At 40.3% G+C, this 117593-nt stretch overlaps 3 protein-coding genes across 10 annotated transcripts in view; 1 reads left to right on the forward strand and 2 right to left on the reverse strand.

Annotated features, from left to right (window-relative positions):
* Nucleotides 1-4890, reverse strand: part of PANX2 (pannexin 2) — a 24838-nt gene extending 19948 nt beyond the window's left edge. For 2 of the 5 annotated variants that reach the window (XM_074903235.1, XM_074903238.1), the window contains exons 1-2: nucleotides 4396-4890; nucleotides 3657-3975 (exon numbers count right to left, since the gene is read on the reverse strand). In XM_074903235.1, coding sequence (XP_074759336.1) covers nucleotides 3657-3882 — 226 coding nt within the window. In that variant the 5' untranslated portion in view covers nucleotides 3883-3975; nucleotides 4396-4890. Of the gene's footprint in view, nucleotides 1-3656; nucleotides 4058-4395 lie in introns of those variants that run through there. The other 3 variants (XR_012633433.1, XM_074903237.1, XM_074903236.1) reach the window with 2 other exon arrangements.
* A 21182-nt stretch (nucleotides 4891-26072) lies between these two features.
* On the reverse strand, nucleotides 26073-70237 carry MOV10L1 (Mov10 like RNA helicase 1). Of its 2 annotated transcripts, XM_074901593.1 has the most exons (27): nucleotides 69954-70237; nucleotides 59409-59593; nucleotides 55069-55225; nucleotides 54542-54654; nucleotides 53535-53725; nucleotides 51319-51459; nucleotides 50214-50455; nucleotides 49893-50085; nucleotides 47191-47385; nucleotides 46395-46506; nucleotides 44733-44910; nucleotides 44037-44107; nucleotides 43576-43667; nucleotides 42759-42817; nucleotides 42128-42243; nucleotides 38994-39090; nucleotides 37775-37953; nucleotides 37122-37268; nucleotides 36299-36420; nucleotides 35408-35507; nucleotides 34808-34972; nucleotides 33182-33355; nucleotides 32279-32428; nucleotides 30585-30692; nucleotides 28070-28207; nucleotides 27214-27305; nucleotides 26073-26734 (listed from the first exon to the last, which is right to left on the reverse strand). In XM_074901593.1, exons 1-27 carry the CDS (start codon nucleotides 70057-70059, stop codon nucleotides 26725-26727), a joined length of 3633 nt encoding a protein of 1210 aa, XP_074757694.1. In that variant the 5' UTR covers nucleotides 70060-70237; the 3' UTR covers nucleotides 26073-26724. The 2 variants fall into 2 exon arrangements, with proteins under 2 accessions (XP_074757694.1, XP_074757695.1); XM_074901594.1 differs by lacking the exons at nucleotides 47191-47385; nucleotides 49893-50085; nucleotides 50214-50455; ... (4 more) ...; nucleotides 59409-59593; nucleotides 69954-70237 and having other exon boundaries at nucleotides 42128-42231; nucleotides 46395-46494.
* Nucleotides 70238-70516: 279 nt separating this feature from the next.
* MLC1 (modulator of VRAC current 1) lies at nucleotides 70517-100765 on the forward strand. Of its 3 annotated transcripts, XM_074901596.1 has the most exons (15): nucleotides 70517-70646; nucleotides 72597-72742; nucleotides 77276-77490; nucleotides 80215-80352; nucleotides 81017-81200; nucleotides 83327-83416; nucleotides 85521-85574; nucleotides 85662-85763; nucleotides 92804-92905; nucleotides 93796-93867; nucleotides 94334-94450; nucleotides 95727-95783; nucleotides 96855-96977; nucleotides 98243-98410; nucleotides 100206-100765. In XM_074901596.1, exons 5-15 carry the CDS (start codon nucleotides 81021-81023, stop codon nucleotides 100278-100280), a joined length of 1140 nt encoding a protein of 379 aa, XP_074757697.1. In that variant the 5' UTR covers nucleotides 70517-70646; nucleotides 72597-72742; nucleotides 77276-77490; nucleotides 80215-80352; nucleotides 81017-81020; the 3' UTR covers nucleotides 100281-100765. The 3 variants fall into 3 exon arrangements, with proteins under 3 accessions (XP_074757697.1, XP_074757696.1, XP_074757698.1); XM_074901595.1 differs by lacking the exons at nucleotides 70517-70646; nucleotides 72597-72742; nucleotides 77276-77490 and adding an exon at nucleotides 79627-79706; XM_074901597.1 differs by lacking the exons at nucleotides 70517-70646; nucleotides 72597-72742; nucleotides 77276-77490; nucleotides 85662-85763 and adding an exon at nucleotides 79627-79706.
* The last annotated feature ends 16828 nt before the right edge of the window (nucleotides 100766-117593 follow it).

The following is a 117593-nucleotide window of genomic DNA, read 5'->3' on the forward strand; positions in this document are numbered from 1 at the left end:
TAAATAGAAAGAGGATAGCTTTAGACTGGACATAAGGAAGAAATTCTTTATGATGAGGCTGGTGAGACACTGGCACAGGTTGCCCACAGAAGCTGTGTCTGCCCCCTCCCTGGCAGTGTTCAAGGCCAGGCTGGATGGGGCTTTGAGCAACCTGGTCCCGTGGAAGGTGTCACTGCCCATGGCAGGGGGGTGGGAACTAGATGATCATTAAAGTCCCTTCCAACCCAAACCACTCTATAATTCTATGAGATACACGTAGCAGAAGAAAAGCCCAATACCTAATTTAAAGCCTTTTGTAACACATTAAGTTCAGCTGAATTGTGATTTATTCAGAAAATCATTACAGTATCTGCTAAACAATTAGGTCATGCCTTTTATGCTACAAAACAGTAATTTGTTATGTAATTTCTCAAAAGTGATGTAAAGATCAGAACACTCCAATATGAGGACAAACAAATCACTTACATGAATAGCAAATGCATTAACCTAAACAATGACTTTGCCTATGGCACTGAAACAACATAATTAACTAAATAACTTTATCTTCACCCACAGACAAACTACACTATACAACATATTATACTACAGACATAATGATTTTTAAGGTTGTTAATTGTCATATTTTAAATAAACAACACACTCTTTCTTTGTCCTGTGCTGTGGGGCTGAACTCTGCTGTCATACGTGCTTCACTGCAGCCTCTGGCCCCTGGGAGGTCCAGGCTTCCTGGGATGACAGGGTGCTTTCTGCACACCCCCAGCGCAGGACACCCATGCTGCTCGGCCAAACAGCTCTCACACTTGTTGCACAGACTGTACAGCTGCTGCTCTTGACTATGCTTTGAAGCTACGCTTGATCCCACACACATAAACTCAAAGGTATATCAGAGAGAAAAGAGGCTCTTATCTCCTCTACACACTTGTCATGCAGATTTTTCCAATCCTCAGCAAAAAGTTTTGTGAGAAACCACTGCTTTTTGATAATTACACTTTTATGTGTCTGTCACGTTCCAAGAGCTTTATTAACACTGATTAAATAAGATCATATGGACCCCAGAAAATAGGGTTGTTCTCAGTTTAGTGGCATGACGGTAGCTTTCCATGGCTTGCACTGGATATCATTAACAGAATGAGGAATAGTATCAGATAAGCACACAAGGGCCCAAAGCAAAATTTTGGAAGCTACTATGATATTAACAACCAAGGGGCAGCAGAAGCCTTACTCAATTTCATCAGCAAAGTTTGTACTTTCACACCTATTATTTAAATTGTGCACAAGGAACAGTATCCAAAGCAAGCAAATGAAATAAGATTTTTTTCAAGATCAGTGGCAGTGCATAGGTGAAATATAACACAAACTGCAGAATCAGTAGTAAGCGTGTATCCACCTAGATTGTTGTTATTACCAGGGTCAGTGTCTCTGTACAAGCTTGACTTGGTAAAGAAGTTGAGTAAATACTGTTTTTTTAACATGTGATTCAGGTCACACTAAAATGAATGTAAGTTTTGCTGTTGAACTCTGTGGAAGAAGAATTAAATCCACTAATCCTGAGCTCTTCACTCCAAAAAGGAATCTATTTAGTTTCATCAGAGCCTTACAGTGTATTACATTCCCTTGTATCTTTAATTTTTTCCTTTTTCTCGTATTATTTTTCTAACTGCAGACCATCTGAACAAACACATGACATCATAGTGTTGTCCCACATTTTTCCAAAGACATTAAGGATGTTTTCTGAGTTGCCTTGTACGCTTTGCCCTGGCAGGACACAATAGGTTACTGCCCTTATCTTGCTGGGTCAAATGAGCATACACAGTCTGTAAGCAGACACAAATGATACTGCTTTTGTTACTTCTGAAAAACAAATTTGGAACACAACCATCAGCCTGGAGAATAGTCTTCCACAGCATAAAATGAACTCAAATGCAGAAATTCAGTAGAACCCTTCTCTTCCACATACTTCTGCGGACCACAGTTAAGACTTGTAGAGGGACATCCACTGTATTAATCTAAGTCTCTTAGACTTGAGGCTTCCTCTGCAATCCGCAGTCTCAGAGGATGTGTTCATATAGAACAAGTTACTGCTGTCTACACAAGCAGTGAGCCATCAGTGGACTTCTGATGGGAAACTTGCACAATGTAAGGGAACATATATGAAGGGGCATGACCTTTCCTGCACCCATGGTTATCTTCAGGCGTGCTGAGGTTCAAACCTGTACATCTCAAACAGTAGTAAGGCACACACATAGGTATGCAGTCTTGTGAGCTTCTGTAGGATTGCCTGTTTATTAGCTGACTTCTCTAGAAACCAGAGGAAGGGATCCCCGAACTTCTGCATTCTACAGAGGATCATCAAAGGTGACCTTGAATCCTGCCTTTCAGTTGCCAGTTTTCAGATGTTTAGCAAGCTCAGCATGCCCTGAAAATATGGTCTCTTTGAGATACTTCCAGATGACCACTCAAAAAATGAGCCTTTTCTCATTAACTGGCTGATGATCTAGAACTATATAATTGTATGTTTAAAAATTGAGGTAGACTGAAAAAGTTTTAACTATAATTAAGAAAAATTTCAAAAATCCGTTTGCAAGCAGTTATTCTAGGTAATTTAACTTCATCTCAGAACAAAAGCAAGTACTAAGGATACATAAGTGTTGGAAGTCAATCCCAAAGCAGTGTGAAAAGCAAGAGCCCGATTCTGGTATGCTTAGACTGATTGAATACAGCCAATGCCCACTAACCTCACAAGCTACAGACTGCCAGGTCAGTCCTTTATATTAAAGTGCTTGTAATTTCACATGCGTCTTCAGGTGACCTTAAAAGCAGTCATGCACTGGCAGCTACACTCACCAAGCCTGTACTTCAGAAAGTAAAACAATGTTTACATACACGCTAATGGCCCCAAAGGTGTCATAACAGTTTACCAGGTCAGTAATTTTCAAGGTTCGTCAAAACTTGACCTTCCTAGACGGGAAGGACTCCACACTGGCTTTATGCAAGATGTCGGCCCTCGACAGACACCGACCCCAGTGACTTCCACTATCACAATATGGCAAAGCGCAGTGTGCATGTCTCCATATATCGTTATTGGTCTCCATGGAAGCATCTGCCTCTCCCTAGCAGGCCAGTTAAACCCTCGTGATGTGGACGTCCGAATTAACGTCCGGACAAATGCCTGAAGTCAGCAGGGTCCAGCTCAGGACCTGCCCAGGATCCACCTCAAGGAGCATAAAACCACACCCTGTGCCACGCACCCCAGCTCTCAGCTGCAGCAGGGCGGCAGACGCCTCCCCGCCCGGGGCCGCTCGCCGAGCGGGGCGGCTGCGGTCCCCTCCCCACCAGCGGGAAGGGTGCTCGCCCGCCCGCCCAGGCGAGAGGCAGCCGCTGCCCCTCAGCGCCGGTGGCCACCGGGCAGCGGCCGCCGCCGCGACGCCGCTGCCCTCGCGGGCCCAGGCGCCAAGGCGAGGGGCGGCGGCCGCTTCCTCGGCACAGGTGACTGCCAGGGAGCGGCCGCCGCCGCGACGCCGCTGCCCTCGCCCGCCCAGGCGCCGTGGCGAGGGGCAGCGGCCGCCCTCTCAGCGCCACGGCCCCCCTCAGCAGCCGTTAGGGCCCGGCCCGGCCCTGCCCCGGCCCGCCCGCCGCCGCTGTCCCGCCGCCCTTACCGGCGAAGTTCTTGGTGAAGACGAGGGTGACGAGGAGGATGGGGATGAGGACGGTGCCGATGGTGACCACGCGGTCGAAGGGCAGCTCCAGCTTCAGCTGGAGGAGCAGAGCCGCCAGCGCGCCCGCCTTGTCATCCTGCTGCCCCGGCAGGATGAGCTCCTTCAGCTTCTCGCCCGCCAGCAGCGCGGTGGCCATGTCGGGGTGGTTATCGATAATGTGTTGCATAAGCGGCGGCGGCGGGCGGCCTCACGCCGCCGGGCCTCCGCGGGGACGGGCGGCGCGCTGCGGCGGGCTGGCTGCGGGCGGCGCCCGCCCGGCCTGCGGGGACAACACCGACAGCGGTAACGGCGGGGCCGCGGCCGGGCCCCTCTGCCGCAGCGGCACCATGTTCGGGCCGGCGGGACGCTGACCCTGCGGGGCCCGCCGCTACCCCCGGCCTCCCGCCGGGGGCGCCCCCCCGCCCACCCCCCGCAGCCCAGGGCAGAGCGGTGCAAACGGGCCGGGCTAAGGATGCGGCGGCAGCCGTGCGGCTCGAGGCAGCCTCCCTCTCCCCAGAGCCGTGCAGAGAAATGTCACGAGAGGGGGGCAACGAGAAGAGCTGCCCGGTGACAGCTATGCAATTAAACGCTGCCTCCGCTTTGCAATTCATGCGGTACAATAGCGGTGAAGCAGTCATGCAGCAAGACAGATGGGAGCTGCCTCCCTTAAAGTCTTGCAGACAAGGAAGAGGGCATTTACCTGGCAACTTCGGTTCCCTCGGTCCCCAGGGGATGGTGAGCAAAACCGATGACTTGTAAATAACAGCGGAAGCCGCAAATAAACTTGCACTGGACCTTCCTGCCGGAAAAAGGTCCCTACACCTCCACAAGTGATAAAATCGCTCCGGCTTCGGAGCGGGAGGCGAATGACGTGTTGATGCTTGTTATTGCAGCGGGTGGCTGGCGCTTGCATAGAAATGCCCGCCCGCACCAAGCAGCAGTAACGTGCAGAGCAATTCAAGAAGGGGCTTGCAGCAGTCGGGGGGAGGAGGAAGAGGAGGAGGAGGAGGCGAGAGCCGCACCGGAACGATATGCGGGAACGCAGAGGTCCTTTAAGGTTTTAAAGCGAGCAGCTGGAGCCTGCTGAGCCGGGAGCAGCGGCCGCAGGCAGCCGGTACGGGCACGACACGTGCGGGCTGCACCGCGCAACACGTTGCGGCGGCGGCCCCGGGCGGCGGCGGCGGCCGCGTCCCTGCAGGAGCCACCGCGCGGCGCCCGCGCGCATGCGCCGGCGCGGCTCTGGGGGCGCGCGGGGCCGGGCGGGCGCGGAGGCGGGGGGATAGGACGTGGGGAGCGGGGGCCCTGGAGCGAGCCTGGAGGCGGCGGGGACGGGCGACCCCGGCAGGGGGACGACCGGGCTCCTCTCCCCTCTCCTTCCCCCAGGCCGGCCGCAGCGCACACAGGGGAGCTCAGGTCCGGGTGCGGCGGCGCCTTCCGCAGCCCAGTGGCTGTGAGAAGCAGGGGATAGTGGTGAGGGAAAGGGAGACCCGCACCCGAGCGGGCTGTGCCCTGAAGGTCTTCGGCCTGCGGGCACGTCAGGATTTAGGTGCTCCCGTTAGAAACCCTTCCAGCTGCTTGCTTTATAAAGCTCTGTGGGGTTAGTCACGCCTGATGAAACAGCCCAAGGGGTAGAGAGCTTGCCAGAAATGCAGAGGACAGCTTTCAGCTTGCCTCAGCCCAATGGCGCTTAGGCCTGTACCTTCACAGAGGTGACCAGACTTTCCTGTCCATCTCTGGAACAAGCTGGAAATAGAGAACATATTATGACCCTCTGGGAAAAAGCTAGACCACACAGAATCAAAGGAGGACATACGTGCTGCATCCTAGCCGGCAGCTATGGCAGTCAGACAAAAGCTTCAGGTCACAATTCCTCCTTCTCAAGTTGTTTATGGGTTTTATATTTAGCAGTACTTAGATGAAAACCAGGGATACGCCTAAACAAATATCGCTGACATTTGTCTGAAAGATTTGCAGTTGTCATCTGCAACACAGCATGAGTAAGGCAGAGATTTTCATCTTTGCCTTGAAATTTCCCTTTCCCCAGTCACTGTGAACAATATGATTGTCCTGCTTGTTATTCAATTTTAAATACTGGGTGCAAGCTTTAAATAGTACTTGTTGGCAGGGGTCCTTCTATCCAGGCAGTAATATGATGAGCAAGGCAAGAGGGATGTCCTGATGGTGACAGCCCTGATGAAGGATCCCAGGTGGTAGACACAAAAGTGTCGGTGCCACGTGCTCCTTAAGGGTACTGAGGATGAGAAGGCAGGATAGCCTAAACCTGAAGCTGTCACCATCATTTGTTTCTTTTTCCTTCCTCCTCACCCTCCGTAGGCTCTGTGGCCTCAGTCCTCTCTAACGACCAACACGCAGTATCTGCCTCATGGGCAGAAGGCAGGGAGGAGAGGTACCGTCTTGTCACCCCCTTGTCCAGGTACAGTGGGTACTTGCGATGTAGCGCAGCTGTATCCCAGGTGGGAGAGCAGGCAGGGGAAGGTAGAAGGCAAAGCGGTGAGGTGCCTGGTGCAGTGAACTTGGGAATGGAGTACAGTGTTGTTCCCAAACGTGAGGAGAAGAGGGGACAGACAGTTGCTGGGTCAGGGCTCAGGTGGCAACAATCCTTCCGACCCACAGTGAGGGATGGATGCACCAAATTCTCTTGCCATAGCATTTGGGCTACACGTGTATTTTATCAGGCCCTAATATACAGGCTTTCCACTCCAGCAACAAAGCTCTGGCTCCTGCCAGAAGGATGATATTGAGCAAGGTGGTCTGACAGCCTGAGGCAGTACAGCTAATCTTCTGCAAAACTTTTGCTAAGACTTTCAGCATCATAATCATTTCACCAAGTTTTTCTCTGCTGTTGACAGTCTTGTCCTGCTTGTTGAGAATGTTACTGAAAGACCATTTTCCTAATCCTCACTGTCATCTCCTTTTTGAATTCTCTCTTTTGCCTGTCCAGTTACTAAATTCAAAACAAGCTGCTTGCTTTTTGTTTTCAGAGGCTTCCTGTGGTATTTCTCCTCCTATCTTCCCCTGCCGAGGCCCTTACCAGTTGTCTGATATCTAGATGCTGACTCTAGATGCTTCCTCCTGTTTTCCCATGAGGAAATAATGCCAGTCTCTAGTAACCATTTCTGAGGAAGCTCAGTGTAAGCATCTACAAACATCTAGAACATAGGAACAGCTATCCTGGGTCCATCTAATCCCTTATTATATCTCCAAGTGTTGCTGTAGCTGGACAGTTAAGGAAGCGTGAAAATGAGGCAACCTGTGTTGATGCCTTTTTGCCGACACTGTCCCATCTTCCAAGTATGTTCAGGGAATTTCCTGAGCTTGTGATGGTGTAATAACCCCTAAAAGGTCTGTTCTCAGAGTGTTTTTTATGGTCTATTGAGACTGCAAGTTTCTGGCATCCACAGCCTCTTTTTTAAGGAATTCCACAGGTTTACAACCTGTTGTGTCAAAACCACCTTGTCCTTTTTGTTTCAAACCTAATTTAATTTGATGGGCCCTAGTTATGGGAAGGTATTTGGATCAATCCCCATCCATCTTTTCCATGACACATACACTTTTGTAGACATCTGTTATATCTTCCCCCTAAATTATATCTGGTTCCACATTTAATATGCAAGGAGTCCTACTGGCTTAGAAAAATAACCATAGACATTCGGTTTTTACAGTAAATATGACATCCATGAGTAATTAAAATTTATCTTTTGAAGCTTGCTTCATTATAATACCATTACTCAATTTAATCATATTGATTTTGTAATCTTGTTTGGCAAGATTATGTCAGTATAGCAAGCCAAAGAGACAGTCAAGATGAAATGGTACTGCCAGACCAAAACATGTGGGTAAACATAAACCTGTAGCAGGGCAGAGACTGGGACACGGAAAATTACTGTCATAATTTACAGACAAACACCATAGCCAGGTTTCTCAGCAATAACATGCTGGCATGTATGCTGCTGGATAATCTAGACAATAATCAGGCTGTGATAATAATCCTGTGTTAATAAATATTTCACAAGCTGCTGGTAGGGTCAGAAATTGATTTACAGATCAAAGTGGAAAGTCACAGGAGTGAATTCTGATTAATTCTAACAAAAGATCAAAAAAGGAGTGTTATTTTTAGAGAGTTTGAATAAATCATTATTATGTAGAATATATTGATTCTTGAAGGTAAAGTGTGTGGCTTTTTAAAACCTTGCTTTCTGAAGTTCTGAAAGTTCAGCAATTTAAAACCAAATGAGTAAAATTGAGAGACTGATTGCAAATTCTACCAGAGAGACCTGCAGCACCTAGAATTTGCCTTCTAAGCAGAGGGCATACTACCTCTAGATGCAGTGTAGGATTTATCTGTTAAAACATGAAGGCATCTGAGCTAGATATTGCAGAGTGCTATTCCTGAATCATGTAGGAGGAGAAGTAACTAAATGTAATGGTGCAGTTCATGTGATCAAATGCAGATGTCCTCTTCAAAATGAGATGAATCATTTCCACATTGTAGGTGTCTAGAGTTTACACATTAATCCCACTCGCTGTCTCTTACATTACAGCTTGTCCCATCTTAGCCATTTCCCCAAGGGCGACTGCATGCTGTCCTTGTCCTTGTCAGTTCCTAGTCACTTGGGAATTGCTGCCTTTTAATCTGGTGGTTTTAACATGAGTCATGCTACCATGAATCCTTCACACAGTTCCCCAGGATGTCTTTATGGAAAGGATGCAGCTTTCCTGATAACACTGTCGAGGAGCAGAAGGACCAGGAAGCAGCTGTGAGGCATTTCTTGCCTTCAGCCAAGGCTGTGACTCTAATCCACATAGCCTTTACCCCACCAGCCCACCTTGGGAATTGCATCCCTCACTGAGCAGTGGCATGGGGCACTGTGGCCCTGGCACAGACCAGCCACTCCCATGGTTGCACGGATGCTCTTGCTGGGCTAGGTCTGCAGTTAGTGCTGCCGCAGCTCTGCAGGCACTGCTGTCTGTCTGAGTGAGCCGCAGTCATGCCTTTGGTGAGAGCAGTCATGCCTTTGCAGATGCACCCAGCGAGACGAGGCTGTGTAGGGTTGGCAGTGGGAACTGGCAGATGGCAGCGAGCTTTGGCAGTGGGTCTTAGCACTGAGGTGAGGGTTTTGGCAGTAAAGTGAAGTGAGATGCCAGATGATAGTGAAAAGTGGCAACTGGCAGCGCAGTCTGGCTGCGGCTGCTGGCACCAAGATGAGGCTTTGGCAGTAAGAGGAGGCTCTGTGCTCCCTGTCAAGAAAAGTGACTTAACAGTAAGATGTGATGCTGTTGCTGACACTGGTGAAGGGGTTTTTTTTTTCAGAAATGCACATCTCCTTGCTAATGGATCTCTTCTGGGATTGTTTAGAATAGAATAGAATAGAATAGAATAGAATAGAATAGAATAGAATAGAATAGAATAGAATAGAATAGAATAGAAGAATAGAATAGAATAGTTCAGATGGAAGGGGCCTACAACAATCATCTAGTCCAACGGTCTAGACAAACCCAAAGTCCTCAGCCACTCCGCATGGGACATTCCTTCCAGTCGTTTCACCAGTTTTGTTGCCCTTGTCTGGACACATTCAAGGACCTTCACATCCTTCTTAAATTGTTGTGCGTAGAACTGCAGCATCTGAGGCCGCATCATCGTTAGATACAGCGGGATAATCACCTCTTTTGACCAGCTGGTTATGGTGTGTGTGATGCACCCCAGGATGCAGTTTGCCCTCTTGGCTGCCAGGACACACTGCTGTCCACCAGAACTCCCAGAGCCCTTTCTGCAGGGCTGCTCTTCAGACACTCCTCTCCCAGTTTATACTTGTGCCTGGTGTTACTCCATCCCAGATGCAGAATCCAGTATTTAGACTTGTTAAACTTCATCCTATTAATCATTGCCTAACTCTCCAATCTGTCTAGATGCCTCTGCAAGGTGTCTCATCCCTCAAGAAAGTCAACAGCATCTCCCAGTTTGGTATCATCAGCAGACTTGCTACTGATGCATTCAACTCCTGCATCAGATTGTTGATAAATGTATTGAATAGAGCTGGCCCTGGAATTGAGCTCTGAGGAACACTGCTGGTGACTGGTCACCAGCCAGGGGTAGTCCGATCCATCACAACTCTTTCAGCCCGTCCTTCACCCAGTGCACCATGAACCCGCTCATTTCCAGAAGGATGCGGCAAGAGACAGTATCAAAAGCCTTATAAAATCCAGAAAACTACATCCACCACCTTCCCTTGATCCACTGGGCGGGTGACCTCGTCATGGAAGGATGTCAGATTAGTTGAACAGGGCTTCGCCTTTGTGAACCAGTGTTGACTGTGCCTGATGATTGCATTGTTCTTTAAATGCTTTTCAGTAGTACCCAATATGATCTTCTCCACAATTTTTCTGGGAACTGAGGTTAGACTAAGAGTTTAGTAGTTCCCTGGGTCTTCCCTGACACCCTTTTTGTAGACTGGAATAATAATGGCTGGCTTCCAGTCAGCAGGGACCACCCCAGCCTCCCAAGACCTTTGGTAGATGATCGAGAGGGGTCCCACCATAAGATCCACTATCTCCTTCAGAACTCTGGGATGAATCCCATCAGGCCCTGCAGGCTTGTGAGCATTCAGCTGATACAGCTTGTCCCTTACAATTTCAGCATCCACGAATGGAAAGTCACTGTTCGCACACCTGTCATCCTCCGACTTGGAACTGGGCAGCCCAAGGTCTATCAATATCATTAAAGACTGAGGCAAAAAAAATTCATTGAATGCTTCTGCTTTTTCTTCATCCCTATTAGTCAGATGACCAGGTTTGACAAGCATTGGCCCAATGTTTTCTTTAGACCTGCTCTTTTTTATGTCGCTTGTCCTTCCAGTCCCGCAGTTCCCTGGGCAATCCTATTCAACTGGACCTTAAAAGTCTCTGTTCACTGTGCTGTGTATTATTTCTCAAGCAGAAGTGAGTGATCAAAAGCAAATTTTGCTCCCTTCTATTCAGATGAAGTGAGAAGGTATGAGGAGATTATACAACAGCCTCATTAAAATGTTTGGAGGAGTACTGATTGCAGGTCCCTTTCCCTTTCCTGTCTGCTCAGTGTTGGTAACATGGTCAAGCAAGAGGCTCATGGAGGTGGCAGGAGATGGTGCTGGCCCTGCAGGCCTGGTCAGTGACAGCAGGGTGCTGGGCTGGCCAGCTGCTTGCTTTTCTTTTTGCTTGTACTTCAGTTTCTCTCTGCTGTTTAGAGTAAGGAAGAGATTGCTGCAGGAAGACAGGATGTGGCCTGGGCTCTTTCCCACTGCTGTCATCTGCCACCATATCAGCAGTGCAGGCTGTAGGAGACTGATTTCTGCTGCTTTCTTTAAGTCCTTTCTTCTTTGCGTTCTCTTGTGCTAAGGCTTTGAACTAGCAAGACATTCTTTTAGTGAGTAAAAAGTACTGTCTGCTTGCCACATGCATGATGCACTTGGGTGGAAACACTGGCATAGGCAGGGCCATGCTGTGAGTAAGAGGCCCTGCTCAAACACTGGGCTTCAAAACCAGCTAACACCACCATGGGAACCAGGAGGGTGACTGAAGCTGTTCAAGGGGAAAGAGACTGTCTGAGCACAAAATGGGTTATTCTGTTGCTCTGGTATGCAAGCTGTCTCCGCATAAAACAAGAAACTGCTTGGCTTAAGTAGAGTTAGTAGGGATGTCAAAGCTAAAGTAAGATAACAAAATTCTGTCCAAAAAGCATATGGTATAGATGAAATGTAACCAACTTGAAAGAAAGGGTCTGAAGGGAGTCTTGTGACTATCTAGATAACAGTATGAGCAATATCACATTGTATCAAAACTGCTCAGATACCAGCATTAGAAACACCAAATTTGGGTGTAGATGTAGCAGAATTGGGACCAATGAGGAAAAAATAATTAAAGGCAAGTCATTAAATAGGTCCCATTTTTCTGGGAGGAGTCTAAGCAGAGAAAGGGAGATGCAGGGTTGGTGAAAAGGTGGACTCAGGAAAATAAACACTAGGAATTAAAACAATTAAATAGGAGAAAACCAAGAAATAATTAAAATAATAGGCACTAGGTATAATCCAGTGGAGAACAAAGAAGAGTGGGGTATTCTGGTTGCAGAATTGTGGACACCTGTAGTGGTAAAGCTGACCTGTGGCTGCAAAGCCCCAAGGCCTCCCAGGATGGTGGACAACACCCTTGGGACAACCTGCTGGACCTCATCAGGTCCATATCCAAAAGACATGGTGTGAAAGGGCGGGGTGAGAAGGGGTGGGCTTGTGCCCTAATACTAGGTGGAGAAGGGAAGGCAATAGAACTGCAATGTGATAGAGCTTGCATGCTATTTGTGTGATTTAGAGTAATATAATTGTGAACTACTACAACTAGTAACAGGCAATATAATTGTAACTCAGAATTGTTGTGTTTGTAGTGATACAGTTGTGAATGACTATTGCTAGTATTAGACATTTGTTCATTATCCAGTTAAGGTATTATCAGTCCTTTAGAGGTGTGTCGATTAATCAATAAACACCATAACTGTTAATCAGTTACTTATTAGGTCTCCAGTCCAAAGGAGAAGAGTCAGGCACATAATATACTATGATCATTATTTTAAAAGCTATTCTATATGCAAGAACCTAAAACTATTTTTTTTCCTGATGACTTTCCAACTAGTTATCCACAACAACCAAGAAAATGAAGCAGGGAGTACTTTTGTGTCCTGTGCTGTGGGGCTTTTTGCAGCATTGACCTAGGGCTTTTATTCTAATGTCATTGTGACATTGATCATTGTGGAGTCAAGAGAGCTTACAGCGGTGCAAGCCCAAAGGCTACATGGAGTCCAGATGTGGATGTTTTGTGGGGGCTCAGTACTGTGGCTGAAGATAGTGAGACATGGTGCTGAAATGCTTCAGTAGCAGAGACTGCAGCTGCATACAGATTGCTCGTGGCAGGAAATACATACAGTATAGAAAGGCCGGGCATGATAGTGCATGGGACCTGGAGATGAAATTACCAATGTCAGATTGAAGAGACATTCTAACAGAGCCCAGTGAAGTACAGAAACTAACACCAAGGGAAAAAACAAAGAAAACAGCATCTTAAAAATTAATTTTAATTTAATTTTGGCAGTTTGTATTACTTCAGAGGAGGCTAAAGACATAAATGTATTGTGTATTGAGTTGGTGGTGTCTTTATACTTGTGTCTTTCTGTTGCCAGAAGACAGCTTGTTTCTTGTGTTAGTCTCGTTTCAAAATTTCAAATTCCGACAGAAGAAAGCAAAGCACATGCTTAACTGCTTTGCTCAGTACAGATTGCAATCAGCAACATTCTTTCAAATTCCACTCTGAAGCTTGCAGTGTAAAGGCTTCATCCTGCCAGGCTGTGGTATTAAGTATCACATGGAAGGCTGTCATAATTCCAGTCCAGTGTAGCGGGGAGCATTTAAAGTTGGAGTAAACTCGTAATGCAAATGAACAAGGAAGTACAGATGAGATGATGATGGCTTTTTTTCATTAAACCCTAAATGAAGGGGTAAGAGCCCTGATTTCTGCTGCTAGTCCTGCTTGTTTGAACATCACAAGCTAAAGTACATAAATATCATTTGGAGTAAGGAACAGATCGCTCCAGGACTCATAAACTGCTGGGAGTCCTCATCTTGCTGTGCTACACACAGGTCCCTATTGCTTGTCCCCTCTCCCTGGTCCCATAAATCCTGCACTCTCTCCTGCACATTGGCTCTGCTTCCACAGGACGGATGGAGAGGTCAGATGGAGAACACTGATCCAAATTCTTCAGGCTGAGGAGGGCCTAAGGCTCAGATATTTCACTTCCCAGGGAAGTGCTTCAGCCCCTAGGATATCACATTGTCTCCTCTGCTACAGGATGTCAGAATTTTCTTTAATGAAAAATAAAGGGAAACGCTAATGTAATTTTACAATTGTTCAAAGCATTCAGTTATGCTCAGTTGTTGTCTTGCTATTTCTGTGCATCAGCCTTCAAATAAATGGTATATTAAGAGGAAGGAAGGTTTTAACCCTACAACTTGACATGCAGAGGTAATATTGGAGGGATTCCTTGTCTTGCATGTTTGTTAAAGAATTGTAGCTGGGTGGCTTCTGCATGGAGCTCCAAGATCTGCAAGATAAGCTGTGCTGCCAGAAGGCTGAGCATACTGCTGCTACCCTGGAGGGAGTTTAGGAAGAGAGCAGTGGAGGATACTGCTGCAGAGGCAAAAGAGAGAGGCCATGTTCCAGGAGACAGAGAAATGCAGGAGGAACAGAGCAGAGAACTCTGCATGGGCTTGTGGAATAAGAAGAGAGTTGAGGTGAGGGACAGCAAGTCTGGTTCACAAGCACCCTAACCAACTTCCAGCCTGTTTTCTCGTGGGTCTGTGATTCTGTACATGGTTATGAGTACACAGCTCCCCTCTCCCTGCAGCGTGGGTCAGACCTCTGTGTCTTGTTCGGGAGAGATGCACGTGCCTTTCACTGCAAAGATTCCTTTGCAGATGCTTAAGAGGGAGTTAATCTGGCCTTTCCATTTTTACTACCACAGAGTGGAGATGATTCCAGGGAGATGGACAGCTCAAGCAAATGAAGGGGAGAAACAATTTTCATCCAGGTAGTCTCTAGCCAGCATTGCATCACATGTCCAGGTAAAGACGTGAAAGGAAAAGGAAATGAGGAGAGGCAAGGAGGTAAGTGAAACTCCTGCATTTTTCATCATTTTTTGTTCATGCAGGTTGCAGTCTTTTTGATAGGGACCATTAACTGTCATCATCATTCAGCTGTTCTAACTACACAACTATTTTAACTCCCTTGAACATATTGGCAAAATTAATACAGGTCATTGTTTAACACTTGGTATTGTCCATTTAACTGTAAGGAAATGAAAAGGAGCAGCTGTGCCAACATATTAATGTATTTGAAAACAGTGAGTAATCTACACAGTTCAGTTATAGGGATCCCCATGTCCCCGAGCCAGAATCACAGAGATTTACATTTTAATTGATATTTTATTCTGTAAAGGAAAATAAAAGCCCTCAGCTACCTAAGTCCTTACAATTAATTAGGCACATAATACTCCATAAAGATTAACAGTGCCCTCCTCCCAGGAACGCTCAAAAAAACCCACCCCAAAAGGCAATAGAAGTACTTTAAAATCTGTAAGCTATCAGTACAACATGTCTAACAACAGTTCACAATCCACAAAACAGCACATGCTTTACAGTGAGTAATTACTCATTAGAATTGTCAGGCGTGGCGTGAATTTGAGCACATATGGCATCCCTAATTTTTGTTGCCTGCTTGAACGTTAAGTCAGTAGTTCTTGTGAGGGCACACTGTTTGATTAAAGGATCCACCAATATGTAGGCCCTGCTCCTCAAAAAAATATTTCCTCTAGTTTTCCAGTTACAGACTGTGACAAAGGCAAGTCATGGCTGTACGTACATGCTTTTACAATCTTGACATCCAGGTGATTGTCAAGCCAGTGCCATTCTGCTTTTGTGTTCCACATGCACAGGCCAGCCCTACCCTTAATTTTCTAAATGTACTGGACTGATAAGTAAAATTGCTGAGAGCTCGTTTCAGTACTTGAATGGTTTTCTTCAGTCATGTACTATGGCCCTGAAGGACTGGAGTATCTCCCTCAGAGCCATGACATCCTCCAGACATTGTGGAGCCGTTACTGGTCATCCCATGTCAGCAAGGCAGTATAATCCCACCTACCATGCTGCGTCTTGTTCTGCTGCTCCTTAAGTGTTGATGGATGAGAATGCAGCATTCATCCTGTTTGCCAGATTTATCATATGTTCTGTGCTCAGTCTCCATACTCAATGCCTTCGTATAATGATGAACTGTCTCTCTGATCTGGTGTCCCAAACCACAACTGCCAGTAAACACAGAACCAAACACTGTGCAGGCCCTGCAAAGCCATATGCCTTGGCAGACTAACCCAACTTCTGCCCTTGAGCCTGCTAAGAAAAAGCAAGTCTCACAATGCACCATGGGGAAGTGTCCTCCTGGGAACAGCTCTGCATTCCCATGGAGAGGGTGGATTTGCCCCTGCCAACTGCCATAAGACTATTATGTACAGCATAAGCACTGGTAGCTCTTGACTGGAGCCTGTTAGGCGAGGCAGCATGTGTGGGAGTGAGGGAAGTTTAACCATCTCAAGCTCGGCATCCACGTGTGCAGACATGTGGATACTTCCTAATATGTACCTGCCTTGTAAGGTCAATTATTTTTTGTACATTGAGTTATGGGGGTCAGGCAGCCTTTGTCACACCTTTTGGCACATGCTCCTGGGTATGAATTTGAGCATTGGCCTATCCTGAAGAGATGTTCCTGTGTAAACTGAACCAGATACTGGAAGGACTTAGTATCAAGAAGACTTCAGCTGGTGACATTCTTCAGTTAGAAGAAAATATCACAGAAAAGGTACTGCAGAACCAGAATACAATCTTCAGTGGCTTTTGCTGTCTAATGTTTGAAAATGGCTCATACAAATGGAGATTTCCCATTTATTTCCAGACATGGGCAAATTTTCTCATGGATGCCAAAACATAAATTTCTGGAACAAGAAGATTGGACAAAAACTCCAAATAAAACCAGTGCTTTGCCTAGTTAATAATAAAGCTGTTTTTAATAATAATATAGCAACAAAGAGAATGAGCTAAAATAGAAAAATCATCTGTTTTTACTATTCAGGAACTCATAATCATCTTTTCCCCTTTGAATGAGCTTTGACTGTAGCATATACATGAATATTTTGGCTTAGTTCCAGCTCAGAGATTTAGAAGTGACTGAAGTAAAGAGCTGAGAAGGGAAAAAAATCTTGCAGCATTTCTGAAAAAAATTAGAATCCAAATATATCTGAGAAATAGAGTCAATTATCAACAGCAATGATCAGTATTGGTGCCACAGATACTACCTTATGTAGCACAGTGAAGACATGTTTTTGCCCGTCAAAACCAGCTGTAGTCCAGCAGCAGTAGGTGGCATCTGCACCCCACCCTGCCGTAGGACTGCTGTGTTCCTGTGATTTCTCTGACAGAAGCACATGAAAGCTGGCACAGATGAGACTCCTCACAACTTCTACATGCACACTGTGCTTATTACCTGCTCAGTCTGTACCTCCTGAATGTCAGATTTGCTGTGTGTTAGCAGGCTGTCTGCCACAGCACCATGTTTGCATCTGCAAACTCAGTGTCCTCATCTGATCTTCACCTGTCCCATAGTCTTTCTTCAGGATGTCCAGCAGCTGGGTCTGAACCATTGCTGCAACCAAACTGCCCAATGCTTAGAAGCAAGCAACAGTGAAGTCCTTCTAGTTTACCGGTAGCCTTGTCCCAGCTCTTCACAGGGCTTAGTAGTTTAGTTGTAGGGTGGGACAAAGGCAAGAAACCTGCCTGGGCTGAGGAGGAACAGGAACTAGTTCCCCAGAAAACTGGAGTGCTGGGCAATGCCAGGCAGGGTCGTTAGTGTGACTGTCATTTTCTCTTTCTGCATCTGTGTTATCTACAATTTTGGCCTATCCATCTGAAGTATCCTGGATTCTCATGTCCTTGAACTAAGTAAAACTACAGTTAAAACTATGAATAATAAAGATCCTTTCTGTAATTCACATCTGCTGAGTAGTTCTATGGACTTAATGTTAAAATGGTGTGCAAGCAAATTTGATGCCTAACATTATCACAAGGCATGCTAAAGTGGTAAAGGTTTGAAGTAATACCTATTCTGTCTTGTTCTAGAGACAGTAATTATCTGTCCTCCAGTAAAGGACAAAATTGCAAACAGATCCTCCTAGGTATGTTGTAAAGAATTTCTGTTTGCTTCAGACAGTTTAGACAAATTTGATTTTTTAATTTGGCTTTATTTGTCTTATTTCAGAAGTTTATTGAAGAAACATTTTTATCTTCACCTTCCTATGAGAAGGACACAGGTTTGAACAACAAAAATTCTAATTAGGCGTAAGGAAAAAAGTTATTGCAATGGTGGTCAGACATGGGAAGAGGTTGCCCAGAGAAGCTGTGGACTCTCCATCCTTGGAGCTATTAAAAACTCAAATGTACATGGCCCTGAGCAACCTGACCCTCTCGGACAGGCTCAGAGCAGTGGAGATGGACTAGATGATCTATAGAGGTCCCTTCCAACGGCCTTATGTTACAGAGGTAGCATTTCACATCTGTTACGTCTGGAAAGATGCCAAAACCGAGAAAGAAACTATGCCTTTGAGAGCTACTGTGGTGTAAGTGCTGTATAGCTGCTGCAAATCATGTCCCTCCATTCCTGGCTGCAAACATTTTGCTTTGTAAATGATGTCACCCGTAAGAGCTATTAAGGCAAGATTACATGCAACACATCTCCTGAAGAGCTGGATTCTCATCTATCAACCTAATAGTTTTTTCTTGTAATCTGATGAATGTAACTAATGTAGCCTTGGGCAAAACATTTGTAATTCACCTGCTGTTCTGTTAGTTTTGGCAAACCTGCATGTGCTGCTGCTGGTTGTGTCCCTGGTTCTGTAAACCCTGACGTGCTTTCTTAATTTTATTGTCCTATACAGTCAGATATTAAAAAAAAAGTAGAAATATTCACATTAGTAAGGCTAAGCCACTGCACACGTGTTTGAAAATTGACTGCATTTGTACACTGCTTTACACAAGCGGGCTCCAGTCTGGCCGAGCTCCTGCTGGGTGCTGCTGCAATCTAGGTCCAATAATGTCAAGGTCAATATTACCTTGACTGCACTGAGCTATTGACCTCTGAATAGAGAATATCAGTGGTTGAATAGTTTCCCATTATGCTGAATTTATATTATAAAATACTGATTTTGGTATAAGCCTCTACTGCCAGAGCTATAAGCTAAAGTTATTGATCAAACGCCCTTTGTTTGTGGGCATAAAGACTAGTGGTGAAGTTCCTCATATAAACTGGGAACAGATGAAACCCTAACAGCTGAACAGATCAGATAGTGGGCAGGGAGGGTAAGGCTGTCAGTCATGATGCAGATGGAGTTACACTAAATTAGCATTTCCTTTGGAAAGTAGCAGGAAGATAAAATTAATATATTGCAGTAAGGGGGAAATACATTATATGCCACCATCATCTACTACAGCCTGTTAAATAACTATTCATGTGAAAAAAGACCACCAAATTACGGGAACTAGTTAGTCTGCAGACAGTTTATTAAGGAGTTAATTAAAAAATAATCTGAATAATTTTGAATTTAAACAACTGTTTGAACCCAGAAGTTCTATTTAGTCTGGAAAAAACCTACCATATTACCCATAATTAAGATGGATGAGTGCCATGACACGTGGAACTACAGGCTATGTAGTCTGCCCTGCAGAGAAACTGTAGAGAACATGCTGTATAGAGTATCATAACTAATGCCGATCTGCAAGGTAAGGGCGGATGCTGCCCCAGTACGAAGGCTGTGGAATGGATGTGGCTTCTTCCTAACCCAGCTAACATCAGATCATGTAATACTGCCTGCTGGCAGGAACCAAAGGCTTTCCAGCTCTGCACAATGCTGTAACGTCTCTGTAGGTTCTTAGCAACTGATGCATTTTGCCAAGAGGTTGAAGAGAAGACCAGGTGTTACACCATGAACCCAGAAATCCACATCTGAATCAAATGGTATCAAATACATTTGGACAGAATTACCAGTCTGGTTAATAAACTCTGAAACAATTACTTGATGTAATAGACTTTCTGAAGGCATTTATAAGACAGTAAGTATGTCCTTGTTAACTTTTTGATACAGAAAATTGCAGCATATGAATAACTTCCATGCTGATTCACAAGCTGCTAGGTGTAGGACAATAACAACAGCATAGATATTTGATGGAAAAAGTGTATAGGCTTAGGTTATTCAGTAAAGCTTCTGCTGGAGCAGAATTAAATTAGTATATAATGACATTTACACATTAGAAGAAAAAGTCAAGTAAAAAGCAGTCAAGCAAGACAGATAATGTCTGCAGAAAATCTGATGTTGCCCTTCAGGCATTCAGCTTAGTGTCTGTGAACCATAGTTTTCATCATGATCCTAAAGCCACAAAAGGAAAATTAGTCTTTGCAATATTAGATCACAATGTATTTTCTTACTGAATGTAAGATAAATACATATTTTTGATAAGTAATAGAAATGAAACTGGAAAAGATTATTAAAGAAATGTCATAGTGGCAACAATCTTTAACATTCTTTATCTGAAGGAAGAAACAAGGTGCCTGCGTAAACCTTGCTCTGCATTACCCAGTGGAAAGCAGGAGTGACTCTGCCAAAGTCTAAAATACATAACATGAAACTGCTGTCAGTGGGAGTTAAATCAGGCTACGCAGTTTCTTTAAACGCAATAGATTTGATCAGTTTGAGGCACTGCAGAGGGTGTGCAGTCATTTCTTACTTTGCTAGGGAGAGGGAGAGGCACTGCAATGATGTCAGTGAGGTGGAATAATTGCTGAGGTACCTGTCTCATTCCATCTGTGCTAATGGAACTGCTCAGCTGTTAATAGATTATTACACTGCATACATCTACCACAAAATACACAGGCAGCTGATCAAAAATTCACATGAAATCTGTAATATTCTGTTAAAAGGGGAGAGATTTGACGAGTACCTGACAGAAGGTCATGATTTGCAGGTTTTCAGCCCCAATGCATGCAAATACACACTGATATAAAGACAATACACTTACTGATCTTTTTTTTTTTTAAGTTCTACTACCTCCCGAGCCTTTAATGGGATTCCTTCCTTTGCAGTCAGTGGAGAGTGGATGATGTCCTTATACAGAGCTTGTATCTGCACTACACTGAGCAATTGTTTTTCAAACTTCAGAAATGATGAGTAAGATGGAAACAATACACAGATACTTTTAAAAAGGGAGTGTTTGGGATAACCTTTAACTGTAAACTGGGATGATTTAATTTCTCATGTTCTTAACCAGTTCTGTAGTTCCCGGTCTTTAAAATGAGTTAAGTAAACTGACAGCCCCACAGGTCTGACTGCGTGGACGTTGTGGGTTTGTTCACACTTTTAACATACCATTGGTTGTCTACATTTACATTCAGACACTCAGGACACTAACATCTTCCTCAAATACCATGAGGCTTTCTGTGTACAACCCTAACCTACTGCACAAAAAAAGAGAAGTGGAAAAAAAAAGTTGAAACTCTTGAAATAAATAGATCTACAATCTTCCTTTGCTTCTCAAAGCATGTTCAAAAAGTCTGAGAAGTCCATGAGTTTACTCACAAGTTTAAATTACATTATTCTTCATGCATGGAGTGCTCAGCACCTCGGAAAATGCCTGAATTTCAATGGCATTGTTCACACGAATGAATTTACTTCTTTGTGTCTAGGCCCGGTCTTCAGATCACACCAGATAATCCTTTGAGGACTTGTTCTGTCATTCAGCCTAAAGCTTGCTGATGCAACTTTTATTTGGAACTTTGTCTGAATACAGATACCTGCTACTTCAGGCTTGTGGATTACAATTGCTACGTGTTTCCAGCCAGAAGTACAATGCAAAAACTCCTGTTATAAAAACCTGGAAAGGGCAAATTCCTTTTACAGAAGGAATACAAGGAATTACTAAAATAGACATTTTTGGAACACAGTTGCTCTAGGATCTCAAACAGAATTTTACTTTGTGGGAAACAGGATCTCCAGGATGCACTGGGAATGAACAGAAGAGTGGGACATACTTTTAAAGCTCTTCACTGTCTTCAAGATATTTTTTTAAATGTGCCTAGTGTGTGAGGCAAGGATTGTTTTCCAGCTGGTCCTTTGAATAATTTACTCTTAAAATGTCTGAAACATCACTTATAAAAGGAACATGTTTGAGACCACATTAACACGCATTTCAAAGCACGGACACCAGACTGTTCACTACCACAGCTTCAGGTATGGTGCATGCAAGGCCAATTCTTGTTCATTAAGTATTAGTCCTTCCTTAGTACATTATGACTGCTTCTACCTGGCTATACACAGAGTGATGCAAACACTAGCACATAAGAATGAAAACCGTAAGGGAAAGCTACCTGGAACTGTTAACACTTCTCATGTTGACAAACAATGTTAATATCAGGATATCTCTACAAGCAGGCAGCAGGACAGTAAAGATTGGCTTTTGTGTCCAGACCAAATCTTGTTAACTTCAATCCTGGGCAGATTTGCAATTTGATCTGGATAAAGATTACACAGCAATTTACAAATGACAGCATTAATCTGCCTGTAACAAATCTATTTTTTTTCTATTATTAACAAATTATGTAAAAAGGAATCCTGCTTTTTTTTTGGTAATCTGTTTCTTTCCATGTGTACTTCTGCAATGAGTCACTTTAAAAAAAATCTGTTCTTTAAATTTTCTCTTGCTAGATTTTTCTGTGATGGTAGACTCCACACAAAATAAGATTCACATACAGGGCACTACTATAAAGGCCACATGTGCTTATAGCACACAATTTTTAAGGCTTAATTTCTGGACATGCTGAAGTACAAAGGGGTAATATTATAGTTACCATTTTCAGTGCAAATGAAATGGTGACACCCATCTGGAATGTATTTAGGATTACTTATTACCTAGTTAGCAGTACCTAGTACAACACACTTACAAACTTGGTAGTATTATACCGGATGACGAAATCTGACTAAAGACTGGTAAACAAGTTGCTTTTAATAATGGGTGGTGGCTTCAGTAAAGTTAATAAACAGCCTGAGAAAGTCAGTTGCACACTATTTACTAGCCCTTCCTTGGGACTGAATTTAAAAACCGCTACATCTGATAAACATCAAGTCTAGCCAGGCAACTCCAGCACAACCTCAAGGCTACGGAAATTTGGACAGGTCAGATGAATTGCATCATCTGCCAGTGTGAGGCAGTACAGCACGTGTTGAGCTTGACTGGCTCTGCCCCCTCCAGCATGGGCTGCCGGGCTGGAGGCAGAGGCAGGGCACTCGTGAAAACCAGCATGCTATTTCAAGGATGGAGATAATTATCTGGAGGGTTACAGGGCCGACAGTTACTGTCACTGTCCTTTTCTGTAGCAAGACCTGAAGAGTCTTCAGATCACTCTCCCCAAAACAGGAACAATAGAGGTGAAAATGCCTTTTAAGGTCACTGTCCTGTTCCACACAAAGGATGTCTTCATTTTAGGCACTCTACAGGGAACGTTTATGCTGGATTTCTTCTTCTGCCTCACTTATCCCATCTGTGCTGTTTCTCATTAATTTAAGGGAAGCCAAAAGGGAAATTTTCATTACCCTTCTGTCTTCGTTATCTTACCCTCTTCCTTACCCTAAGGCACAGCTGTTAGCAACAGAATGAAAACCACCACAGGGCCATTGACTTCCTAGTAAATATTCTCAGCTCTGACAAATATGCATGTTTTGTGCCTCTCCCCTCCACCCCCCTTGCTGCCAGGGATTTGTACAGGTGCTGCTCTGCTCTTGCCCACCTGGTCTGTGCTGAGGTGAAGTTGCCTGCACACTCTGAATTCTATTTCTTGCCCCACACTGATCTAATATCCTTACTGGGATAATGGGCCCTATGGAAAAAAATAGGATCACAGGTAGTGTTGCATACACATTGTAATTACAGCCTCATTTTTTTTTCCCCTTTGGGTGCAGACTGGCTGTTTTTTTAGAAGGACAGACACAATTAATAGGGCTCCCACCCCCCATTATCTGGAAAAATACTCACAGCATATCTGTGAGGCCTGATCAGCATGGCACTGGGCAGCATCCAGCCCTGCCTGTGTCCTGGACTACTGAGCTGGTATGACTTGAAATAATGAGGCGCTCACAGTTTGATCTTCAAAACACTGCTATGTAGTTGAGTTGGTAGGGATGTAACTTTTATTAGATAAAGTGCAGTTAAACAGCTGTTATGAAAAAAATGTGGAGCTAGTAGAAATAACAAATGAAACATAAAAATACTTGCCCAGCAACTGCTGCATCTACCAGTGATTGACTGTGACTCACCTACACTGCACCAGTGTGGACAGATGAACAGCAGCAATTTAGGGGGAATGTAAAAACATTAAAAAGTCAGTGGAAAACTATAATAAGTTATATGAGGGATTGCCACTCTAAAAAAGTGCTCATATTCTGAAATACTAGTGCAAGTGCATACTTTTACTTGTGATCTAAATGCAGCCACGTACAAGGCAGTTAAGTTACATCTTTCAAAAAGTAACGACCATCCATTAGGGGAACTCTTGCTGCCACTGCAGAGAATCTAGCTGTTGGGATCACTGGGCTTTTCCAATGGCTTCACTGGTCTTTTAAAGGTATTTTTAAAATTTCAACTCTTGTTTGTGTTAAATGGTTCAGGAATTATCTGCTTTACAGACTACTTCCTTTTCAGTCTCTTGCTTTTCTTAAGCCTATAATGTCTAATACAATATTTAGAGGGAAGAGGAGAAAGAGGAATTTGTAGTAGTGTTCCTGTGTTCTCTGACCTGCTCCTCAAGACATGGTGGAAACCACCTGTCTGGCTTCTGTAATATCTTAGTAAGGCAAGGAATTAATAAATCAGAAACTGCCATGACAAAGTCAGAGTTTTTTGGGAAAAGACTGTTGCTGTAAACAGAACTGAATAACTGGAACAGGGTTTTCATGCAAAGCAACACTTAGCTTGACTGTCTCTAAAAGAAAGAGACTGACTCTCAACTGTCTCTGTCATTGCTACTTCTGCATGCAGTGGCTGATCCTTTTTTGCATATCTCCAAAGAAATTTATGTAAATTTTTGTCACCATAAAAATGAAAGATGATTGTAACCAATACTGAGAACTTTGTTTTCTCCCATTTTCCTCATTTGAGCTCATCAGGCCCTATGACTTCATGAGAGAGGTGACTAGAATACTGAAGCTAAGACCTGTGGAACAACCAGCTCTGCCAGCACATCAAGGTGCCAGAAGAAACTGTTCTAAAGTTGCAAACACTCCTGCACAATTCTAATGGTTAAGTCTCTCTTCAAACAAAGTTTTCAGTAGCATCTGGGTAGTCAGAAAGAAATGTGAAGCATAAACACTTCTCTGAAAACACTTAAGACTGTCAGACACTATTCTTAGTAACTCAGGGAAAAGGTTTTCATATTTTAGTTGTGGACGATATGAGTTACAGTAAGAACAGTTATCAGTGAAAAGAATGTGAGTTTCTTCACTAGCAAAATGTAGTTGTTGCGTGAAAGATTTTTTTTTCTTCCCTCAAAAAATGTGCACCTGCCCTTTAGACTAAGAACTATTCTAGAAAAATAAACACTATATATGGTAATAGGCATTTATCATTTGACTTCCACTGAGCAATAAAAGCACAAATATTTGTTCAAAAATAAATCAAGTAGTTTACACAAAAATAAACTGACGTCAACATGCAAACTATCACAGTTGAAAGATTATTAAACTTGTATCTATTAAGTATCACAGTATAATCAATCCTCTGCTACTTTGCTATGACACAAGTTCTGGATTAGATCTTGCAATACAGTAATCATCATCCATCTCCACTGCCATCTCTTCACTGTTCTCTGAAGAGAGCCTGAGCATACCGACAAAGAGTGAGGTTAGCAGGAAGTCTGAGCAGGGGTAAGAGATGTGGTATGGCGTAACACAATCCTGAGGCAAGACTCTTTCAACAGGCAACAAGTAGGACAGATTCTTAGTTGAACAACTCCCTGAGCTTGATGTAGAGTATTGGCAGGGCAGCACTGGTGCTGGTATTTTCAGAAACACCATCTATTCCAGCCTGTCACAAGTGAAGGCAGTTTAAGCAGCACACTACCATGCCCAGGAGGCCAGGCCAGGCACAGAGGACAGTTTGACAGAGGTAATCCTGGGTTCACCACACTATGTGTCACCATACAGTGTACCCTTATGTTGTATCTGGCTTTGATGTTTTACCACGTTTGACATCTAATAAGTTACAGTATCTACATATTGTGCATTGCAGAGGAAATAAGTACATGGCAGACCAGGAATGAAAGTGATGAGCAGACTGTAAAGCAAACAAAAGCTTGGTATCTTTTTTCCCTTCCATTTGTTTCTCTGTAGGCTATAGTCCTATCCAAAATACTTCTGTCTGTTACAAAAATACATCTTCTTGTACTGGCAGTTCCTGAACACACTGGCAAGTTGTCCAACTATTTCTAAAGTGTTGTGTGGCAAGACTTTATCACCAAGGAGAGGACAAGAAAAAAAACACTGGTTAAGGGCACAGCACAGTGCCCAATGAAGCTGACTGCAGGAATACTGCTAACCCATCAGTTATTTTTAACTGTGTCAAAATAAAACAAGATACTTTATTCTACAGTGTACTTGAAACACAAACCGTGGTTTTAATTTTCTTTTTTTTCAACCCACCATTTCAGAAGTTGTTTGAACGTACACCACAGCACATTGCTGGACTACAGTGGAAAACCAAGAAAATCCTGTGTGATCTCAGTTGTATACATAAAGGCCTTAAAAACTGGAAGTGAGTTTTTACATATGCTTGGCTTAAGATCCTCAACATCAGTCAAGTGGAGATATTAATATATCATTCCCATTCATTGTTTATGTATTACTGTAACACTCCCATAACAAAATTACAAGACACATATGTTCTTGGGATGGTCTAGTTTTAGGAGGCACTACGTAAGTCTGAGAAAACTGAGAAGCTGAAAAAATACAGAATAAGGTAAAGCTAACAAGAGTTCAACAATATTTTTGTTCTGAAGCTTGGAGGCTTGAGGCATACCATTATAGATTCAAGCATACTGTTCTATGTGGAGGCATAACATCATATGCATTTTAAACAGAAAGGCAAATAAGTTGCCACTACTATTTTATACTGTTAAATTTCAACTTTTTCACTTCTTTAATACTTAAAAATCTTGTTTGGAGTTATTTTCAACCATTTCAAAACATGTGCCTTTCCCTGATGGCAAAAGGTGCTGGTTTTCCTCAGGACCAAATTTCTGTTAGGTATTCTTAGTTTCAGAACAGATAAGAACTGAATGCATCTTGAACACTGAAAAACTAGTCACACCTGTCAATTAAAGGAAAAAAGAAATTTGCTTACTTTTCCATGAACAACAATTTTGATAAAAGAAGTTTCATCTAGTAGATAACACCCATTTAACAACATATTATGTGTTACTGGAAGGAACATGTTTAAATCAATCTTCAGGCAAATTTCTTTAATTACAGTAAAGTCACCTTAAACATTTCCCCTGAAACCCCCCACCCCCAAATCCTTATGGTCAAATACATAATGGATCATTTGGGGATATGTAAAATACCAAAGTCAACGACAACTCTTATTTAATATTTAATGCTCAGACTCTTATGGGGTGGGAGAAAATGTGGTTACATTACATGTTAGGTTTACAGTACTTAAGAATGCGAAATAAAATACTACTATGATAATCACAGGTTGTTGTATTTATCAATCTTTCAAATGATACTATCTTTAAAAACACTGTAAACTGATCCAAATCTAGCAAGGTTAAAGTGAAGACCACTCACTTCTGCAGGCATTCCAGCTCCAAAGGCAGGTCACAACCTACGTAAACTCTATTCATTAGACTGTATTCCAACAGTGCACAAAAACAGGGATCCTACAAGAGAAGATTAATGTTTAACTTAAACCATGCTGCTCTGTGAAGTGAATTTTCAAACAAATTAGCATGGCATATGAACGCAGGAGATTTAACAGGCCCTCTTCCAGAAGCAGACATCTACAAATTGTGCAAGAATGGTTTACTGTGGGAGGAAGATACCTATAGCTGCGTAAGTTACATTTGTTGCACATAGGTGTGGGGAGACTAAACTTTCTATTCAGACCATTTCTGTAATACTGCTTTCTTTGTTATCCAGAAAGTCAGACCTAACATCTTATCAGGTATTAAGAAAAGCTCACCTTATTCCTATGGAAGAACCATATATGGGTTCAAAATTAGGCTGTTACATTAATTGGGAACAACCACTCCTATCACCCTCCGTTTAAAAAATGAAGCAATTGCATTTTGTGAAGAATCTGACTGCCTAAGGTTATTCAAAACATGTTTACTGGACTTGCAGGCTGCTGGAGAACTTCTGCATGGAGGTTCTGACCTCTTCTAGCAAGAAAAAGGAGGTAGAAGCCCATAGGTGCAGATCAACGTTATGATTTCCTCTGTGCTTGGAAGTCTGCTGTGTGGGTGCCTGAACTGTCCATACTCATAGGAACCCACAGAATTCAGACATTCCCAAAGGCAGGCTGAGAACAACATACCAATTCTGAACATAATCTGATATTCCCTCACATCAGATTAACACCCCAAATTGTTCATTTACTGTAGCAAATACCACATGCAATTAAAGATATAAATCCAAAACTTACTTTCACAAGAACATGAGGATTCCCCACAACAATCAGCAAAGCTTTTGCTCTAGTAATCGCTACATTAAATCTCCTTGGGTTAGAGAGAAAGCCCAAGCAGTATTTGTCATCATCAAAGAAGCCTTCATGAGATCGCACCTAAAATTAATTATGGATAGTTTTAGAAATAAAGAGAAAGCAACTTACCTAACCCTAGTGTAACTTTAACATAGTATTTGCTTACTGCAGCAACCCACAGCTCAGCATCATTAATGCACAAATTAGTTCATAATCCAAATTCCAGGCAGCTAGCTATTTCCCACCATTGGCTTTCCTACAGAGGTGTATTCTCCAACAGGCTGCTAATGCAACTTTTACAATTTCAAGAGAAACTAGTGTACTAGTTTAATTTTAGCATCAGGACTATCCACTGTAATTTGAAAGCCAAGATACCAAAACTGCTTCCTAAAACCCAGTGATTTTACCTTTTCAGTCTAAGAAATGTTAGAGCTGCTGGTATTCTAATTCTGATAGTTGAATGGCAATTCAGATTCTGTGTTTCTGCAAGCCTTCTTCAGTAGTCTCATCAGTGTGCTTTGACTTAGCTTAGAAAAAACAGCCAAAGCAACATGCTATAACTACTGCTTATTACATTTTCACCTCCATCTATTTCATCTATATTTGAACACATCTTTGATTAAAAAAAAAATCGTGACCTAAAGAATGAATTCTTATACACAGGACCATAGTACATACCTAGAACTAATTTAAGATACAATGCTGGATTGAAAAGCTATGGTATGACACAGAACAAAGGAAGTAAGCATAGTACCACTGCCCTCAGGAAAAGAAAAGCAAGAAAATCCCACAGACTCTTTGCCCAAACCACAAAAAACTCCCCAAAAAACAGCTGTTCCTCCACTCCACATTCACGTTGTTTTCCAGTGTTCTAGTTGTTTACACAGCGATTTTATCCCCCTCTCTCCTGGAAATCCTATGTACTCCTGTTAGAAGTAGTCCAGTACTAGTCATATCTTCAACTACAAATTCCTGGCCTATACTTCCTCCTTCATCAGTTTGCCTTATATGCCATTACTCAGACTTATACAGGCTCTGCCTGTACTGTACATTCTCGAACAGCCCAGCCCTGAGGGGTCCCAGGTCATAAACACTTCTGGAACTCCACGTTCCAAACACTTGAATTTTGTACTTTAGAGACCTACTGCACCAAAACCACATTACCATTTGGAAAAAAGCAAGCATATGCAGACTTCTTGTGTTCTGAACTGAATTCCACACTGTAGTAATACAACTATCTAGGGCCCATAATGCCCACCAGAAAAGTCTAAACCCTCAAACACAATCATGTACACTGATCTTCTATCCCTTGCTGATTCAAAGTATTGAGTTAGCCTTTCCCTTAAGTTTCCCAACTGTGTCTTCCACTGATCCAGCAGAGATTTTTACTTCTGTCCAGGAGTTCAGTGTGCTTAGAAGAGTGTGCATTTGATGGATGTTGTCTCAGTATGTAAAGGATTGGTATCACATATTCTGGTAGCAAGAAGCTGTCTGCAAAAAGCCTCAGTAGCTATAAGCTGCTGCTTACACTTCTCCGCTCCACACGGATTTCTCCTTCATAGTACAAAGAAAAGTCTCTGTCAAGAGCCCCAGCCAACAATCTAACATGCCTGAGAAGGGCAGAAAAGTAGGCCCTAAAGAAGCTGCTGTGGCTTTTCATTTCATGAGGTTTTCATGTGAATTCAAATACCAGGGATGCATATGCACTGGAGCATTTAGAGAGGGGAAACTGGCATATGCCTGCATCTAACCTCAGCTCACCCTCAGTCTTCTGAAGCCTGATGTTTCAGCTGCTACAGACAGGATTCCTACACTCTAATCAACTGCCTGAAAACTACAACTACATCTTTGTCTGTCACCTGCAGATAACATGCACTGAGATCTTTCAGAAAAAACAGGCATCTGATGAAGCGTACAGGTCATCAGGTTTGCAAAAGGTGAGACAAGGGCTGCCAGCTTCCAAATAACAACAGCAACTCCCTCCCAGTACTCTGACACAATCCTCTCCTTCCCTCTCTATCAAATGCAAGGCTCAAGCGCACAAATATCGTATTTCCAAACACATGCATCTTCCCACATTTTCTGAATGCTCCCTTTTGTCAGCAGCTTTCTGAAAGTCCTATTTATTGCAAAGACTGAAACCAAATACCTCTGCATTTTCATGGTTATCTAAAAATTTCTAGTGATGCAGTTTATGCCCCTACACCTTCATAATTACATAGATATAGTCAACCAAAACCAACTCTGAATCAAGTTGATGTACTGTTAAAATGATGGCCTGTGACTAGTGTACTGCTGAAGTAGAAACATAGCATGGATTATCCTGTTTTCAAATACTGTAACAGACTGACAAAAATATAGCTTTTAAATTTTTATTTTTAAAAGCCCTGTATCAAAAAGGAAATAGAGAACTAGACACATAAAAAACTCTCCAAAGGACCACAATAAATATACATACTGTTGACAAGACGATAACTGTGTACTCCTGCCCTTGAAACTCTTCTACTGTGCCAACTTTGATGTCTGCCAAATCAATACTTCTTAGAAGAAATCTAATTTTTTCCACCTACCAAAAAAAAGTGTTTGAAGGAATTTATTTTCACATTTGAGAGTGGATTACTTCAAAACTGAAAACATACTACACATACAAGTGTGCGATGTCACAGGGAATGCCTACACCAAGCATAGCCATCATCCACTAGTAAGGTTTTAAAATAAACCAATAACTTCTCCTAAGAAATATCACACTTATTACACAGTTTAGAAGTAGTACTCACTACCATCATTTAAAATCAGAAATCAACAGATTTTTAATAACCTAGATTTTAATGAGAAGAAAACCTTAGAGCTATAAACCCTCCTCTTCCAATGTGCATTAAATCCCAACCACAGCTGTGGTAGGGCAAGCAGCTTCCCCCAGCCTCTCAAGAGAACTGTGCAGAGATTCCACCTTTGCTAGCCAACTGCGTCATGCAGAGTGAAAGACTCAAGTGTGATGTGACCTTAAGTACCCTCCCCAGAAGAGAAAGGAGTCTCACACACTGGAATTCTGGTATATGTAGGATCAATATATTACCATCTCCCAAAAGCTGCTTGGAGACTATAACTTAAGCTCCAAGAAATTCACCAAGAAATCACACCTAGCTAAGCTGAGGATTACAGTCAGTGACTACTTTCTAACCAGCATTCCTGCAATACAAGGTGACTTTTTTGAAGTGGACATTACCATTGTATGTCTTGCATCATAGGCAGATAAAGGACAATCATATTAAATGATGTGTTTTAGGGGAGTACAAGAGGTTCAGTCACATCAATAAATAGTTGAAAAATAAATAGTAACTATAAACACGGGCAGGTGCATACACCTGACCAGTAGGATCAGTACAGGCAGAGCTCTAATTTGCTAGTTAGATTTCTTCAAAAGGTGGTGGCCTTTTCCACACACTTCACAGTGTTCCCCCAACCCAGGCATGCAAGTGCATGAATACTAAGATGTGAACATCAAGAAAAACAATAGGCACACTGTCCAGAGCATCCTCTGGAAAGGAAAGGAGATTTAATCTTCTTTTTAAAATGAAAGCAGACATCACATACTAAAGAAGTGAATATAAATAGTTTTAAAAACAAATGACAGCGTTTGAAGTTGACATTCAACATTCTCTAGAGGTTTAAACAGCAGCACAAAATTCTGTGTCTGACTATGGAACAGCTAAGAAGTCCCAATTCCTCTAGTTTCCTCAAAGCCATAACAAGGTGACATGCCACCTACTTCACTGCATTTCCCTTTTGTTCCACTCCTCAGTGCAGAAAGTGCCAGAATTAAATTGCTGTTTCAGCTGTTAGATAATAAATTTTTGACTTGCACTCTCTATTCCCAACAACTGGGAGACAGAAGCAGATTTTTTTAAACTGCAAGCAGATTTCTCCTTGTTTCCTGATTTTTAAAACTAAAGAAAGCAGAATGCCATTACTGCTGTCTTTAGGTTTAGATTTCAGTGGAAACATCATTAATGATTGATAATACACTGTGTAATAGAACACACAACAGTGAAGTTTTGAGATACACTTCCCTGCTTTAACAAACCACAGCCACAATCTAAAAATCACAAGATGAAGTACAGCAACTTTGACTTTCTTAGACATCTGTTACACCTGTTTACGATATGGTGTGATCACTCCAATATCAGTCACTGACACTGCAGCATTTTCATTTTTAGCAAGCTGGCAACAGTACTGCATTACTTGAACTGCTTCAGTTGGATTAAACCATGAAGGACTGTGACCTTCACGTGTTTCATTGCCCTGTATTAGGGGAAAGGAAATTAGAAGATGAAGACCCGGTGCAAAAGTGACTACATATTTATTAATAGATTATTCTTATACATCCTAAATGTAAAAAAAAAAGTACACTACACATACATTCCAATGAACAAGCATCACCTAACATTTTATATTGTTTTTTTAAGCTGAAGAATTTACATGACAACAGTACTTCAAGCATGCAACAGATGAGTTAACTCTTAACTCAGAATAGCAGGTATTACCAAGGTGGTATCTTGCTTTTGTGCAAGGCAGAAGAGTTCACAACCAAGCCTTTCTAAGCAATAGATATTATCACTTTTTAGTAACTTCTCAGAAGACTGAAGAAAACCTTTTTTTCCAAAGTACTATTTTTCCCCCCTGACTACTTAAGCCTTAATAATTCTCTAGTTTTAGATGCTTGTATTCGTTCTAATGTAGCAAACTCTCATCAAAAGCAATTTAAGACAGTGATTGTAGCTCCATCTTGGTCAATGTGCTATGAATTTAAATTTGTATCAGAATGCCTCCACAATGCAATTCAATGGGCAGCTGCTCAAGTTCTTAGAAAACATCTGATTTTAGTAGTTGTTTCTGAAACCAGATGGTCAGGAAGTCATATTACTTGCAGAAGAAAGTTTATTCTTTTTTCATATCCCTTCTAGAATTCATTCTAAAGAAAACTCATCTACAACATCAACAAACTTCTATCAGGCTTCCTTATTAATACTGTCACTACACAAACATTTCACATACCCTTATTCCATGAAAAATTAATGGAAATCCCTTCCTGGGCAGTTTCCCCCAGTGCAACAAAGAAGTCACTGCTGAAGTGTCTGCACAGACTTCTAGCTCCTTATGATAAAACAATTTAGATGGCAAGGCAAGCAATGCAGAATGTGACCTGTAGTTCTTTACAAGTTTTGTGATCTGCAAAGACAAAACCCAAAATCCATAACTCAGATAATTATACATCAGACTTCATAGTACACAGCTTCCAAGTAGATACTACATTACCATCTTCTAGCATTTAGCTTTTCTAAAGCTGCCAAAGAACTGTATTAAAGGCAAAAAATGCGGCTGTGATTTTCTGTAGATAAATACTAAATAAAAGTAGTTTTTTGGACGACCATCTCCTTCCTCTCCAAAGGAAAAAAAAAAAAGAAAAAAGCAAACTACATGTACATGATAGATGAATTAATTCTCCAGTTTCTTCAAATATTTGATCTATAGGTGCATTCTCTTTTTTTAAGAGTCAGGTTCTTTTAACAGGGTTTCCATGGACGTAACCTGGTTTTCTGAGGCAGTCTTGACAGGCAGAAAAGGAGTATCAGAACAGCTGATAGAAGCTGGCCTGAGAAACCAGAAATGGATTTGTCTTTAAATGAAGGAATCGCCTTAAGGCAGCATTCCAATCAGTAATAACCAGCTAGAAAAAAATGTCCTGTAAAAAGACTAACATGTTACTCAAGTCCAATGGTATCATTAAAGCCCTCGTACTTCCTGCCCTCTCACTAAGCCAATTCTCCTTAAGCATTGTATAAGAAACACAATAATGAAAGATATTAGGAGGAAGCATGACAGATTTTTCAGTGGGCTGAACCCAACCCAAAGCCTAGACCCAAATACCCCCACTTTTTCTCCTTAAAGTCTGCCATCAGATTTGTTCTCTCCTCTGCTTACATGGTCATCTTTTGTTCTCAGTTTAAATCTTCAAAGTATATTACCATAAGAATGGAAAGGCATCTCAGTAAGTTTAACTTTAGCCCTATATTTCAGATTCAGACAATAATTTAAAGTAGCTGAAACATCTGTGCTTGTTGATGTACTGTGCTACCTCTGCCACTTAACATAGACTTTAGGTACTGCATCACAGAAGAGCTTTGGGAAGCTATCCTTGAGAGGAAGAGGTGATACAAGGAACAGGCACAGTTTCTTTTTTTCCCTTCCTGAAATATGATGTTTTCAAAATTAATCTTTATGTTTAAACTCTGTTTTGCTTTTAAGTTTGTTGGCTTTTATCTTTAAAGCAGAAGTTGTACTTGGTCATTTGTGGAAAATTAAGTTATGAAGTTATGGTAAATGTGGACAATGGAGATGGAAGGGAATTTTAAGCTGTTATTTAGAATTCTGCTTTGTGCACCATATTGGACTTATTCTGCTTAAGAATAGATAACTCCTTCAAAGAAGAGTTTTAACATGCTAGATGGTCTCAGCATCCTTGCTGTTCAGAGTATACATTCAAAATAATCATGCTTTCCTAGACTTATCACTAGGCATCAGGGAGCAAAAAGGTGTTAAAGAAACAGTAGGAACCACAGTTTCTCCTTTTCTGATTTTGATGAAAAAAAAAAAAGTAATTAAAATTGTAGTTCTACTCACCAACAAAGGATTGTATGCTCCACAGGCACCAAAAGCATCCTCATCTCTCAGATATATTTCTCTTGATGTCAGTCTTTCCATCAAGGACATATTTAATCCAAAACTCAGTGCAATTTTAGATTTTATTACTGGCCCTAACTGCTTTGGATCTCCAACAAGCACTACCTGTATATGCAATTAAAAAAAATCCATCTTGTAGTAAAACAGTTATTGAAAAAAGTAGTTTCAATAACATACACATTTCAGAATTCCAAGGTCAATTTATATCAAGCATTTTGCTTTCCTCCAAACATCTACTCTGTGAAGAAAGGTTAGGGCCAGGACAGAAGTACATTGTTGCCTTAAACTAAGAAAGCATGTTTTTATTTTGACATCTTCCACAGACTGAATTTTGTCCTACCAATACAGATTTGTTTTAGATTGAAAACAACTCATTTAAGTATAGGAAATGCATATTGTGGATGAGTAGGATTAATTTCAAGTACTCACAACTCCATACTCATTACCAAGAAATGGCTGCTTGCACTTTACGTCATTCACAAAAATTAAAACAGTAAACCAAAATTTTTTCCTCTCAGTAAATGATGCTGAGACAACTACCTGTCCATTAGCTTCTGAAATCAACCCAATAGGAATCAGGCTCTCTGGTTCACTTGCTTGCCCTGCCTCATCCAGAATCACATGAGTGAAGTGTCCAAGCCTAGAATTAAATAACATGAACCCAAAAAAGGGCTGTTTTCAGATTAGTTCATTCTGCCACCCTGTGGTTGACCTCAGCAATTCCATTAACTTCCTTATCAAGTGTGCCAGGCAACTCCACACACACACAGAGCAAAGATGGATATTTTCAACCTGGACTATGCAAAAAACACGGTAACTTTAATATGTCATCTTTGATTTCGTTTACATACTCTGATATACACAACCACTGGTTATCTAGCTTAATTAAAGCATTGTTTATACCAAGGTTAAGACACTTAGAAAAGCTTTCTTTGTTCTCAGTTTCCTTCAGCTATTTAATTAGAACAATGCACTCCGTGTAGCAAAGACAATCAGTTCACAGACTTTGCTTTTACTGAACAACTAAAGCCAGTTAGGCTTCAGAGGGTCCTTTTACAGTGCTTGACATGGTTGCTGTTTAGTAAAGGTGACTTGATAAAAAACAAATACAATATAATTTTTAGTATAACAATAATTTTGAGCTAAAATGACTGTCACCAGCAATATCATTTTCAAGGCTCCCACTGGTATGGAGGAGAAGTTGTGTCAAAAACGGTTAAAATAATTCAAGATAATTCTTAAATTTACCATGGAGAAAGTCTCTGCTGAAAAATTACTAAAACCAAGTGGTTTGCTAGGAAGACAATTTCAAGAGGCACATGCAATCAGCTGTATTAAAACAGCTCAAGTTATAGTACAGAGGGTATCTAAAAGCTCTGGGTTTTGTAGCATCCATCTATCTCAGTGATATTCCTATCTATAGCGCTGTACCGTATTTCTGTTTGATAAAACAGTCCTGCACTGCTGCATGTGGTAATTATTATCCTGAACCATGATGCTTTCCGAATATCATCACCATCTTTGCAGTAAGGTTTCACCATGTCATCAATTTGCTGCAGAAACAAAAAGGTATTTCGTAAAACAAAATCCCAAGCTGAACTTTTTAATTTGAATAAAAAAGCCCACTGGAAACTATTTTAGAAGCATAGCAAAATACTTAAGATCCATTCATACACTGAAATGAATTCTTCATTAATTTGCCTAAAAAAAAGTATGTGTGTATATATATACGTATATATATGTAAGACTCCTGTGTTTTCTTTATTGTAAGGAACAAAATTGAACATATGGATGCTTCATATACATACATATGTATATAAATATATACACATATGTAAGTTGCACACACACACTGTGCATGTACTGTATAAACATAACAATCCTACTTGCTTACTTTTCTGTGTAAGTAGTCTTAATTTGGAGACAAAGGCTTGACTTCAGTCAGATTTTAGGATTGCTTTGTAAGTCAAAGCATTTTGCAACACTGAAAGTCCCACCGATACATATGTGCTGCTTGCGGAGTCAAGCACTACAGGAAAGAGGTTAAGATTTTATGCTCATACAATCAAATTAAGGACTATGATCAACATTTCCAGTTAATCTTCTGGAAAAGCTGAAGTAATATGTTCATGCTTTGGATCCTAAACAAGCTTAACCAGCCTAATAACCACTGTCAGTTACATTATTAAATCAGTATTTTAAGATCAAAATATTAAAATGGAAATATTAACTGGCAGGTATCTATAATACTTACCTCTTCTGACCTGAAGCTAGCATTAACTCGGACCATAGCTCCTGGTTTTAACAGACTGCTTTGATGCAGCCGCAAGCAAATCAGATCTGTTGCAGCATTTGACGGTGCACAAACCAAAATTCGACTATCTGGTAGAGTATAATATATCTATATTAAAGAAGATGGACATTAAAAAGAGAGGTTATTTAGAGAAGCAGCAATAGCTCGAACATGCCCGTTTTATTTCACTGAATACAGAATCCATAAGTTTTGCATACACGTTATATTTATCCATCTTTTTGCAGTTCAAGAACACCAGTCTTGAAAGTCAGAACTAAGTACTCTCAAACTGAGTGTACTAACAGGGGAATTGACTAATGGTTATCATATTAATGTATACCTGTGCTTCATGAATATATTACACGCTACTGGAATCACAAGTTAGATACCGTTCGCTACAGCTTTAAAGACAAAGACGACCTGAAAATAAGCCATTCAGGAATTCTGTTAAATCTTTATCAAGATCTTTCCTCTTTCATAGAGCTATAGAAAATGATCTTAAAAATAATACTTTGAAAACTGCTTGGGATAAAAATATTGCGGTACTTACCGAATGACTGTAAGAGTTCCAACATGAAAAGATTGGAGATGACTGATTTGTCATCCACCATTACCTGTAAAATAGCCTCAATTACTGTTAATGTTTTTCCAGTTCCTGGAGGTCCAAAGAGAACATAAGGTGTTGGACGACATTCGCCACTCAGTATCCTTTTCACTGCCAGCTTCTGTTGCTCATTCAGCATAGGATTGAAAAATTCACCAGCTCCCTGTTTAAGTGTCACAGTTTCACCCACTATAATCAAGATAAGCATACATTAAAACGCCACAGAAATATTTAACATATGCTGATTAAAGCAATTGCTATTCACATTATACTTCAAAAATTTTTAGTTTTCTTTACATGATCACAACAAATGAATTTCAAGAATTCTGATTTCTTAGAATAGCATGTAGAAAAGAAGCCATTAATATTTCAGAAGTATATTTCAGAGGTGTATTGTATAAAATTAATAAAATTGAAAACCAGAAAAGGACTATGATTACATAACCCACTTGTAAAAACTCCATTTTGGCATCAAGCTTACTTTCCTGTCCTAGAACAGCAAAATTTCAGTAACTTTCAGTAACTGGTACTTCAGGGATAGTATGAGTACTAGATGACCAGTAGCAAGTCACAACTACTTTTTTCTTAATCCTGTCTGAATTAGTCTAGCTTTAGCCTTCCACAGCAGAATCTTATTAACCCTTGGACAGAAGTGCATTCTGGATAATCATTCCATATTTCTTTAGGCATCCTATTGCTACAAAGTGATAAAATCACCCTATTTGTCAATTAAGTACACTGATATTTAAAGGTCACACTTTTCAGAAAAGCAGAGGAATGACCTTAGGCTTTCTGAAAACTTTTCTAAAGTTTTATCATCTTTGGTAAAGTAGCTATCCCAAGTATGGGGGACATGACCAAAAATTTTCCAGTAAATGACTGGGGAATGATACTTTACTGAGTACAAAATATATCACTAGACATTTGCTGCCCCCTCCCTGGAAGCGTTAAAGGCCAGGTTGGATGGGACTTTAAGCAACATGATCCAGTAGAAGGTGACCCCTTTAAGGTCCCTCCCAGCCCAAACCATTCTGTGATTCTATGAACTGGAGAGAAACATTTAAGTAATATAGAGAAAGATTCCAATGAAACTTCCTGCTAGTACTGTTCTAGAATTTGTCTTTAAAAGACAGAGCACAAGGATATCTAAAAGGTATTTTAGCCCTGGTTTACTGACATGATTACAATCCTGAACTGTCTATACTTGAATATAAAGTATTAAAGTATACCAAATTGGCTTGTTTGTGCAGCTACTCTCATCACATCTGTTATGTTCATCTCCCTTGACACCATGCATTCTGCCTGTTTGTTCTGCAGTTTTCTGACCTGAAAAAAGCAAGTGAAGATTTATAACCCTAAAATGACAGGCAGCTATCTTCACTAACAATTTTGAAGTTGCTAGGTTTTAATTTTCCCATTAAATATCATTATCCCATTAAGTAGAATATCTACTGTGAAGACAGAAAGATAGAGTAGGAGAAGAAGGTGGTAGGAATTCCCACCTTAAGATTTCTAAAAGTTTGGCTTTGCAGGCTCAGATGAGGATTTTGAAGCCATGGGTAAGTTGTTTCCTTCCACAAAAGCCAACATTCACATTCATACCACTAAGCAAGATGATACCACTTTCAGATTGCAGCACAGGAGAAAACTGCTTGTGGGGAACATAATGTTTACAATGTTCTGGACCAGATGCCTCAATCATCTTAATACTGATCCTAATCCAGTGAAGTGATGAACGTTAAGAGGTTGTTTACTTCTTGTACAGGACAGAGGTGTTTGCTGCTTCCCCAGAGCCATGACATCATGGAAGTACCACAAGACTCATCTAGTCCTGACTACTCCCTTTGCTACTTATCTATGTGGGTACTAGTGACACCTTGAATAGATCAAGGGGAAGATCATACAGCTCTGGGGTGAGCATGAGGTGCCCAGGTGATGTTCTCCACCATCCTTCTAGTCTAACAGAAAGGCCCCAGTAGAAGCAGGCATCTTGCAGAACAATTAACTGGCTGTGCTGCTGCTCTCACCAGCACAGCTCTAGGTCTATGTGCAGGAGCTCCTTGATTGCACATTATTAATTGCAAAACCAGAGATGTGTCCAAGTTGTTTGTACAGGAGGACAGAACAGCAGCAATATTGTCTGGTGATCTGTAACAAATCTCCACCAGAAGGAAGACAACATGGATGAGACGTCTGACAAAACAACCGGCATCAGTGTCCTGATCACAGGCTATGCAGCTTCCATGAGATGTCAGTGATTCATACACCTGTTGCAATTCACCCAAGAAAATGTCTAGAATTCCTAGACTGAGTTTCTGACAGCTTCCTGACATAAATGGCTGACATACTGATCAGAAGTAACACTATTAGACTTGCTGCTCATATACAGGAAAGAGCATGTGTCCATATACCAGCTTTTGTTGCAGAGATTGTAAGACTAGATGAAGGCTAATAGGGTAAAGCAGCAAAGTCAGAACTCTGGCCCTGCTAGAGCAAGCCTCAGTTTCTGTAAGAAATCACCAGGCAAAATCCTCTGGGAAGCTACCATGTGGGGAAAAAGGTGCATAGGAGAGCTAAGTTGCTTACTGAGAGATCATAAACAAACCACCCTGTTCCACAAGATCATTGGGAATTTCAATAAAAGGCCTGCTTAGCTAAACTTGTAGCTTATTGATGAGTTTATAAAAAGCTTATTACAAGCGCAAACAAGGACAGTCAAAATATAAAAACGCTGCTTGGACAGTTGGACAAAATCAGAAAGGTTAAAGAGATCAAAGTACAGCTGAAGCTAAAAGAACAGAGGAATAAAAAGGGATTTAGCAAATGTGGTGGTGGAACAGGGACACTTCAGGGATCACAGAGGCTCACAGATGGGTAAATGAAGACAATTTATTGATGGATGATATGGGAAAGAACTCAAATGTCTTTTCTGCCTCACATGACCCGGGCAACTACAGCTTATAAGCTTCACTCTAGTCCCTGACAATATCACAGAGCACACCCTTCTGGACTCCACATCCTTCATATGATTGGAAAAAAGGTGACCAGGAATAGTCAACATGGCTAAACCAAGGGGCAGACCTTTCATGACCAACCTGATTTTCCTCTGTAATGAAGAGACTATTACACAGACAAAAGAAAAGCAGTCATTGTAACACCCCTTCACCTCAGCAAGACTTTTCAAACTGTTTACTTACCACATAATTCTTATTTGTAGCCTGAGGACATATTAGCTAGATCAACAGACAGTTAGATGAGTTCAAAAGTGACTGAAATACTGGGCTCAAAGAGTATTAATCAATAGTTTGATACTCAGCTGGAAGCTGGTCAAAAGCTAAGAATGCCAGCATTGTTGTTGGGACCAATATTATTCAGTATCTTCATGAATGACTAGGATGAGACCAAATAACACCCTCGACAAATTTGTAGGCAACACGAGAAAATTTGCAACAGAACCAACAGAGCTCAGTGAGAAGTGGAAAGCTCCACACCTGGGATCGAATAACTGTGTGAACCAAGACAGGCTGAGAACATATCAGCTGAGTGGCAATCCTTAGTAGTAATTTTTAGGATTGTGGGTTACTGTGAATGCTAGAACTGTATATGAGCCAGTATCATGTTCTTGTTATGAACGTGAGACAGCTTGAATTTTAGTCAGGTCATGTGGAGGTGAAGAGGCTTAAATGAGAGTTACCAAAAAAACCCCAGAGACACAAACTTCTTTGTAGTCACATATGATATAAGAAGGGGCCACATCCACAAGTTGCAGGTGGAAGATTCATACTGGGAATTAGGAAAAAATCTTGGTGGTGAAGCACAGGTTATGCAGAGACTCCTACCCCAGAAACACCTCCCACCCACCCCCAAGCTGACCTGATTTAATGGCAGTGACAGTCCTGCTTCAAATAGGAAGGAGGACTAGGCAACTTTCTGAAGTCTTTTCTAAGATTTTCTTCATATAATTTAACTAGTGTTTAAGAAACCTGAATAAATCTACTCAGAATAGGATAATTACCTTCTATCATAAAATTATTTCCTGCCACAGTGACAGGACTTATTTACTCAACAGTAGCTACGAAAACTAGTCTAAGGCAAATCTGACAATTCCAGTTATAACCATACAGGTTTTTTTATAAACACTTTCCAGTTGAGAGGGGAGTGTTAGCTTAATAGTATGTCATCATAAAATCCCCTATCCCCAGGCAGTAAACAAAAACTTTTGTCATCAGAAAGCAGCAGAACATGACTTTAATGCTTTGATATTCTGCTATACAATCCCTTTTTAAAAATAGCTGTACAGTAGCTATCTGTTACCAATCTGAACGGTATTCAGCAGTTTAAGGAACAATTGCAGAACAGATACCTTACTTCCCTGCTGGGAACATTGTTCAAGTCCAACATCAACAACACAATTCTCAGTAGTATTCTGGGTGTTGATGGCTTGTGGCGATTGTAAGACAAGTCTTTCTGGAAATAACACTTCAAATTTAGAGGAAAAAGAGAAAGAGAAATTTGAAAGCCATACAAAGACTTTAAACATTTCACTGATTAACATTACTGCTGATACATCAGCTTGCTCTGAGTTGCCAAAACTGGTTTATCAGAACTAACATAAAAGTGGTAAAGACTTGTGTGAAGTTCATATGGATTCTTCTACTCAACCATAAAACAGGAAATCAGTGCTTTTTAATAAATTCTAAGGTAACACAAAACACTGCCATTTCACTTGCTATTATTACAACAGTATGTTTTATACCATTCTTATTGGCTCAAACAGTTCACAAAAGTTTGTTTCCATGCCTCTCCCCTGTGATGACCAACAGATTAAATCATTCTGATGACACCTACATTCAGAGTTGTTTTTGAAAAAATTACAGAAAACTTCCCTGAGAACAAACTGCAATGCATTCTCAGTATGACCTGATGTGAAAGCACTATAAAACACAAGACTCCCCACAAACTCCTCTAGACAGCTTAAGCCAACTGAAGTGTACCTTTTTCACCCAGGTAGACAGCTTGCTCAACTGCCAGCTGGCATCGCCTGCTTGTAGTCCTGTTACCAGAACACGAATTTGTAGATTAAAGTAGACGTTTACATCTCCATAAACTACAACAGTATAAACCTACAAGATATCTGGTATTTTTTACTATGCACCAGTGCATATAAGAGTTTTATATATATATTTTTTTTTTTTTAAAGAAGCACCTACTGAGAAATATGCTGCAGAAGTGCTAATCAACAGTTTTGCTATGAATAACATTGATACATGTATTCTCTAGCTCTTCAATGAGACAAAGGTGGCCGGGTGTTCCAGACTTAGACAGTCTTTCACGAAAGTTCTCTGCAAAGCTGATTTTACAGAGAAGATTAAACAACTGTATACAGATAACATCCCATGAATAAAACAAAAGTATAAAAGGATGGGTGGTTAACATCAGCAAACTTTTTTTTTATTTGCATAGTCTTGCAGCCATGTTATTTTTTTCTTAAAAAAACCCAAGGACACCCCCCCTTCCCCCCGAACCAAAACACCCTACTTCATCCTCCCCACCATTTCACTGCCTGGCAATGGTGCAATCATTCAGAGAGGCTTAAGACAAGAATTCTTTGTACATCGTGACTACAGTTGCAGTCTGTTACCAATAAATGTAGTGGCAAAGGTGCATTGAGGGTGAAAGAATTGGTAAGATGTTAATTACGTCCTCCTGTCTGTATCCACAAAAACAACCAACTGACAGTCGCATATATTTTAATAGTCATTTTACTAGAGGAACCATTAAATGCAGCTTTTTGCAAACCTATAAAAATACCTGCAATGAACAAATTCCACATCCATGGGTTCCGAGTTGTAAGCCTGTTCAAAGTCTGAATTAAATTTAAGAGTAACATCTTCATTACATATCTGTTGTGAAGATAAAAGTCAGTTTACTGATGAATGTTTAGTGCTTTAAACACAAAGAAGCATCTCAGAGCACTGACACCCCTGAATCACCTCCAAACAGAACACCTAGATTTACCTGCTACCAACATACTGCATATCTAGATGATGAGTGCTTTCAGAGTAGGTAAAGATTATAATATAGAAAGAATAGAGAAACCAAAGTCTTCAAAAAATACAATAAAAATACAAAATGACCACTCAAAATGTAGATAAAACAAACCTAGCTTCCCAAAAGTCAGGTTAAACTAGTCTGTAACTCCATGAATTGCCAGCTTCCCCTTCAAAATTTGTGGATCACAGTATTTTCAATAGAAGATACATGCTGCTTACCTCAGTAATATAGGCAACATACTCTATTATGTGCTCAGAGTAGACCTGACTTCTCAGTATCACCTTATCACCTAATTGTAAACAAAGTTAAAAGTTAATGTTACAAGGAATAGTAAAATTCTCACAGCAGCACTTAGTTCCCTCCTCTTTGGCACGGTTAAATTAAGAATTAGCAAAATGCTAGATGTGAACTAACTTCAGCAAAGTTGCTGTACGTGAGTACCTGTTCTGAAATGCCGTATGCAGTTGTACATTACATTTGAAAAGGCACCTAATATAGACACTATCAGATAACACCTCCTGAAAACAATCTTATATATTACATTATTTAATGTTCTATATGAAATTTTGTCTACTTTCTCAGTTTTTTATACACTTACTGTCTTTTAAGTTATTATTACATTGCAGAGTTTATTTTTTTCTGAAAGCCCCACCAATTTTTGTACATGAAAAATCCTAAAGTATTGGAACATGCATAAGAACAGACACATGCAATGCTGCTTCAGCCAGCAGCTGCTGTAAGACTCACACTGAGACACTAACAGTGCAGTTCACCTGTCTAGTAACATAGATTAATAACTTTGTGTTAAAGTATGTGAGAGATATCTTTAAACAAATGAATAAGCAATGGAGTCTGTATTGCACTGAATATATCGATCAATATGCTGTTTGGCTTTATCTCACATTAATTACTACCTGTAGTCAGGCGAGGTCTGCCCTCTTCCACTCCAGGCACTTCCAACACTAACAAATTCCCACTCCTTTTCAAAGTAACCCCACTCATGTTAAAGTCTTTGATCTCCATTTCTGCATGGATCTCTTCAAGCCACAAGAGAGTAGAAAACTTTGCTTTATAATTATCTAGATTAAGATGCTGAAAACCAAGAAAAGTACACATTATTGTTGTAATTTTTACACTAAGATATGGAACCCACTATTCTTAACATTATACAAAACACCTCCTAAGACAGACTGCGCAGCAACTGGGTTGCCAGTTAAGGCACCTAACACATGTATCTATACACTAGTTAATATTTTAAACTCCCCCAGCAGGTTAAAGCAGAATTAGTATAGTCCTCGGCACTCAGATGCAATAGCCAGTCAGCTAAAGAGTTAACTAAGTCTCTCCCTCCTACAATGGCAGTTTCAGCATCTGAATTCAGGGGCAGTCTACAAACTGAATTCTGTGCTCAGCAATCCCAGATATCATAAAATCTAAGTGAACTGGGCAGAGATGAGTGAAGAGATAAGAGCCTGAGTCTTGGCCCTAGCTGATGATTACACAACTTACGGCAGACTCAACCTGAACTTTCTCCCTTGGAGCTTAATGCATCTCACTCAAGTTATTCTCCAACAGTACAAAGCTCTATCTAAACAATGACTGATAGCACAGAATGCTTTCTATTTGCTATCTTCCCACTCAAATACAAGGCAAATGAGCAGTGGTTTCTGGAGCAGACTTCAAACAATCACCAGTACCAGACACAACTTAGTGTGGTTTAAAAAAGAGTTACTGTTAATTTTATACTGAAAGCCTGCCATTATTTCAAACAGTACAGAGTTTTATCCTCTTTGAGAGATGATCGCTAACTGCTGTCTTAATGCTATGACCTCAGATTTTTGTGTGAGCTGTTTAGAAAGCAGACAGTATAGCCTTTTAAATTTTTGAAAAATTAAGTAACAGCCTCAGTTTAAGTCCTTAAAAAGTTGGGGGGATGGGGTGGGGGTAGGATTGAGTTGCAGCAATGTTCTACCAGAAGCCAGGACAAAGTTTTGGAGAAGGAATCACTAATATTCTTCTTAGACTCCAGGGTTTTGTTTTTTGTTTTAGTGTTTGTTTTTTTGTGTTTTTTTTTTTTTTTTTTAACATATTCCAAAGTCACTATATTTGCAGGAAAAATTTCAAGAAGCCATAGTGAATTAAGTTTGAAGATTTTTTTTTAAAAGAAGTTTTGAACAACCAAAAAAGAGTCCTCTGTTATAACTTAAGAATTTCTGCTTTCATTTGCTATGAAACAGCTTCTGGACCCCAAAACCCTTTCCAATGATGCTTAAAAAGTGAGAGTGAAGAAGAATCTTTGTTAGGGTTCTGTAATATCCCTCCTCCCCCGCACCCCAGTGTACTTCTCCCTTTTCAGTTCTTCACATTTACCCTTTGGCACTCTTGTAAGCTTGAATTCTGTGACATACTGAAACCCATAAAAGTTACTGGATACAGACTAAAGTCTTAAGTCTACTTGGTAATAGTATTACATCATCTTGTATTACACTAAGGGCTACACATTTTTGCTAAATTAAAGCCAGCTTGAAGAAACACACATAAGATACAATTTCTTATATAAACCTATACTTGCATACCTCTGCTAGAAGAGGCTGAAAGGTCAGAATGTCTAACTTCCTCTCCACACATTTTCTTAGCTCATCTGGTACGGTATAATGCGGGAGAAAGCTTGGCAACTTCCGGTGATTTCTAAAACAAAAATGTATGACATACCATTTAGCTTTCTCAAATTACAGATGTGAAAAACAGCTAGTTAACATGCCACATCATCAAGGCTAAAACCAACACACACATGACAGACACAATGATTCATTCAAAGTGACAATTGAGAAGTTTGCTATACTGGGAAGGCAGAGAAGTGTTCCAGTTACAGATTATTTGAAAACATTGTGTGTCTGCTTTTTCAGTTTAGGGGTATTTTTATAACTAATCAAATACTCTAAGTATAATAGAAGCTTATTTGTAAAGGAAAAGTTCTGAATGAAATATGGGAAACATCAGATACAGATGTCTGAGTTGCTTGAGGAGTTAAGAAGCTAACTCTCAGAAAGCTATTTCCAATTATCCATCTTTTTTCCTACTAGCACAATTGTTACTTGTAAATTACTACACGACAGTGTTTAATCTTGTTTATCACGTTATATAGTAGAAAGAGCTCCTGCTTGACAGATATACAAAGAAATCAAGCAGTCATTACTGAAACAATTTCTTCTATCAGTAATGTCCACAATTATCTTGTTTACAACATACATACATAAACATGTACAGACTCTCAGTTTCACATTTTCTTTGTCAGCATTACAGAACAGATACAGAAATACCAAATAAAGCAGTATTAGGCAAGTGGGTTTTTTTTCCTCTGATTGACAGTACCTCCTGTATTTAGGGGCAACCACTGTTGTCTTCCTTGGCTGAGGTTCTGCAGTAATTTTAGGCTTTCTTGGAGAAAATGGTTCCACAGGTGCTATTAGTAATTCTTCTTCATTTGTTACAGTGGCTTCAATGTAGCGTCCAACAGTAAAATCAGAAAAACCAAGCAACAGGAGTTCTTTACTGTACCCAGGATTTCTTCAAGTAAGCAGAAGTTATGTTCTTAGAACCATCACATTCACACTTCATTTCCCCCAGCCATAAGTATTTTTTAAAATAAAACCATAGATTCTCATTTCAGTAACATACAAGAACTGCTAATTTTGGGTAATTCCTCATACTCCCCACCCTGAATTCAATCCAGCTATCATGAATAACTAGGGGGGAGGAAAAGAGTAAAAATCTCAAAACCCCACTTTCATCAAAAGCTTGGGTAAAGAGTAAAATCCCTCCCCTCAACATACTAGGTACAGAATTAATACTTCTGTCAAGAAATATCTTAGAATTACTGCTAGTGAAAAAGATTAGCCAAACATTTCTAGAAGAACCTGTAGCATATCCTTTCACTGTTCTTAGCAACAGCTTTCCTCCACCTTTCTTAAGGCTTCTCAGAACTGAACCCTAACTGTAAACATATCGTGGAGAAAGTAGGAAAGATCCTTTATTTCTGAAAAATGCACTTTATATGTGTAAATGGTGCTTGAGGAGTAATTAAAAAAACAAAAAGGAAAAGTTCCTTAGAAACCAGTCTGAAGAAACTGAAGACAAAAGATCTAACAGACACCATCCGCTCTGAAATCCCTTAAGGAACTCATCCTAGCACTACCCAGAGCCCAATTCTCTCCTCAGCACTAACTACAGAGCCCAACACTTATCATGTGCCTGAAAAAAATGCATCCCAGAAGGATTCCAGCTTACTACTTTTTTGGCAGGAGTACCACTTTTTCATGTCAACTATCATTATCTTCTCAGATTAAAGCTATAACCTGATTTTCTCTGATACATGAAGTCTGTGCAGACACTGAACTGTCCAGATTTATGGTCTAAATTGCAGTCTCTATGGTCTCTTTAAGTGGCCAGCAAGCACTTGTTACCTTCATGCTGCAACCTCTTATGGAATTTTGTGTGGATCGTTCTGTATTATTAGAAGATTCTCAGACTTTGTGGCATTTAGATCTACAGTGAAATCTAAATTGTTCTTTCTACCCATCTTTTACCACAAAGGCAGGCCATGCCTGCAGCTTATCTTTCAAACTGCAGCTAAATCATCCTAAGAAAATTTCTATCCCTTGTCTCACTATTTGAAATTGTTAACAGAAGTAGTGTGAAAGTTAATGCAGTGTTACTTTGATGAATGAAACCATTTGACTTTTTTTCGGCTGTCCAATTTTTAAATTATAATCATAAGAATCAATGGTAGTGGTACACATTTGTAGAGCTACAGCTGGAAGTAACTGGAAAGTACATGAAAATAAGTTTTCCATCATTCTGAAAGAGTTCACACAAAGCCACTTTTCATTCTTAACTAAATTCACAAAATATTTTCTAAAGTATTTTTGTTTTTCAAGAGTTTTCTAAGATCTGCAAAACACTTCCTCTATAAATTACACCTTTAAGGAAGAACACTCTTTTCTTTTTTATTTCAGCATACATAACCTGCACTGAATATCACACAACAGGGAAGTTTGAGATCAAGTCATGTAGCAACATGAATATGATGTCACGGTACTCAGACTGGAAGAAACATATCAGACATAACACAAAAATTCCCAGGAAATCTGCATTAGCTCTAGTGCTCATGGAGCAATGGGTTTCCTGAAAAGAATATAACCAGCTGTAGGCATTATCTTCACCTTACTATGCTTTTTTAAGATAAATTACCTTAAAATTTCTTCGTTTACTACTACCGTTTTCTTTCAACAAAAATCGGAATCAAGCATTAAAATGCTAACTACTTTCAAGGTCTAATAGAGGTTTCCACATCATTTGCTAATATGTACTGGCTTACTTTATTATACACCAGAGAGAATTCTGCCCAGAATAAGGGAACTATTATGAGAATATTAGGAGAATAAGGGACCTATTAAGAGATAAAGAAGTCATTATCCCACTCTACTCAGTGCTTGTCAGGCCACACCGAGAATACTCTGTTCAGTTTTGGTCACCGCTATACAAAAAAGCTGTGGACGGGTTGGAGAGGGTCCAGAGAAGGGCCACAAAGATGGCCAAAGGACTGGGAAGCCTGTCATATGAGAAAAGGCTGAGAGAACTGGGTTTGTTCAGCCTTGAGAAGAGAAGGCTTAGTGAAGACCTTACCATCATGTTCCATCATTTAAAGGGTGGCTACAAAGAGGATGGAGACTCCCTTTTTACAAGGGGTCACACAGAGAAGATGAGGGGTAATGGGTACAAGTTAATCCTGGGGAGATTTCAACTGGACACAGAAGGAGAATTTTTCACAATAAGAGCAATCAGCCACTGGAATAATCTCCCCAGGGAAGTGGTGGATTCCCCAACACTGGACACTTAAGATTCAGCTGGGCAGGGTGCTGGACCATCTTGTCTGGACCATGCTTTTGCCAAGAAAGGCTGGACCAGATGGTCCTTGAGGTCCCTTCCAACCTGGTATTCTATGATTCTATGAAGTCAATTTTTATGACTTGTTTCCATTTTATCAGTCAGAACCAATGAAAATAAATACTTACACAGCTGTGCATATGATCACTATAAATGTTTTTCCACCTGGTGGTATGACAATTGCTTCAGTAATACTGACATGCTTTATTGGTTGTTCCACATGGTTTTGCTCATTTTCTCCACTATGCAGATTTTCATCTTTCAGAAGTGAAAAGTTTTCTTTTGTCCTTGATAAATTTGTATCTTGAGAATTAATTTCTTCTGTAGTAAACAGATTACAATAAATTCTGTTACCACAATTGCTATAGCTAGCATAGGCAAGTCTTCTCAAATGTAGAGGTTTTCTGAAAGTTAACACTCAGTATTCAAATGTTAACACTTCACTGTACCTGGAATGACTCCATTCTTCATAATGGATGTGTTATTCAATGACTCATATGTTGTTCCTCCACGGTTGTTATATGAATTAATTGCAGCTTTTGAAACATCTTCTTGATTTATTGGAAAAGATGACAGATACACTTCTGGACTGATCTCACATTTCTGAGGAATCTGAAAACTGAATTGCTTGTCTTTCACCCATCCAGCTAATCTGCAGCTGATTAAGGACTGTGGTACACTCCCTTTATTCCTAGAAGTAGTTATGTAAATAATTACATAATTAAATGCATAGTTAATGTTCTTGAGAAGCTCAATTTTACCTGGAGTCAAATACAACTGTCTGTAGCAGGTTAGTTTGCCATTATTTCATAACTGCTGTCAGAAAGAAATTGCACTGCTGCTTCTAACTCATGAGGACTAGAACCTCTGCTAAATGTTAATATTTCTAGGTCATATCAACTACCATATGAAACACACAGAAACACTGTGTATAAAAAAAGCTATGGTAACTTAAAATTTATGATTGGGTAACTAACTCTTAGGAAAGAGCTCATAGCAACAAATGAGAGGGTATTCGGTTGTGACTTCATCTGAGCCTCTATGCCCAGATGTGAAAAACCCCAACCAAACCAGAAAACAAGAGAAAAACACCAAATGAAAGCCCCCCTCAAGGATACAGTGACATATTTTTTTAACCCAGATGCTGGAGAACTAACAAAGAAAAAAAACAATTAAGAAAAAAAAATCTGGTCTGCTTTTAACACATGAGTATGCAACAGTCCTCTTGTTCTAAAATTTGAAGATGGCAGCATATCTGCAGTTTAAATTAAACACACAAGTAAAAGCATTTACTTTAATCCTCACTCCAGATTTTAAAACTGAAAAAGACTGTGAGTCTCAAAACACTATCTGCAAGATATATGCTCAATAAAAAGACTGTCCTAAAGACATCAAATTCAGTATGAAATTCTCTTTAATTCCATAGTATTTGGGGGTTACTTGAAGACCATGAACCACAAGGCTCAACTGTGAGAATTTCCTGTGTTAAAGACAGGTTTACAGACAATGGACTGATGGAAAGTGAGAAAACTTAGAACAATCAGAAAGGCTTACTCTATCCAAATGATCATTCTGTTAGATTCCCCCTGCTTCAGAGTTCCAAAATCAGTCATTCTTGATACTTCCAACCCTCCTTTGTCTCTCATTAAGTTTTCATAAGGCTCATCCAAATTGACTCCATTAGAGTGAGATTGTCTGTAAAAATAATTTTAGCTAGTGATTTTGAAACACAGATGGACTCAGCAAATATGTGTTATTCAGCGTTAAGAATCACTATACCACCACATAGTCACAGCATTGAGAAAGCAACAGGTGAGAGGGTTCACTTTTTCCTTAGTTACTTATACTTCCAATGAGACTACCTTTACTATTTAAGCAGCAAATTAAAAACAACGAGCCTTTTGTCAGCAGCACAATAAACTAGCATAAAACTTTGGATACAAGGTTAAAATGGTAAAGGAGCTAGCTAATCTTTGCTGAATCAAATGGTGACTGGAACTGGATCTCTTTGGCAGCTGAACCAAGACACCACAAAAAGCAGCTCCTTAGTGAGTCCTGGGTTAGCACTGGAGCTCAAGAGGTAAAATGACTACACTGGAAGCATTTCAATACGTACCCCAAGCTCTTAGGTTTTCTGCTTGCTGCTACAATCTGAAAGCAGCAAACAAGAAACTGAAAAACACTGAAACCCAAGAAGCACTCTTAAAAACCATTATCACACATACTACTGATGAAAAATCCCTAGGAAATTGAAGTCACATGATCTTCCATGTCTGAGACAGTGACCATAACTCTAACCTCTCAGTCTCAGCTGCCTGGAGAAACCATCAAAAAACCTGTTTCTATTCCATAATTAAGAAACTATTTAGTTAGATAAATCAGCACTAAAATCACATGGAAATTTTTCAAATAATTTTGCCAATATTTAAATACCCTAAGTATTCCTTAGTTATCTAATACAATAAAGTAGAAAATGACTGCATCTGTTCTTTATTAGCTATACCAATTTACTCGCGAAGTCCACTAGATGTCTCCCATTGCAGCTTAAGCTACCTCAATTTTTTTATATGGCAGGAAATACACCAAAACTGAGAAAACAACCCTAGGCTCTACTTTAATAACTTGGCTTTCACAAGGATTTTTTGTATAAAATCAAAATAACCTAAAAATAGGTCTAACTGAAAACATAAGCAAATTGTACTGTTGAGCAAGGAGATACAAACACTTCAAGCTCCATCTAGATACAGTTTAAATCTATTACGTCCATTACTTCCAGTGAAAACAAATAGTTTCTTCTATTCTTCATAGTTCTTTTGAAGATACATGTACTGTTGTATTTCCTAGAGATTGAACAAGGCAAGTTCTCCCAAAGACTATGTTTGAGAGGTATCTGAACATTCGTTTTGCTTTCCTTTGGACTTTCCAGTTGGTTGACAGCTTATTTTTGACTTACAAAATCAGATTCTGTAATCCTACCAAGGCCTTGTTAGCACTGAGAGTGACATATATACATCTGGGCAGTATTTATTTCTGTTTTTCACAGGACAGACACTTGAACTCAAAAAATCAAATTCCAGACCTTTGCTGAACTTCTACTGACTAGCTGTTGCCCATTCTACATGTGTAGTTGATTATTTCACAAAATTTTGCTTTTTCTCCATACTGAACATTATCTACTTTTTTCAACTTTTTATGCAACCTGTCTAGATTCTTCTTACATCACATGTGTCATCTGATGTACCTGCAGAACCTCCCAGTTTGATTATTTGCAAGCCTAATGAATCTATTATAGAGATCATTAAGCTATTCCATTTAGGACAGATATTTGAAGAATCACTACAACTTCAGCAAAATTGATTAAAGAAACATCCATTTTATGTCAGTTTTGCTGAGAATGGTTTTCAAATTGTAAAGTCCTCACTAGAAGAGCACAGAATAGAGGAAACATGAGGTAAGAGCATGAGCTTGGCATTTTTCTAACAAAACCATGCAAAATTCCTTCCTTGGCTAGCAATATCCCTGAGCTCAGCTCCTACTAGTTTTACTTCTGTAGTAAGCATAGATATCCTCACCTTCTGGAAAGGAAGGTGAAAAAGCAAGGACTAAAATATACCACACTCTGATCTTCCTAATGATCTATCATGCCTTCTAGTCAACTAGTGAAGAATCCACAATACTTCTCGCTTTATAAATCCAACAAAATTTAAGATGTGAAATTACAATTCATCTCTAGTAGTTAAGTAGAAAGTGAATGAAAGAATGAATATTACCTATCCAGGCTGACTGGCACCAAGCAGAGAGCTCTCCAAATATAACATGACTGACTGCTCTCCACCACAACTGTGTTGACTAGATCATGTCTATGAGGTGAATAGCCATCAGGAAGTCTCAATGAATCCAAAGTGAAAAATATACTGTCATCTACTGTACCACTTCTTCCACAGATGCTGGAAATGCGAACCTGTAACAGTTTGTTATTCAGTGTTACTTGATATTATCTGCTTAAGGTAACAGGCATACTACCACTGCGTAACTTTTTCCTGCAACAGCCATTTTAGCATTAACAGAGCTGCATTCTGAGGTTTGTTATTCATACAGCTCTAACCTAGAATCTCTGTGCTTGTGTTTCTTTACATTTTTAAATCTAAAGACAAGTACTTTAGATAAGTATTAGGTTCCACCTAAGTGCATACTACAGTACACATGTTACCTGTCTTGTGACTTAGCAACTTACCGAATTTATACTTCAATACTAGCAGCCACAAGAGAAGAAATTTTTTTCTTATACTTGACATGCAGGTAGTGTTCAATATATACAGTTAAAGCAAATAACAATAAAACATAAACCTAATATACGTATCCCTAGATGGAACAAGTATTTTCATTAAAATAGAAAAGGGGGAATGGTTATTTTTAAGTCAAAACACTTGGATAAATTAAAGTTAACATAACATATTCCAGTCATTACTTCTTTAAAAAAGTTTGAAAATCCACACATCCTCATTGCAACCAATGTAACTGAAGCAACAATAAGCATCCAAATCAACAATTGATAGCCAGGAAATAAGTTTCTTCTAATTCTAACCAAAACATGTATGCTTTTTCGAAAAGCTTTGTTATTTTAGAAATAATCCTCTAATGGATGAGTTGATACATTTTATCTTTTAATTAAAGATGCGTTATAGAAAATCTACCAATATTAGCAACTTAAAGCCACCTACAAAATCCCCCTTCACACAAAATTCCTCTTGACAAAAACAACGTGCAGAACATTTACCTTGTCTACTCGCTTATATCTCAAAGGCTTTACAGCAACTGCTTCACTGTTCCATGTTGTTGGGTTAATAAAATATTTTGCTTGCACCCAGTCACCTTCACAAGGTTTGAAACCTATGTAAAGCAGAACATTTGTCAAGTTTAATTGCTACTGATAACATTTGTGTTACTCCCATACAGAACTAGTTTCAGTTAAATAAAATGACCAGCTAGAACACTGCGTTATTTAGATCCATCAAGTTCAAACTTCTCTTTGCAATTCTTCCCCCAGTAGGTTATGACAAACTACGTAAGAGATGCTAGTGGAAAACTACACATGCTTACATGAAATTCATGCTTACATGAAATTCAAGCAAGTTACACTCTGTGAGAATGAACAAGTAGCTTTCTTCACCCAAATGCCTGTTTTTTTCCACTACATACACTGTATTAGAACTTATATGGGATGTTGACTGCAAGTTTATCAGAAGATATTTCTATTGCACATATAAAACGTTACGAAAAAGCAAAAAGAAAGCCCCTACACACCGTCACAGACATCTTCCATTGCAAAAAAAGTATTCTGATTAATATAACCACCATCCGTAGAGAGAGAGGTAATATTGCCAATTAATATTTTCATATTTAGTTCAGAAGCATCACAAGCAGAATTGGAGTCTTCCCACGTTTTCTGGACAGCATCTACCTGTTAATACAAAAAACCCCCAACATTCAAACAGATGATACTCACAATTATATGTTAAACATATATTCCTACAATAAATATCAGTTTCGACTGCTTATGGAAATCAAACTCCTTATTAGACAATTCTATATTCACTGTATATGAACTTGTTCATTTTTGTACACAAAAACCATGCGTAGCAAACAGTAAGTTACTTCTTTTAAGTCTGCTGTATGCTGCAACACTGACAACTACTGTAATTACATGTTGATTTGTTCAATCTTTCTCATGCTTCCCATGCTTTAGATCGACCTCGGAGTTGTCTTTATCTTGAAAAGAGGGACCCTCCCCAGCAATCTGATTGTATACAAGTAAATCTAGAACATCACTATTTCAGAAAGCAGAAAAATATTTTCAAGATGTTATTTATAAACACCGTATGTATTTCAGACTGCCCCTCAGTTATTCTTTAATAATTTGACTAAAAAACCCTAAAGAGCTGCTTCTTACAGACTCTCCATATCACCACCTCAAGTGTAACTTCGCTTGTTTAAGCAGCTCTCTGCAGAACACAACCTACAAACTGTCAATGTGCAGGAACCATTTTTCCACCACTGCTATGTTGGGGTAAGATATAGCATCTCTGGTCTTAATTACTAGAGCTCCTAGAACGGCAAGTGCTTTTTCTTGGTGCCAAAGGGCCACCACCATCGCAGGTTCGTAAGTCTCCACTCTGCAGTTCAAACACTTGCTCTTCAGAGCTTCCCCGCTCTCTAGAAGGACTGTCAGGGCCTGTAACAATGCCACTATTGCTGGACAGAAGCACGTGTGACCATTGAGCAAGAACTGCTGACTCCAAACGGTATGTAGAGAAACTATACTGTGCAATAAAGCAGGAGAAAAAGATCCAAAATTCTTGTCTTGTGAAGCTTATGAGGATAAGGTTGTATTGTGCATGAAGAAAGTGTGCAAGGTTATCTCTGCAGTGATTAAACAACTAAAATGCATGAAATGCCCATGGACAACTTTTTCCATGAACTGTAGTGTAAATGTACAAGTCAGATGATTAAATTAACACCTTATTTCAGAAAGCTAAGTATTTGTAAATTCACAACCAGAATAAAGAAACAGAGTGGAAAACTAGTGTAATGCAGACAAGAGCATAACTAAAAAGCCACAACTGGATAGAAGAGGAAAAAAAAAATAGCTGTAGTGTTTTTACTTCAACACAAATATTAGAAACTCTGAAAAGTATTTTCTTCATGTATAACATGAAAAATTAATACACTGACAAAAGTATCTGTACAGTGCCATCCTTCTCTTATAGATCAGCATTTGTGCACAGATGGAAAACAATCCTCCTACAGTCACACTATTCAAAATATCATGAAGAATTTTACACTTGTTAAATGCTATTTCTACTCATGTGGTGCACTTCTTGAAGACACAATTTTCACAAAGAACTTCCCTCAGACATTACAGAGTAAACCACAAATCAAGTTAGTCTTCTAGTATTTTTATTTTCTGTCTACTCATACTTGAGAAGTCACATTTCTAGTCAACTTTCATTTTATCAGGCACAGTTCAGTTACTGCCAATTCAACCCTTAAAGGAAAAAAAAATTCAGAGGTATGCTCTTAATTTTAAGATCAATTTGAGCCTCTAGGGAGTTATGTGCAACTATCAGACAGAAAACTTGTCTTCCCCATTAGCCTGGTACACATCTCATGGACTATTATCATGTTTAGATGAAAAGCATATTTATTATTGACAAACAACGATTAAAAAAAGGCTTTCAGCAGGCATTCAGCATTTTCGCATTGGTTTCCTATTTATAGGTTAATGAGATAAAGAGCTTTCCCTGAGATTAACAGCTATAGTGGCTGATGAAGTTGGAGCTTTGAATCCTAGGCAGATTTTTGAGGCCAAAAAGTTGAGAAATAAACCAAAGTAACTTTCTAGGCTAACACCTGTACTAATGTGTTTTACAGGAGGCAACTCTTTCTCATGGCAAAGACAAACCTTCACTTCTCCTTCATTCACATAGTCATACTCAAAGAAAGACCGTTAATTGCAGTGAGGGTAACTGTACTGGACTAAACTGTTTGTGTGGTCACTCACAACGCAGCCCACAATGGTATCTGGTCATCCTTTACAGAGACTCCACTGGCCTTAAGTGCAGCTCTTCAAAACCTAAGTATCACCAACAGGCAGTGTTACAGTTTCTATCATACTTCCAGTTATAGATGTGTATGTGAGCTTTATGTACATACAACACATGCCCTCCAAAACATGCACCCTTCTCCCAGTCTTAATTAGATGTTTTATGCAGCAATGAGACTCCAGCAGTTACATATCCTGCACACCACAGATACACTGTAGACACCTCTGCACATGTACATGACCCCTTGGATTTTCAAGTGTTCAATAGTTTATTGAGTTAGCCTGACCTTCAGACATCTGAAAAATTAAAACATACGGATGAAATTCTCAAATTCTGGGGCGAATAGGGATCAAGAAAGAGTACACCATGCAACCCTGCTTTCCATAGACATGTCAATGCCTCTGCTGATATACAGGGCCTTAGTTAAAAGCCATGAAAGTCTTTCCCAAAGAGTGCACAGAAAATCTAGTGAAGCCTCAACTGCTCGTTTATCATCATGAGAAGAACCATGACTACAGAAAAGAAAGATAAATAAGAAGTAATTCCATGGTGACAGACGAAAGTATTTTTAAAGGTATGCCTCTAATTAGCATTAGTATGAACAGGTTCAGGACTGGTCAACAGACTAATTCTGAAAAGTGTCCAGTACGTTACCACAGAGATATTAGCAGCTTCAGTTATTAACTGTGATTCACTCTATTAATATATATGCCACTTGGTATCAACAGAATTACTGAATGTGTCAAAATAGTAGACTCACTTCCCTGTGACAGCTGGTTGTGTCTGGACACTGCTGGCAACTGGCTAAAATGTCTCTTAAGTACCAAAATCAGGATGGTGCATAAAAGAAAGGCATGAGGAATTAAAAACACTGTATACTAGTGAATGCAGGATTTTGACCTCCTTTCCCCAGTTTATGTATCATTTGCTAATTTAACACAGTAATGACAAATTCTTCAATCTGGTAAATTACGCTCTTATTAAACCTGCGTATCAGAACTTTACTACTAAGATTACTAGAAACATTAGAATACTTCAGCTAATCATTAGCTTCTTATTATCTGAAACATGGCCTCTGAAGCCACCATGGTTGTGGATTACATTCTTTAGAGACAGTATGAGCTGATAAAATGCTTAATCATAAAACACCCCTTTACTAGACAACTCAAGTTAACTTCCAAACTAGTTACACTGTGATTTCCTCTGTACAAGCAGCTTAAGCTTTGGCTCACACTTTTGGTTAGGGTGAGTTTACTACATGAAGTACACCAGTCGAGTGCTGTACTTAAAGTGTAATGAAGCTAAACCAAGCAGATACAAGCCAAGAAGATGGGTTCTCTACTACACAGTTATCAGCTGCTTCTGCACTGCTGCCAGTCTTTGAAGCACCAGTCACATTTACATAATATCTAAATGGAGAAGGGCCACTTGACTCAGCCTCCTCACTAGATTATCACAGGCACTTGAGAGTTGACCCCATATGATTATAAAATTAAAGTTATGACAATGTATAATCAAGCTTGAAGTAGGTTTGCAAATGAAGTCTTAAGCAAGAAAGCTACTGAAATATCCATTTTTATAACTTGACATTAAGCTGTGATTTTTTACAACAGGAAGTTCTGAAATTTATGTTCTTATCCTTTTCTGTGCAAAAAAAGTAAAACTTGGAGCCCCTGTTTTTATTTTCTTATCCATTCATATAAGCAACATAAAACTGACTTTGAAGCTTTGAAGAAGTTAATACACAGAGATTTGAAAAAGATATGATTAAACAAATTCTGATGAAATGATTTCAACCAACAATTTCATATTGAATACATGTAGACCTATATTCAGAGAATCATTATTAAAGGAAGAACATTTAAAGAAGATCGAATAAACTATAATAAAAAACCAAAACAATTTAGCCCCACTAGATGAAGGGTTAGCAATTTATCGTTTTTTTTCAAATTCAGGAGGCTAAAACTATAGTAACCTCCAAAAGAAAGTCTCAAGGGATTTACAGAGAAAGTGAGACTCCTATTTATCTTCACTTCTTACCTTAATAGCCCTCAAACCACCCGATGTTTTATCCTCTTCAACAGTTGCAGTAACTCCCTGTCCAACAGTCAACAGCATATCTTTTCTAACAGCATCCTTTGTGAAGATTATTACATCATCTATCATCCCGTAATCATGGCAAAGTCTTGTCACTACTCCTTGTACTATTTTTAATTCTTGATCACCTGTATTCAGAGGAAAAGTGTAAGATCAAAGATTAAGATAAGATCAAATCACTTGTTTATAAGAACTATGCAACAAGTAATGAATGCAATCAAAACTGCTATTCCTTCTATGAAAATGAAATTCTCTTGTTCAACTAAAAATACAGTAGCCAACTAATTAGTTTCACATTTAAATCTTGAAGTCTTATGGCAAGTTATGCTTTCAACCAATTAAAAAAGCTAGTTAAATACAAACTACATATTAAACCAACATTCTTTAAGCTGCATGAAAAAAAATAAAATCATAGAATACCTTGAGTTGGAAGGGACCCATAAGGATCATCAAGTCCAACTACCAGCTCCTCCCAGGACTACCTGAAACTGAATCATATGACTAAGAGCGTCAACCAGACACTCAAACTCTGACAGGCTTGGTGCCGTGACCACTTCCTGGGGAGCCTGTTGCAGTGACTGACTGTCCTGGTTCAGCTAGGATAGGGTTAGGTTTTCCCAGCAGAGAGAGAGAGGGGGAAGGGATCTCCAGCCAGGTTATTCATATCATGCTGGTGTCAGGTCCAAGGCCAGAACCTTTTTACCTTGCTCTTTGGCGGGCTCGGTGGCAGGAACCTGTTTCCGTGACCAGTTAGCAGTATTTCTCTGTATATCATTTGTCTTGTTCATTGTTATTGCTGTTTATTAGTTGTTATCATTGCTACTGTTGTTGTTCAGATTGCTTTATCACTCTGTTATATTAAATTTCTTCTTATTTTAGCCCGGGTTTGTGCCTCACTGCCAGCCCGACCGGCTGCGGGTGGGGGAGGGGCAACGGCAACATGCTCTCTGGTCCCGGCAGGGCTTAAACCATTACACTGACCACCCTCCCAGTGAAGAACCTTTTCCTCATGTCCCATCTGAACTTCCCCTGACTCAGCCTGATTCCATTTACTTGTGTCCTATCACTGGTCCCCAAAGAGAAGAGGTGAGCACATCCCTCTCCACTGCCCCCCCTTGAGGAAGTTGTAGACTGTGATGAGGTCACCCCTCAGCCTTCTCTGCTCCCAGCTGAACAAACCAAGTGGCCTCAGTCGCTTCTTGTAAGTCTTGCCCTCAAGACCTTTCACTGTCTTGGTCACCCTCCTCTGGACACACTCGAATAGTTTTATGTTCTTCTTACACCAAGGCACTCAAAACTGCACACAGTACTCGAGATGAGGCCGCACCCGTGCAGCGAAGAGTGGGACAATCACCTCCCTCGACTGTCTAGCTGTGCTGTGCTTGATGCACCCCAGGACACAGTTGGCCCTTTTTGCTGCCAGGGCACACTGTTGACGGATATTCAGCTTGCCATCAACCCAAACCCCTAGATCTCTTTCTGTGGGGCTGCTCTCCAGCCTCTCATGTCTCAATTTGTATGTATAACCATAGAATCATTTACACTGGAAAAGGCCTTTAAGAACATCCAGTTCAACCACAAACCTAACACTGCCAAGTCCCACCAAATCATGTCTCTAAGTACCACATCCACACATCTTTTAAATACCTTCAGGGATGGGGACTCAACCACTTCCCTGGGAAGACTGTTCCAATGCTTGACAAACCTTTCAGTGAAGAAATTCTTCCTAATATCCAATCTAAACCTACCCTAGTGCAACATGAGGCCATTTCCTCTTGTCCTATTGCTTGTTACATTGGAGAAGAGACCGACACCAACCTCACTACAACCTCCTTTCAGGTAGTTGTAGAGAGTGATAAGGCCTCTGCTGACCATCTTTTCTCCAGGCTAAACAACCCCAGCTCCCTCAGCTGCAACTTGTACAACCTGTGCTCCAGACCTGCACCAGCTTCGTTGCCCTTCTCTGGACACGCTCGAGTCATTCAATGTCCTTTTTGTAGTGAGGGGCCCAAAACTGAACACAGGAATCGAGGGGCGGCCTCACCAGTGCCGAGTACAGGGGTCAGATCCCTTCCCTGTCCCTGCTGGCCACGCTACTGCTGACACAAACCAGGATGCCATTGGCCTTCTTGGCCACCTGGGCACACTGCTGGCTCCTGTGCAGCCGGCTGTCAATCAACACCCCCAGGTCCCTCTCTGACTGGCAGCTCTCCAGCCACTCCTCCCCAAGCCTGTAGCGCTGCTGGGAGTTGTTGTGGCCCAAGGGCAGCCCCCGGCATTTGGCCTTATGGAAACTCCCCCAGTTGGCCTCAGCCCATGGCTCTAGCCTGTCCAGGTCTCTCTGCAGAGCCTCTCTACCCTCGAGCAGATCAACACTCCCACCCAACTGGGTGTCATCTGCAAACTGACTGAGGGTGCACTCGATCCCCTCGTCCAGATCATCAATAAAGATGTTAAACAGGAGTGGCCCCAAAACCGAGCCCTGGGGGACACCACTCGTGACCAGCTGCCAACTGGATTTAACTCCGTTCTCCACAACTCTTTGGGCCCGGTCATCCAGTTTTTTACCCAGCAAAGCGTGTGCTCATCCAAGCCACGAGCAGACAGTTTCTCCAGGAGAATGCTGTGGGAAACGGAGTCAAAGGTCTTACTGAAGTCAAGCTAAACAACATCCACAGCCTATCCCTCATCCAATAAGCAGGTCACCCTGTCGTAGGAGATCAGGTCTGTCAGGCAGGACCTGCCTTTCATAAACCCATGCTGACTGGGCCTGAGCATCTGGTTGTCCCACAAGTGTTGTGTGATGGTACTCAGGATGAGCTGCTCCATCAGCTTCCTGGGCACCAAAGTCAAGCTGACAGGCCTGTAATTTCCTGGATCATCCTTCCGATCCTTCTTATAGATGGGCGTCACATTGGTCAATTTCCAATCTGTCAGGACCTCCCCGGTCAGCCAGGACTGCTGGTAAATGATGGAAAGCAGCTTGGTGAGCACCCCAGCCAGCTCCTTCAGCACCCTCGGGTGTATCCCATCTGGTCCCATAGACTTGTGTGTGTCTATGTGATGCAGCAGGTCACTGACTGTCTCCTCCTGGAATGTGGGGGTTTCATTCTCCCAGTTTCTGTCTTCTGGCTGAGGAGGCTGGATTCCCTCAGTCCTCACTACAACTAGTCCTTTTATTAAAGACTGAGGCAAAGAACACATTAATCAGCTCAGCCTTTTCCTCATCACTTGTCACCATGTTTTGTCCCATGTCTAGCAGGGGATGGAGGCTCTCCCTGGTCTTTCTTTTGCTGTTGACATACTTATAGAAACCTTTCTTGTTACCTTTGACTGCTGAAGCCAGATTAATTTCTAGCTGGGCTTTAAACCTCCTGATTTCCACCCTGCATAGCTTCACAGCATCTTTGTAATCATTGAGTGGCTAGCCCCTTATTCCAAAGGCTGTGAACTCTCCTTTTCTCCCTGAGTTGCAGCCAAAGCTCCCTGGTCAGCCAGGGTGGCCTTCTCTAGCAGCAGCTTCTCTTACAGCACCTGGGGACAGCCTGCTTCTGTTCCATTAAGACTTCCTTCTTGAAGAGTGCCCAGCCTTCCTGGACCCCTCTACCCTTCAGGACTGTCCCTCAAGGGATTCTGTCAAGCAGTTGCCTAAACAAGTCAGTCAGCCCTTTGGAAGTCCAGGATGGCAGTTCTGCTGCCCCCTCTCAGACTAGAGAACTCCTATTTCATGATTGCTGTGCCCTTGTGTCCCGATCCAATATCGGGGAGGGTTCTTAAACAATCCCAAAAGCAAGATTAAGACACAAATGTGGTCAGATGCTGCATAACCTTATAAACTTTATTTTCTATAACAACTAATAAGAGCGATAGGACAGAGAAAAAGAAAGGAAAAGGTCGGAATCCCTAAGCAAGAACATGGTAGAGGCTCAACTAGTTACCACCACCACGACAAGGGATCTGGCGATGTTCTGTCGGCCCGATGATGCTCCATGTTCCTGGCTCCAAGTTGGTTCTCCTCTTCAAAGGGATATGCAGTCTGTCCTTTTTATAGTCCCCATCCCCACAGTTTGTCTGCCCATTTCCATGGGGCTCGTTGTTGTAGGTGCCACTCCATGGTCCTCCATGAGCGCATGCCCGGGTGTCCATGGTGGTCGTGCTGGTGAGGGGCTGATCTGTCTCGCCATGGTTTCCCCTCCACCCGGCTCACGCGTAGGCGCAGCTCGATGGGTGACTGCTGAGACTCCTGATGTTCTCGTCTAGGGAGGATGTGATTTTTATCGGGGACTATGTGTCTCCTTCAAGATGTACTCCTTTATGCTGAGTCAGGAAGTGGTCATCGTGGAGACAGCGATGTTGAGACATACTAAAAGTCCAAAAAGTTCCTTACACCTTGTTGGCCTCCAACCACTACATTATCCACTAGTCCTTCTCTGTTCACAAAGAGGAGATCCAGCAGGGCACCTTCTCTGGGCAGTTCACTCAACTTCCTGATGCAGCTGGTATCTCCCACACATTCAAGAAATCTCTGGGACTGGTCCTGCTCTGCTGTGTTGTATTTCCAGCAGATGTCTGGGAAGTTAAAGTCTCTCACAAGAACAAGGGCAAGCAATCATGAGATTTCTCCTAAGTGCCTATAGAATATTTCATCCACCTCTCTGTCCTGGTTGGGTGGCCTATAGTAGACTCCTACTACAACATCTGCCCTGTCAGCCTTCCCCCTGATTCTAACACAAAGACACTCCACCCTGTCTTCACTACACTTGTGCTGGAAGCAATCATAACAGTCCCTAACATACAGCACCACCCCATCACCTCTGCTTCCTTGTCTGTCCCTTCTAAAGAGCTTGTAGCCATCAGCTGGCACACTCCAGTCATGGGAGACATCCCACCATGTTTCTGTGATAGCCACTACATTATAATTTTCCTGTTGTATCATGGGTTCAAGCTCCTCCTGTTTGTTACCCATGCTGTGTGCATTAGTATACATGTCTCCAGCACCTTTTCACATTTAGAGGTCCTAAGTCTGGCCTGACCTTTCACAGGTGTTACCATGGTTACTGATCCATCAATATCCCTTGCACCTTTGTTGTGCTTCATGTCTCCATCCCTTGCCTCCACTGGGGTAGCAGGGTGAGGGTCGTCACCGGCACAACAGCCCACAAACTGTGGTAATCTTCCCTGGGGTTTATAACTGGGAGTTCCAGTTTTGTCCCCTTCACCCTTCAAATATAGTTCAAAGCTCTCTCAACGAGTCCAGCTAACTCCTGCCCCAAGATCCTTTCCCCACTCTGGGACAGGTGCATCCCATCTGATGCCAAAAGGTCTGGAATACTGTATACTAACCTGTGATTGAAAAATTCAAAGCCCTGCCAGTAACACCAGTCTCAGAGCCACAAGATTCCTCTGTGGAGCCTTCCTACCCTCAGGCAAATCAACTCTCTTGCCCAACTTGGTGTTATCTGCAAACTTACTGAGGGTGCACTCAATCCCCTCATCCAGATCACTTATAAATATATTAAGCAGACCTGGTGCCAATACTGAGCCCTGGGTAACACCACTTGTGACAGGCCACCAGCTGGATTTAACTCCATCCAACACTATGCTTTGGGCCCAGCCATCCAGCTAATCTTTTATCCAGTGAAGAGTACACCTGTCCACAACATGAGCACTGGTTTCTGCAGGAGAATTCTGTGGGAAATGTGTCAAAGGCCTTACTAAAGTCCAGACAGACAACATCCACAGCCTTTCCTTCATCCATTAAGTGAGTCACCTTGTCACAGAAGGAGACCAGGTGAGTCAAGCAGGATCTGACTTTCATAAACTCATGCGGACTGGGCCTGATCATGTGGTTATCCTGTACTTGCTGTGTGATGACACTCAAGATGATCTGTTCCATAACCTTCCCTGGCACTGAGGTCAGACTGATAGGCCTGTAGCTCCCCAGATCCTCTTGCTGTCTGTTCTTGTAGATGGGCATCATATTTGCTAACCTCCATCAACTGGGACCTCCCTGGTTAGCCAAGACTGCTGATAAGTGATTGAAAGTGGCTTGATGAACACTTCTGTCAGCTCCCTCAGTACTCTTGGGTGGATCCCATAGACTTGCGTATGTCCTCAGTGGTGTAGCAGGTCGCCAACCATTTCTCCTTGGACTACAGTGGCTTTATTCATCTCCCTGTCACTGTCTTCCAGCTCAGGGGTCTGGGTACCCCACCACCAACTGGTCTTACTTTTTTAAAAACTGAGGTGAAGAAGGCATTATGTACCTCAGCCTTTTCCACATCCTTTGTCACTGTTTCCCCCACCACACCAAATAATGGATGGAAATTCTCCTTAGTCTGCCTTTTGTTGCCAATGTAGAGACATTTTTTATTGTCTTTTATGGCAGTCGCCAGATTTAAGTTCTAGATGGGCTTTGGACCTTCTAATTTTCTCCCTGCATAACATCACAATATCCTTGTAGTCCTCCTGAGTTGCCTGCCCCTTCTTCTGAAGGTTATAAACTCTCATTTTTATCCTTAGTTCCACCCAAAGCTCTCTTTCAGCTAGGCCAGGATTACCCCATTCAGGTGCAGAATCCACCACCTAATTACATATAATATGTATCTTGTTGGAAAAATTGAGATAAGAAATACCTGCAAGCTAAACTACTTCTCCCAAGAGGCCAACAACTGCTTTCAAGTTTTTCCAGAGCAAAAGAAAGTACTCAATATTGTTTGTATGGGGAATCCAATACATTTAAGATGTCTATTCTGAAAAGCAGGAAAAGTAAACAAGCTATATAAATTAATCCTTTAATTTTTTTAATATAATATTATAGTTAATACAATTCTGAATTGAGATGTGGTGATGTTTCTACGGAGACCTAGGTGTTTGACATCTTTTGTATTAGAAGTAGTATCAAGTTATATCACACAAACTCACAAAACAGCACTGCACTACAACTTCAAGTTTAAAGTTGGACTGAAGTATGCTAGTTTAGACTTCTAACACATTATTAGCTACACTCAAGATTAAGAACATTAATACAGTAAGTAATCTTTTTTGCTTTCTGTATTCATAAACATTAAAAAGTACTTTTTGCTACATTGAATAAGGCTACTAAAATTGTCTTAAATGTACACTATTTTGGAGCCTTAAAACATCAAAGATAACATCTGCAGTCCAAGAAAAATGAAGTTTTAAAGACAGTAGTACAAGGGAAATCCCAAAGCATCCATCAACCATCACCACAGTGCTCCTCTTACACCTCACTCCTGTTTTGCCAATTATCAGGCCTAGCATAAAGGACACAGCCAGCATAAAGATGAACCAATAACCAAACTGTACTTGATACAAAAGGGTCAGTACATGGGTGAGTGCTGGGGGTACAAACAAGTCAGATTATACATAGTTGACATTGATCCCACTGACTCCAGCAACGACACCGCACGACCAACAATGGGTGCAATAAATAGTGAAATGCAGTCTCCCATAGAAGGGACAGGAGACATCTGAGTCAACAAGCCAAATACATAAGACCAAGGAAGCCACCTTACAGACACTGCCCCTTCCTGCAAGTGGTCCCAGTTTTTATCCCTCAGTGGGACACCTGACCTTTGCTTACTGAATGCAGACACCTGGGGCTCCTTTACCTCATGGCTCTCCCTGCAAGGCCAGCCGCTCCCTGGAAGGAAGCCTAAATGGAAACTCACCCCCCCTTTGTGAAGGGCTGTGGGAATCACCCATATGTCAACCTTAATTTGGGGCTTGGGGTTGAAACCCCAGCATTTCACTCAGCTCCTTGACATGCTCTGTGCTGAGCAGATGACATCAGCTTCAGATCCACAGTCACACTGATCTTCCAAAGACCACAACAGTGAAGAATATGAAGAAACAGCTGAGATGACTGTGGCAGTGTCTGTAGCCGAATACAAGATAAAGATGTCACACTTAGAGATTGTGTGAGGCTGGCCTTGCAGGGAGAGCGGCATGGACCACACCCCTCACACGATCTCTCAGCACAGTTCTCCACATGGGGTCGTCGGTCCTCCCGCACCCAATGTACCGGAGCTTGGCCAATATTTCAATATGGATCACAGTACCTACTGTCTCTTGAGGGGTACAGGTCAGAATACTGCTGCCATTCGTGGTTCTTCCCCAGAACAACCGAACTGCTCCCAGAGGGCCCACCATGAGCAAAGGCAGGATCCCGTTGAGGATCCAGAGGGGGTGCTGTAGGCTGAACAGTTTCTGACTAGTGTGCTTGATAATTCCGCACTCTTCTACAGGGTTTCTGTAACCCTCTCTGTTTGTACAACCTCCATAATTCACTGGTGTCAAGACCATCAATTTTAGTAAGACGTACGCCATCTTTCAATACAGCTTTAAACAACTGTCCTCAAGACAGCCGACATCCGGTATTTTTACTGTGTCAGGTGTCTCGCTTCTGTGTATATTCCCAGGGGCCCCGCTGACGTCAGAATTCTTGATAGCTCTGACACTCCCAAAGAGTCCATTCCCCAAGGTCACCTAGCTGATGCATTTTCTCAAGTACGTCTCTAAAGGGATTTCCTGTTTCACTCAGTAAGAGAGTCACAAGAACATTCTTATAAGCCCGTGTAGCAGTTCTAATGATAGCATTTCTCATAGGCACAGACAATCAAAGCTGCATCAACACATCCACACGGCCTACATGAATGGCCGATTTCATTCCTTCTTCCTTCAATCGCTGTATACCAGCCCACAGAGTATACCATGGCCGGTCAGAACCTAGCCAGGAATTCTCTGGGGGTATTTTGCCTTGCACCCCACAGCGGCTAAAGCCAAAAGATTAGTACAGTCATCATTAGTCCAAAATGCTTCCTGCACCAGAGGGTCTGAACTTTGAGTTACAAACTTTCTGCAGTCAAAATTATCCAGGCTAACCCCTGATGCTCCCTGATCATATAAACATACCATCCAAGCAAGCAGGGACTCTCCTGGTCTCTGACTGAATCATGCAAGGATACCACTCATTTCTTGCTGTGTAAAATCTTCCATTGTAGGTCTATTTACTGGTAGCTCACCCTCAGAAAATTCCACCTTCCTCCTGATGACTGGTCTCACATCTACAGAGCCATCTGAGGCACTAGCCCCATCAGACTCAGCAGGGTACCTGATATCATCATCTGAGTCATCAGGGTTATGGTGTACATCCACCTGTATAACCTCTGAGTGGACCTTCTTATGACTACATTGTTCCCATCTCCTCCCACATTTACACTGGGCAACTCGTACTGTATCCTTCTCAGGTACAGTTTGAGAAGTGTCTAGTTTATCAGTAAGGAGTTTGTTTACAGATTCTAATGTCATAATCTGAGCTCGCATACAGGAACATTCAGCCAGTAAGTGATCTTTTTGCTGGTGCTGTTTCTTATATGCTGTTAACAGAATCCATCCCCGTCTCCCAAAGGTTACAGCATCCTGTGCCTTACTGAAGAATTTTTGAATATTTTCTAATACATCCTGTGGTTCAGCCTCCACCAACCGCTTCTCCCACTGTTCACATGGTCCCCCAAATTGAATCCATTCACTATACACAAGATCTTCCCAACGAGGAACTTCAGACAGGGCCATCCTCATCGCCAATTTTGTTTTGCCAATTATTAGGCCTCTCAGAAAGGACACAGCCAACATAAAGATGAACCAATACACAAATTGTTTTTGATACAAAAGGGTCAGTACATGGGTGAGCGCTGGGGGTACAAACAAGTCAGATTATACATAATTGACATCAATCCCACTAACCCCAACAACAACACTGCATGACCAACAATGGGTGGAATAAATGGTGAAATTCAGTCTCCCTCAGAAGGGACAGGAGACAACCGAGTCAACAAGCCAAACACATAAGACCAAGGAAGCCACACACTGAATCTCTACACAGCCCACACTTACAAAAGCCAGACCTGACTGGAGCCCAGTCCCAGGGAGACAGGAGGTTCTTCCCCAACAGGGAACTCTGCACAGGGCACCCACCTCACAGACAGACACTGCCCCTTCTGCCAGGGGTCCCAGCTTTTATCCCTCAGTGGGACACCTGACCCTTGTTTACTTAATGCAGACACCTGGGGCTCCTTTACCCAATGGCTCTGTCTGCAAGGCCGGCCGCTCCCTGGAGGGAAGCCTAAAGGCAAACTCACCCCCCCTTTGGGAAGGGCTGTGGGAGTCACCCATATGTCAACCTTAATTTGGGGCTTGGGGTTGAAACCCCAGCATTGCAACTCCATACACTAAGCAGCCACAGTTACCTGATCTACTCAGGGAGCATAACAAAAAACCACTGCTAGGTATGCTCTCGTGCACTCTGTAGTCAGAAAAAGCTGTCTTCTTTTCCCGATTTCGTTTTACAAGAACACAGGTCTGCACTCAGCCCCACTCACATGGGAGGAGAGGCCACTAACGCCCTCAGGGCGCTGCAGCTGCACGCAGGCCCTGCAAACCCACAGCGGGCCCAAGAGCTCCTACCTGCGGTCGCCGGTCTCGCATCTTCTCCTTCCTCATCCCCTGCACGTCTCCAGAAGTAGGAGAGCACCTTGGAAAAAAGGCCGAGCATCCCGAGGCGACGCGCCATACAAGCCCCCCTCGAGCACCTCTCCGAGCGCACTCCTATAGCCGCGTTTCAAGCCCCCCACGCCGCCGCCAGCCAATCACGCCGCTCGTTCCTGGTCACGTGAAAGAGCCCACGCCACGTGCCCTTAGGCGGGCGGGGGGAGGCGTTGAGGGGTGATGCAGCTTTTCCCGCTGCGGGCGCGCAGGCTGGAGGGCGTGGCGTGGCGTGGCGTGGCGTGGCGTGGCGTGGCGTGGCGTGGCGTGGCGTGGCGTGGCGTGGCGTGGCGTGGCGTGGCCGGTTTCTCCCGGCATCGCCCGGCTCCGCGCAGGGGAATCTGCGACGCAGCCGGCGCGCCTCGAACGTGACGTCACGTGACGTCGAGCAGTGGCGGTCCACCTCCCTCGCTCGCGGCTGCCTCGCGCCTTCTCTCGGGGGCGGTGCGCGCGAGCTGAGGTGCCGCCCGCGCTGCGGCGGCGCCCTGAGGCGCCTTTCCCCGGCTGCGAGGGAACGGTGTCAGCGGCGCCGGGGCGAGGCGGGGCGTTGTCACCCCCCTGCCCTGAGGCGGGTGCTCTGGCTCCTCACCACAGCCGGCAGAGGGCCGTCTCCTGGTAGGACCGAGCGGTGGGACCGCGGGCAGAAAGGAGCGTGGGAGAACCTCCTTCAGTAGGGTTTCAGGGCCTCAGGGGTTGCAGAGGCATTGAAGGCGGTGTCGTGTGTGGTTACCGCAGAGCTTAAAGCAAAGGGGCGCGTGAAGCTCCTTGGTTGCTGGTGATGCTGTCTGGAATTGTCGTCATAGTGTATGACAGGTATTCTGGTGTCTATAAGCAAGGAGTTGTGAGCAGGCAACACCCGCAGCAGGCTGCCAGCTCACCTGGGCTGAGGGCTCCCAGCGCTTCTGTGGCACCTGACATAAGTCAGCCCTGGAGTCTGTCCAGTGCGCTGAAATGGAGCGCGTGGCAGAGTATGCACATGCAAGTGGCATGTTGGTGAATTGCTGTAATCTCAGAAACAGACAGTTTCAAAATGATAGCATAGACTCTAGAACATTATAAACTGGGTTAACCGAAAAAATAAGTATTTTTGTCTTAATAGCATTGATGTAAGAGCTGTGATGGCTCTAGAGATAAAGTTTTTCTGACTGTTGCTTACCATTTCCATAGTTGAAATTTTTACCAGTTCTCTTCATGCAATGCACTTTAGGTATCTTGTATAAGCCCCCATTATATTTTTTTTAACAAACAGTGTTTCACAAAGCAGTTTTTGAGTTGATGAGCTTGGCATTGCAGTAATTTTAATGGGAACTGCTGTGTAAGACTGTTACAGAAGATGGTTTCAGCAAGTTGGGTAGAGCACTGTATACTTTTATGGGAAACTGCTTTATGGCTGTTGTAGAAAGCGTAGTCTGTGATTAGATTCTGAGACTAGAGTAGCAGTTGTATTTGGCAACCTTTTATTTTCATATAGTTATCTCGGCATTCTTTAGGCAAAGAATGACTAGAAGTGCATTGCAGATTGTTTAACGTTTTTATAGAGTTCTGTACAGTTCCTAGACCAGAAGAAATTCTGGTTGCTAGTAATTACATACAGGTTCCAGTGTCTTGCTCTGAAGTAGCTGAGGTGTTGTTCTTGGGAGGAGAAATGTGTGTGAGTGATCTTTTTAGAAGAGTGTTGAGGGAGTGGCAGTTTCCACTTTTGGATACCTTGATTTAAACCATTTTAACTACCGTTTTCTTTCACTAAGATTCCTGTGGAGTGCAGGCAGAGGAATGTTGGTTGACAGAAACGTGACAGGTGAAGAAATTGTTTTTCTGGAGGAGGGGAGTAGTTATGCATGCATAAATTCCTGTCTGAAAATCCTGTAGTTTATAACAGCCTTCCCAGGCTGTGCTTCTCAGAAATCTTAGTTCAAGAAAATGGCCTAGGCAGAAAAGACCAGATATGCTTTAAAATGCATAAAACTATAAGTACTTTGTAATTAATAGCATACAGTGGATAGTATACATACTGATTGAACCTGTTTAAACTATTCAGATGATGACTGATGTGAAGCACTAAACCCAACGAAGTTTATAATACACTGGGAGGGCAAGACATCCCTTTGAAGCTTCGGGCCTATGTTTTGCTCTAGGTTCAGTACATGCCCCAAGACATGAGCTGGGGAAACATGGATTAAGGTATCAGCTCATGTTTTGGGGCTGAGGAGCAAATTACTGAAAATAATGAACAAGGAATACAGGTAATGAGCTAAAATAGTGTAATAAATACTGTGTGAAAGAATGCACAAGTAGTGTAGCTAATAAAAACTCATCAGAAAAAGGAAGGGTTGGTCAGCACAGCAAACAAATTTCACCAAAGCTTCAGGTGCTGTGTATTTTTGTGTTTAGATTTGCGAACATGCGTGTGAGCCTGGGTTCAGTGCTAGGGGTACTGGTCCAGGACAGAATGCTTTTTTATTAATTACTGTATTATTGTCATATTAGCCTGTGGCAGATCAGTTATAATTGTCAATCTGTTTTTTATCTTTTGTGGATACTGCGGGGGATGCTCACATGATACAGCCCTGACAAATGACTTGGTATCTGCTGTAGCTGCTTCAGGCAGTCTGAACTTGTTCAGTGGTCATTTCGGTGGTGGAAGTAAGTAGTTGCAGGAGCTATGGACACGCACACGACCAGTATGATCAAGCAATGCCAATTTATTGAAGGTAAGCGAGCCCTTTTATGGCTTTCTCCTGTGCACACAAATGGTACGTGGTACGGTCCTTATGATTGGATAGTTAGCTTTGTCCACGCGCTTCAAGCCTTCTTGCAATTGGATAATAAGCACCACGCTCAATGTCTTTCTCTGCCCAACCCATCTCCTGGAGTTGTTTGTTTGCTGAGTTCTTTGTTCTATGTCCTTGTCATGTCCCTGCCAAGGCGTGCACATGTACAGGATTGCTCACATGTCCATTATCTCCCAACATATCCCTCTTTTTGTTTTTGAGCAATCCACATTCCTTGCAGGCTTTTTTGCAATGATTGTTAATACAACAAACTAAGCATGGCAAAATAACAATGAACATAACAATTACAACAATTCCCCTTGTAACAATTCCTTCAACTATCCTGTGAATATGGTTAACTTTCCTATGTAACACGGGCCCCTACTCATTTGGAAGGGATTTTAATAAACACGTTCAGAATCTATGAGCTTTAATCACTGTCAGAACCATCGCAAGGCTAGGATTGTGAGCTTGACCTTCTTTCCAAGGCCGCACCCAGCGCGATGGAACCCACCGTAAGCCATGATCTGTAAGCAAACACATATAACCTCTGCCTGTTAGTTGTACTTTAACAGGTCCTTCCCATTGGCCAGTATTTAAGTTTTTGAACATAACTAACGGTTGCTGTGTGCCCATAGATTGTTCAGCATCACCCTTTATTGCTAAACTGTGAATCATCATTGGTTGTTCTTGACGTTCTCCTGTAAGCCTCAAAAAATGTAAAACATATAAAACTTTGTTTAATCATTCAGCTGGCATCACACCTGACATTTCCCCTTTTTGTTTTTGAAGCATTTGCTTCAGAGTTTGATGAGCTTGTTCAATGATTGCTTGTCCAGTGGGAGAGTGTGGAATTCCTGTGCAGTGTTTAATGCCCCATAAGATACAGAAGCATTGGAAGCGTCCAGAAATATATGCTGGACCATTGTCTGTTTTGATCTTTCTTGGCACCCCAAGTACAGCAAATGAACTATATAAATGTTTTTAAACATGTTTAGCTGTCTCTCCAGCTTGATCTGTAGCCCAAATAGCCATGGAGAAGGTATCAACAACAACGTGTACATATTTTAACCTACCAAATTCTGCTATATGAGTAACATCCATTTGCCATAACTGCGAAGTTGATAGGCCCCATGGGTTAACTCCTGTTCCCAGGCCAAATGCTATTTTGTGACAGGATGGGCAAGAAGCGACAATGCCCTTTGCATCCACAAGAGGAATTTTAAATTGTTTATGCAACATTATTGCTGACTGATGTAAAAAACTGTGAGATACTCTAGCTTGTGCAAACAAATTTGGAGAGGGCCTAGACCAGGCTGGAGCAACTAACTGATCAGCTAGTTCATTTCCATACCCTAATCCTTCTTTGGATTGATGACTTCTGATGTGAGTAATAAAGTAGACAACGCTTCTCTGATCAAGAGTGTGAACTAGTTGTTGCAACAGTTTCCCTAAGCGTTCATTTTTTATTTCTTCTACTTGTCCTCGTTCAATCCTTTTTACTACTCCTACTACATAGAGTGAATCAGACACTATATTTAATCCCAAATCTGGCCAGGACAAAAATGCCCACAAAACTGCTTGGAGTTCTAACATCTGCAAGGAATCTTCTCTTTGGCCTTGAATGAGGTGATATTTCCATTCCTCTCCTTCTAACCAGGTACAAACAGCTTGCTTTGATTTTTTCCCTGCATCTGTAAAAACTGTTAACCCTTCAACTGGTACTTCTGATTGCATTGGAAAATTTTCGATTACTTGGTTCATTAACAACGGTAGTAATCGATGTGCTGGATAAACATTAGAGAGTTGGCCAGTATAATCTTCAAGAGCAACTTGTAATGCCTCAGAATGTCTAAGAGCCATTCTAAATATTCTTGTATTAGTGGGACAATAATAGTTTGAGGATCGGTGCCTGTAATTTCAATAATTCTGCGTCTGCCTTCCATAATTAACTGTGATACTAATTCTGCTCTTGTAGTTATGGTTTTCTTAGGGGTATGTGCAGTAAAAACCCACTCTAGGATTCGCAATGGTTGTCCTTGTTCTGAGTTCCATTGCATAATAATGGCTAATGGATATTGTCTATTTCCTCCACTATTGATAATCATCAGTTGCACTGGGAGTTCTAATTGTATTCGTTGTGCATGACATGACTCTATCTTATCTGTAATTTTTTGCAAGCAATTTTATGTTCCTGTGTCAAGGTTCTTTTACTATCAGCTTGAACAGTAGTGTTCAATAATGGCATTAATGGCTTTAGATCATCACTGGTAATACCACATAAATTTCTAACCCATTGGATATCTCCAGTCATTTTTTGGACATCATTTAATGTGTGAACCTCTGTGTTAATTTTTAATTTCTGTGGACAAATAGTGGCATTGGTTATTGTCCACCCTAAATACTTCCGAGGAGAGGTAGACTGTACCTTTTCAGGGGCTATTTTCAAACCTCTGTTGGACAGTTCCTTTTGCAAGTGACCTAATATAATTTCTGATTGCATGTGTTCCCCGGCTATTAATATATCATCCATGTAATGGTAAATAATTAGTTGGGCAAACCTTTTTCTGACTGGTTCCAATGCCCAGGCAACAAGTGGGAGAATTCTTCATCCCTTGAAGTAACAGTACCCAGTGATACCGTTTTGCTGGCTCAGCCTTATTTATAGATGGTACAGAGAATGCAAACTTCTCCCCATCATCCTCATGAAAAAATGGTGCAACCACCTCGCGCACAGCAGCTGCATAAGCTGTAACTTTAGCTTGCTGCATCCCCTCTATTGGTTAATTCAATCATATCAGCTACAGACATTCCTTGCGGGAGGGTAATTACAATCGCTTGGTGGATGGGTTAGCATTCTCAAAGACCATTAATTTAAACATGTTTTCTTTCATTTCTATGGTCATGTCATACTGTTGTTCAGGAGAGTCATAGAGGCGATCTACAAATTTAGAATAAGGCTCATTAAGACCTTGTTTTACTGTTACAAATTTATCTTGCCGTTTCCCTTCTGTATCAGGCACAGACATTAGGGCTTGACAAGCTAGTGACTGCAATAGTCGCAACACTTCATTAGAGAAATTGACTCGCAGATCTACTGTTGCAAAGGGTCCTGTACATAACAACATTTGCACTTGAACGAGATAAAGTGGATCGCCTTGTGGTCGCAGCTGAGCTTGCTCATTATTGAATAATTTAGTCCATGCACTTTCAAACAACATTTTTTGAGATGGAGTTAATATAACTGCTGATATTTGATCAATATCTTTTGGAATTAACAGTGGTGATGAAAAAATATAATTAATAATTTGTTTTGTTAATTGATGATGAAGACTATTTTGCATTACTGAAGCTCTAGCCTTTTCAAGCAATTTCCAATCTAAAGGATCCCATTTGTTAGTACCTCTAACACTATTAATAGAAACAGGAAACACTTGTACACTTTCAGGAATAAAAGACCCCTCCACTATAGCATCTCTAATAATCCCTTTCCATCGGCGTGCGGCCACAGAGGCACTCTGCACCTGTGAAGAAAAAAGATGTAAAGTTGTAGGGTGAGACGAAGGAAGCGCAGCCTCCACCTGTGATGATAGCAAGAATGGATTAGAAGCAGGTGCTGGAACTGAATACTCAGGTGGTAGGTCAGGAGCAGACGGTTGTGGTTGCGTGTCAGATGAAAAGGTACATGATTTGTGCTCCATCTTCTCCTCCTGTGTTGCAGCCAGTTTTTCAGGCTTGTCCACAAGTTGCAGGATTAAGGTTTCTTTGTTTGAAATGCCGACTTGTGAGGCGGGGGTTTTCTCGCCCTGCGAGGAAGGCACAGGCGGCGATACGTCAGTTCTGCCCACGTGCCCATCCGTGCTCCGCCCACTGCTGGACTCCGGTGGCTCCCCTGGTCTCTGCTCCCTCTCCTCTCTCACGGCCCAGGCGCACTTCTGGCATCTCCCGCTCCCGCCTGCGCAGCCCCCGGTCCAGCCCCCGCTGCCCGCCACGGTCCCGGTGGTGCGATTGATGAAGCAAACAGGTTTTTTGGCTGACATAACTCGATGGGATCTGCCAGCGGCGCAGGCACCGGAGGCGGCATATCAGGGTTAGAAGCCGCTCCTACAGCTGCAAAGGCGGAAGCACCAGCCACGTGGTCACCAGCCACGTGGTCGTCGCTCAGCTCCTCTATTGTCTCGTGGATCAGCTTCCAGAGCACGGGATAGTCGCTCACTTCTGCTGACCTTCCCCCCTCACTGATCGCGTCCCAAAGCTTTTTTCCTATGGATTCCCAGGTAGATATCTCAAATATGAGACCTGCACTGGAGATAAGTCCTCTTTCCTGGCTCCATTTCACCAAGCTTTTCAGGGTGGACTTATTGTATTTTATCCCTCTCATGGAGAGGATATTTTGGAGGACTTTCACCACTGCTTGCTCATCCCTGTTGAGAACAGACCCCATTCCTCCACGGCCGCTGCTTCTTTTCGCAGATCTTCAACCCAAATTACAGCTTGCTGCTTCTCACCTTCAGGCTCCGGGGCAGAGCCTGGATCAGTTTTGATCGGTTTTCCACCCTTGATTGCACCTCTGTCGAGTCCTCAGCGAAGACTTGTGCCGATCTTGAGGGTCCCTGTTTGGGCGCCAGATGCGGGATCTGTGGACACGCACACGACCAGTATGATCAAGCAATGCCAATTTATTGAAGGTAAGCAAGCCCTTTTATGGCTTTCTCCTGTGCACATGAACGGTACGTGGTACAATCCTTATGATTGGATAGTTAGCTCTGTCCATGCGCTTCAAGCCTTCTTGCAATTGGATAATAAGCACCACGCTCAATGTCTTTCTCTGCCCAACCCATCTCCTGGAGTTGTTTGTTTGCTGAGTTCTTTGTTCTATGTCCTTGTCATGTCCTTGCCGAGGCGTGCACATGTGCAGGATTGCTCACATGTCGATTATCTCCCAACAAGTAGTTCTTCATAGTCTCTCCCAATTTGATTGTCATCCCTTGACATATTTTGGCCTAATGTAGAATAAAACCACTTAATTTGTAAATCCTTTTCAGAAGCCTGTAATGTTCTCTTGGCATTGTTATGTTTTCTGCAGTCTTTGTGTAGGCTTCTGTCGTGGTTTAGCCCCAGTCGGCAACTACGCACCACCCAGCCGCTCGCTCACTCACCCCCTCCCTGGTGGGATGGCGGAGAGGATTGGCAAAGTGAGAAAACTCATGGGTTGAGATAAAGACAGTTTAATAGGTAAAGCAAAAGTCACACACACAAGCAAAGCAAAACAAGGAATTCATTCCCCACTTCTCATTTGCAGGCAGGTGTTCAGCCATCTCCAGGAAAGCAGCGCTCCATCATGCATAATGGTTACTTGGGAAGACAAACGCCATCACTCTGATCATCCCCCTCTTCCTACTTCTTCCCCTAGCTTTATATGCTGAGCATGATGTCTTATGGTACAGAATATATTTTTGGTCAGTTGGGGTCAGCTGTCCCAGCTGTGTCCACTCCCAACTCCTTGTGCACCCCCAGCCTACTCACTGGTGGGGTGAGAAGCAGAAAAGGCCTCGGCTGTGTAAGCACTGCTCAGCAGTAATGAAAACATCCCTGTGTTATCAACACTGTTTTCAACAAAAATCTAAACCAGAGCCCAATACTATCTGCTATGAAGAAAATTAACTCTATCCCAGCCAAAACCAGCACAGTTTCCTATGCACTCTTTAGAATTAGGAGTAATCTCTGTACAGCACCTTTGCACCTTACCTAGCATTACAGGGTCTTGGCCTGTGACTTGGGCTCTGGCTACCAGATCTTGCCTAGTGGTTGTGTATACACAAAAATGACCTAAGACTTTTTATGGAATTGGGAACATGAAGTGAAGGGAACCTAAAATAAGGGCCCCAGAAAATTTTTAGAGTAGAAACTGAACTGTGAAGTTTTTTTGTTGACACTGATGCCAAATCAGATGATACAGTAATTGTATGGTGAACCTCTGTGCAGAAAGGAAAATGGCAAACACTGAGAAGTGCACAGGAAAGGGACAGAAGGAATTTCACCATAACCAGAGAAAACACTGTAGTGCCACGCTTGAGAGAAGGAACTTTCAAGTACAATACTGGCCGAAACACTTGGAATTCTGAGCAAAAATTTCTAGAGTTTGAGCCCTACTCTGTTCAGTAGCACAGGACTTAGAAGTTATTTTATTCAGATCAAATTAGATCAAATAAATACCTGGATAGCTCACCAATTTTGTGTAAAAAATAAATTGATCTCCCTAAACTGGTCAAAAGGGATAAAATAATTGTGTTAGAGCAAACCAGTACCTAGCATTCATTGAAAAATGTGAAGTAATGCCCATTTTCTGTTAATCCATAGTCTTTGAAAAGTTGCAGATAATGGAAATATTTGCATACTGTTTCTTCTGTGAGCAGAGGAACAGAAGGGCTTAATTACTTAAGACAGTGTTGTTTGGCTACACAGTCTCTTTTTTGCCCCTTTTCTCAAACAGTTTACAGCTGTCTTTAGTGCTGTGTATGGTGTATTAATTTCCATGTTTCAGTGTATTAAAACAAGGTAACATTTTAATATTCTTTCAGTATTGGCTGACATTATCAGAAGAGCAAAGTCTACAGTCCGTACAAATTGAGAAGTAGTGCTGTTCTAAAGTTTTTCTAGCATACTTTAAAGGTGATGCCCTTCAGAATGCTGAAGATTTAATTGTGTCTTGGTTACAAGAGTGTTTAAAGTTTAGACAAAAGACCCTGTCATTGCTGTAGCTGTCAAGGTGCCAACATCTTCAAGATAAAAGCTTTTTTTTTTACTGCCTAATAAGCAGGAGGACTGGATCCAATGTACGCTGGCCATTGCATGTCACTACTGCCTGCTACATTTAAAATACGTTGTTTAGTCATGGTGTTCTGTAAGTATGAATGTCAGCATGATTGAAGTGTGCAGGGTTTATGCGAACTCTGTAGAAAACTAGGGTTAGTAGAAAAAGATAAAAAAAGAGTTCTACAGTGAAAATAGAATTCTTGTAGGATTTCTAACTTCAAACTTTCTAACCTCCCAAGTTGTTGGGATACTTGAATTTTTATCTGTAGTTTATTCTAGGAGAATGCTGCATTGTAAGTAGCTTATGCTCTTTTGAAATAAGAACTAGAATGTTGAATATCATTATCACTGGCTATTATAATAACTAAAACTGCTAAACTATAAGGAAGGTTTTAGTTAAGATACCAAGTAAGGGGCAGTACTCAGATAAGAGACTTGAAACTTTTTTAATTTGTTGATCTGGTTTGGAAGCAGCCCGATGAGAATGTAGTACAGTCATTTTCCAGTGTGTTCTGTTAATTAAAATTCAGGAGGCATTTTCCTGTTCCCTGGCTTAACTGAAGTTTTTGCTGTGCTTTTGTTCCATATCTGAATAGATGTTGTTGAAAGCCAAAGTGTAAGGGAGAACTTTTCAAAGACGGCATGACTCACTGAACGGTGAGAATATCACAAAGTGTACAGGCAGCTGTGTTCACAAGACTGTTTTAAACTGACAGTTAACTTTTCAGTTGAAGGTAAGCATGAAGGTTTTTAACTGTTGAAAAATATACAGTAACTTAATTCTAATATAAGATACTCTTCAAGGTATTTGAACAGGTTGGCAAGCAGTGAGATGAACAAAAAAGGGCTAAGTGAACAAGAGAAATTGTTGATCCTGGGTAAATTAGAAACAGTTTGCTGTAGCTGAGTTATTGTGAGTATATGAGTTCATCGGACTTGTAGTGAAGTCTGTAATTTTAGATACCTGATAAGAAGTGTTATAATCGCATAGAAGCTAATATCTAAGTATGTTAAATATCTTTTCTGTCCTAGAGTTAAAAAAAAAAAAAATGGTTATAAAGTTACCCCCATACTAGACACCTCCGAAAATGGTTCTTAGATCTTGAAATAAGTCTGTTGAGGTATCATATAATTTCATTTTGTTTGGTATTTATACTGTATTATTATGAACTGTGGCTATAGGCTGTAATTTACTTACTGTATGCGAGTTGTTAGAATGCTTACATAATTTGAAATGTAAATACAGCTTGTTACTAAATACTGCTTTTATTTATTTTATATTAATAGACAAAAACCTAGTTGAGCGCTGATCTGAGTATGTGAAGGAAGTAAATTATATTCTTGGTCTTTCTTCATCATTTGCATTTCCGTTATTATTATTTAATTGCCTTTGTGAAGTGTTATGACCAGAGAAGAAGGTTACAGAGAAGAATTTAGCTATGACAGGATGCCAACTTTGGAGAGGGGAAAACAAGAGAATGGAAATTATATACCAGATATCAAATCCAGTGACCTTCAGCTGTCAAAGAGGCTGCATCCTTGCTTTAGTTACAGAACATGGATCTTTTCTTTGCTGATGGGAGTAAGTACTTTAAATGATACAAAATTTTAAAATGTAGGTGAGGTGTCAGTGCCCAGTAATCTGTTCTGTTTCACATCATTTGGGAACTCAGAAGTTCATCACTGATAGTATTGAATATAAATATTTGTACAGAAAGGAACACGTTTAGCAAATTTAAAGTGTAACACTCAATTGACTAATGGTTCTGTGGGTAATTCTGCACTAATCAAAGATGCTGTATGAAGACTGATTTTTCTCTTTAATATTAATCATGTAGCATAAACAGGTTAAGTGTGGTAGCAGTAAATATCAAGCCATAGATAGGTGTAAGCACTGCTTTTTGGTAAAGGATGTAAAGTATCCTGATCATATGTATTCTTTTAACATATTTTTAACTGTTGAAAGTACTTTACTTGGCATGATAGCATTTTGGTGTGAAAAATTTGCACGGTACTTAACTGCCACAGTAATTTTTCAGGGTTCAGTAGTCATATAGTTATTTGGTGGAATCTTCAGGTAGTGAAGTACATACTTGTGTTTCTTGCATGAACGTTGTATCGATTTGACTTTTTGTCACTGCTGGAATCATAGGACAGTGATCTTGCATGTACATCATATGCTTCTTCATGTTCTGAGCCAAGTTAATTAAAGTTCATTATAGCAATTAGAATTTGATCATTTTCTGCCAGCTTGTGTGTTTTGAAGACTAATTTTTATAAGTACTAAAATGTTTCACTGTTAATATGGTAATTACTTGGTTTTGCACAGTGAATAAAAGAACTGCCTTATTTTCATGGAAACAGCTGAATATTTTTTCCTTTCTGACAATTTGCAAAACTTGGATTTCCTTTCAGATGTACTGTTACATAAAAAGAGAGCAAATGAAGAACTGGCTTTCTTTGCATTAAATTTTATCAAACTTACTTGTCAAAAAGAACAACTGTCTTCAATTAGATTTTTCCTTTTTACAGAGTTGTTGTGAATGATTGGAGACACTAATGTTTAATGCTCATTTCCTGAAGTCCTATTATTAAGAAGCATGATTTTTATGGATAAATGAAAATTTAATTTTGTTCAACTAATCCAATAAATTCCAATTAGATTTTTCTTCCGAGTATTGTAGTGGTTAATTTCTCTCAACCCTTTTGAAAGGCAGTGTCCAGAAAGGAAAGTCTGTATGCTGAGCAACAGAAGTCCCAATGAACAGCGCTGTCTTATTCAGGTAGCTGTTGCAAACTGTAGTGACATCAAAGTGGCTGCTAGTATGGGCTGTTCTTGTGCAGGAATGATTCAGTATGCTTCAAGCACAATTTCAAGCTGTGTTCTATAAATACTGGTCTTCTAGTCTGCCAGAATCCTCTGTGTGTGTGCTTATAAATACATATGCTATCCTTATTTTCTGTCATTTTTTGACAAGGACTTTTTAAAGACCCCTGTAATTTTGTATCATGAAAAAAATGCCCCAATAAAACAGAAGAGTCATTCTGTCTCTTATCTACCCCAGCCCCTTCAAAGAAATGCCCATTAAGAGGAACAACAAGGAAAAAGAAAAAAATGTTAGTAGAATAAACTAATCATTTGTTGCTGAGAGTGTAACTCCAATAATTATGAAATAAACAAAACAGTTAACAGAACAGGAGGAGTTGAATATTTATGGATGTGCCACTGGACCACAGCAGAAAAAGAGGTTGGAGGGAGGCAGCAATATAGGTGGAAGAATCTTCATCAGTGTATCCTAATATTATTTTTGTTACTCTATTCTAGATGGTAATTGCCCAGCTGCCGACATGCATAATGAATTGTGGTGGAGCCAAGCAGAGAATGCAAAGTAGAGGCTTAGTTGCGGTTTCTGTAACATTTTTAGCACTAAGCACTGCAATTACCTTTGGGGCATTTTGTTAGGTGTTTGCCCAGTCAGGGCACAATGCTTGATTCAGACATGATTATATTCAGTATTGAGTCTTGGTAACCAGCAAAACATCTCCTTCAGAACTCACCATGTTTTGATATTTTTCTTCAAAATTATTCACATTGTTAAATGTTCATCAGTAGCTTACTTTAAAGGGAATTACTGATTTCTATCTGACTAGTTGCTTTTTTAAAAATAGTTTTATTCATGTTAATTTATCTTATTTGTTGCTTTTCAGACTTGTCTCCTTATTACTTCTGGATTTTCACTATATCTGGGAAATATTTTTCCATCTGAAATGGATTATTTACGTTGTGCAGCAGGTTCAGTAAGCATTCTTAATTATTTGTTGTGGCTGTTTGAGAGCAAAATCCACAGTAAATAATTTTTGTGGGTTTATTGTCTTTGTCTTTTTACTACTAACTTTCTTCATGGAAGATTTAATTCTGTTTAACAGTTCATTAAATGGATTTTCATCCCAGCATTAAGGGAATAACAATTGTCAAAGACAACTAGTTTCTGCTACCATTTTTGTAACCAGCTCACCGCTGGTGTGCAGTAATCTGCATGAACGTACATATTTTCTGTACTCGATTTTAAGAAAATTTGCATTGTTAAGTACTTGGGGAATTTCCTGGCTAAATGGTATCAGAATGTATTTCAGATTGTATTTCAAAGTATTACTTTTTCAGTTAATTTTACCATAATATCCAAGTACTGAAACAGACTAATATTCTCTTGAATATTACTATTTTATTAGTAAAATACACATTAAAGATGTCTGACATTTTCCAAAGTCCAGTATTTTTTACTATATTTTTAGGGACTCAAATTTTTTTTTATTGATTATATAGTAAGATTATATATACATAATGTACACTTCAGAGCTGTGTGCGTAAGATGACTCTGATGTACTTGCTTTGTTCATGGCAGGATTCTGTTCTGTCATTGTTATGTTCACAACTTGACTAGCAGATTTGTTTTAAGTTAGGTGCAAGACTCATGCTTTACTTTAAATAAACAAGTCCCACGAGTTGTTCTGTTAATGAGTTGTCACTTATATTTCTGCTAGAGGTGTTAGTGTAAGTTGAAGCAGGTTTTGAAGTTAACTTCACTGATGTGTTACTCTCTGCAACATTAATGTTAGTTATGGAGATGTCTCTTTTTCTGTTCCAAATCTTGTCTCTTTGAACTTTGTATGTATTGAGAATTACCAAAGATCTGGTAGATGCAGAAGGTTATCACATCGGGTTTGAATGGCTTGCTGTCGGTAAAGATGTGCATATTTGGGTATCTGTATGTGAGTAAAGTGTTACAGCTCCTACTACAGATAACGGAGTCAATATAGTGGGAAGAGCCTAAAGAGCTGTATAGCTGCCTGACCACTATGTGTCTAGTTTAGCTTGAGCTGAATTGCTCTCTAGACTTTCTTAACCAACTTGACTAGTAGTAGTAGGATTCAGTTGCCTAAACATATTTCTGTAGTGTTCTAGAGACTCTAGGGTATCCAGGACATAAAAGGATGTTTTAATTATGTTAACTATGTTATTGATAAATGCAGGTGTTAAGGAAGTGCTGCCGAGAATTTTAGATGTCAATAATAATATAATTATAGTAGTTCCATTGTTAAACCGTCAGTGTTCAGATGTGTCAAAAGATAATTAGTAAAGAAATACAGCATTTGTGACATTGTTCATTATTTAACATGGAAACGTCAAAAAAAAAATTTAGTTGAGTATATTTTGTAGTATGTTGTAACACGTGTTTGTGAAAATAGAGTTGGATCTTAATGGTACCGTATCTATTGTGGTGGGGAACAGCTAAAGGATAAAGAAATTACTTTGTGAAACTTTTCACTTATGCATGATTTTTCCATTTAGCTCTGCCCTTCAGTATAGAAACACAGTTCCTAGTGAACAGAGTGGAGATCCCAGGCACAATTCTTGAAGTGTAATTTGACTCAACAGATCAGTTTTTGCAAAGTTCTTCAGAACTGTGTTGAGACTGACTGGCCAGGTTTTAGCTTACACAACCATGACTGTTTAAAAGAATGTGGAGGCCCAGTTTGGGAGTAGCAGTGTTTTTCTTTTCCTGCTCAAGGATCTCAGGCCTTCTAGAGTTAATTTCAACTAACAAAGGCATGAAATGCCTCATGAAAGACTTTCTTTCTTTGCTTTACTCATCACATTGTGCTGGGTGGCTAGTCAAAACTGAGGGATGTGGAAGGCATGTTTAAACCTCTTGTAATCCGCAAATACTGATTGTAATTAAGGAGTTCACACAAGAGCAACAGAATTTCCTGAGTTTCTGATCTTCTGTTTGTCTAAGTCAACTGAAATATGAATTCAGACCAAGTAAAATACATGTATAGAAATATATAAAAATTTATTTGTGCAGAATATCCCACTAGTCTTCTCTTTTAATTTTTCCAGTGTATTCCATCAGCAGTTGTGAGCTTTGCTATAGCAAGGAATAAAATTAATGTGGTAAGTATAAGGTTTTATTGGCAATTATATTTTTTTTCCCCCTTTGGTAAAAATGAGAGAGAAACCCATTCTGAAACTGTTTTTCAGATACCCAGTTTTCAGATTCTGTTTGTCTCTACATTTGCTGTTACAACAACATGTTTAATTTGGTTTGGATGCAAACTTGTCCTCAATCCATCAGCTATAAATGTAAGTTACTAAAACAATTATTAATTAATGCTACATTTGTCTTTGTTAAAAAAAAAGTGGGGGTGAGGTGCGTGAAGATCACATGTATTTACCTTGTCAATACCCCAGTATTCTTACTTTGTGAGGAGAGACCATCTAGCAGTAACTTTACTAAGACAAGACTGGAAAATTGACATCAGAGATGAAAATTTATGTGGCTGAAAGATGCACAGTACAGCTAACTTAGAGGAGATTAATATGGAAATGACTTTCCCATCCAAAACCATGAATTAGATCTTCAAATGTGATTCTGTTTGATCAACTGTTTATTTTTCTCTTGACTGTAGCAAGTTCTGTTGGGGTTTTTTTGGTGGTTTTTTTTTGTTGGTTTTTTTTTTTTTTTTCTGAAAGAGCATGGTCAGAAGAGAAAATTGAAAATAAATTAGTAGCTCATCTGTAGATTAGTCAGTTTTTAGGTTGAATTGTACTGAAATGAGAAGATGTCCCAAACAGTGCTACTTCTAGGACATTTTATCATCAGATTAAGCATAATCCTTTCCTGGATCTGCTTTAATGGATAGTTTTGCTTGTGAGGCCACTAGAAAAGAAGCTTTTGAGGAACATTTTTCTTATACATCATCAACAAAGTGAATGCAGCAGTTACATCATTTGAAGCACACATATTTGATGCTGGGTAAAGTTCACTGGATTTGAGTTACAACATTTTGACATCTGTCTGTAGTAGTCTGAGCCAAACAGTAGAACTACAGGGTGATTTTGGGGTTTTTCTGCTATGGTAAAACATTCTGAGATCTCTGTACTTCTGTACTACACAAGAATATTACCTGTGTGAGTAAATAACATAGTGATAGGTATTATTGTTACTACTGCTGAATATTCATAATAGAGCATCACAGAATAGCAGTACTCAATACAACTATATCATACATTTTGTATGAAGGATATCAACTATTGTGATACTAAGAGCTCAGCAGTAATAATGGCTCCCTATAATAATGTGGCAGATCCGAATTAGTGTTAGTAACAAAAGACTTTACTAATAGAAGAACAGTGCCAAAGTAGAGTTTGCTTTGGGGTTATCTATGCTATTTTAATAACATGTGGTTTGCTCTAGGTTTCACAGATGTTGAACTTTTAAATGAACTGTGTTTACTTCCCCTTAGAAAGTGCAGTATATTAGGCCAATACTTACAAACCTGCTTTTTAAATTAGGTCACTAAATCTAGCTTCACATTTCTGTGCAACTGGTCTAATTTTCAGAGACATGGAATACTGTAGTCAATCAGAGCTGTGGAGATACTCTGGTCAGTCAGATCACTTGAATTCAAGCAGTACTGGCTTTAGGTGTGGGCAGTTTTGCTCTGTGTTTGATGGGACGATGTCGTGGCCCCATGGGCTCTGCGTGTATCTCAGGAGAGTTTATACCAGTCAATTCGTTGCACAGCCTTTGCTAGCTTATTGCTAATGTATCAGTTCCCTCATGCATTTGCCCCCTCAAGTGTCTTAGGCTGTTGGGTCTGAATGAATTATATGCAAGACACGGGGGTACTGCCTTTTCCCTTTTCCCTTCTTTCTTGGTAGAGAGTTCAAATATTAGAAACTAGTCCAGGCATTCTGAGAGAAAACAGCAGGGAAGTGTGACTGGAGACTACCAGTCTCTTTGCATTCCCTTACCCTGGTAGACAAGATCACAGTGCTGTCGGGACTGTGGAGGGCTATGTCTGCTCAGGGAAGGTGGGTCCAAGGGACTCATTTTGCCATCACAATAAATAGTTATTTTGTAATGAGTCCCAGTGTGACAAAATCAATTTTTCTTATGCTCTCGAGAAGCTTTGAGCTGTCTCTGTGTGTAAGAGCTTAAATTTACTTGCATACTTTCAAAGTGAATAGTTTTTTTATTGCATAAAAATTTGAATTTTCTATTATTAAATATTAACAGTTTTTATATTTTCAAGGCAGATTAAACCATTTGATAAAAAGAGGTTATATTAGACTTGAAAAGTATGTGACGAACTTTACATTTATAACAAGGCAAATTATCTTTTTTGCCAAATGTTAATTATCTACAATAATATCCACAAGGCATTCTTGGTTATCTTGTTTTAATTCTTTTCACTTGCCTACTGCATGTCCATACTATGTCATTGATCACTGAACAAAGGCAAGTCAGGATAACTGTGTGTGCAGAACTGGCTCTGAAGCTTTTTTGAACCTTTCTGTCTTAAGAGTTATTCATAGTGCTGACTTGCTCTCCTCTTTGAAGGATGCCATTTCAGTGACACAGTCTTACTGTTTGGCAGCTCATTGCCAGCTGTTTTTCATTATCCATGTGGTACAAAGAAAATGTAGAATACCATCTCTTTAACTGTTCTTTCATCATCATAATATTTATTTTCCCTCCCCGTGGGAAACTGCACAAGAAAATAATACTAGGTCTGATGTGAAATCACTGCTAGTAGTTTAAATGCAGTAAGACTCATAAAAAAGGGTAAGTTTATCCAATTAAGACAATTCACATTTAAACTCACCCCCTGTCCCCCTCCCCTGCTTTATTAAGGACCTGTGTAATTCTTCATTAGTGTTACTTCTATTAATGGATAACTACAAAATTACTTTACATATATAAATAGAATGCAAGATACAAGCCAAGTCCTAGACTGTGACTGTGTGACACCACTCCAGCAGGGTGCAGGTCTGTAGTTGGTATACTACCAACAAGAAGGATGTGTTGTGTAAAAGATGCAAAATGCCACTGCTGCCACTGTTCTGTCCCAGCTTTCAGAGTAAGAAGCCTGATGGATAGAAATGAGTGGAACCTTGTGTGTGTGCTGGCCACTGTAGCTGAAAGCATTCAGATCTTGAACAGGATTGATATTAACTCCAAACTGAGCACATACGTTTATTGTCTCCTTGCAAGTTGAGTGTCTGTACCTCCATTATAGTTGAGTCGATCCACTCCCTGGGGCCCTTCAATACAATCCTGTTTGCCTTAGTGTAGATGGTTAAGGCAGGATTCTGTGGCCTGAACTTAAACATCTTTTATTTTAAAAGTGCTGGAGGGAAGAGATGCCATCCAGAGGGACCTGGACAGGCTTGAGAGGTGGGCCTGTGCAAACCTCATGATGTTTAAAAAGGCCAAGTGCAAGGTTGTGCACATGGTTTGGGGCAATCCCAAGCAGAAATACAGGCTAGGAAATGAGTGGGTTGGGAGCAGCCCTGCAGAGAAGGACTTGAGGGTATTAGTGGATGGAAAACTGAACATGACCCAGCAATGTGCACTTGCAGCCCAGAAATCCAACCGTATCCTGGGCTGCATCAAGAGAAGTGTGGCCAGCAGGTCAAGGGAGGGGAATCTGCCCCTTTACTCCACTCTCGTGAGACCCCACCTGGAGCACTCTGAGGCCCCCAGCATATGGAGGATGTGGACCTGCTTGAGTGGGCCCTGATGAGGCCAGGAAGGTGATCAGGGGTCTGGAGCACCTCCCCTGTGAGGACAGGCTGAGAGAGATGGGGGTGTTCAGCCTAGAGAAAAGAAGGCTCTGGGGAGACTTTATAGTGGCCTTCCAGTACTTAAAGACGGCCTACAGGAAAGGTGGAGAGGGACTCCTTATCAGGGAGTGTAGCAATAGGACGAGGGGTAACAGTTTTAAACTGAAAGATGGCAGATTTAGATTGGACATAGGGAAAAAATCTCTTACTATGAAGGTGGTGAGACACACAGGTTGCCCAGAGAAGCTGTGGCTGCCCCCTCCCTGGCAGTGTTCAAGGCCAGGCTGGATGGGGCTTTGAACAACCTGGTCTAGTGGAAGGTGTCCTTGCCCATGGCAGGGGGGTTGGAACTGGATGATCTTTAAGGTCCCTTCCAGCCCAAACTGTTCTATGATTCTATGATATTCTGCTTGACTGCTGCTTCTACTCTGGATGGGTGAGAGTCTCCCATCAGTTCTGTGTCATACATCCCATTCATGAAGGCATGGTCAGTATGCTTGAATATTTCAAACGGCACTAGCAGCCAGTATAATTGAACCCTGTCTCTAGTGACTGATTGTCCCAGTAGCTTTTGGGGTTCCCTGTCTTTTCTGTATAGACTAGGTCTTCACTGACAGTATTGGAAGCGCATGCAACATGGATGCACATGTTTACTGGAGTGTAAATGCTTGATTTGGTTGCCTAATCATAAGCATGTGTCTTAGAATCACAGAATTGTCTAGGTTGGCAAAGACCTTGAAGATCATCCAGTCCAACCATTAACCTAACACTGACAGTTCCCAACTACACCATATCCCTCAGCGCTATGTCGATCCGACTCTTAAACACCTCCAGGCCTGGGGACTCCACCACCTCCCTGGGCAGCCCATTCCAATGCCTAACAACCCATTCTGTAAAGAAATACTTCCTGACATCTAGTCTAAACCTTTCGTGGCACAACTTGAGGCCATTACCTCTTGTTCTATTGCTTATTACTTGGTGAAAGAGGCCCATCCCCAGCTCTCTGCACCCTCCTTTCAGGTAGCTGTAGAGGGCGATGAGGTCTCCCCTCAGCCTCCTCTTCTCCAGACTAAACACCCCCACTTCCCTCAGCTGCTCCTCGTACGACCTGTGCTCCAGAGCCTGCACCAGCTTCGTTGCCCTTCTCTGGACGCGCTCGAGTCATTCAATGTCCTTTTTGTAGTGAGGGGCCCAAAACTGAACGCAGGAATCGAGGGGCGGCCTCACCAGTGCCAAGTCCAGGGGTAAGATCCCTTCCCTGTCCCTGCTGGCCACGCTATTGCTGACACAAGCCAGGATGCCATTGGCCTTCTTGGCCACCTGGGCACACTGCTGGCTCCTGTTTATGTGGCTGTCAATCAACACCCCAGGTCCCTCTCTGACTGGAAGCTCTCCAGTCACTCCTCCCATTAGGTTTGTGCTGGCTTGTCCTGCCTTGCTTCAGCCTTTGGTCCAAGAGAGCATCGGTTTCCTTATTGTCTTCTGTCATTATTTGTCAGACCTGTGCAGATGTCTTGAAACATCTGTAGGATATATTAAATCATGTTAAAAGTATGCATTTAAGCAACTATATTCAACTTTAAATTACTTTATCTTTAAATTGATTCAACCCTTTCATACAGTTTCAGTGAAACACGTTTTTAATGGCTGGTGCAGGTTTAGACCAAATTGTATTAAGGTTGTGCTGATCTACTGGTTTCTACACATGCACTTGCATGTTCCTTAGTCAAGGAAGAGGATTAGGGACACAGCTTAGTTCTCTGTATCTGGTGATAGCTATTATGTACAGTTAAGATGTAGAGAGAATGTTCTTTAGTTCTTAGAAATCTAATGTTGAATTTTCCATTGTTACAGATGGCAATAAAAAGATATTTATTTCTATCTTTAGCTGTATTTCTGTTTAAAAAATAAAAACAAGAAACCCACCTACACTCTAAAACTGGAGATGAGATAATTTTACTTTGGTCTTGAGGTATTGAACTGATTTTGTGAGTGGAAGGCTCTACCTGATACTCTAGACATGTCATACCAGAAAAAACGTACTGGAAAGATAAAAGTTAAATTAAAAAATCTAATTTATTTACTGTTACTTTTTCATTTTCTGTTATTTACTTCTTATACCTAGCACTAAATGAGCTAGTCCATCAGTGTAGTTACAGTGCTTCAGGACTCAAACTTGCATGTCTGGCACTGCACTGTATAGTGTGGCCTTGCCAGCCCATGTCAGTACCAGCCCTATGTGTCAAAACACATCCAAATAATGGGAATTTACATGCTGGATTAAATTGTTCTACAGGCCACATGTTTGACACCTCTTCTTTTGCAAAATAGTATATTCTTCATGCTAGCTCTTTCCCTAGAAACTTACCCTTAGGACATTTATTGCTGTTCGTGGCTATAGTACAACTATACAGTCTGTTGTGTACTGCAAGGCACATAGTTCCAATTATGATTTCCTGAGAAGGATGAATTTTAGTGCCCAAAAAAGCCTCTTAAATCTGCCACCTATGATCTTTTTCAAAAAACATGTGCTGCAAGATACGTGTGAGAGAAAAACTGAGATTTAATCATCTGCAAAGCAGGTCTGACATGAGGGAACAATATAATTCTGTTCCAAGTTATTGAACAGTGAATGGTCTGCTATAATTGTATAGGTTCTGAATGGAGTGAGCTCTCCCTAAACTTTTGGTACTTTGCCCAACGACCTAAGCACCAAATATTTCCTTGGGCTGCTGGTGGAAAAACATGGTGCTTTTGAAGGCAAGAGAGGAAGATCCACTCTGCCTAACTTGCCTGCCTCTAGAAAATTATTCAGCCCACGTAGAGTATCTATTTACCTCTTTTCCTGAGATAATAAGGAACCAAAGAGAAATGTTAATTATTATGTTTACTAATTTGTCTCTTGAAGATGAGCAGTGGCAGGAGGAATGGCAGCATCCATGTTTTTGCACAATAATGTAGTCTGTTAGACCTGCAAGAGTGATGAAACTATTAAGAGTGTTCATCAGCGCTCTGCTAGCACGAGGTAGAGCACAGAGCTGATTCTCAGCCCAGTTCTTTGGGTTGTGTTTTCATTCAGCATTAGATGTTGTATTGCGCTGTTTGGATTGCAGCATGGGGGTTGGGAGCCTGTGGCCTTTCTTCCCTCTGCAGTGGGCTGCTTTAGCCCTTGGGCTAGTCAGCCTTCCTCTTGTTTGTCCTCTTTCTGTTCCTGTGAATCTTCCATGGTTTGCTGCATTGTTCTGGTTTCCCATGGAAGGTCCTACAAAATGCAAACGTACCGAGCAATTGGCCCCTTGTCATTAAGTGCTCTTCTGGAATACAGTGTTAAAATCATCAGGCGGAATATTCCCATATTTATTTCTTAGATTAGGTATTCAAGTATTATGTAGACAGCTAAGTGTTGTCCTAGAAATTAATCAAGAACCATGTTAACCTAATTAACAGATATATCTCAATGTCACAGAAAATAGACAGCCTGCTAGATCCTGCCCCGTCCTCCTTTTAATATGGAAGATGTAACTCACTTATGTCTGGGATTTTACTGACAGATTAATTTCAACTTGATTCTACTTATTCTGCTGGAAATCTTCATGGCAACTACTGTGATCATTTCAGCTAGGTCTACTGAAGACTGCTGTACAAGAAACAAAGTATGTACCCTTAAAGACTAAGAATTATTTTTTTGTGTGTGTTAAAATAGTCATGTTTTCCTGTATTAACATACGTGGACAAGTAACTAGTGGCTCCAGTATATAACTTCTAAATTACATGGTAAAACCAGATTCGAATAATAAATAAAAGTAACGTACTAAACAGTAATAGCCTCTTTGAGTATCTTTGAATGCAGTGGACCTTCTTGCAAAATGACCTGTTGCAATTATACAGCACAGGGTTGTTTAAATATCTTATGAACAGGCATGGGAAATGTTTTCTTTCTGTTTTGTAGAACAATCCTTAATGACATATGAAACCTTAGAATACTGTGACTTGTATGTATGAAGGCAATGCCTTTTGAAGCCTAAGGTGGAGAAAGTATTCATCATGTATGCCAATTTGGTGGTATCTGGCTATAGGTAAAATTTTCTTTAGTCACAAGTGCTCTCCCAAATCCTACCCTCATTTTTCTACAACAGTAGTACTTTTAAGTAATAATAAAACAAATGTGCTGTGCCATTTTGTGTTCCAGTGGAAGTATTTCTTGCTAGATAAAGTTGTGTAGTGTACTGTCCTCCAGTTACTGTTTATCAACATCAGCAAAATCTGAAGGCTCAGGAAGAAAGTATGTATTTTGAAGGTGGAAAGGGGAGTCAAGATGACCATATTGCATTGTTGAACAGTGGTTGTATAACAGCTAATCTGGGGCTACCTCGTTTGTTTTTAATGTGATTGATGTGTTCTGACACTGGTGTTACTGTCAGCTCTGGTGGGCCAACCAGACATTGCATGACACTGTCAGGATCTGTAACAGGTTGGACTGCATATTAGAAAGAACTGTATTGCTTTCTGTGCTTTTTGATCATGATTTTTTATTCCCCTCTAGAATACTGCATATGACAGTACCATCATTTTGAGCAATGTCAGCTTTCCTACTCGTATTCTGAAGTCATACTCAGTAAGAAAAGTGTTCTTTTATTTCATTAAATCAATTTGTTCTTTCATCTAGGAAGTGCTAAGTTTCTTTAAAGCCAGGAAGAGATCAGTGTAAGACCTGAAAGAATAAAGACAGAAATGAGAGATATATATCTTAAAGTGTTTCCTTTTAGAATATTGCAAGACAAATGATAGCTGGCATGCATAATAGGAAGAAGACTACTTAATGACTTAAGGATAAATAGTGTATGATGAACAGTTGTTCAGTGGAGCTAATGAATGAGAGCACAAATATGTATAATGAGGCTGATCTTGTTTTCACTCAAGCCAGCTGAAGTTTTGCCATAGAGATCTGAAAAACATTGACTTTATGCTTAGCTAATACCATAAATGCATTTTTTTTCTTTCAGTGAGTTCCTTTCTATATGCAAATAGGAAATTTGGTGTTCAGATGCACTGTTAATAACGTGTGCTCTTCTTTGTTTTAGGTAGTTGAAGTGATTATTGGAATTTCATCAGTATTTGGTGGAATAATTGCTTTGAATATGGATGTTCTAGTCTCAGGTCCATATCTTTCAGTAACATTCTTTTGGATCTTAGTTGCTGTAAGTAGTGCAAAATGAAGGTACTCTTTTAAAACAATGTCTTTGATTTTTTAAAAATTTCATTGTGGTTTTTTTTTTTTTTCATTTTCCCCATCTGTACTGGAATATTTATTTGGCCCTAATACTTATTCACAATTGCTGCTTAGCAAATGAATTAGTGCTTAAATATACTTAATATATTTGTGTAATGTATTCTGATTTACAATACTTTGATTCTTATAAAATGGTCTGATACATTTTCAGTCCTCAGTTCAGTAAAATGGAATGAGTAATAAAATAAGGGTATTGGAAGTGTTTTGTCAGTTAAATCCTAGGTTTTAGGATGTGTCAGGCTGCAAAATAGAAAGTTGAGTTTAGTTTCTGTAATGGTTTAAGCCCTGCCGGGACCGGAGAGCATGTTGCCGTTGCCCCTCCCCCACCCGCAGCTAAAATAAGAAGGAATTTAATACAACAGAGTGATAAAACAATCTGAACAACAACAGTAGCAATGATAACAACAATAAACAACAATAATAGTGAACAAGACAAATTATATACAGAGAAATACCGCTAGCTGGTCATGGAAACAGGTTCCTGACAAAGAGCAAGGTAAAAAGGTTCCGTCCCTGGACCTGACACCAGCGTGGTATGAATAACCCGGCTGGAGATCCCTTCCCCCTCTCTGCTGGGGAAACCTAACCCTATCCTAGCTGAACCAGGACAGTTTCACTGTGGTAGAATCCTTAGAACATCATCTTTAGCCTGTTAGCCTTAACTATCTTAAAAGCCTGAGACTATGATGAGTAACCCTTGTCACTAATAGCCTGTACCTAGGAGCAGTGGCTTCCTAAAGGATGCTGTGCGACCCTGCTTGCCACAAACTGAACCAGTTGAGAAAGAAGACAATGAACGTTAGGTTTATATATGGCTCCTATGTCTGGAAAATCCCTCAGCATGAAGTGGAAAAGGATTACAAACAAGTTTTTCAGCATTTAGAATTCACAAAGTTCAGTAGGGTCCATTAGATTTTTTTGTAGAAGTGTCAAGTTTTGAGAATAATCATATTTCAATATATGTAGGTTTAATACATGATACTCATTAAATGCAGCTGAACGAAGATTAGTTTTATCTCTATTTGACTAATTGATTCCTACTACTGTCATAATAAGTCTATACAGTTTTACCTTTTCAGGAAATGTAGGATGTGATCTGTGACTAGTGGGAATCACTGTAACTCAATTGTAACTTGTAATTTTCAAATAGGTAAATATTTATTTTGTTATGCTTTTTTGTTCAGTGCTTTCCCAGTGCTATTGCAAGTCACGTAGCTGCCGAATATCCAAGTAAATGTCTGGTAAGTGTGAAATTCTTGTTTTTTGTCATTAAGAGTGGAATAATACTAAAACTAAGCCTGCCTGTGATAGTGGGCACTACTTGTTTTTAGTTACCTCTACAAAGTATGACAGAAATTATGTAGCATGTGTGTAAGCTGATATTCCTGAAAAGAAATCCAGTAGGTCCTTTGGAGACTTAATTCTACCAATTATAGAAAAGAATTGAAACGACTGTTTGTTACTGGTTCCTTGGGAATGGATATTACTATTATTATAGGAAAACGATGTATCTTATATGCTGTGCCCAGAAATGCTTTCATGCCCCTGAGCTGAGGTCCCTTTTGTTCCATTCTGCTTTCATGATGAGCTGTGATTTCTGAAAGAAGACAGTTAGGTGTGAAGGCTGCTGGACCTAGAACCTGTTTTAAACAAATTCCTCATCTTCATGACTAGCAACAAGGACTAGAATATTCAGTAGAGTGTATTTATTCCTTGACTGTCCCAGATGTGTAGTGAAGCCTCCTTAAAACATCTGTTCTAAGTTATAGTCATGCAACCATATTTAAGTTAGTGATGATACATGACCACAACTGAAGTCAGAATTTTATCCTGTAGGGATGATACTTGAATGGAAGCTCAGCTGCTATTGTATGTCAATAAATTTGCCTCAAAGCAGTCAAATTTATTTGCATAGTTATATTAGGTTGCAAATCTGTAATACCTGCTGTTAATTCTCATTATTTCATACAAACTGAAGAATAAATGATACTTCTGTACTGGCTCTCGAAAGTGGGTATTGCTTCCTCCATCTGTATATGAAAAGGACTTTTAAAATCAAACAAAATACCCATCATCCATATTAAATGGAAAATGAATTACAAAACAACAGTTTTGGCTAGGAAACTTGATTTACTCAAACCTTGCTTCTATACCTCCATGCCATGTGGATGGTGGCTAATATTTGTCTCCTATGTGTAATCTTATACACTTTTACACACTTCTGTTATGTTTGCTTCAAGGAGATATAATTCACAAACCAAAGTGTTAACTTGTTTTTATTCTTATTTAACATTTATTATCTTATTTTTTAGGTTGAGGTCCTGATTGCCATTAGCAGTGTTACCTCTCCATTGTTGTTCACTGCTTCTGCATACTTATCCTTCAGTATCATGCAAGTTGTTGACATCTTTAAAAATTATCCACCTGCTGTTAAAGTATGTATTTGTATGCAATTGAAAAGTTAACATCTATCTATTACAGTAGCAACACACTTGACAATGCAGACATGGTACTGCATTATAAAGACCGAATAAAATGTTATAGAAATTACTCAAAAACTCTTATTAACTAATTATACAATTTAAAGTATGTTAGATCTACTGCTGCCCTGGAATTATAGTTTTAAAAAATGGGATATTAAATCAGTAAAAATAATAATGTAATATGCTGGACTCCTTGAGGTTTTTATAAACTTGTAGTATATATATTAAAGATTCTAGGTTTAGTTGAAGAATACATTTTTCTGTTTCTTAGGATGTCTACCAACAGTTGGGATTGTAAGCTTATACCTGGATTGGGGCAGAGAAGAAAAATTTGCAAATATTTAAACATTTCAATATGAAGTGTTACCAGCGCATTGCTGAAGAGCTTTCTAGGGCTTTACCGTCAAAGTGTTTAGCAATCTGAGGTGATGTTTACCATTTATGGGGCTTAAAATAGTGTCAATAAGAGTCTTGACTCTTAGGACCCACTAGTCCTTAAGCAATTTTGTAATTTCAGAGGAAGAGAGGGAAAATGTTTTTCAAACTGAGATCTTAATGACTGTAAAACCTGCTTTTGAGTATGTGATCCTGTTCTGATACTGGAGGAGCATTGTGTATTGTTGGACCTCAGGAAGTGGCTACAGCTTACATGTTCTCTTTAAGTAGCTTCTGTTGCACATGTTGGAGACAGAAGACTGAGCTGTAGGCAGTTGGTGTGACCGTGCCAAGCATTTCTTGCATTCTTTGTGTCTGGATGCAGCAAGAGTGGCCCACTTTGCAAAGGACAGTGAACAAGGGTGCAGAAGGTGACAGCAAGGCAGACAAGGACAGTGACCTCATTGGCAAGGGATGCAGTCCTACAGTAACCAAAAAAAAGGAAAACAAGGCAGGTCTAGCCATGGTAACCAGATTCAGGCAATAGTTCAGTGATTTCCAGACAAGCAGTGAGGTTCTATATTTGGTTTCCTCAATTCTGTTCTATTTCTAGAGGAAAATATCATTTGGCAAATTGACATTTTGTTAAAAATTATTGATCTGTTCTACTTTGAGCAAACTCAGGCACTCAAATTTTAGTTGAAGCTTTATGCTGAAATAAACCGTAAATTATAATTTGAGTTAAAAAATGAAATCTAGATACAAATCTCAGGAATATGGGAGTGGGAATGGCAGAAAATCTTTTATTCTGGTAGTTAACATATTTATGTCTCTATTTTCAGCAATCTTATGATGTACTCCTCTTGCTTCTGATGTTGATGCTGCTAATTCAGGCATGCCTTACTATTGGAACTGTAATACAGTGTGTAAACTACAAGACAAAAATGAAACTACATGATTCGTCATGGACAGCATCACAAGTTAAAAAACAGGAATACAAAACAACAGAGGTAGGTATTTATACCCATTATAAAATTTAAAAATCTGTTATGTTAGATTTGTTTTGGTAATGTTTCATATTACTTAATTCAGATCACAATTAAAAGCTGCTCTGTAAAACTGTGAAGATGTTAATGCATTGGTGAATTTTGTAAAAAAGAGATAATATTTTGCCAGTTAAATGATAACTGGGGCATGCCAAACGTAATATCTGTAAATTCGTGACAAGTCCTTTTAAAACAGTTGTAAGGTTAAAGCTCCCTTTAGTTTATATTTGTAGTATAGGCTCCCAATTACAGATGAGGTGCATCATTGTACTGATACAAAATGATAGTCATACCGCACAAGATGCAGATCCATAATTGCTATTTAATATGTCAGAATGAAGTTATAATGGGCCTTGCATGACCGTGTTCTCGTAATGACATGGCCATCTATTAAGAAAGGAATGGATTTAACCCTTTCAATGCAAACAGAAGTTTTAGGCTGTGGAATGAGAGTGCTTGATATAGCTGTACTTTTTCAAGGCCTACTTGGGGGGGGTGAATATCCTAAACTGAGTTAGTTTTCTTAAATTCCCTAAACTTGGAATGGGAAGAGTTAAGAACCTGGAGCACAGGAACAAAAACAGGCAAGCTGAGTGAGTGGCTGCCTGTGCTGGTAGTGCACAGAGAGGGGTGCCCGACATTCCAGGTCTTTCCATGTCCTAACTGCACTACCGAAGTTGGTGATAAAGATCAGAATTGTTATTTCCTTTCATTTCCCTCTGTACTTACATGTTCAAGCTATCCTTTCAGATACAGATTTGTCACATACATATTTTTAGAACATGGTGGTGCCAGTATTACTGTTACCACTTTTCATATAGTCGTTTAGGGCCAGAGTGGTATTTCAGGGACAGGGGGAACCCAGCTTTCTTCAGCCTGCATGGGTTAACTACATCCATTTCATAGCACATCACTGAAGCACTTAGACTTCCCTCACTTCTGCTGTACAGAGCAAAGTGCTGTATCCTTAAGGACTAGGAGAGAATAACTCACGTTAGCTGGATGCTTACTGTATGGCCCGGCACTAGAAAGAGTGCTGAATTCAGTCCCTGCACTGAAACAGCCCTGAATGGAAAGCACTGGGAGCAGGGACTGAAATTCAATCAAGTCATTATACAGCTGGTATGGAAAGTGGAAGCTGTGGATTTATGTCCCCTCAGGCTGCTGAGGGCATTTGGCATAGGTTGCTTATTTACTGAAGTATTCCTAGTTTGTGAGTCACTGAGAAATTGGGTGCAAGTTAAATACTAAAAGGAACACTTTGTCCAGAAAAGCAGCAACCTTTTTGCTAACCTATTAGTATTTAAACATATGAATAATGTTACAGGTAAAGTTGCAGGTCCCTTTGGCTTCTCAGAAGTCTGTGTTCTTAGGCAAGACCTTAGTTTACTTGCATGTATGTAGATAAATCTTGCTTCAGTTGGTTTAGAGATGTAGGTGCTAGGCCTTTCAGTCACATTTTAGCAAAAATCTTGAAAAAATGTCCTAAGTAACATGCTTAAAATTTGACCAAGTTTCTTTAACCCAAATGTCTCGAGTATTACACAATTTACGCTATTATATTTTATATCATAAATGTATACTATATAATATACAAAACTATACAAATTAACAGTGTATAGAATATTTTATAAAAACTCTGTAACTATTAATGTTTACATTCTCATAGCTTCTCTCAGATATTTACTTGATTGAACTTCAGTTTTTAAACAGAGCGTTATTTCATGCTTCCATTTGTCTGAAATTTGTTTACTTTTAGGTTTCCAATAATACCTTAAAGGATTTTGACAAAGACAAAGCCTGGAAAGCAGTTGTGGTGCAGATGGCTCAGTAGTTTGGATTCTGCAAACGCAGCCAATACAGTACAGTCCAATATAAATCAACTGTTTGAATTAAGGCTTAAAAACTTCTCAGTTTATAAGCAGCAATATACAGCAGTAGGAGCCAAGGAATAACACAGTAAATAGTGTGTCTCTAATAATTTTGAAATGCCTGATAATATTTTTAACACATCTGTCTCTTCTGTTTGTATCTGTATTCTAGTATTGCTTTAGAAGACACCTGTAGAAAAAAGGTAATGAGTCACATGGATTTATACTGATGGCAAAGTAAAATACGACAATGTAGTAAGCTTCATATATTTGCAAGAGATTGTTATAACTGCAGTTATGCAGTCAGTGTAACTGATAAATGCTTTTGTAAAGTTATGAGTACAAGTCATAATTGATATTTTTTGCTTATACTTCACTTTTGTAGGAGTTGTAAAGTTGGTTTGCATCTCATTGCTTTTATATAAATAAAAGTCTTTATTATGTGTAAACTCAAGAATGTGGACTGACATTGTAATTGGAGAGGAAAACAGAATATTCTTTCCCATTAAGCTTCCATTTCTGGACTGTTAAAGGGGGAAGGGGCTTTTTCTGAGTGACCAGGCACAAAATCTACTAGCCAAAAAACCCAACCAAACAAACCAGAAACAATCAGCCAAATAACAGGAGATACTGTTGATATAAAAAGAGTTTTTTCACATATGAAAATGTATTTTTAGGTATATTACTTTTCATTTATTTTCTTAACTCTCTTTAAAACTTACAGAACCTAGCTGCCCTTAAACAAGGGATATCCCCCATACAGACTGTCTTTTCCTCTTAGCTGGATTATGTGTATGATCATATATATTTTGAACACTAAGAATTTCCATGTTAATAGGCTTTTTTGTGTAACTAGGGTGATAGTAGCTGAGAGCATGCTGCAAGGTTTACCACTTTGCTTTTGGGGATGGGAAATAAAGAGAGAGAAAGGTATGTACAGTGCAGAGCTCTTCAGGTATGCTAGCATGTTTTATTTTTGGAAAAGCTGACAATTATTATTGTATTTTAATACATAGAGAATACCCTTTAAAGTATAGAGTGGTGCTTCTTAAGAGCGTGTGTACAGCAGCCTCTCTGTTCACCTAAAATAAGGTGTGGTTTTGGTCCGTCAACAACCAGAGGATGTGGCTGTCATTTCTCAAATATTGCCAGATCTCATGCCCCTACTGGTGGTACTTGTGTGAACATTCTCTCGACAAGGCAGATAAATAATAATATATCTCCTACAATCTTAATATTTTTATACATAGAACAAGTTAGTTATCACTGTACCCTAATTTTTAAGTAGCAAAGAAATAGTGACAATTCTACCTAAAAATAAAAATCCAGTTTTCTAAATGTCACAGATGGATTGAAACTGGACAAAGACTGTAGGTAGTGTATAAGTTTCTTCATGAATCACTGTAAAGTGAAAAGATAGAGTCATATATAGAATGCATCTTAATGGTTTGCTTTCTTTTTCTCTGGTAACACACTTGCTTTTTTATAACTGAATTTGTATCTTCAAGAGATCATCTGTATCTTTTCTGTTAAATGATGATTGGCTTTAGTTATCCAGAAAGTTTGATATAAGTAGATATTACTTTGATTACTGACCTTGGTTGGAAAAGAAATTAATGGGAAGTTTCACATCTGAAGGAATTTCCTGTCTACAAAATGCTTAACTAACAAGGTGCTGAGGGACTTTGACCTTCTTTTGAGTCATATGGTTTGAGGTGCTTTCCCCCAGACAGTAAGAACCTTTTAAACAGGTACTGATTTTTGTTTTGCTGTCAGGAGTGTCTAGGCAGAACCTAATGACAGGATATAGTAGGTAATATTTACCTTTCTTTGGGGAAATAAAGTATTTTAATAAGAGGTGAAGAAACTAGCATTCATCAAAAAGAAAGAGGGAAACAAAACAGGCTAAACAGAATGATTATTATTAGAATTTGGATTGGAATAGTTAGGAATAAAAAAAGAGTTTGTCATAGAGCTACCAGCCATAGATTCTGCTTTCTGGTGAAGATGAAACACCCTGGACTCCCTGCCTGGCCATGGCTCCCTTCCTGCCCTGTTCAGCACAATGGGGCCTGCACAATCTGCCAGGTGCCAGGACTTTTCTCTGCACACCTAGTAAGCTAGGAACCTCATGATGGATACTGCTCTGGAGGTTGAATTTTCTTATACCATGCAATCATGAAGGTAAGAGGCAGGCTTTTAAAACCATAATTAATGTAGGGCTGGCTGCCAAGATGAAAATATCCTTTCTCAGGCAGAGAAAGCTTTGCTGTAAATCTCACTCTGTGGATAAATGCTTTTGTAATTGAAAGCAACACCCCCTGTCAGCCCTCTTTGCCAAGGGAGTTTGTGTGTTGTTTTTTGACACAAAGTAAATCTTGATTGCTTGTAGCTTTAATTAGGGTGTGTTGGTAGATGATCTGTTTCCACAGCACAGCTGGGAAGAAGCAACAAAAGTCATATCCCTCTGAGGTCAGCTTGGTGAGGTAACAGTGTATGTGCCATGTTACAAGGGTTTCTGCTTTACTGGGTTTCAGTAGAATTAATGCCGTGGGCTGCTGCTTAGTTTAGACCAGAAGTTAGGGTTCTAGCTTAACAGAAAAAAAGAAGTAGCCCTAGGTAAAATAAACAAAGAAATGTGGCTGAAGCATCTTCTGAAAAAAATAAAATTGTGTTCATCTGTTGCAAAACTCCTTCCTTGGCTACTAATTTAGCTAGGAAAAGTTAGGAAAACAGAAGGGGAAAATTGCAGTTTTAAGAGCGTTTTTTAATCCTCTCTGCCTCTACAGGCAAATTTCTTGTAGCATCTCACCAGGAACAAGAACACACATCTGACTATCTGTTAATTTTTTTATTTGTTTTTAGTAGTAACCTGAGTTGTAAGAACAGACAGGTGAGGAGGAAAACTGCAGTTAGGATCCAATTTGTTAAGCCTCACCTTTAGTGTTTCTATCTACTGTTTTTCTGTTAAGACATGTGCCGTTATGGATAGAAAAGCAGTATGTCTGTTTGTTGGACCTAAGCTCCTGTTGTGAACCTGTGCTCAGCTAGAATGAGAGATCTGGAAGAAGTGGTGCACTGCCTACCCCACAACAGGAATGTCTCTGAAATCCAGAAATGTCTCTATGTTAAATGAATTGTACGTGTGTGTTTTTATATGTACATGTATGTTCTGCATGGATAATTTTGAGTTGATAGGAGTTTTTTAGATCTTTCCTACCATTCATCTCCAGCAGCTGAAAGGGGAGATTTTTACAAGGTGAATGAGCTGATCCAATTCAGTGCTGAAAGGGATTGTCTCCTCTGGCCTCTTCCCTTGTGATAGCCATGGTTGGTATCTTATTAAACTGGCAGAAAATCTATCAGTTAAAAAAATGAATAGTTCCTGCTGATTTAGTTAGCCAGCTTAGCACACTGCAAACTCATTGTGGCCCTCTAAGATCTTGGATATGACTATATACCAACTGGAGGTAGAATTGGACTTCTTCTACCTCACTGGAGGTAGATTGATGGCGTATTTGTCTTTTGTTAGTACTTCCCTTGTCTCTCCCCACCACATTCTTTGATGACGTTTTGCCTTGGTCATATGCTCCTTCTCTATTCCCCATTTGAACGCATAGACTTGTACATGATCTGTAAGAGGAATTACAACTTTAGACTGACCACATAATCAGTTACTTTGTGTGTAGATCACTGCCAATTATAGTTGGAGTTAAAAGAGTTTCTCAAATAAAAAATTGCATGTTTTGTGATCTGGGTCTTGTGTTTCTAAAGAGAATCCATGAGATCAAAATAATAAAATCTAAATTAGTTTCAGAAACTGGAGTAGTCAGGCTTCCCTGGCAACTGATTCGGTTTTATAATGATTTCCTGTTTTTTCAAATGTTAGAAGTACTTTTGTTTGTGGGGAGTTCCTCAGGGAGAAATGCACAGTCAGAAGAAAACATTAGTATCATCCATTTTATGAATAGTAGTATCTTAGATAAAGTATCTTCAAAAGATGAGTTTTGGATTATTTTTTTTCCCCTTATCTGGTGTTGCCTGTCTAATGCTAATATGAGATATTTCACAGTAAACTGTTTTCTGCCCCTATATTTATGGGGAAATCAGCCAAGGAGTGAAAGAACAATGATAGAGCTGAATGTGTTAGGATGACTCAGATTCATGTGAAAGAAAACTCAAGCCTACTAGCTTTAAGCAATGAAGAAGGAAATGCCCATGAAAACAGTGTGTATTGGCCAATTACTTGCTAATCAGTATTTTATTAATATCAAGTCATCACCATCAGATATAAGTAAAAATTGCTTTTCATACTTCCTTTTTCAAGATAGGAAAAGTCTACAGGTATAAAATATTCTTATGTAATGCTTACTGGAGTTTTGCTCAGAGTATTTTTTTTTTAAATTATTTCCTCCTTAACCTTTCTGTTTCATTCATTCGGAAGTTGTAACCTCTTTACTAAACAGTTTATTCTTCTCTGTCCTGTAAAAATAAACTGTTTCTGAAGAAAAAATATAGAACTGCTAATTTTTTTTGAACGAGTTTTGACCTTGCTGGCTCCATTTTTAAAATCTGCTGTAGCTCCTAATCCAAGAAACAGCTTTTATATAAATGCTTGGTAGTGGCCATTTACTCAAACAAAGGGCAGAGTGTTTAGGTTACAGGTCCTGTTCTTTTCTCATCTGTTTATTGTGAACTGTGGAAATGAAATCCAGATATCCAGAGTTTGTAGGGGTTCTTACCACCTGTGTGTTCTGGAAAGGGAAAACAACAGTGTTAAAACATTGTGTGCATAGGATGATTTGCTGTTCTGTATTGCATGGTTTTGTGCTTTATGCCATCAGGGTGGGCATCCAGAAGAAACTCGGAAATGTGTTCCTGTATGCTAGCCTGCTTTCCAGCAGCTACAAGAGACCAAGTGCTTCTGCAGGGGCTGAGTTTCTGGGGGTTGCCCCAACATTGCTTGTTTTCAGAAATGCCACCAGAGGGGAGATGCTGATGGAGTGCCTCATACCTACACACCTCCTACCTCTGTACGGCTACACTGTCAGTAGCGGGTGTAGCCTGTCTTTCCTACTGTCACCTATTGACAGTGCAGGTATCATGAGTTGTTCTTGGTTATTTCCAAGCTCGCCATTTAACAAATAAACAGAATTAATATTAACTACTCTCGAGTTTGTTTTTCTAGACAGAGGCCCTGACTGAGGCTCAGTTCTGAGGATATGTACTCTTTGCCAGCAGTCCTGGTTTAAATTATTCATGTTCTTCTGCTGCTCATTTACCCATTTTTACTGAAGTCTATGAAAGAGTAATTTATTTCAATATGGTTCATCTTGGAGTTTTTGTATTTATTTTTTATGTTCTTTCCAACATCTGATTTATATAAAAAGTTACATAAAATCAGAACGATGTTATCTGTATTATATAAACACTGAAGTTCAAGACTGAAATGAGAAGGAAAAAAGATAGCATTATTTCAACCTACTCCATACTGTCTACTACTACACACAGTTCCAGCAGGACACCTGTGATGCTTCAAACTGATCTGCCTAAAAAACCCCAAATCACTCAAATCACACAAAATTACTCTTTGTTCTGAAGAAGTTTTAAAGCTGCATTGGTTTCCTTATTCACTTTACAATGTGGATCCACACCCTCAGTTCAGCTGAAGGATTGAGATGCTACAGCACAGGACAGCAGATAAAGGTGTTATCTTAAGCAAGCATTGTTGCCACTTACCACATTTTCAAACTCTATCCTAGACTTCCCATTATTTGAGGGCTACATAAGCATCACTTTGTTAATAGTTGCCACTCTGCCAGTCTTTCCAGACTTCCCCATGTCACTGTCCTTTGCTGGTCCATGCTTTTCAAGGAAAGACTTTTACTAGATTTGGTGAGAAAGGAAAACGTAGTGAGAAGCAGCTTTGCTTCTTTCTGTGACTCAACTTATTTCTTGTTTGATCCTGGGGTTAATACAGTCTAAAATCTGAAATCCTACTCTGCTGACCTCAGCTGAAATTTCAATAGCTGGGAAGTGGTTTTTATTTCAGTCCTTCCAGATGGTTAAGGGTTACTTTCTGTTCTAGGAACTGCTGATGTCCTTATGCATAGCATCTCTTCTGTGTTAACCTCCATTTTTTGTGTGTATCATGACTCAATACTTCAGTATCTATTCTATTCATAATCTGATCCATAGATGTCATATCTAATCACAGAGTATTTATCTCTAAAATGCAGTCTGTCTCAATAATGGTACACTAGGACTTAATCATGGAAATATCACAGTGTAAGAGACCCCTCAACAAACTAGAGCCTAAAAAGATTATGATCACTAGAATGAAGTAGACCTTGTGGTAAATAATCCAAGAAGGTTTTGTCAATGTGTTTTCAATTAGTAGCATCGTTATAACATTATTCTCCCCAGAGGCAATCGAATCTGTTCACTATCACCTGTGATTGCCTGCACTGAAAAGGATTTAGTATTTAAATCTTATTTTGTGCCATCAAGGCTCATTGGCAGGTGGGGTCTTCACACATTTGAGAATAAGTGGGCAGGATAAGGGGCTTCAGCTTGTGTTCTTTCTACTGGTATGAATCCTAAATGCACTACAGCTCTTTAGGTAAGGATAACTTCTAATTCACTTATTAGCATTATTCCTTTAAGCAGCCATGACTGAAAAGTATTGTGAGCATAGCAGAAAACCAAATCAGATAAAATTAGTATTTTTTATTGATAAAATCAAAGGAAAAAAGTGTTTCAAGTACTTAGTCGCACTTGTAGGTGTGGTCTGGTGAAAAAAAAGGGTAAATTATATGCATTGCTGTTCATATTAGAGAAATTGTTTCCAAAGAACTTGCCTTTAAATGCTTTTCTTTTTCCAGGTGTACTGGGTCTGGCTGAGCTGGAGTTGGTTTTCCCCTATAGTAGCCCTCACGGTGCTGTGGTTTATGCTGGGAGCTGGCAGGGTGTTGATAGCACCCTGGTGCTGTGGCTGCTGCTGAGCAGTGCTTACACAGCACCAAGGCTCTTTCTGACATTTTCCACCCCCAGTGGGACGGGGTGGGCAAGATCTTGGGAGGGGACACAGCCAGGACAGCTGACCCGACCTGACCAGAGGGATATTCCAGACCATATGACGTCTGCTCAGTATAAAGCTGGGAGAAAGGAGGAAGGGGGTGGGGTCACCCTTGGTCCTCCGAGGCAACCACTACGGGTATGGGAGCCCTGCTCCTGAGAAGGCCCGACATTGCCTCTTCATGGGAAGGAGAGAATAAATCTGTTTTCTTTTTTTGCCTCCATGCACAGACCTTTGCTTTGCTTATATTAAAACTGCTTTTGCTTTACCCAGAAGGGTTAGGGTTTTTTTCTATCTTATTTTCGTTCCCTTCTTTGCCCTGTTGAGAAAAAAGGGGGAAGGGGGGGAAGTGATAGAACAACTTGGTTGGGTACCTGGCATTTAGCCAAGGTCAAACCACCACACTAGGTTATCTAATTTTCATCTGCTTTAGGATACAAAGTTGGTTTATGTAAGACCATAATAAGCTCAGGACATTGTGTTGCATTTTTGCAGTGTTACATTTTAATGTTATTATATAGTTGTGGGGATATGTGATGATAACAAAATCAGTATATACCTCTGAATTTGAGAAATTTATTTTTTTATTATTAGACAATTTAGACTAGACAAAATCAGATATTATAAAAGGAATTCATCACAGGGTTTATGTTCTTCCCTACCTAACAGTAGTCGGCAGCCTCATAATTCAGGTAAAAGTGTTTTGGATCAAATCTGAAAAATTACAGATCTCTAAACCTTTCAATATGCCAGTATTAATGTAAGTAGTAAAACTGACTAAATAGATAGATGTAGTCCTGGGTACAGAAATGAGAGAAAATTTTCTGATACTGCTTTTGTTTATGGTTGCTTGGATTATGGTTGGTTTTGCTTCTTTCATTCTATAGGGCTAAACCAAATAAATGCACAAGAACTACCTTCTACCCCAAAACCAGACAAATACAATTTAGTAAGATTTCTAGAAAGGCAATTAAGGTAAATATGTTTCGTAATTAATTTACTTTTAATTGCAAAAACCCCATATTTGCTAGTAACTCCAGTTTCTCTGAGCTTTAAGTTCTTAAAAGTATAGAATGTCTTCAAAAAGGTTGGAAAAGTGTAATATGCTTTCTTTTTTATTTATTCTTTTTATCTTTTTTCTTTTTTTAAAGAGGACTTTTGTGAACACCTGTCTGTAGCTTTTTAATAATTAACAATTTTAATAGTGTTTTAAAATATTTTTTAATAATTTGTAAATATTTTTTTTTCTTTAATAATATGGGGATTTCAGCAATGTAATTTGGAACTAGATGATCTTTAAAGGTATCTTCCAACCCAAACCATTCTATGATTGTTCTTAGAAAAAGAAAGTCTTTAGCATCTGTGGACTGTAGCCAGTAATTTATATACATTTAAGAAAACAGAGTGGAGAAAATGCTTCCTTGTATAAGTGGCTTTGCAGGATGGTAAGAGTGGTTTGTATTGTGGTTGTCATGAAGATCCTGGGAAGAATGGTAGGGTGTCTCACCAGCCTCTCTGATGTGAATGAGAAAATCTGTTCACTCATAGCCATGATTGACACAAAGCGATTAATTATAGTTTGCTTGTTTGGCAATTCTAATTGAAAGACCTTGATTTGGAGTGGTCCTGTTTGGAAAACAGAAGGTACAAGTGACAAAAGGAACAGAACAGAGAGAAAGTAGTTTAGCGTCTCATCACTATTCCATGCTAGCTGCTGGGAAGCAAAACTGATGGGCTGGACACAGTGTGTGTCTTCACCTGTTTGGAAAGGTGTCTGGGAAGGTCAGTGGTAATAAATGAGTGTTGCTAAACATCTACCTCCCTTAGAGAAGATTTTTGGTTAGTTGTTCTGTGCAAAGAAATTAATCTGCATACCATCTGTGGGAAAACCATGGGACTGAACACTATGTATATGTAAAATGTATTATTTCTAGCTTGATTTAGAAGTAAAACCTTGCAACTTGAACCTCAAAAGATAAAGAACAGTCCCTTCCTTCAGTATAACTTTTTTGTCATTTGATGTGGGTGGAGTCTTAAGAAAAACAAAATACAAAGTGTCTTTTTCAGAGCTAAATTGTTCTAGTTCTAATCATAGGCAAAGCAGGCAAATGTATATAGGGCAGCAGACCTCTGAGTGGCAACTGACCTCATGACCTGTGTGTTTTTTCCAGAGCCATAGAATACCATATCTTTGCCCTCTCTAAATGACTGATGTATTTGGGATCCTTGCTTGCAGGTGATGGTAGTTCCTTCCACAGTAGTGATTATTTTCTCTGCCATCAAGCAGCTGACGAGTGACATACCCATCTAATCAAGGCTTGGGCATCACCATTTCATCTCTATGATGAGAGCAGCTTGGTTCCTCATACTCAGAGCAGCAAAATCAGTTTCATCTGTGCTCAGAGATACTTGGAACTAACCCGGGACACATAGCTGCTGTTGTACAGTGTCTTAGGAACTATCAGTCTCTTGCCTATTTCTTAATACTCTGGGGTTGCCCTTACTGTGTTCCCAAATTTCCCCAGTAGATTTGTTATGAAGGCTCTCAAATTTTTAATTATTGGCTGTTGTTTGTTTATTAGAAACACAATTAACTAGCCCTCTGCAACCATTCAATTACAGGTTCAAATATCCATGAGAGGAAGACAAAATAACTTCCTAGGGTTTAACAACCCAAAACACAGACCAAAGTACCACTCCTTAGGGTTTAACGACAACCCAAAATGCTCTATCACTTCTAAGATTTACTGACAACCCAAAACAACCTATCACTTTTCAGGGTTTAATGACAACCCTGTATCACTCACCTAACAAGTGAGGGCTCTCAACCTTAAGGAACTTCTTAGGACAGTGTCCCAACCTGTGTAACCTCAAGGAGTTTCCTTGGACAGCATCCAGATCCAGGGGGAGAGTCCTCAGCTGCAGTGTACCACTCAGGAGGGGTGACAGACAGACTAACTCCAAATGCCCCCCCCTCCGGGAACTCCATTTATACCCAGGTCAAATCTGATCTGTGGTCAATAATGGCTCCTCTTAGCCAAAGGCCCCAGCTGCCATGAAGCCCTGAGAACAAGGACAATCAATAGTTGCTACACTTCAACAACCAAGAAGCCTTATTTTCACTGGACGGCTGCACCTGCCACAATATTTTAAAATGATAACATAACATTGGTATGTGACTGTGTTGGGTTTTTTTTAAGGAAACAAAAATACTTTGTGGTAAGAGGCAATTTATGTTAACAATTTGGATTACATTCATGCTTTAATGGTAAGATTATATACCTGTCTATTGGTTTTCTAATTTGAAGTATATCTTCATTACCTGTAATATCTGTCATGACAACTCTTTCTTTAATTTTCTGCCTGTTGAAAAATGTATTTTTTTGTTGCTATACAGTCACAATGGGCCAAATTTTGCTGAGAATGAGACACATGACACAGAGCACATATTTGCCTGAAGGCTAGCAGAAAATGATGCCAGTAAATACTTGTTTATGCTGGAAAGATCTTAGCACTGTGTAAGTTCAACATGTAATTTTGTAGTAAATCGGTCATGTATAATATAAAAAGGATGTGAACCCTGTGTTGAATCAAGTATTACATATCAGATTGAATGACATGGGTAAGTACAGAGCTAGTAGTGATGGAGAAATTTGTGCCTAATTTGCAGCAGTTAAGCAGCGAGCTGATTTTAAGTACAACCCAAATCAGCATTTGTGGCTCATGCCTTGTCTTATTATATATTTGCAGAAGCCAGTGTCAGTCTCCCTATTGTCCACAATGGGAGGTGGCAGTTCTTTGCATATTTTCCAGAAGTGAAGATTTATTGTGCCTGGAGAGCAGGCAGAACCAAAAGACTTCTTCTGGCAGTACAGACAATTTATAGACAGTACGGTGGACTATATTGTATTAAAAAAATTAGCTTGAGCTTGTTCTATAGTCACAATATGTAAACATGAGCTGCTGCTCAGGTGCAGGTTTTGAGGGAGCTTAAGAATTTCTGAGGAGTCAGGAGGAGAGATGGTTTGAGTCTTTCTGGTATGTTTGGGCCTACACTTCGCCCAGATGTTTGTTACTTTCTGTGACTGGCTTTGTGAGAGTAATATGAGGCTAACGTGAGTAATATGATAGCTTGATGAGTGCCTTGGGATATTTTTTTAGAGCATTATAGTGTTGTATGGTTCAAAGGCAGGTGGGATTTGTGTGTGGCCTAGATTTGGGCTGTCTTTATAAGTGTATACCTATATGTGAATAATCTTGGCATCCTGCATCTGCCAAGGTGAACATGTCTTCTGCCAGCATTGACTGCTCTGCACTCCAGCACAAGTGCCCTGCATACCAGAGCTCTTAAGGTGTGTTATAAAGATGGTCTAATATTCTATGGAAAAGCATGTTCTTCTGACTAAGTGCAGTAGTCCATCCTTTCTGTGACATTATACAGAAATAGTGTGTAAAACTCTTTCCAGTCTAATATTGACATACTTAGTAATTTCCAAGGTTTAAATCTATGTGATGATAATACAAATTCTCTTTTTATATCACTCTAGGATGGTAAGAAATGGAGATGTCTCTCTGTTCTTCACTGTAAGAAAGGACCTAGTAACTGCCATACTTGCATTCTAACCAGAATTGCATTATTATGGGAAAACTGGCTCCTTCACAGCTAAAATAGGTTGCTGAAATGACATGGTCTCCAAGTTGCAGATGACAGTTACCAGTGCTGTCAGGTTTCATAGCAAAGGATCAAAATTGATCACCAGTGAGATAAGTTAAGAAGGCCTAACAGAAGTATCAATGTATTTAGCTTTACTATGTAGGTCCCAGTCAGCAGCCAGAACTTTACATCAGTATGGAACCCATGCACATAAAATATTAATAAGGTCCCTGTGAAACTTCACATTTTGCTAAGCTCATAGCATATTCATAATTAATCTTTGGAAAGAAGGTAGAGATGGAAAGTTAACTGCTTATTCTTATTTATAGCTGTAATTGTCAAAGGCACAAGGGTTTTTAAAAATATTTATATCAGCTTTTTGTATTTGAACATGAATGCAAATATTGCATAGATGTCTCAAATGTTCCTAAATTAGATGCCCAGTTACATGTTTTTGCATAAAATGAAGTATGTTAATATGTATGGTGAGATTTCAAGTAACTTATTTGGATTTGGCTTCAGAATTTAAAGTTGGCTGTGCTGTTGCCTTCAGATAGAAGATAATAATTTAGGTGCTTGAGAAGTAATTTGCAGTTTTAATATCTCAATAACTGTTTAAGTAGCAATGGTAGAGGAGAGAAGCTCTAAATAATGGAATTATAGGGTTAGCTTTTTTTAAGCTTTAAATCTTTTCTTGGCTTAGGACTTTTTTTGAGAAAGCATGCCAACATCTAGCTAAGTTGCTGTATGTGCAAAGCGCTTTAACTGAATCTCCTGCACAGTGTAAGTGGCAGTTAGGTGTCAGGAGGCTGAGGCCTCCTAGCTCTGGGACTTGCCTCAGCACTGCATTATGGCTTTTGATCATAACATCAAACTTATTGGGCTATTTCCATTTTAGTACCCAGGTTTGGAAATTAGACTCTGTCTCTAGATAGTGAAGTGGGAGAAAAGGACCTTCAGAGGGCTTCAGATTTTGTCTTCTGTTGTTCGCTAGGGAAGGAGTCAAATGAGATCAGTTACATACTGAGGCTGCAGTTTCATGAGATGGTTTGGACTGAGTTAACTGCTGGACTAAAAATTAAACCTGTGTTCTACTTGATGTCCTCCCCTTCTCCAGTTTCCATTCCCTGCCCTGCACCACTGCCTTTTGTTTACCTTGACTCAGTTTAGGTATTAATTTCATTTCAGGGTAGGCTTGTTTAACTCACTAATGTAGCAAATAATAGGGTTTTTTTCTTCTTGAAATAATTGAATTAATTCAGTTCTGATGAAGAGGGTGCCAGAGTCTGTGCAATGCCAGAGGGAAGAGTGAAATTGTGTGACTTAATATGAAGGGGAAAGAGCTAGGAAGGGAGGAGAGAGGAGAAATAAGCTGTTATTTTTGTTCAGACATAATGTGAATCCTAAGCTTTTAGATATTCTTAAAGTTAGGTGGGAGGACTCCATACTACAAGTGATTTACTAATGAATAATCAAAGCATTCTTGTTAACAAATGAAAAACAGTAGGTCTTAAATACTTAGCAAAATTAACTAGATTCTTTTCTGAATTAAAACTGGTTGATGGCGCATAAGGGAAAGGATCATTTGAATTAAGAATGTATTAGGTAGTAGAATAAGGTAGGGAGTATCTTTTAATAAACTGCTCTGTCCCTTAGAAATGCCTATTATGCTGGAAAAATCTTGTGGTTACTGGTTTTAATTATTGTATGGGAATCAGGCTCTCATGGAAGAAGCAGTTTCACATCCTTCCTTACCTCTCCCACACTTGGTTCCAGACATGCATTACTGTCTTACTCTGTAGGCTCTTGTGTATCTGAGCTAACTCGCTAGCTGACTCGAAGGAAGCTGTTCGGTTTATTGGGATGGATTAGTTTTCTGACACGTCAACAAATTTAATCAAGTTGTCAGGTAGTCTGATGAACAAGGTTGAGATGGAAGGAAGTAGGGGTAGCAGGACTATGCCTTTCTTTTGCAGTAGCAAGCAGCTAGAATTGGCTAATCTGTATCATACCATCAGAGCATTAAATGGGATCCTTTTAGTGGAATTATATACTTAAAAACCCACACATTTAAATTCTTGTGTGTGTCAATATATATTCTGTCTCATTCTGAGTACTATGCCATGGTGGTGAAGTCGTAACAAATGTGAATATATGTGTGTGCATTTTTTTTTTTAAGACTGGACTCTAAATTTGAGAAACTTACACTGGTATGCTCAAGCAAATCCGCCTACCCTATTTCCCTGCTCTTAGGGTATTTGCATGGAATATTGTGCAAGTTTAGCTCCTGCTGGAATCGGAGAGCACGTTGCCGTTGCTCCTCCCCCACCCGTGGCCGGTCGGGCTGGAAGTTAGGCACAGACCCGGTCTAAAGTAACAAGGAGTTTAATACAACAGAGTGATAGAACAATCTGAACAACAACAGTAACAATGATGATAACAATGAACAGCAATAACAGTGAACGAGATAAAAGATATACAGAGAAATACCGCTAGATGGTCAAGGAGCAAACCCGCCGCATGTAAGCAATCCCAAAAACCAGAAGCAAAAGTAAAAAGGTTCCGCCCCTGGACCTGACACCAGCATGGTATGAATAACCCGTCTGGAGATCCCTTCCCCCTCTCTCTCTGCTGGAGGGAAAAAAACCAAACTTGACTCTATCTTGGCTAAACCAGGACATATATGAAAAGTGAGATTTTTATAGGTATAAGTCTTTTCATCCTTTAACTAAATAGTCAAAAATAGGAATATTTTTATGTACCTACAATGTAATACAGGAATTTACTGAACAATTGCCTATATCTAGTAAGTGCCTTAGCATGTACCATATAAAAAAGCCATGCATAGCTCTATTGAAGTAATTAAACCATTACCATTAGAAAAGGTGCTAAAATACTGTGTTGAATTGGGTTCAGAAAACTCGACACCTTGCAACATCAAATATAGTCAGACACTTTCTTCTGTTTCATTGTGTATCTTCACTCCTGCAAGAAGATACGTATAAGCAAAATCTACTGTTTTAGATATGCTGGCAAATCCAGTGTAATTCTCTTATCATGGTATTGGAGAAAACAAAAATGTTTATCTTCAAAATAGCTTATTTATCCTTAGAATCTTTCAGAAAGGTGAGATCCTTAGTCATTCAGCTATCTAACTCTAGGTTTCAGCATAATTTGCGTAACTAAAGAGTTTGGCCTTAAAGAGTCAACCTTTTCTTTCTATTTCATGAGAGAAAAGAATGAATTTTTCTAGCTTTTTGATATGAGCCTCTTTTATTGAGTTGTCCAAGTTTCATCATGCCTGTTGTGATTTCTACAATGCCTTTGAGATGGATCAGCTAGTGGGTCTTAGTCATAGGCTACTGTTTATTTGAAAAGTGCATGAATTTTTTTTTTTCTTACTTTTCTAAAAGCTGCGCTGCTCACATGTGCTAAAGCTGAAAATAGCTTCATCCTCTGAAGACAAGGCCTTCCTTTTTAACATTTTCAGAATAAGAGATTCCTTGCCACTGAAGGGTATTGCTTGCATGACAGATACTTCAAATAATTGTCATCACAGGGAAAACAAGTATTTTGGTTTTATAACTGAGTAGGTAATTTAACATAGTCTTATTTTACTGGTATCATGTACTAAGGAACCTCCATGATACTTGACTATGCATAAGCAGTACACAGAGCAGTTATAAGGTCAAAGAGTTTGAAGGGGTATGTTCTGCACGGAATACCTAATTTACAGAGTGTGTACTTTTGCCGTAGGCTTTTCTGAAGCTTCATCGATCAGCCGACTGGATTGCTGAAGCAGCTGACATTTTTTAAAACCTTGGCCAGAGTCACCAGTGCTGACTTTGTACCATATGCTCAGGGGAAGCATATTGCTGCTAATTTTTTCACTGTTGTTGAAGTGGAAAATGGCCACAGTGCATGGGACGATCTTAGGAGGTGTATACAGTCTCTAAAAGAAATTCCTCCCTTTTTTACTTCCACTCAGAATAATGGGTTGTTTCATAGGACTTCCCCAGAGTTTAATTTCCTCCTTAACATTAGAAGGATTGTTAAATATAAACCCAAAGAAATTATGCAACAGTTCAGAAAGGATGGGCACAGATTTACTGTCTTCCAAATGTGTAAACCTACACATACAGAACTTTAAATGCTATTCACATGCCACTTAAAAATCTTTAACATTCTGTCTCTTAAAATTTCAAATAAATGAATGTTTGATGACATAAGGAAGAGAAACTTGGCAGGGTTTTAATTTTAGAGCTTTATATAGTTTAGAGAAATGCTTCATAGTAAGGAGGCTGGTGCCAGACCACTGCCCAAACTGAATGTTTTTCAATACTAGATTGAGAATTAGTTAAAGGATTGATTTACCAGTGTCTAATTTTCAGCAGGCAAGGAGGCAGTGGAATTCCTTTACAGTTATTAATAGAATAGATTGATTAGATTTAGTGAAACAGAACTTACAATAATGAGATTTGAGAGCACATTTGGAATACAGCAGCTTCTGTATGCTTCTTTGTGTGTTGTTTAAATGCCAGCAGTAGAATACCACAGGAGGCCGAAGAAAAAATCAACAAGACAGATGCAGACCCAGATAAAGGTACTTCTTGAGTACTGTTTGTTTTGCTGATTAAGGATACCAATTAAACTCGGACACCAGAGTGAAAAAAGTAGGTGTATTTTACTGGCCATAGCTAAATAATGTAACAGAGTAATACAGAAAACATACAGTAAGAAAAGACAGAATAGTGCACTTAAACAAATAGGAATATACAGGTAAATATACATCACCACTTGCACACGTTACCACCATCCAGCCCCGCAGTGGCTGGGCAGCCCCGGTTACAGCGAGGGTTTGGAGAGCCTGTCCCGGCAAGGGGGAAATCCTACACGGTGCGTCCACCCATAGGTGAGGCTGCCAAAGTCACTGTGAGCGGGTCCAGCCTTATATACCAGAGATCGAGAAGCCGGAATAGCTGGCACCTTTGTTTTAAGGGGAAATACCTGGTTTCAGTCCCACGTTAGATTCCCCAGAGCCTGGCCAGGGCTCGAGGGAGAAGCTAAAGGAGTTTCCCTGCTTATCTAATTGGATTATGAGCAAGGTCACACATCTGGTCACAGGGCCAGACAACTGTCTCCATGACCCTGTTATCTTATCCACACACAAAGAAAGATAAAGATACATTCAAGATAGCTACATCTTCCATACATATTTCACTAATGATGACATACTGAGTTAGCCGCTTCGGCTCAGGGCCTGTTGTTCAGGCTTCAATGCTTCCACTTTTTACATCAGAACAGGTAATTTGTTATAACTTAGTACAATACCTGTTAGCACAACGGTTATCAGCTATAAAATATACAGGATTCCTCTATAGGCCAACTCTGGCTTGGGCAGGTTGTCCAGGTCTTAGCACTTCAATGTTATATTTTGTTTTGTTTCTAAAAGTAGCTAAGGATTAGCTTGTAGTGAGTATCTTTTTAAAGGTGTGAGAGATGAGAAACCAGGCTTGTGAGAAACTAAGAAAAACAACCTGGGGA

Source organism: Athene noctua, chromosome 3, assembly GCF_965140245.1.
Source record: "Athene noctua chromosome 3, bAthNoc1.hap1.1, whole genome shotgun sequence".
NCBI classification, from domain to species: domain Eukaryota; kingdom Metazoa; phylum Chordata; class Aves; order Strigiformes; family Strigidae; genus Athene; species Athene noctua.

Excerpts from the sequence above, each read along its gene's own strand:
- MLC1 (XM_074901596.1), top strand. The coding sequence starts at position 81,021 with ATGACCAGAGAAGAAGGTTACAGAGAAGAATTTAGCTATGACAGGATG. Across the intron at positions 95,784-96,854 it reads AATATCCAAGTAAATGTCTG|GTTGAGGTCCTGATTGCCAT; the intron begins GTAAGTGTGAAA and ends CTTATTTTTTAG. Across the intron at positions 96,978-98,242 it reads ATTATCCACCTGCTGTTAAA|CAATCTTATGATGTACTCCT; the intron begins GTATGTATTTGT and ends CTCTATTTTCAG.
- MOV10L1 (XM_074901593.1), bottom strand. The coding sequence starts at position 70,059 with ATGGCGCGTCGCCTCGGGATGCTCGGCCTTTTTTCCAAGGTGCTCTCC. Across the intron at positions 44,911-46,394 it reads TTCAGCCTCTTCTAGCAGAG|CATCTTAATCTAGATAATTA; the intron begins GTATGCAAGTAT and ends CTTGGTTTTCAG. Across the intron at positions 30,693-32,278 it reads TCACACCATATCGTAAACAG|GTGGAAAAAATTAGATTTCT; the intron begins GTGTAACAGATG and ends TTTTTTTGGTAG.